Source organism: Aphelocoma coerulescens, chromosome 4A, assembly GCF_041296385.1.
Source record: "Aphelocoma coerulescens isolate FSJ_1873_10779 chromosome 4A, UR_Acoe_1.0, whole genome shotgun sequence".
Taxonomy (NCBI): Eukaryota; Metazoa; Chordata; class Aves; order Passeriformes; family Corvidae; genus Aphelocoma; species Aphelocoma coerulescens.
Genome location: NC_091018.1, coordinates 15,676,227 through 15,820,405, shown reverse-complemented (window position 1 = coordinate 15,820,405; position 144,179 = coordinate 15,676,227). Strand labels below are relative to the sequence as shown.

Below are 144,179 nucleotides of genomic sequence, written 5' to 3'. Positions count from 1 at the left end.
TAAAAAGTACCATAAAAGACCAGTGGGTTAATTTACAGGTGAGAATCTAATTCAAATTGCATAATTTGCTTCATCTGAGAAATTCAGCTGCAGATGGACATTCTCTGAAAATTATTAATTCAAAACAGGGTCTTGTTTTTTAAACTGAGCTACTACTTTCCATCTTCAAACCAAAAACCAGAGGCCTGAAACAATTTCCTCATCCCCTCTAATTTTTTATTTATTTTTCTAGTGTAGAGATGAAATCTCTTCTTTAGTAAAGAAGCACAAAACTTGTGAATTTCCTGTGTATAAACTCCATGGTCACAGATTCACCTCACCAGGGATTGCTGATATCCTATTACTGTGGTCTTTTGAACAGAGAAAAAGATAATAATTTCAGGAAACCATCTGTTTGCCTATGATAAACCTTGTTTTCTCCATAAAGCTGGAATTGGAAACTGAACTCTGGTAAATTATTTTATAAATACTGCAGTAAAAAGGGATGTGAGGGTTGCAATTCCTTTAGGCTTCATCATGCATCGTTACTGCTTGACATTTTAGCTCTTTTGCAGTTAAGCAAAAGGAAGTGGGAAATTAAGTCTATTTCCTAGTGTGAGTATCACCCAGAACTTCCAGAAGCAGAACTGTTAACACATCTGTGTATCACTGAGCACCAAAAACAGAATACGAACCAGTTATTGTTCTAAAGTTGTGGGTACAATTTTTCTGCACTTCAAAGGACTGTGGTCTAAAGGAAATTATTCACTCAAAGGAGAAATTTACTCAAAACCTTCATAAATTGCCCCCCCTCCACTGCAACAGCAATTATTCTAAGCCAAATCAAACAATTTCTGACTTGCTATGGATATTCTGTTTCCAAATTGAATGTGCAATTCCATACATTTATCTCTTATTCACATTTTCTGTAGATAAGCCTGAAGCATTTCACTTGCTAGGAAAATAAAGCTCCTGGAGAAGAGGCAATCACAAAAGAATACCTTGAAATAATAGCAACACCAAAGGCACCTCAGGTAGAAAAGGCAGAATGGAATTACCTAAATTGAAAAATTAGCGTGGGACTGAGATTTTCTGCTATAGTTGAAGATAAACGTATTGAATTATGTCAGAGTATCTAAGTTATCTCTGCTTTACTGTTCAATCTGAAGTAAAATATTGTTCCTCATAACCATTTTGTTATTTTCCATCCCCAGAGAGATGACAGGAGAAGAAATCTTAGTTTTATTTACATATTTTACAGCTTCTGTCAATGCCATAGTCTCCCTTCTATTTCATTATTATCACCAAGGAATAAATTTTTCCAGTGGAAGCAGAATCAGGGTGAATACAGCAAATAAAAGTATTAATCTGTAGTTGCATGAAGGTATTTGAAAAAAAATGCAAGTATTTTAAGTAAAAGGTACAAAACAAAGTCATAAAACTTGGGAAACTGACGATTAAACACTCTTAGAAAAAAACTTGTTCTGGTTTCTGCCACTTAAACGCATCTGAATGGCAACAGCTGCACTTGTGATTTGTCCATAAAGCTCCACTTTTAGCTTTGTGGGTACTTCTAAAAGAGAAAAACACATTGCCCTAACAGCTCCTTGAACTGGAATGCTGGAACTGCTGAATTTAAATTTACAGGGGTCCAAGCAGCTGTGGTTTGGGGCCCAGTGAGTGTGATGTGTCAAAAGCATTCCCAACTACGCTGAGGAAATAGAAGCGTTGCACAAACCACTTTGAATCTCTCTGTACATCACCACCTTCCTGGCTGGAATCCTCCAGGCTACAGTTACTGAAAATAATACCAATAATATGCCAGCTAACCAGAGCAGGTTCCCAGCAGTGGGTAAGTCAGAGCTCAGGAGGGATCCTGAACATCCTGAAAACATATAAGAGGGGTTCCTGCCACTTACCAGCTTTTCAGCACAGGAGAGGAAGTCTCACCCAATGAGGGTTGGCAAACCCCCAGAGTTAACACCTGTCAACAAAACACAAAGCTGCAACTCGTAATCCCCAACTGCCTGCATCTGTGTCATGGCCAAGAGCATCCTGAAGAAAAATACACTACTGAAAATGTGTGCTTCCATGTCCTTGGTTGAACTTGATGACCTTAGAAGTTTTTTCCAACCTAAACAATTCCATGATACTTGTCTAAAAGTGAAGTGAGAAACTCTTCTGAGTCCTGAGTCTGTGCAGTATGGGCCAAGTGTTCAGGTAAATGACTGCAAATCATAAATAACTATTTTTGAGAGGATTTCGCCAAGAAAAGAAAAACTCTTTTCCCCATATTTTAACTCCTCCCAACTTTAAATCTCTGACCTTGAGCTAGAAGGGGTTTTTATTTGGTTTGGAGGTTTTTTGTTAGGTTGGTTTGGTGTGTCTTGTTTTTAAAAGGACTTCAAAAACATACAACAGAGCTTCCCATTTTCTAAACTCCTCTGCCTGGAAAACCACAAACTTTCGCACACACTCCTGGAGGCAGCGATGCGCTGCTGCTAAAGCAGCAGTTCACCTAATCAGCAAAAGGGCAACACAACTGAAACCAACAGATTGTGCTGGGAAACTTCAGATAATTGTAACAGAAAAGCTGCTGCAAAGTTCAACCTGTAAATTAGCCTGCTCTGAGGCAAGGGGCTGCTCTTTGTTGCTCCTTACTGTGCTGAGTGAGACTCGTTCAGTGAGAAGCTGGGATCTGCAGGAAGGAGAAACATTTCAGAGAGATCAGATCAGAACAGCGAACGCTCAAATGCCTTCCCACTCCCCGAGCTTCTGGGAACAAGAAGCTGTACAAGGTAATTGCTGAAGTAGTTTCACTACTCTTGGGAAAACAGAAAACTTTACAAAATATATCTTGTCAAAAATCCTGCAATGTGGCCAAGTAAGAAATACCAAAAGAAGAAACCAGCATTGCCGGAACACGGACTGATGCCCGTAGGGCTTCACAGCTCCTGTCATGTTTTGGAACCAGCAAGGTTCCACTCCCAACAGCACGATCATGGTGCTTTACACATCTCCTACCTAATTTGATTTCACAGAAGCAGGCAGCATCCCCTGCCTTGAAAAGAGTCATCCCACGAGGACTGAACATTGATACTGAAAGCTTAAATTAATGCACAAACAAAAATATATTGGGAAGAGAACAAAATGGAACTAAGAACTGGGTTTTTCTGACAAGCCCCAAGCGCTGCCACTACCTCACCCTACTCCCCAGGCTACACAAGTGCCAATTTCTCAGCTTTTGTTTCACCAATTTTGGGAAAAATAAGACAGCAATAGGTAAATTTTTCTAAAGGAATCAAACTGACCCCCACCAAAGGGACTCATGCAATAGAGTTATCCATGCTATCTTTAGGTTACCCAAGCTCCTTTTACACAGTATAAATATTCAAAAAATCGCACAGTGGTTACCACAGCAACAAAGTGAGCCGTGCTGCATGAACCAGCTCCATGGCTGCCGGCAGGATCTGCACGACAATGGGTCTCATTACCTGCTATTTTTCACCTCATTCACCTAATCGAGCTGTACCAGCTCACACAGCTCTGTGTCTTCCAAACTTGTACACATCTCCCTTCTCAGCCAACCTTCCACACCATCACCTACAGTTCACGTTCAGCTCAGAGCACAGGCTCTGCGTGGGGCTGGAACAGCCACTGCTGTACCCACCTTCTTGCCACAGAGAACTGCTACTGCACCTTTTGGATTAGCTGAAAACCATAGTTCCTTGAGAAAAGGTAGACACATTTAGGGCATGGCAGGATCTTCAGACACATCTTTAATCAGAGCAGCACCTTTAACTGGTCATTAAACACATCAGCAGTACCAATACTAGGCAAATGTCAAAGCAGATGACAGTCTCTGAAGCAAGCCCAGTATTCTGCTCAAGAACAGGGCATCTCTTACTCTGGCACCGGGGTTACAACCCCAAATGGATCTGGCAGCAGCAAAAGCAGGAGTTCCTCCACTTATCAGAGGGAAAGAAATGTGAGATAGGACCTCAGGGTGAGCTCCTGGAGCTGCAGGGGACAGACTGGACATCTTACTGCAAATAAATCAGGGCAAATGGCCCAGCCCCAAAGAACAGAGTGTCGCCAGATGCCTTTCACATATAGACTTGCTCTGGCAGATTGCCCTTTAAACACCTTCCACCCCAATATATTCCCAAGAGTCATGCTGCTGCTTCACACAAAGCTGGCTCCCTTCATAAATCAAACCCTCAGATTTCAGCAGATTATTTTGTCTAAACTAGATCTGCACAGCTGAGCTCAATGGCAATTGCAGAGTTTTGGAGCAGGCCAATAGCACATCTTTTATCACATGGCTTTCACTCCTCTATTACAGATCTATTTTTTTGTGGTTTAAGGTATTAAGAATAAGAATGATCTATACAACAAACCTGAAATGCCACTATTAGGGCAGCCTGTTGACAGATTTCAAGCCTTATTCTGAACAGGAGCTACTTGTTCAGCAGACTCTCAAAAAAACTTCATTATCTGAATGGATCTAGTTAAGAATGCTGCTTACATTTGCCCAGCTGGGTGAAGTGGTTGCAAAGTCAAAGTCCCACCAAGTTCACTTCCAGCATTAGATACACAATTTCAGTTTCCTATAAGGACATTTTTCTGTACAGTGGATTCAGGATTGCAAAAACAAGCTTGGCCTCTACTCTGTCCAAGCAATGCACTGGAGACCTGACATTCAGTGTTCACAGTAAGGGACAGTTTGCTGATCTAGCAAAAGGGACATAGGCAAACGATATTACAAACACCAGAAGAAAAGATATGGCCTGGGTGTCATTCAATGAGAAAATAATTTTCAGAATTATCTGGAATATATTAATTTAAAAGTGTTTGACCAGGGTGCATTTCTTCTTTAAGAACATCACATCAAGCTGTGAGCAAGACCAAAACTCTTCACCAGACATTCAGTGAAGAGTTCATGAGGAAGTTCCCTAAATGGTTAAAAGCATATTTTTTCTGTAATTGTGTTCTGAAAAGAGACCAACTTTTGAGTTCCTACCAGAATGCACTTCCTCCCACACACAGGCCCTGTTTCTAAGCAACATGCAGATAAACCATCCATAGGAATAAAAGAATCAACTAAATATTGCCATCAAGACTCACCTGCTGTGCCCTGAGGAGAAGCATCTGTATGTTGGAGAGAAGACAGTGACTTAATCCAGCAGAGCACAGGCTATCAAGGATACTGCAGTTAGGAAGCTGCAGTTCAAGGCTGACTCAAGGAGACCACAAGATTAACAGGCTCTCCACTATAAAAGCACAGTGTCTCCAGAAATAGAGACTCCACTCTATTTCTATTACCAAGACCTCTGGTCCAGAATTTAGGCTCTCATTCTGTCCTCCAGCCTCAACCCAGGAAAGATGTTTTATCCTCTCCCTCAAACCAAAGAAATCAGTTTTCTGTCTTGTCTGCAGGTTATTCTTTCTGTTGGTTTCCCGGTAAAGTGAGATAACACACTCTGTCTTCTATGACCTAAAGCCACTGTTATTCTGAAATGCCTCATCCTTTTGCTTAATAATTCAGAAACTGCAGTTTGAGATATCACAAATTAGAAGAGCTCTTCAACGGGCAGCCTGTGGTCCACATAGAACTTACAAAGTAGAATCAAGAGCCTCACTAATTGTCTAAATTCCTCCCTCTGTACCTGGCCCAAGCACAATACTTCTCTCATGTCCAGCCCACTAAGCACAGGACAGGGATGCTGCACACGCAGAGGATTTTGTGGTGGCAGACCATGTTATGCCATTGGAATCACAGTGTCCTTGTCAGACTGCATAAGGCTGAAAGCCAGAAGCAGGGCTAACTCTCCTCCTGTTATCACAGAAGGCATAGATGGCAGAAAGGAGCCTCGAGAGACAACCTGCTTTATTCTCATGATTATCTGTCAAACAGAGCCTCATCCTGGGTCATGGACAGCCAGCACCATCTTCCCTGCTGGGAGGACATGAGAGTTCACAAACAGCAGAACACATGGAGCAACAAGGCTGGGAAGGCACACCTTGAGGTAATCTGTGTTTTCAGAAGCTCGCTGTTCCATTTGTTTTAAGGGTCTCAAGTTAGAAGCTTATGAAAAACAGACCCAAACACATGTGCTAGTTTGAAAACAAACCAGTGGGAGGCACCAAGTCAGAATAACAATTTAATGGGGAAATTAAAGAAAAGGAAAAGAAAGTAAAAGAAAACACTGGTTCAAACTGACAGAGTCAAGATACAACCTGAGTCCCTGTTTGGCAGGGTGGTGGTAGCAGTCTGGTAGAATGGTGGCTGCAGTCCTCTGAAGTGGTGATCCTGTAGTAGAAGGGGTCTGCTCTTCCTCAGAAAGTCCAGTGGTGGCTGTGTAGCTCCTGTCCTCTGGAAATCCAGTGGAAAGAGTGTCTCTGGTGTTCAGAGTCCCAGATTATATCCAGGATGGGATGCTTGGTTCCTCCCTCTGGGTGGAGCATCTCACAATGGGGTAATGAGTCATGAGGCCAAGTGTTGATTAGGCTCGTTAACAGAAGATAGTCTGGAGGGAGTTATCTCTGAGTCATGGGCAGGACAATGATGGGCCATGAACAGCAAGATAGTCTGGGGGGAGGAGGCAAGGAAACACTGCCCCACCTGATTTCAACAGCTCATGAGGATGGTAATAGAATACACTTCAACCCAGGACAACACAGAACTAGCAGGCTGGTTCCCACTGGAACAATTCATTTTCTTGAGATCACATGGTCATTTTTGTGACTCATCTGGCAAATATCTCCTTGTTTTCTCTCCATGTTCTGTATACCTGGACACAGACAAGGAGATATTTACCTTGTACATCTTAAAGCATCAAGGCACTGCTCCTGTTTCTCCCCCCAACAGGCTTTTGTCTATCCTGCTTGCTCAGAAAAGCCACCTGCTTTCAATTAAGGCACATGGGCCTAAATATACCTCACCTGAAAAGTGCCTATAAAGGTATGTGTATGTGTATATATATAGCTACAAGAAGGATGCACTCAGAAACTGTTTGCTCTGCACACAGTGTGATGAATCTCAGTTGTCTGCTTTACTTCCCATAAGCAAGCAAACAAGGTGCTTGCAGATGTTTGGCTGCAGAATGGTTTCAAGAAGAACCAGATACAGCAAAGGAAATGTAGGCAAACCCCAAGGCTGTTTGCAAGCTGAGCTGTGGCACAACACAGGGCTGCAGAAAAGGGAGACAAATTCAAGAAAAAAGCAACTCCCAGCTTCAAAAGCAGCTGGACAGAGCAAGCACAGGAGATTACTGGCTTGCCTTAGGCCAGAGGTTACAGGTGTGTCATTAGCAGAGGCAACCACTCCACCAAACAGAAGATAGGATGTGAATTCTAGCCTAGTTGATTTTGGCTCTGTTATTTTTGGCCTGGGTTTTTTGTTTGTTTGTTTGTTTGTTTGTTTTTTGGTTTTTCTTTGTGGTTTTTTGGTGGTTTTGTGGGTTTTTTTTCCTAATATAAGGTTATAAATATATTAAAAAATAGAAATACCTGCAATGAACCTAGCCAAATATTGCATAGGCATTGGTAAAACAAGCCTTCTATATATGCATTCTGCAAACGGAACAGTCACGCAGAGAATTTTTTTTTTACATAACACAGAAGCCTCATATACATAAAATGACATCATGTACTTTTTAAAATTAATATGTACATGAATTTCACACAACTGAAATGAAATATTCTGCACAGCTCTAAACCTGTGTTGTATCAGTGCTGATCTGTCCAGGTTTCTTAAAGACTCTTTGACAAAAACATAAGGTTAAATTACTTTCAAAGGAGCAATCGTGATTGCCACAGTAATTTCATCTCTTCTAGCTAGGGAAACTGAAGAGCTTGGAAAAGTCAGACACTTTCCAAGTCATAATTTTCCCCCTACATTTTAGCTCAAGAACATGGCCTTCATTGACTAGTAATTAAGCAAAGAAAAATTAGGCAGCCTGAGATCTTAAAGTACTGATATTCACTAGCAGTAAGCTCTGCTAAACTCTAGCAACCTTGCCATATTTATTTTTCAGAGACTTTTAACACCTATTATTCTATGGAAAACTACAACTTTTCCATTTTTTTTAGAGGGACAGAACAGACACAATATTTAGGGAGGGGAAACCCCTCAAGTTTAATTTAAAAACCTCCTAGAAAGTTCATCCTAAGTACTTTTCAGACACAGTGGTGGCACTGAAGTCAGTAATGAAGCTATTATCATACAACTCAATAAATCCATAATATGCTCACCACCTAAGAGTTTGGGTGGTTCTATCCCTCTTCCTTCCTTTAGTGAAAGGAAATGTCAGGACAAAAAACAACAACAAAAACCACTAAAAAAAAAAAAAAAAAAAAAAAACCTAAAGAGAACAGGAAAGAATTAACAACGTTATGGAACACCTCCCTCACAAAAAGAAACTAAATAGAACAGACTCAGGTCTGGAGAATGGTACAGCCATGATTATTTCAGTTTCTAGATTATTATGTAATATAATGAAAAAAATATACTGACATATACTGGGCAGTGAGGTGCAGCTACTGACAGAGGAGTCCCCTGAAATTTTCAAAATGTATTGAAGTCTAATTATACTTGGCAACAGAAAGTTATATAATAAATAAATTATATTGGGTCAAATCTAAATTTGAGATTAGCAGATTTATAAGGATGTAATTTCTATAATAATACAGATTTAAGAAGTAAATACCTCTGTGTTGGTAAGAGCTACACAACAACAATAATAACCTAAATAAAAGGAAGTTGTATTATGTACATTTAATATATTGTTTAATGAATTGAGATCCTTTTCCTGGCAGAAAAGCAGAGTATCCATCAAAGTACAGTAGCAGCTGGCAAATGTGTACACCAATATCTAATTTCTCTAAGGAAAAAAAATGTTGCATGTAACAAATGTCTTTCTCTGTTTCCCTTCAAACTATTCCAAATTTTTATACAGAATAAATAGGAATAGTAATGCAAGGAAATAAAAGTGATGAACAAAACAGATGTTATGAGTCAGATCCTCAGTTTGAATAAATCAACACATTGGATAAAGCCAAGAAATAATTTGTACCATTCAATAATCACATCTCCATACCAAAGATGGTTCTCCATGAAGCTCCTGAAGGACAAAACTGGTACACAGAGCTGAGCAAAGGGGCATCCAACAAGTACCAAGCAAGGCAGCTCAGTTTCTGCCTGGTCCAGCCCAGGAAGCAGCCTGGGCTCATCAGCCCTGCCCTCACCACTGAATTCCAGCTCTCCTTGGACAGGCTGCACTTCCAGCACATCAGCACAGCGCTCCCTGCTCCTGGAGGCACAGCCAGGGCTTCTAACACTGTGTTGGATCTTCATGAAAAGACTTGAGTGTCAGGGTGGTTTGACCCTTATGAGACACTTTTCAGGACTTTTCAGTATAAAATTAATTTCTTTTGAAGGTTTGAGTGCTTTCAAGCCTCCTCTGGACCCCCCCTCCTTTGCCAGCAACCAAAGGAACAAAAAAGAAAGGACCAACAAATTTGTTGGAAGATCTTCCCATGGTTCTCTCTGTTTAGTCATTTGTGATAACCTTCATGATTCAGCTGTGAGTAATACTCACATTGGTAAGTTCCCACTGTGCAGTGCTGCAGTATTGTTTCTGGAAATAAAATCCAAAAAATTGCAATGCTGTGATGTGAGATACAATGCCACTGGTTCTCACTCAAAGAGTCCACAGATGTTCCAGATTACCAATAGCACAAAAGCTTCTGTGTTATTCAAACAGAGAAACTGTAGGAAAAGAACCCAGCACATACTTTTTTCATCAACCATCCCTCTTTTGTTTGACTGTGTATTTATTTTAACTGTCAAATTACGATACTTGTCAAAACATATCGCCTTCTTTCTATCACCATATGCCAAGATAAATCTTCACATTCTCACTTGAATGTCATGGCTGCTTCAGCATTTTGCACTGAATATTTCTCGAGTGTGGAGCAATCTTTGAAGCAATACATTTCTTTACTAATAAAGTAACAAGAAACTAAGTATCTCTCATTATCATTAATTTTCACATCAGCTGTTCTGTGGTATTATGACTATGGCAGGAAATGGTCTCTTTCCCTATAATTAAATGCCATAAATATATCTGTACCTGTCATAAATGTAAAGGACAAGATTTAAAGAGTGCAAGGGGGCAAAGTGCCACCTAATTAAATGGGCAGTTTAAGTCCTACTTTCAAAATTTAACAGAATATGGAAGCCTCTGTCTCATTTCTTCTAATGAATATTTAAAAAATGTGATTTAAGTGGGAACTGTTTGTCTTTTTTTCATTGGCTATAAATGCAAAGTGGGCGTCCAACCACACTCTTCAACACTAAAAACCAATCTGTCCCTTGTTAGTAGGTTTGCCATAGCTCTGGGAGGAATACAAACAAGAATTTCACAGTGAAAAGAACCCAAATAAATAAAGTTTATCACCAAAATAGTTGGTGTGGAAAAATAATCTAAATGCCAAAATATATTTTAAACCCCCCCCAAACTTCCTCAAGTTGGGAGACAGACAGGAGCTGTGTGAAAAGATACAGCTTGTTGGAAGGTTTGGGGATTTTTAGTTAGCCAAACCCAAAGCAATTGGACAAAAATTAAAACTTGGTCAACAGTTTACTGATGTTAGTTTGGTCTGTGCTCTGGAGTCCACAACTTTGGTGTCATTTATTCCAGGTTTGGAAACCCCATACACAAATTGCCAAAGGAGCAGGCAGCTGCCCTGCCTGATGTGGAAATGCAGGAGATAAGGAGCACTCAGCCTGGTATTGTGTCTCCATGTGACAGCAAGAAACTTGTTCAGGTGTTTAAGAAATGGAAAATAAAAACTGTTTAAATTTCCATATCTCTTTTGTTTCTGGTGCCTTATTCTTGACCAAAAGAGAAATCACCTATATGCAGCATGGTCTTAAGATTATTTCTACATAATTATATAAATATGATTATGATAAAATAGTGATTTTTAAAAAATAAATAACATGGTTGCAGCCTTTCAGTTTGACTCTTCATAGTGAAAGTAAACACTACTTTAGAATAAAATGCAGTAACAATGGAATTCCCTGCCTTCAGCTTTTTTGACTCTCAAATGATGCCAAAAGTCTTGAAGTCACAGGGTTGCATGCAATCCTACATTCCCAATGCTATTCAGAGACCAGGCCTGCTGTTTCTCATTCATAACACCTTTATATAGAACATTTTGCTTTTAAGACAACTCTCAATATTGTAAACCAGGCATAACCACAATCCATAAAAATTCTCAAAGTAAGGAAGTTAATAGACTGAGGTGTCAAAAAAACCCCCAAAACTAATTACTTTAAAAGATAGCTGGAGCAAAGAAAAAGTCAATAGATAAAGTTGGTCTGAGCCAGTAAAAGAGCTCAGCAAAAAGGAGATGTGGAATAAACCCACAGAAGCTGAATGATTTTTATATCAAATCCATAGTCACACAAAATGTTTTTAAACAGCAGGACTACAACTTCTTTGTGACAGCTGGAAGCTGAATAATAAGTTCATGCGACTTTTTATCATATCTACTTTACACTTCTTTCAAGTTTAGTTCCATTCTATATTCACAATATAACCTCCCCTGACAATTCATTACCTGCAGTTTTGAGTAAGTAATACTTCTAAAAGCTAAGATTATGTGTTTTATCTACTTCTGGGTTTTGAAGATAGCATAAAATAGGAATTTGGAAGAAAAGAAGTGTAGTTTTTAAATTAGGATTTTTTTCACTTTTTTTTCTTAACTTACAATTTTATATGCCATATTTTTAATAATAATAATAGAGCATAAATTTCCAACAGCTCATGGGTATATTCACCCAGTAACTCCAGATTTAAAGAATAAGGAAAAGCACAAAAATTCAGCACAACACCATAACAAGACATAGAAGCTTTTCAAAATGTTCTAATTTGGTCTTAAAATACTATCAAGCTGTTTAAAATTCTAAGAGATTGTCATCTCATGTGTCTGAATCACATGAAAAACTAAACAAGCACAAGACTGATCTTCCCTTTACAGATTGTGGCTACACACCCTCCCACTAGTCACTTTATTATATTATTATAAATACTTTATTTGACATATCCAAGGAATTTAATGCAAAATCACCCACTCCAAGTCTTAAGTGTCACTTTCTGTACATAGAGCAGCAGCTTAAAGAATCTTCAATGTCCCTACACACCAAATCCTTGACCCTGAAAGACAAACTTGCAGGTAAAACCTGAAATCCTGTCTCATCACAGATAGCTTCTGAATTTTCCACAGCCCTGAGCAGTCCACTCATTCTATAAATGAAGAATTAATGACTCCTTTCACCCAGAAATATAAGATATTTGAAAATGTGCAATCGCAGCTCAGGGTATTTTAGAAAGTTATTCTGGCAATTCTCTCACAGCCTTATTAATAATTAACTGCCATTATAATACAAAGCCTCTCCATCTAAGAGCACAATGACCCAGCCACTGAAGGGTAATTTTCAGCCCAATGACCCTGTGATAGGTGAGGTACCACTGATAAGACTTCCTTCACTTTTAAAATCCATTACAAAACAAGACAAAGGACTAGAAAACATGCAGTAATTTGGAGAAATGAGGCTGCAGTGGCAAAAGCCTGGATGAGATGGTTGTTGTTTTTCTCTTCATGAAGCCACTACACTGAAACTCTAAACAGTGCAATGTAATTCCAAAATTGCTTCCTTAAAAGCTCCATGAGCTATTACAAGACAAGAGTTTCTAGCTGGTTTTGCAATCTAGATGTAGGGAATAAGTTAAGGTAATACAGAAGTATAAAGCTTTGGAGAGGAATAAAAGGCAAAAGCCACCAAACCATGATTCAGATCTGCTTTTCAGTACTCTGGCTCCCATAATTAAAAAGAATGAAAGTTGCACTTTATCATGGTCTTTTAAAAGACCTGTTAATAAACTGAATATTACATTAATGCATGGGTGATTTGCTGAATGGACATGGCAGCTCATTTATTTCAACAGGCCATGCACACAGTAAGTTCCTGTTCAGGAATAGTTGAGAACCTTGTCTAGCAGGGAAGAACATTCAAAAACAAGAATAAATCCACTGTGCTCTTCATTTTCTTCTAGAAATTATTTGAATGGTTCCAAGTGAATTAATTTCTCAATATTTGAAGACTGAAAATCTGGTTTCCAAAGTTATTCAATTATAACACAAAATGGCCAATATCGCTTTTTATATACAACTCTATAAGGGATGACATCAAAGAGAATGCCTTACAATTACTGTGATAGTCAGAAATAAACAAGTATGAAAACAATTATTTCCCTCTAGAGTGGATAACACTTCCAGTTTAACAGTCATGAGCAAAGTAATTTGTGAAGTTTATTAAGATTATGGTTTTACAGGCTTTAATTTATTGAGACAAAGCTTCATTTATGCAGAAACATTAGGACATACTACTGACTCATATCGAATATTCTTCCTGGAATAAATTTTTCACATAATTACTTCAAATAAATGAGGTGTTTACAGTCAATGAACTGGTTGCCTTTAATCTTTTTCTGAAATTATACATACTTATGGAAAAATAGCATAAGTTTTTTCAAACTGTGAATTAACTTTATAGTGAAACAGATGAAGTACCTTCCTAAAGAAACCCTTTTACTTGACTAAATGCATCCCTATGTAATACAAACAATTCCTGTTCTAACTATGCACTGACTAGGTCTCAAATTGCTAACTCATTCCTCAGATTCTTCTACAGAGAACAGATATTATCAGATCAAATTACCAAACTGTTAAGAAGCTGGGTTTTTAATGCATTTTCAGTGGTTTGGACCAGACCTACCACAAATAACATCAGGGTGCTCAAATCCACATCTAAATGAAAGATACATCACTGAATCCGGTGAATGTTATTGCAAGCTGCAACACCTATGTGTCTGCTTCCCACTGTTTAAATTAGGGGAATCTTATATAACCCTTGCAGGGTAGATACATGAACCCAGCTCTCTTCACAGTCTACTCATCCCTGCCAAGAGATCCATTTGTCAGTGGCAGATGAAGCTGCAGACCCCCTGTGATTAACGGACTCCATGGCTCCTGAGTCAGGCTGGATAATCTCCTCTTGTTTATGCACTTTCTACTTCACAGCATCAGACTAGATATCCCTGAATAATGGGAACACAGGAGTATCCAAAAAGTTGCTAGTGGACCACTTCCTCAATGCTTTAACAATAAGGTGATTTACCTTCCAATAGCGTTTTAAACATATTGCTCAAAGTAGTCTTCAGCATTCAGTCATTTCCAGTTAAAAAATAAATAAAAGGAATTCTTCCTATTCCTGTGTTTAAATTTGTGCCCACTGCCTCTTGTTCTGTCACTAGACACCAATGAAAAGGGTCTGCTCCATTTCCTACACACCCTCCCTTCGGATATTTTCATATATTCAAGAAATCCCCCTGAGCTGTCCCTGCACCAGGAAAAACAGTCCCATCTCTCAGCCTTTTTGCACATGTGAGGTGCTCCCATCCCTTAATCACCATAGCAGCCCTTTGCTAGTATCCTAAAAAATAAAGTCTTCCTCCTAGCTGGGAATAGAGTGAGCCCCTGCCTGAGCTGAAATTTGGCAACTGTGACCTCCCTTAACAGGCAGCCCAGTATAGAACAGGCTGATCTCTCACAGCTGTGAGAAATTCTTATCATCTGAAGATTTCTAAAGGCAAAAGGAGTGAAAATGTCCCATTGAGTTCAACTGGTAGGACTCTGCTAAACTTCAGTAACTCCATCAGCCAAACCCCCTTCTGTACCTACTGTCTGTCTCTGATGGCAGATGTGCTCATAATGCACTTCACCCTGGAGGACTTTGTGCATTTTTATGTTAATCCAGTAACGGTAACCTGATTTACATAAAGTCTACCAATGCAGTTCTAAAGCTCTGCAAAACCATTCCCTAGGGTTTGGTTGTTTTGGGTTCTGGTTGCTGGTCCTTTTTTTTTTCTTTGAGAAGACTCAAATAAATGCACTTTATTAGGGGTGAGAACATGGGAAAGAAAAAAGGGAAACAGAAGTATCTCAAACTCTCTGGGAATACAGTAAATTCAGTTCTTGGAAGATTAATGGAAATAATTCCAATTAAAATACTATCTTGCTTCTGTTCTATTGACTTACATTTTAACTTTTTAACAGAATATTGACTGACTCTTCTCAAGCTAATACTGTAAATGTATATCTTACTCTCTTTGCAAGTCAGTATTCAAGAATTTAACCTAAGCTTTTTTTTCTTCAATAGGACAAATCTCTTCTTGGGGTAAAAACCAGCTGTGCTGGAAGAACAGACCTGGGAGTTCATCACTGTGGAGATAAATCTTCCTTTCCTAATTCACACATGCATGCACACACATGTGCACTGTGGGAGGGGTATTCCTCCAGATATATCACCTCAGGAGCAAAAATGATTGTTGGAGTGCCTCCACTTTCCAGTGGAAGAAAATTTACCAAAAATATTATTTAGAAGAACATTCTGTAAGAGTTGATTAGAGAAACCTTATAACTTTTCCAAAGATATAAAACTATTTTTTTCTTAATAAGTGATGACATAAACTAGTAAAATCTTCAGATCATAAGGCTGACTTTGTATTTTATCTCTCATTTCTAACTAAGAAATCCATACAGGTTTCTGCCCACTCCCAGATATTATTGGATACAATAAACTGAACCAATACAATACTTCATTAAGAAGAAATACAGGTACCAATATGAAAGATATTCAAAATTTGTATGTTCAAACCCAATCTTCAAGCAAGCTCAGAACATATGATAACTTTTAAAATCTGGTTTTAAACCTAGAAAACAATAGCATTTCAAATTTTTATGCAATTTAAGTACAGTACAGGGAAACTTGCAGCACAGGCAGCATATCACATAATTAATTGCAATATTTAAAGGACAGGAATTTGTTTTAATTAAAAATGTAGCCTTGATCTCTTTCTCCTGTGTGAGACTTAATTTTCCTGAATAGCTGATCAGTTATTATTCATATCCTTTCTTATTGAGCCCAAATAATGATCATGTAAAGATAATGAGGGATTGTTAATGCATTTTTGTTGGTATATTGGTTAATTTATAAAAATCTCAGCGAGGGTGAGCAAAGCTGTGCTGGTCCAGCAGGTGGTAAAGATCAAAAATGAAATAAATCAAAGAGGATGTGCAATAGTTGCAGGCACTATTATAGCAACTCACTTGTGATAGCTGAGGGTTTAACTATCAGTTTCATTAGATGTTACTATTCTTTGGTGTAGGCAGCTTTGAAGTGAAAACTCCCTTGATGTACAGCCTTGGAAATAGGAGCTCTCAGCTAAAAGAAAACACCTCCTCCCCTATGACAATCCTGTGCTTTTGGTTATATTTCTTCCTTTAAAAGATGTAGTTCAAAAAAAAGAAGTTGTCATGGTTTATCATTAGTATGGTTGTTTCGAACAAGTTGGCAAAAAGTCTTCATTTCTTCCCTTTGTTCACCATCATGCACAGAAGGGTCTTCACAGACCACTCTTTTTGGTAGGGGGAATCCTTTATTGCACAAAAAAATTAGAGTTTTTTCCACCAATCTTGCTGAGCCTTTGTATTCCTTGCATTCCTTTCACAAAAGTTGCACACTTAAAATTCACTACCAATTAAAACACTGCCATGGACATGACAGGACTGTACTTCTTAGAGCAAGCAGTTATATTTGGTGATTCCCACATTCTGTTCTTAGGGAGGAAATATGCAACTTTTTATTTTCTACCATGCAAGTTTCAGGAACTGAATCCCAGAGTCCAGTCCCTCCTGCAGGCACCTGAGAGGCAGCACAAATTAAGATTCTGTTCTGACTCATCCCCTAGAGAAGCTCCTCTGTACTCAGCAATGGTAGAGTGCACTTTGATTAAGCAGGTAATACAGTCATTATTTGTTCACAAAGGTATGGAAATGATTTCCATGGTCTGAAATGTAGATGAGGAGGCATTTACAGTGTTCACCACAGTCCTTGTCTTTGGGGACAAACCACAAATCCCCCCATGGCACATCAGGAACACATCACGGGCCAGAGGAGAAGACATCCCAGAGCATGTCAACCTCTCTTCACAGAAATGTTCACCCCTGGGGTGCCATGGCTGCTGCCCTGCCCATTGCTGGAAGGAAAATCAGTCCTACTGCTCAGTACCTTGTCACTAAGAGCAGGCAGGATGGGAGAGAGGCAGCAGAGCTCTTTGCCAGGAGCCAGCTCGAATGCATGCCTGGGATTTGGCTGCTCAAAGACAGGAAACAACTTATTCCTCACTGATATGAAATGTTAAAGCAGAAAAGTACTAGGATGTCTTTGTTCTTCCTGAGATAATAGAATTACCCAGGAAACTCAGAGTAGTTTCTAAAATTACATTTCAGTCCTGTGTAATCTTAAGATTAATTAACTTCTGTGTTCCTTCATTCTTCCTCTGTGTATAATACTGGTTTATTGACATGTAAATTTGGGGGTGTGGGGAGAGAAATCCTCAGAAGTTCAATATCTTTTGCAGCAGAGCAGGAAAAGTAAAAGAGAGGTCATACAGTAATTTCAAAGCATGGGAGTCACAAACTAATATATTTTCCATACACGTTCCCAGAACTCTGCTTAAATGACTGCCGCACATATAAGAAAAGCAAACCCAAATGAATGTCAACCAGATATTGCCTTTTCCTTCACCTCATCTTCATAAACACAGGGAGATCATTTCTAATGAAACTTGCCCTTTCTCAACTGAAAAATTAATCTGCAAGCAAAATTAAGACCTCTTTTTCCATATCCCTCCCACCCAGAAAATGTTAATAAATTTGATCCAAATACAAATGGTTTGGTTTAAGCTCAAGGCATTTTTCCTTTCCCAATGTGTACATTTACATTTCTCCATCAATGCCACTACTTAAATGTTTGATGTGTTACTGTAGTTAATTTCAATGTGCAGAACTTTTCTGAACTGTTCGTTCTTCTATGCCACAGTTTCCATTGCCCAACAGAGATTTATTATTCTTTAAAGTTATCAGGGTATTTCTACCTTATTGTTTTCCACCAGCCAATTTCTACCACCTGCGAGGAATAAATCAAGAAACAATGAATGTACACTAAAAATACCACCAACACCAGTGGAAACCATAAATTATGTTTTCGTTTGATTTCTCAGGTCACCTTATTCTGTGACTACATGAAATTAAGTGCCATACCTGTATACTGAGGTTTTATATAAGCCCAAAATTCACATGGTTAAGATGAGTAACTACACGTAGTGTTTAAACAACTTCTACCAGATCAAGCTAGTGGCCTTTTTGTCTCCTCTTTCCTATGTTAGTTTTATTAATTTACGATATTTCCACCAGCAACCACAGAGGTTTTGCTGATAATATTAAAAAAAAACCCAACCCCATAAGAAAAAGAAGCCATAAAAATATGGTGGAGAATATGCAGAATGGATTTAAATATCTTTAAGCATTTCTGCACTTTTTGGACAGGAATATAAAACAAACATATTCCATCCTAGTCTGTATATATACACTAAAGTAATGCAAATCTGCAGCCAGTGAAGTGCTGTGACCTGCACTGGCAAATGTCCAACCCCACTGCCTTTGTAAACTTCATTAGCCATCAGTGTCACACCAGAATTTCACACCAAACAGTGCTCAGACATGCACAAAAAATCATGATCCATGTTCCAGTCAGATGCTAAGGTGGCACCATGCCCTGCAAGCCTCATTGAAATGAGGGGCCTGTATGTTCTTGTGGAGTTAAAAATATCAGAGTACACTAGCTAAACACACAAAACCTAGAGGAGAGGAGTTATTTGACTACAAGGGACAAAGTTATAATGAAATACTTTCTTCTGGGCATACCAAAGCCTTTTATTAAAAAAAAAAATAGTTTAAAAAACCAAAAACATGCTTTTACACAATATTGTATTAGACAATTGTCTGTTGGCAAAGATGCTCACAGACTGCCAATGTGTTGGCACCTTTGCCAGCTCTAGTCCTTACAGTGTCTTTCAGCCACAACCTCCTTGATTTAAATGCAAGCACTGCTGACCTTCAGGATTATATATAACCATATTATTTATCTTCCCTGCATGCCAGGATATCTCCAGTGTTAGAAGGGTTTTTTTTTTTTCACTCCTCAATCTGTGAAATAACTCTTCAAATTGTACAGAGTTCCATTTATTTGGCAATTATGTAGCTGAGGGAAGGGGATGTGGGAAAACATCATTAGAGAGCTACAGAGGGTTAAAAGCAGGGAAGTATTGAAGAACAACCATATGTGTCACAGAAAATTAACACCTTCCATTAATCCAAGGCTCTAGATATATCCTAGATGTGCTTCTATCTCATTTCTAGCAGATAATTTCCAACTGATCATACTTGTCATCTTGTACACTTGTATTGGCAGCAATCCCCTTAATGCACAGTTAACCACAGATGGCAGGACTCCAGCTTCAGATGCAAGATTTTGAGCTCTAACATATAAATAAACCTTCAAGTACCCTAAAGCAGAGCTGTGAAAACTTGTTAGTGCTACTTTATGTATTTAGCTTGAAAGGCAGTGCCATTCTAAATAAGGATGCAGGGAAGGACAACATGATCGTACATTGAAGCAACAAGTCTTTCTGCACGTGATTTAACTCTGTATTTCATCACAGTGACACCAACCTCAACTTTCTCATCATCCATCACTAAAAAGATTATGATTCATTTACTTAAAAATAAAGTTTTCAGATAAACTATTTGCAGTTTTTCTTTTTAAGAACATTTCTTATCAAAAAGAATCGCTCAGTGACTCCAAAACCTAAAAATAAAAAAACTCCAAAAAACTAAAATAAAAATCAGAGTACACTATCTAAATATAAAAAACTAGATCAGATGAGCTGTTTAACAGCAAAGGAAAAAGCAATAATGCAATGTTTTCTTCTGGGAATACCAAACCCTTCTATTTAAATAAAAGAACCAAAACATCATCCTTTTACACGAAATTCAATTAGGCTCCTATATAGGGCTCCCTTTAGAACTCTGAAGATAAGATTTCCATCTGCTCTTATTGTCATGTTACTTAAAAATCTGCATTTCATTTTTCATTAGAAATCAACATCACAAATTAGGACAAAACATACTTAAGGATTTTGTATTTATGATTCACAGTAAGGGAAAGAGTCAACCAGCTCACTGCTTGTGAGGCACATTAGTTACAAGCAGAGAAAGAGCAATGGACAATGGATTGAGTTTGCAAACCCTTACAAGAGATATTTGACACTGATTCAAACTAAAGGGAAAGAAGCAAATGCTCAGGCAGGGAAACAAGGACCAGTAAAGTCATGGCAGGCAAGTCACAAGTGACTGGATGACAGGAAATACTGCATTCATTCTGAAAAGGGGAGAAAGGAGGATTGTGGGAACCACTGACCTGTCAGACTCACCTGTGAGGGGGAGAGGACCCTGGCACAGGGTGCCCAGAGAAGCTGTGGTTGGCCCATCCCTGGAAGCATCCAAGGCCAGGTTGGATGGGGCTCAGAGCAACCTGGGATAGAGGAAGGTGTCCCTGCCCACGGCAGAGGGATGGAACAAGAGGATCTTTAAGGTCACTTCCAACTCAAGCCTTTCTATGATTCTATGATTATGTATTCCAACCCTTTATCAATTTTTAAAAAAATGTATCAGAACAAACAATTTCAAGTGAAACTACGAACAACAAAACCAAGTTGTGGGAGTATAAAGAAGTGAAAGTTCTATACAGCATACATTCACCAAATCCCTTGAAGAGCTCTCAGTCTCCCTTCTACTGTGTCTCACCAGTACCACCTTGGTGTCAAGCAGAGGTTTAGTAAGGAGATTTCCTTACAATTAAGAGGGAAGAAATTTTTTTTTTTTTTTTTTTTTTTTTTTTTTTTAAGAGAGTTGAGCATTTACATCAGCAAATCTAAAAGCTTCTAGAGAGAAATTTATATCCCGGTATAGAGGCTTACTTAAGAATCACCAGGAGCTGTCAAGCACATATCAAGATTAGAAGAATACTACTTCACCTGCAGAAAAATCTGTGAGGTTTGTGCTCCCAACAATTTTCCAAGTGGGATATACCTGGTCTTGCATGTTCAACAATAAATGGCAGCAATGTGTAAAAATTCAGCACAAATGGGGAATTTGGTCAGAAGACCTTGTTCTCTGAGTTAGAAAACTCAAGGTGTGCATTTAATAGCATGACTAAAGTACAGAATTTATAACTTTTTAAATTATTTCCTTAAAATATGAGAGGCAATTAGTTCAGTCTCATTGTCATGGAGCCTTTCCACACTCTTATTCAGTAAAGAGTATCTTAAAAATGGTCTATCCTGCAGGCAGTCATTATCTTCTGACTGTCTCTTTTGCACTTGTGGTTAATTCTGGTGGATTGAGAATGTACCAGTTACACTGCTGTTAATTTATTCTTCCTGTTTGGTTGGATCATAGATCAGCATCATTGGTGCCCTGCCAGGCAGCAGAAGAGCAACAATATCTGGCAACTAAAGAGATTTAAAATAATTGGTGGCAATCTACCAGCTCCAAAATGACTGAGGGTCTGGCTCCTGTTCAGTTGTCAAATGAAATGTTATCTTAATTATAGGGTCTAGGCTTTTCTCTGAGCATTGTAGGATTTTTTTTTCTCCTTTTTCTGTACAGCTACTGAATCCCAACTGTTACAGGATTACCTTTTCATGTCTTAATACTCCAGTCAACACAGTCATAGAGAAGCTGTCTTTTGAGAAAAAGAAATACAGGAAGGATGATTTCCAGAGGTAAACAACATAATGAGCTCCAACTCCACAAGCAGTACAGATAATGCTGCCATGAACTGAGAATATTGGTGTTCTCTCCTCTCTGTGCATCATTTACAATAGGATGCTGTACTGATCCAGGTATTTCATTCTGGTTTCCCCATCACCAGTTTTGTGCCACCTTGCTGATGTCTACAGATAAACTCAAGATTCCCACCACGTGCATATCAGAATCAGAGTAGATGGAAGGAAGAAATTTACTAAGTGGTAATACATTCATGGGAGGATTTCAACCACAGACCTTCTGTACTGACTTTCACATATTTTTCTGCAGCTTAAACTGTAAGGATTTCATAAAGGAAATGTGTGCCATTCACTCAGCTTTGTTTCCTCTATGAAAAATCCTGCTTCCCATTACCAGGACTAGAGAGCTGTGGGGTTTGAGACACTTCTAGTGTTTATCTTTAGTCAGTCTGAAGATTTGGCATATCCCTCAAGATGGAATATCTCCTACAGCAGTAACTCAAAACCATTATTAACAGGGGTAACACATTGCTACATGCAAATTATTTCAGTCTAACTTGTGTTAACATCATAAAAACACTTATATAATTAAGCTCTCCTGTGTTTCAGAATGCAATTTTATTTGGGATAGAATGAGAGAATGTGGGCAAGATGGACTGAAATTAGCAGATCAGACTTCTCAATACAGAAGGGTTAAAGGGAGTTCCAGTCACAACAGGTAGTCAAAATCATTAAAGTAGTAATAAAAAATACATTCTGTTATTTTGTTCCATAAATCATGGATACCACCAGAACTAAAAATCCTAAAGTGTTGCCAAACCAGCTTTGTGTAGATTAAGACCCAAACAACTTTAGTTTCTGCTTACAAATGGAAAAAGTACAAGAAAAAAAAGATTCTCTGAAACCAAATAGAACCTCTGTAATTGTATTATTGGATTAACAGCATAACAAACAAAAGAGATTTATAGATTAACTGTAAAGTCTGCTTTAGAAATGTTATCTTGGTGTAAAGATTTCAGGTGATACAGAACTTTAGTAAATTGTTCATACAGTTCCGTTAAAATTTGGTCCCTATTTCCTACTTTAATTTGTCCAGACATTGAATCTTCTATTGCCTTTATCTGCTAGATTAAAGAATCCCAAAAAAACTTTCTTGATTTGAGAAAATTAGGAATAGCTGAAGATGATAATCAGAATTCCTCAACTCAGCTGTCTTTTGGAGCAGAACACATAGTGTGGAACTTCAAAAAATATGTATCCTTCCTTTGGAATGACAATTTGTTTGATCAGCACAAGAGACAAATTGTCAGTGATTTCCTATATGCTGTAGAGCAGCACTAATTGTTTAAGTGATAATGAATCACCTATTCAGCCTAAACCCCTGTGCCACAGAAAATCTGAGTAATTTCTCCCCTAATTCCCACATTGCACCCTTTGGGCAATCCACATCTTCTCTTCATGATTCACTTCTTTCTAGGAGACTTTGTGAAATGATTATTTCTTGGCTCTGTACCCATGAAAGGCATAATACACATGCTATTCAGGGTTACAGCAAATACATCTGTGATGAACATCAAGTTCAGTCTGAGACAGTTCACAAAAACTGGAGCAAAAACAACAGAAAAGGAAAATTAACAGTGAGGAAAAGAATTAGTAATAAAATTAGTTCCTTGTACACTGATGATCTTCCCATATACTTCCTCTAAATGACATTTCTCTTGGCCTTTCCACATCTCAGAAAAGCACACCTAAGTCTTGACTTTTATAAAAATCATAGTGTTTTGATTAAAATAGCTACAACTTCAGTAGAGGATGACTCCTCCCTTATCTTAAAGCCTCTGACATACTGTTATGTATCTATATGTATAAAGCTGATACTCCACTGAGCTCTATAAAGTCATTTCATACAACACAAAATGATTTCTATGGAATTTTCTATCACAAAATGCTCATCTATTATGTGTTGCACTGCCTTCTTGCAAAATGCTACATTTTTAGTATGTCCATAGGCAAAAAGAAAGCAAACTACATTACCTGAGGGACAGTAGGCTCTGTGTGCCACTGCCAAAATTGTAAGCAGTCATGCACACTTATGAAATACATTTTTCCTGTTTCTCCCTTCTTGGGGGTAAAAAAATAAATTAACAAAACATGCCAGCTTCTAGAGCCTGCAAAAATTGCTTTTTCAAACTTCAATTCATGTTATCTTTTCAGTTTTTGTAATAAGGATCCCCTCTCACGCAGGGTAAGTACTGTCCAAGTACATCACATTGCACAGTAGCACGTAACCCCAAGAAATGAAAAGTAAATGTCATGTCACACCCCTACAAAAGATGCAGATTTTTTTTCTGGTGGTAAATCCAAATTAAGAATTTAACAGCCTTATTCATAAAAATAGAGGAATATTTAATACCTTTAGCACCTGAAAATACCGTAAGAATACAATCCCTCCAGGAAAATGGTCTTCACTATAATACAAAACAAGCCCTACGCAGTGACATTTATCTGCAGGCCTCCTTCTGTCTCCACACGTGTGCCACAGTTCTTGTGAAAGCATCAGGCCTGGTAAATAGGTCATGCCATGCCTTAGACCCTAAGGGATGTAGAGCATCCTCGGGGACCAGCCTGCAGGCTCTGCACAGGTGCAGCAGCAGCCTGATGTGTGGAGCTGACCTCGGGGAATCCACCCTCACCCACAAGCATTCCTCGTTTCAAGGCAGAACACAGCAGCTACCCCCACAGAGCAGGTTAGTATCCAACTCTTTAATGTTTAGTTGTACAAATCTTACATTGGACACATAGAAATGGAAGGAAAAAACACACACACGTGCTAGCAGTCTGATGTTTTATGAACCTTCTGCAAGATTCCCTCCTCAGCAGCACCCACTGTACTGTGGTTCCCTCCTCTTCTTGTCATGCAACATTTTCCATGGTCTAATACATAAGAAAAGGAACACTAAATTTCAAAAGGTGAACTGTTTCAATCTGTATCTTAAAGTCTTACTCTCACAGCTTATTAGTCATTAAAAACAAAATACTAGATTGTCTTTACCAGAGTGCAGAATTTTACCATGTGGAAAGAACTCTGCTGGGTCCTGCACTTTATTTAGACTGAAACCTGAAATAAATTTGAGACAAGTACATTACAGCCCACTCAGTTCACCTTTTGCCAGAGAATTAGGCTTCATTCCTAGACTAAAGACTCAAATTAGAATTTGTGTTTTCTCTGCTTAATGCTAAAGTCATAAAATAATCTGTCTCTAGAATGAGATTTATTAGAATGGAAAATAAGAGGCTTTCTACAGAAAATCTTATACATGTTAACTCTAATAAAACTAAACAGATATCCAATCTAAATTACACCAGTAGGACTTTGGCAGAATACAGTTAAACTACAGCAAAAATGAATCTAGAAACCTGAAAATTAAAGGACTGAAGAAATATTGTTAAATACTTGTCTGCAGTAAAATGTGGTCAGAATTCATTCATAGGTTATGTACCTATTCTGAACTCCACAGAGGAAAATCTGGTACAATGAGGTCAATAAAGGACTTCACTCAAGTAAAACTTAATTTTGCAGATCAGAAATGGCAAGGGGAAACAATGGCTTGCTGCAGAAAAAGTTATACATTCTTTTAGTTGAAAAAGAAATTAATTGTTTGGAACATCTTGTTCCAAAAAAAAAAAAAAATTGTACTTTTTATCCTTAACTTCAGTTGAAATGCATTGTGTGTCCTCCCTTCATACTTGGAAAGAACCCCAATTGCTTTGAAGTTCATCAGCCTAATGAGGAAGTCCATATAGCTCAGGCAACTGCTGCATACTTAGCAGCTCTTAAAAGGGAGAACCATTTATAAACCTAAAGGGATGGTTATTCAGATACAAATATAAATTCACTCTCTAGCTCTGCTGCTGACATGACTCATTGGACTCTGAGTGCTAGATTTTGATAAAACATGGAAGTTTTATCACTGAAGTTATTTGTTTTGATTCACTGCAGCAATGAACATGATCTATCTACAGCAAAAAGAAAGGTACAGCTTTCATCAAAGTTTTGCAGTCTTGGCATCAGATGTGTGCAATTACTGCACCATCTGAATGCTTTAAGGACTTCAGCACAACTCAAGCAGCCTGAATAAAGGACTGCACTTTTTAAATGATCTACCAAAGTTTTAATAACAAATAAGGCATGTTTATTGTATTCTATTTCTAGCCTTATACAGGATTTAAACTTCTGTTGAATTTCATATGCTTGAACAAGGTCCCATGACTAAAAAATTAGTAATAAGTGACATTTTCTATTGGTACTGAAGGACACTATATTTAATATCCACATCAGGGAAGCTTTACACGTGACCTGTAAACCAGTTACTCCCTTACACTCTAAATTTCATTTTCTAATCACAAATTACAAGAAACACTTATTTACACCACTAGTAAAGTCATGAATTTGGATCACGAGGGGAAGGAGAAGTAAAATGTCTGCATGCTGCACATTTCATGACACATTTTTTGCTGCCTGCATACTCACATATTTTCATTGCTTGGGTTTTCTGTGTTCCTAATTACACTGTAGATAAATTTCTTAAGAGAAAAAGTATTTGGAAGGAACAGACCTCTCAGAGACAAGGGCAACAATTAAGCTGGAAATGCCTGCTTTTTCTTCAGCATAAACTGAAGCATAATTATGCAAGTGATGTTGCTGCCATACCATTTCATTATCCATGTGCCAACACAGAGGGTTTCTATTCCTATTGGATGGAGGCACCCAACTCAATCTAGGCTGTGCCAGCATGGAAAAATCTGAAGTTGCCCAGTAATTGTGAATGCAAACATAAATAACAGAAAATCTGGAATGGAGTATTTATAGATGTGCATGCTTCCTGAATACCCATGATTAGCTGGAGATAAAGACTAGCAGAACTACCCCAAAATGCATTTACAGGGTGCAATTTCTTTCTGATAACTTCAGAGGCTGTTGTTTTTCTGCTTCCTACAGTGCACATAAAACTTAACTCTGAAGTTTGCAGACCATGAAAAAGGAATGCTAAAATAAGATACTGAAATCCAGAGTATTAAAGGGAAAAGAGGGGCATGTAAGGAAAAGTCACCCCAATTCCAAAATAAGATTTTCCCTAAAAGTTAAAAATAAGTATTGAATATTTTCAAAATAACTTCAGCTTTGCTTCTTTGATCTGGAATGACTACTCTTAATACTACAATATAAAACTTCCAAAATAGAATTACGTACTTCATAAATGAATGAGGGAATTCACAAATGAATATTAACTGCCTCGTATTTTTCTTTGTATTCAAAATGTTTTCTTATTTTTATATGTAAGCATAGGTGCTTGCAACGATGCTAAAAACATTAATGGATGCTGTCAAGCTGCAAAGTAAACTGTAGGAATTTTTAACAAATCTGTAGAACTTTTAAGTTTTCCTCGTCCTCAGTTTGCATGTTAAACATGTAATTAAAGTTACAGCATTCCACAGATGCCACCATGTAAAACAACTAGAGGAAATAAAAGGGGAGGAGAAAACAAGGAAATTTAATTTTACATACACGGATAAATAGATGGCAAACATGGCCATGAAAGCACATTAGCAGAGAGCAAAAGCACAGGGAATTAAAAGTAAAGAACACCATCTGGGTAGCCTGGATGGTGTGATGGTTCTGCCCCCTTTGTCCAGCTGGCAAGGGGCTGGGACATGGTACAGCTAACACTGCTAATGTATCTGAGAAGCTCAGCCAGCTCTGGGCTGCCCAGAAATCTTTGTGTCTGGCTGCAGCAGGAATGAGGGCACTGGCACTTTATGTGGCAAAAATGCAGTTTCTGTGATTCAGGATCACTTTCCTATCACTCCAATCAGCATCAGATCAAGCCCTGAAGTTAACTGGCTCAACAACATCCATCATTTTGAATTAACTTCTCTTTGGATTGGTCACTTCTTGTAAGGACTAAATTCATAAAGGAGTCAACTGAAGGAAAACGAGAATGATTTTTCATATTTTCTACTGCAGAGAAAATGTCTCTAAGCTGTTCTCTGTGTCCATTAAGTTCAGAGTTGTCACAAGGAAATTAAATTACAGCAAGGAGAATTTCTATTGGATTTTGCCACATTTTCTAACATTTTCTAATTAGGGCAGTGAACACTGATACAAGTCACTAGGGACACTGTGATACTCATCACTGTATGCTTCCAATAACACATTGGAGAACTTAGAGAGAAAGCTTTAGATACAGTCCATTCTGATACAGGAAAAGATGATGGAATGGTTGGAATAGCACAAGCTCTCAGAACAACTCCTGACCCCAAATTCTCATGACTGTGACCTCCTGGGGTAAAAAAAAAAAAAAAAAAAAAAAAAGGTGGCTATTTGGTGAGATGACTACATTTTCTACAGCATAACACACAAAAATACCACCCCTTTATGGGTGTGAGTTTCAGCAATTTTGTTTTCAGTTATAATGCAGCTGCCTCCATCCTTCAGTAATATTTTTCCTTTCTGCTTCTTAATTATCTCCTGGAATAATTACCATGTCATGGCTTGCAGTCTTTCCTCAGTTGTAATCACTGTTAATTTGTCTGAGAAAAAGACAGCAAGTTCAAATTTTGCAAGAATCTGAGGGCTACAATGACCCCTCCATAGAAAACAGCAGCATAGGAGATCGAGGTCTTTAATCTGAAGGGATTCTTAAACTTTAAAATTGGCCACATTCAAACTGTTAGCATTCCAAACATGATAATAGACTCCCACAGAGTCCATGGCTCTGCCTGAGTGTTTTGCCAAGACAGGATGGTGCTGTTGCCAACAGCTGCAAGGGCTGAAGTAGGTGATACTGTGGTCATAGAAAACTACCTTTTGTATTTATTTTTCTCTACTGTCCTTGCACCCAGGAAGCAGGACACAACGACATTCCTGGGAATAAATAGGTGGAGCAGTGGGCCTCTGTACTCAACCTGTGCTGACCAAGATCAAACCAGCTCATAAACAGGAGGAAATATTTCCTTCCTGTTTAGTACATGACAGTTCACAGCAGACAGGTGTTAGCTGAGAGTCCTTTCTCATACTGAAATATATACTGTAGAAATTGTACCATTCTTCCATCACACCTCATAGTGTTCAACCCAATAAAAATGTATATGCAACCTGAATATGCCAAAAAAAATTCCTCCTGAAAAATAAGTAATTTCATTAAATATTCCTGAAATAGAAAGTGCAGGTATAATTGAACCAGCAGTTTTTTCCAGAGAGAAATCAAGAACCATTGCCAAATGATATGTCAATTGATATGATCAGGAACTATATCTCCAATGATAGTAGCATCCAATTGTCACCATTTAAAAGTTATCTGGTGCCAAATGCTATTAAAATTCTTCTTAAAACCTCAATTTCATATTGATGTTAATATGCAAGATATGTTGGCACCCTTTAACAAACTTCCAGTTTGAGGCTGTCAAGAGTGTGATAGATCAAACAGAGGTTAGTGCAAGTTCCAGGCTGTCAAGAAATACCTGACAGAGAATAAAGAGCAAAATTCTGCAAACCATTTCAATTTGACATTGATGGTTTTTACCTTGGAAAGGACCAACATATACAAGATTTGCTCTGGGAGGTGCAACAGTAAGGTATTTAAGGCTAGATAAATGTATATTCAGGTATTGAGCTACCAATTGGTATTTACAGACCCTTATAAATGCACAAACCATGAGCAAAATAAAAATAAGTGGATTGGGGAAAAAAAATACCAAATGGAAAGCTTCTAAACTGGACAAAAGCATGTGCTGAGATGAGGGGAAGTACTTAAGGTTTCAAGGGAAGGTACTGCTGCTTTTTGAGGCTGAGAATGCACAATTCCAATGCACAAGTTTCATGATGCCATTGAATTTGCTTTAAAGAAAAATGTAGCAATGAGAAATCTACAGAAAGACATGGAGAACCCTTGCCATCATAAGAGTAACCTTACTTTGCCATTACAGGGAATAGACAAATAGGTTTGTTTGTTTTTTTTATTAGACTAAAACAGCCAATGCCCCTTCACTTCCCTCAGTTTATTTGTTTTGATTTTTTTCATGTGATCTCATATCAAAAATCTGACAGTGCAGGGCTGGAAGTAGCTTTATTTTCATATTTGATGGTCATTTCTTTCCTCAAAGTCATGATGTTGTTTCCATTATTTTACTATCTAGAGGTTGTACAAGGAACCAATGTCATTCTAAGCACTGAATAAATAATATTTTGAGAACTATTTAACACATTTCTTTTTCATCTATTTTTCATGTAAATCTCCCTTGTTAATAATACTACAGAATATAATCCCTTTGTTTCAGTACTCCACTGAAGCCACTGAAAGAAAATTGCAGTTTGCAGTTCTCCAAGAACAAAGTCATAGTCTTAGTCCCATTTTATGACTCCTGTGTGCCTGAGTGGGTGTTAAATCAAGTCTTGTAATATTAAAATGTCCACATGCTTATGACAATTTAGTTGTCTGTGTCACACTAGAATTTCTCTTAGTTGTCTGCTGTTAACTGACCATGCTACTTTACCATAAGGAGTTTAACTATTACCTTCACATTTGGAAATTCTGGTAGCTAGAATGAAGTTATGTCCTTTGGTTTTAAGCTTTCATTAAGAAAAAAGTTCCCATCCGTACACTTAGAGTACAGAGAAAAGCTTGAAAAAGACCAATCATCCAGCACCCGAAAGCAAGGATAAATTCCTACCGATGTAATGTTTTAAATTTCATTAGTTTGGGTTTTTTTTTAAAAACCTGATGCCTTCTGAATGCCTCAATTTGACATTGCCAAAATAAAAGTGTGCTTTGCATTTACCATGAGCAGCACTGTCCTTCATAGAGACTGTGCTCTTTATCTTGTAGTGCCTCAACAGGGCAGCTTGGTTTTAGCATGTGCATATTTTTCTTTAGATAAATCATTGAGCTCCCTAATGAGGGCTTTTCTCTCTGTGAAATGCAGTAAGAGACCAATATATGTTCCTGGACAGGTGCCCATCGCAGAGACCTTCGAGGTGGCTGTTAGAGCTGCATCCATCTGCCAGAAGTAGCTTTATCTGGGATCAATAGCAATGCCAGTGTCCAGGTAATTAGCACCTAATCTGTATCTGTCACATCCTTTACCTCTGTCATTGACTGGAGACCCTGCCCTGCATTCAGGATGACATTTGCTTGAGGATAAGTCTGAGACAATGCAAATGAAGCACATGTAAGTCCAGGCTTTAAAAGCAAAGCTAAGCTGTACCTGCCTCTTTCAGATGGTTCCACAGCTTTATAGCAAAAACAAAACCACCCTAGAAATACCCAAGATATGGATTGAATTGGTAAGAAAAAAATGCCTTGGAAAATCTTCTTTGATTTTTGCATCACCACTGGTTGACAACGGAAGAGAGGTCAGTAGAGCTCAAAGCCTTATTTATTTTCCACATAAATTATTTAGAAAGTTTGGTGCTGTCCATAACTTTCCACTTGAAGTATAAATGCTTGGAAATGTTTATCCTGCACTTACAACTTTCACTATTTACTCATTACCAGTGCTACTGGGCCTAATTGATACCTTATGAACGAACACTGGCTGCAAAATAACACAGTTACAATGGTACCAACTTTACTTTCAGTAAATAAATCATAACTCTCACCTACATAATACCCCATAACCAACAATCCCCATGTGCCTTCCCTACTGGGCAAGACTATTAATCCTATTTCAGAACAAATTTACCCAAGGAAGATGGAACTAGCCCCAGAGAAGACATGTTCTAAGTGTATGCAATTGGATCTTTATCAAACCATTTCATCCTTTCACTGTGTTAGCTCAGAAAAGTTAAGCAGGCAATCTCATCATCTCATACTTATCAGGCCACTGAACTCAAACATCTTCCCTTTATTCTGCTTATAAATAGCAAGAGCTTTATACAGTAGAGATTTTAATTTTTTAAGCTTAAAACTGATTCTAGATTGTTACTTTAAGACAGCACAGTCAGCTCAAGATGTCATTGGCACCAAGCCACTCAGAGATATTCAAACCTCCCATGGACTGCTTTGGCACATGTACAGTACACAGTGTTTTTGTCCAATAAGTTTTTAGTACAAAAATGTAAGAATGAGGTGCTTCAGAGTATTATAATTTACAGAAAAGGTTCTAAGCAGCTAATTCAAATAACTTCAGGATTAGAAAATTTATCTCTCCCAATGCTGAAGTGGTGAAATGAGCAATAGCTCATAAAGTAATAGTAGTGTTGGAATCCATTCATTCCCTGATGACCTTGTATTGGCATTGAACTTCAGCTGGCACTGAGATGCAGAAGAGAACCAACAGTGCTCACTGATGAAACACATAATGAGTGCAACCTGCTTTCTGGAATATTTGGTACCTTGTGCAACTGTTCTGATTTTCTGATATCTCATTAATTCTGTTGCTCTTCTGCTAGTGGAAAAAGACTAATTTTTAACGATTTGAGCAGCTTTTTATATTGCCTTTACAGCATACTTAAAGTTTAAAAAATTATCATGATCCTGATATAAATTCCACAGCCATTAAGCTGTTAATATCCAAAAAACTAATTTAAAACTACAGAACTCACTTTGACCTGCAACACAGGGAAAACCTATTAGAATAGATAAAAAATTATGCCTTGAAAACTTCATCTGTTTTGTGGCTGAAATAGACTTATATTAAGAAAATTAATGCATTCAAACTAAAATTTAAGTGTCCCATTCTCATTTATTGCCTAGGGTAATTAGATTTTTTTTTTTTTTTTTTAGAGTTCAATTACATTTTAAAAATACTGTTTGTTTTCTTTCACTGATATAATGAAATGGGGATAAAGATCACGTAACTTTCCAGCCAGAGGGCTCTTTTAATGCTTGTAAGATGAAGAGCACACAGATGACAGAAAGAAAGAAAAGACAGCTTTTTGTACTGCCATGAAATACGCTGAATATATGACTAAGAAGTTGTTAAAAGGCAAAGAAAAATTGTTGAAACAAATTGGGTTTGAGGCTATGTGAGTATGTTTCACTAGGAATATCCTTATTATCTTTAGAAATAGGAAAAATATCCTGAGCTTTGAAAACTAAGATAACAAATGCCATTGAACGGGAAGATATTCTTAATCTCTAAAGATTTTAATTGGTGTCCATTAATTCAACAGGGTCTATCAGGCTCTGTTTCCACATACTCAGACAAATATGGTTCACAATACAGTTCATTGTAGCCAAGAGAATAACAGAAGGGACAAATTTTACTGGTTTTATCAAATTTGGGTTACCATGCTTGCATTGAATCAATTTACTGATTTGAAATGCTATATCACTAAGATTTTACATAACCACACAGAACCCTTTCAGTTATGCAAAGGTAAGAAATATATCAAACTGGTTATTGGTTACTTAAGCAGTTCATGGACAGCAAAAGACACTAGTCCTGCTCAAGTGTTCCTTGTTACCTATTTTCTATTTTTATTTGAATAGAGCACAGCTTTGTGAGGTGGGTATAGATATAAACACTTTAAGCCTTCAGTATTGTGTTAATTTTATCTTAATGTGTGTTTAAAATTTAGTTACTGGTTATGGTCTGTCATACAATCAACTAAGGAAACTAAGATTTAAAGTTAGTTGCTGTTTTTTAGCATGGAGCAGAGCTATCAATTCTAATAGAGTCAAATGAAAATTTCCAGAATGAGAGAGAGGCAAAATGTCTTTAAAAAGGCACTAATGTAACTCCCACAATCTGAATAATTATGAGTAAAGTTAAATACATTTGCATAAAATATTTGTCTTTTAATGATACCACTGAGAAATTAATAGTTTTATAACTTTGGTAATGTTCAGAGACAGCTGTGCCTGTGATCTTGCCCCTTTACGAACACTATTAATCAGCATAATTTCTGACACACAAAAAAAAATTCCAGGAGACAATTAAAATGCTTGGGTCTTTCTAAATACATTTACAGAAAAATTCACTCCACAAACCCGCATGTATCTAAGAAAATCAGTGAGCATTGTATGAAGTAAATGCTACTCTAGCAGAGTCTAATCTCTTCTTGTCTGCTCTTGGTCATCAAGAAACACCTATTGGTATAATTGACACCTTTTCCCAGTCTTAAACATGGTTAGAAGAGAAAAAGGGATTTTACCTTGGTATTTATTTTAAGGATCTTTAGGGTGCACACATCCAGATTGAATGCACTTCAATGCACCCTGCAATGCCCACCCCACAAAAGATCTGGTATCACATTATAGGTGTTACTAATTAGCAGATCTATCAAAAACTCCCCAATGAGAGGCTCAAATCAGCCCCCCTCCCCAAGGAACCTTCCCCTGGATGGTTCTATCTTGGTTTACAAAATGTGTTCTGGAGAGGACCTTGGGGTCCAGGGCACACTTATCTCTAACTATGAAGCCTCCAAAATGTTTTGTCTCCTAACCCAATAAACAAGTCCAAGAATGTAGGCAAAAAGCATCAAGAACACAGAAGTTTTGAAAAGGTATAAAAGGGATTTAAAAGAAAAGGCAAAAAACCATCATGGCATCATAATAACTCATATTATTACAGTAATTAATTAGTAATTAATTAGGGCTGGAAACACCTTTTAAGTAACAACAGTTGGCTTAACTGCATTTTTTGCTTCTCCTCTTCTATATCACTTTGTTGGCCTACTTCATAAATGTTTTAAATAGAAAATAGAAAGACAACAAAATGCCTTTTTGGATACTTTGGAGACGTTCTGAATATGTAATTAGGGTCCTGATTTATAATCTTTAAGGTCGTTCAGGAAACTTGATCCCAGGGAGATTTTTATAGGCTTACTCACTCAAAAACACACTGCCATCGTCACATCCGATTACCTCACCTATTTTGCTGAAAATCTAGAAAAATTTAAAAAGTGAACCATTTCTCCAATTTAAAACTCAAGGGTTAAAAAGAAATTAAGACAATCATAATCATATCTCAGAGACAATTTTTTTCCTCTAGAAATCTGCTTCAAAAACTAGATAAAAACCCTTCACTGTTCCTAGATTTTAATTTGCTTTGTCTGTGCTTGGGTTTTCTGTATCTCTCTCTGTGGCCAAGGGTTCAGCTTTTGAAAACTGTCCATCTGTTCCCATGTTAATTCTGCTATGTTTATGCTAACTCCTAATGGTTAGGTTTCCTTATGTGCACTTTTTCCCACAGAAACTTTTCAGCAGAGCTGACTTAAGACAGCCCAGTGATTACAGGGTATTAGACAAGGAGGTGGGTGCAGAAGCCCATTGTAAGCCAGCAGTCCATACAGTGAACATGGCTTACAGTATGGAATCCACACCACATCTTCAGAACCTTGTAAGGATTTGTAAAACTAAGCCTATGCATTTACTAATATCCAAAATTCAGGAGGTACAAGCAATGTGAAGTAAATCACTTGCAATAAAAAAGCAAAGTCATCCTCATATGCAGCAGGAGAATATCCAAATGAAAAAGTTCTTTTTCTTCCAGGTGACAGTATTCCTGTAATCTAACAGAGTCCTCTCTAAAACAGAGGGATTTGCCTATTTTATTCAATTATATTTAATGGTTACAACAACGTAGCTCCAACTTCTGAAAAAAGCAGCAAGTTTTGCAGATCTGTTGAGGATGAACAAGTTGTCAAGCCTTTGTGTCTGATTTTGTACCTGTAGTTAATTTGACATAACTGCAAGATTAAAAGACAAACTGACAAACTGCTGCCTACTGAAATTACTCATTGTTGGTTAAGGTCTGACATACCTGGCCAAAATATCCCCAGAACTCTGCATTTCAAAGTTGTTATAAAATAACAGAAGATATAAGCAGCCATGGAAGTTAAGCCAATCTGTGTTGGAGTTCCTTCCCCCTGCTGTGGGGTCCAGGGGGAGGAGACCCTGGAGTAGAAGCACAGCCTATGGGTTTCCCTACTCCCTGGTCAGTCTTGTTCCCCACTGGTTGTTTTGTGTTCCCCTGTGTGGGGAGGACCCTCTGGTCCCATGATTGCCTCAGTTCTTCAGCAGTGCCCTGGCCATGTGGCTGGAGAATAAAGATCTCTGAAACTTCTATCAAGAATTGCTCCCTATTTCCTTCCACGGGCCTCACTGTCTAATGCATGTTGCAGGAGACCCCACTGCAACAAATCTGATGACTGAACAAGGTCAAGACTCTACTGCTATCAAGGAACTATCTCTGCTGCCAGGGAAGAGATTTCCTTTCTAATGGACAATCCTGTTAATTTAGTTGTAGAAAGAAAAGACTCCAGTAACTTGAGACAAGATACATACTGTTTAGATCAAGTAAGGGGGGGGGGGGAAAGCTGTATAACAACATCTAAATGCATTTCCATTGTCAAAAAGAAAAGTAGGAAAGACACTAAAAACAGACTGAGATGTTCTCTGGGAGAGGAGAAACATTAGAAGCAGTATCACTCCAAACACCTAGGTCTCTCTCATTCATAAGGCAAGTGTTATTTCCTACACAAAACTGAAGACGAGGGTCTATTTTGAATTGCAAACTCTTCATAATCCTTCAAAGTACAAAGTCAGAAAAAAAGACTATATTAATTTCCTGCTTGATACTTTCCCACTGGAATTCCACATCTGGTCTATTTATTATTCAATTGTATCCACATCTATCCCAATAAGGTATAAAAAGATATTCAGAATTTCCTTGACTTCTTGGTAGGTGTAAGAATACAGGCACCTGTTTTTAAATTGCAAGCCACTGATCAGAGCTTGTAGCATCATCTGGCCTGGAACATCATGTCATGGAAATATTTAAATTCCTCATTGTCCTTTAGAAACCTATACCTATTAAAGTCACTTCTCCATTGACTATATTCATGAAATCTAAAAAAAATGTGGGCAGTACTTCTCTGCCACATTGTTTTCTTCACACTCTGTATCCAAAAAATAGGTGCAAATGATTTTTATTTTTTTGTACAACCTGAAAATCCATTTATATTATTAATAAATTTGGTCTGTGCGATTTTAATGTCAGAATCCCTTTTCTGTATGCACAACACGCCAAAGATAGATTGTTTATTCCAATTTCTAATCTTAGTCAATATTTTCCAACTTAATGTAATTTCATGTGAACTAGAAGGGAACTCAGATCCTTTTCTTATTATTTTCACAAAAAATTCAAGATGCACACTGATTTCTGTCCCTCTCCCAACGGGACCAAAGTTGTCAATTCATTTATACAAGATGCTTTAGTTTTCAAGTCATGTTGGCCGAGTCAAAATTTTTCACTTGCCCTTTAAATTCTTTAACACAAAAACTTTTGATGAACACTGGGGCTTTTCACTTTTCAATGGTTGAACATAGCAAAATACACAAAGTCTAATCGTGGGATAATATTAGTGAAAGAACACAATAAAGCTTCCCAGTTTACTTGTAAGAGTTAATGTTTCACTTAAATACTTAGTCCATTTGAAGATGTAGAAAGAGCATGATGTTAAAATCTTTATGTTAATGTATTTTGCCTGATAACCCTGTTTATATTGGTTTACAGTTCAGCAGCACATTAGCAGCAAAGTAGAATAAACATCATAAAGTGATGGAAGACTTGAGTGCCTTAGCACAAATAAGGAAAAGGTTTCACACCACACTGAATTTATATTAAAATCTCTCGGTGATTTTGAGAAGAGCATAGCCCCACACACAATTAGAAAAGGCAGAATAGGTCCTGAATTAGCTCTGTGAATTCTTTATGCCTCACTCTTCCTAATGCACTGCACCAATAAACTGTTAGAATAATCATGCTGGTGCCAAGGCTCCCATTGTCTTTAATAAGCTTTTCCATTTACAAAGCAAGTGCAGTCTCATGCAGTCAGGTAGAGGGTAAAAGCAGAATACTATTGGAAAGTGTTAGGCCTGATGCAACAGAGCTATTTCTGAGGGTCCATCAGGAAAACCAGTCCTGTAATAGCCAAAACATGATAATTAATATCATCATCCAAAAGCCAACTGGCAGGAGAAGTTCAATAAGCTTCATCTCTTAATAAAAACCTCATTAGCTTGACTTGGCTTCTATTATGTTATTTTCACAATTCCTGTCTTAAGTCTTTGTTCTTCCCCTGTCTTCTCTGGGTTACTCACAATTACAGTTCTGCTGTGAGACCTCAACAGAAATGAGGAAACCCTTGCATTTCAGGGACAATACATAGGTTTTTCTACTTATTCAGTCTTTGACTGAGAAAATTACTATATCATTTGTATGCAACATTGTGAATATCTCCAAAGAACCACAGCATTACTTATTCACAAACTAGACTGTTTGATCATTAGGGAATGTCAAAGTGATTTTGGGGTACTTACACTCCTGCATCAAAAACCTGGTACCAAAATTTGTAATAAAGTCTGGTTCAGTCTGGCAAGAAAATGTCAGAATAAGGTCACTGTCACACCAGATCCAGCCTCAGCTCCCTGCCACAGTTTTGGTACCATTATACAACTTCGTTGTGCAAAATAGAAGAACTACATTCATAATTGTTTCCTGAAAAGGAGCTTAATTCTTTCTAAAGCTAAAAACTTAATTAGCTAACACCTACCACAGAGATGATTTTGGAGAAAAATCAATCAACACATTCAAATATAAAACAAAATTTGGGAACTTGATGATCAGGAATACACCATCAATCAGAAAGAAAATTGTCAGTGAAAAAATAAAAAGATAATTTTACTACACACTGTCACGTAATTTAGTTGGTCTTTTTTTCCCTCATTTCTTAGATTCTTTCTGTGCTTCTGATTTAGAAAGAAATGTTACAGCTACAAAAACACACCAAAAATCCATCTACAGACTGCTTTAAGCATTTGCTATGATTCAAAGGGAATTAAGAATCCTTAAAAAGTCTATTTTGATTTCTTTATGTCTCTAATGCTGTGCCAAGTCTTCACAGGTGATGATCCCATTGGAATAATTATCCTGTAATAGTGAGTTAAGTGACATAAAATTTGTATTAGGGAAAGAATGCTGATATTAGCCAATATTTACTGTAGCAAAATCACTTAACAACAATTGTGACAAATTAGGTATAACTAATTCTGTGTTCTCCCCTGATTTTAGATATAATGAGGCACAGCTGAATTCTGCCCAAAGCGCTGTCAGTTGCCTTCCTAACAGCCTGTGAGGTAACATGGTCTTCCCCAAAGCTACCCAACATTCACAGTACCCTTACATCCTCCCATATCATGGAAAACCTGATGGATAACCTGGAAGAGAGGCTTCTGCCTTGGTGTGGATTTTGTTTTCCATTTAGCAAATTTAATTCTAGGGTTTTGCTTTTTGGGTAATTTTCCTTTGATCTTCAAAAGATTGCAAAAGAATTTAAGAATGTACAAGCTCCATTGCAAACATTATGGAATTTTACCAACACCTTGTTTCCCCCCCGATGAAAGACAGAAAATACACAGAAATACAGATAATAAATTACAGTTACAATGGAAGTTCATTTTTTTCCCATCACTTTCATAAGTGACTCAGAGTGATACTCCCTTCTTTCTAGGTATTTGGAAGCTTATGATTTAAAAGGGGATTTAATGTTAAACATGGCAGTTCTGCAACTAAAATCAGAACAGGTCTAAGTTGTGAGTGGTAGCACTCTCAGGAGTTATTTGACTACAACTAAGGAAAAGACACTGAGAAAATCTAGTTGATAATACTAGCAATTACATGCAATTATAACACTGACTTTTTAGAAATAATCTTGCAGCTACAGACCTTTAATCCGTACAAACATAATTCATCAATGAACTAAACTGCACAGAAGTCCAAGAAGCAATTTCAGAAAGGACAAAATAAAAGGAAAAATAAGAAAATCTGTCTAATCCACATGATTTTAATGTTACCTGGAAGTTCAACATCCCCCAAACCACACCTTTCAATAAAAACATATTGTGGCTTTAGGGACACTGAGTCATTTATATCACTGAGGGCCAATTAGCAATTTGTTCTCCCCTTAATGCAGTCAGTAAGAATTTGAACAAAGAAAAGGTGTCATACACCAAACTGCTCAGAAAGTACACTGTTATTGACCTTAAATCACTCAAGCCTACCAGTCAAATCAGATCTAAAAATTGATAAAAATAGTAAATAATTCTTATTTTATAAAAAGCTCTATCAGAAAAGCCATTCTGACTTCAACCAGCTGATAGAAGCAGGTGTTGACATATGTGGTCAATGAATGCATTGAAAGGATTATGCTCAATATTCTCTGCTGATGCAGTGATTGCAGGATTTGAGAGTGAAGAAGGCAGAGCCAAAATTATTTAATTATTGATTTTCTACACATGGTTTAAATTTTCCTTATTATCAGCTAATATGGGGGAGATAGAAGTTCACACAATTGGCATGAGAGCATGAAATTACATAATAGTAAAGTAAAAAGTTTCAGGATCAGATGTTTGAAAAGCAACTTGCTGCATAACAGCTTATTCTAGAATTTCAGTCATGATTTCAGGCTCAAGAAATGTTAAGGCTCTCTGAAAAAAGGGAGAAGCTTCGAAACATGCTATGAGAAGTACACAAAGCTCAAAAAATGAGGGTCACAAAGACAATAAGAATAGTCTGTATTATCAAAAGCTTTGTAAAACACTAATTCAAGAATACAAATAACTCTGAATACCTAAGGGAGCACCTGCTTCCAAAATGAAGCCTGTTTCATTATGACAGAAAAATACTGAAAAAAAATTCAAAGAATAAAAATTTCATGATTAACAGTATTTTTTTCAGAGCTCTGAGGATAACTTGTGGAATGTAGCAGCTTTTATTTTTAATTCAGTGCACTTCAGATCAGATCTTGGGCCCTCAAGCAACAAAGAGAGACAGGAAAAAAATAACAGTAAAAAGATTTGCACATAAGCCACCTCAATAATTCAACCATCAGAAAATGCCACTTGCTGTCTCTTCCATCTCAGATGGGACACAAACTCAGGCCTGCAGATCAGCTTGGCAGGAATTTCCTGCATCTATGTTTAGTTCTATATTAAGATGATTAACACTCTGATACTCCTTATAATCCATATGCCATTTTCAACACATCACATTCATGCTCGGTGCTTGTTGTTTCAGTTCTTTGCATTTAATTTGTGCCCTTTGTCCATATGAGCTGTCTACAGAAATGCAAAGACCTAAGGAGAGGTGAGAAATGCAGCCCTGGTGCAATCCAGACTCCAACAAGCAATCACCAGGGCAACAGCATCTGCTTACATCCTTCAGCGTAGCAGTTTCCCTGGAATGAAGGGATACAGCATAATTTATCTGACTCACAGGTATTTATATCTGCTCATTACCCACCAGAGTCTACATCCTGTTTTTACTGTTTAAAATAATGGAGGGTAAAACACAGTCACTGCTTAAAAAAAAAAAAAAAAAGAAAAAAGAACCAAAAATTGCAAATTTTGGATTTGAGGTAATAAAATATCAAATGAAGTGGGATACAGGAAAAAAACTACTTTCAAGTCCTTAGAAACAATATTTCATATTGTACATGGTGACTTCTACCCGGAGTGATTAAATGTGGTTTGATCTATAACTATGAACTCCTAAGATGAACAAAAACACTGACTTGCAAATTACCTGTAGGCATAGTTAATGATTTCCAAAAATTCATGTCACTGAGTTCAGCAACTTTCAGACTGTTAAGTACACATTCAAGTAAATTTTTTCTTTAAACTACAGTCTGTGAGCTAATGTTTGTCTTTTGCTCTACATCATCATTTTGGACAGTTCTAAACACAGCTCAGACACTAATCCATCCTTCATATCCCTTAAACAATTAGTTGCCCACCCTCTGCTGTCACTTTTTTTACTGTAGGAAAGCATCTTGTTTGACAATTATTTTCATGATGATAATTATTTTATTGGTAATGTCATTTTTTTTTTCCACAATCTCCAAATTTCTTTTGCAAAAGTCTCTCAAAAAAGAATTGCACAAGTATCAAACCAATAATTGGGGGGTTTTGGAAGCATTTAACTTGTTCGTTTCAGTATTCCTTAATATTATTCCTTCTGATTCAGGTCATCACACTGCTGCTCTCTGCTGTCTGTAAGAAGAAACCACATGAAATTATTACAGATATGACATTCATTTTAGCCTCTATAAAACATGTATATACACTACAAATTTTTCATTTCTAATTTTGCTTTCTTACTAAAATCAAATCTAATTTTAACTGGCAAGAAAATCCACGTAATTGCAAATAGCACGAGTTAAACATGAGAAGAATCAGAAGGTTTTGCAATGCAGTTGCACTCACACTTGAATTTTGTACAAACCAGGAAATATATGTCCTTGTTTGGTTCCACCTTTAGTCCCTAATTCTTTATCTCTGTTTTACCATGATCTGATAAAAAAATTCCTTCAACAAATACTTTTCAATATGTAATGAATGGGTAATTAGGTCCAAATTTTCACACTGCAAGTGATCTCTGCAGAGGCTAACTTCAAAATTGTACAGAGAATACAGTTGTCACTTAACAGTAGTTTGCATATTTTCCATCATGACAAGGCAGAAAATGAAACTTTTAAGAACAGGAAATCCCTAATCAGCTCAAATATTTAACAATAGAAGATGAAAAACACCACCATTCTTGCATGATTTTTAAAATGGATGATTTGAAGTCATTAGAATGAATATACATCTAGGGAAGAAATTCTCCTAAAGTGAAAAATCTTTCACAGTAAGACTTCATATTGAGCTGGGTGCTCCTACCTATAGTTTAAGAAGAAATGCTGTATGAGAAAGAGAAAACAATTCATGTCAACTGATGGCACAATCCCTGATAGATGGAATTGTGTGAATATATTATCAGGTACAGGTCCAAAACCCTTACAAGTACAGCAACATTTGTGAGAACATAGGTTTAGCCTACAGTAAGAAAAATGATGTAAGTGAAAACTTGGCATTTTACAGAAAGTGGGCTTAGGTGTTCCCTGGTCCTATGGATTTATTCTCCTGAGATTCAGTTTATGCTGCCCCATTTCCTCTGCCCATCATTTATCATTTCATTTCTATTGTACCACCCATGGCCTCCTGAATAAAACCCTTCAGAATCCTGAAAATCTGCAGTTATGCCTAATTATATGTGCAACACCAAACAGAAGCACAGCTACAACAGAAGTTGTGAATCTATTTTTGCATGGGTATATCAGCGATATTCTGATTTAAAGTTTGGCTGGAAACAGTGAGCCTATTTAGATTTTGGCCTCTTGCTCCAAAAATCCCTTCATCCATTTTATTTAGGATGCTTCTTCTGTTCCAGTTCCTGATATGATGGGGAAAAGGGCCTCTATAAATGCCTGAAGAAACACCAACAAAAACAACTCACAAATACAAAATTTTCTGCATTCTGAGTTAACAATAGCAGCTGGATTGTCCCCAACACATGGATGGGATTAGTCAGTCTTCCAGGTGCTCATGGCTACAAGCAATAAACAAAACTGTCTTAATTACGATTTAACATAAATTAGGATTAGCATACCCAGGAAGGCTTAGTGGGTTATCAGCAGCATGCATTTTACCTAAGCTAGCATTTTGTGTGCTCTCAGTTATACCATCTGTTTATCTCCTCGTGTAGGTTGACTCTGACAAAAGGATTTCATGACAGGTAAGGTGGGATTTCTCAAACTCTCTATGGACTATAGATCTAGCAGCGTTACCACCCAAGCAGCCAGGTATTTCATCCAGCACGTGGGATTTATTTTTAATTAAACTGTTTATTTTCAATTTAAATGCCTAAAAAAAGCCCTAACATACTTTGAGGAAAATGTTCCCCAAGTAGTGGTCAATACCTGTGACTATTTCACAGAAACAGTCTGTTCTCATTTTGTTTTTATGCAACATTCTTATGAAACCTGGACTATTTTCACCCAAGATAGTTACAGCATGTACTTATTCAAAGTACTGTATTCATAAGCAAAGCATTAAGGAAATTAAAAATGGACTTTTCTAGCGTTCTTAAACTCATAAGTGACTAACCTAAAACACAAGTATGTTTCTGTAATAATTGCTTGAAAATTTTGTTTTCTTTTTTCTTTTTGCTTGTTTTTGAGTCTTAATTCACTGAATTTTAATTGTGGAAAACTATTTTGATAGGTCTTAGAATATAAAGTCTTGTCAATCCAGAGAAAAGACATGCACAACATCCAGGTCCCCACAGTGGAGAAGGACATGAAATCCAAGAATTTCAACTCATCCCTAATTCTGACCAAAGACTCACCTTTGGGTCACCAAAAAAAAGCATTCCCCTCACTAAGATTAGCAATTTTCTTTTCAGTTTACCCATTCTTGCCAGATTCAGCCAAAATATGATGAATGGCTTTGGCAGAGTTGTCATCACCAGGATGTCAACATTTTCACGTGAATATCAGCAACTCCAGCTCTCCTACAACCCAGAACTACAGAGGAGAGCAGAAAGCCATGGAGAAGTCAGACCACACATTGCAACTCTACATCAGAACTTGCACATAAGATGTTGTACTTTAGGAACACAAAAATCCACGACAAAGTTTTTATCTCCAGAGATGTTTATACAAATAAATCACATTTTAGAGTTCCTGCAGACATTGATAAATATTCCAGGAAGTTGCCAAGAAATAATTTGATGCCTGCAGAGTACTTCCCATGACAATACTCTAAAAAATCCATTAAATTTATTGCATGATAATTCTTCCATATTAGAAAACCAGGACAAATGTGTTGTGAAATCTCTGTGAAAAGAAATCATAAATACTAAAAATCAATACCTAATTCTGGTAAGGCTGGAAAATGCTTTCAACACTCTCATGGTTAAACCCGAGATGGCAACTGAGGCCACACAGCCTCTCACTCACTTTACCCTGGTAGGCTGGGGAGTGAATAAACAAAACCACATGGATTGAGATAAGGGCAGTTTAACAGGTAAAGCAAACACCGTGTGCACAAGCAAGGTGAACCAAGGAATTCATTCCCCACTTCCCAGGGCAGGCAGGTGTTCTGCATCCCCAGGACAGCAGGGCTCCATCACCTGTAATGGTGACTTGGGAAGACAAACACCATCGCTCCAAATGTCCCCCCTTGCTCCTCCTCCCCAGCTTTACATGCTGAGTGTGGTGCCATATGGTCTGGGATCTCCCCTGGGTCAGTTGGGGTCAGCTGTCCTGGCTGTGTCCCCTCCCAGCTCTTTGTGCCCCCAGCCTCTCTCTGGTGGGGTGGGTGAGGAGCAGGAAAGGCCTTGGCTCTGGGTAAGAACTGCTCAGTGATAACAAAACCAGCCCTGAATTATCAACAGAATCCAAAACATAGGCCAATACCAGCTACTATGAAGAAAATTTACTCTACCCCAGCCAAAACCAGCACAAATATTATTTTTAAAATGTATTATCAGCATAATCACTAAACTTCAAAGGTAGTTTTCTGATTAAAAAAAAAAAAAAAAAAGAAAAAAGAAAAAAATAGAAGTGTTTTTTTTAAAAAGGAACTTAAGGTGGTATGGGGGTTAGGTCCTGGCAGCTTTGGACCCTTGTCTTCCATAATGAATTCTATTCAAGAAAAAAATATGCTCCAGGTACCCAGTTTTTATAAAATGGTGCTGTACAGCTATAAAAAATATTTCTAGGCAGAAGATTTAGCATGCAAGGAATACTCATCCAGGGCTTAAAATGTGTCTGCCTCCTAGCTATTCTCCCCACTGTCAGTGTGCCATACGGTTCCTATTGTACCAATCCCTGATCCAGTGTTAAGCATCTGATTTTTGAGATACTGCTGGTACCCTTGGGCCTACACTGATGTAGTGGGGATTTCAGTGCTCTCTCTCTCTCTCTCCATCACCTGACCTAAGAGGTTTATGAAAGAGGATGACAGCAGAGCAGGAAGAAAAAAGAAAGCAACAGACAACCAGGTCTGTCTGAGAGATGAGGATTCCAACAGCTCCATGTGCACAACATGTACAGGAAGGGTTGGTTTCCTTTGTTATGTAAGACCAAATATAACTTAAGTAACTAAAGAGGAAATTACTGAATTGCTTCTGCCAGATGTAATGAACTAATAGTTTGCTCTTTCCCCTTTGGATTCAGAATGAATTCTTGGCCTATATTGGCATTTCTCTCACTGGAAAATTTAATTTGCATTATTAAAGCCCTGAGTCTATTACATTTGCAACTGACACAGATGGGCACCAGAAAAAAACTCTGTATAATTTTGGTAAATTTGTTAATATTGATGACTCTAAGTATTATTCAAAATTCTAATTAAACACCAATAAGCTGATTTAGCTAAAGAGAACCTTACATTAACACCAACAGAGACAAAAAATGTATTTCACTGATAATAGATCTGACTTCTCACTTAGATTTTGATTAAGTTTAAGCACATTTAACATTGGAGGAATTAACTGCTTTGCTGAATATAGATCTTCTCTCTTAATCCATTGGTTTCATGGTGGTATTATGACTGATTGGACAGAGCAGGGAAAAATACCTACCACTCTCCAGACCCACTGCCTGTGACAACACCAGCAGTCAATTACTCAAAAAAATTATGTGTAAATTGATACACTTGGATTTGACACTCAATTTTGTCTTAATTTATACTAAGAGTAAAAATGTGAGCATTCCCATAAAAACATGATCATTCCCTTAAATTACTGTAAGAAAAAACTGTAGTAGTACTGTTAATACTATCACACAGCTCTGGTGGAAATCACTGCTTAACAATTTCACTAAAATTAATATTTTTCTGCATCCCTTTGTATAAATTTCAAAAGAATGTCTGTAAGAAGATACACAAACATCAGGTAGAGCACACATGATACATTTTGGGTACCTTGCACCAAATATAAAAATGTCTAGATGCAAGACAGATTTCCTAAAGAATTAACAGGCTGACATGAAGATAAGCCATCTACACTAAAAGTTGGAGTGGTTTTAAGCATGAGTAGGTGATATGAGGCTATCCAACATTTAATACAAGGCCACATTTTTATTTGCACTTGAAAAGACGCAATTAAATTAATGTCCTGGAAACAACTACATGTAATAGCCCACTGTAAATCTTTATGCATTCTTGCGTGTATTTTAAAGACTTTTCTTCTTCTTTGTTCTTTCCAATGTCATCACAATAATATATGCCTTCCCTCTCACAGTTACAGATATTGGCTGCACCCTCAGGACAGACAGAAGCATAATACTGAATAGTTAAACCTGTAATTTGAAATTATCATAACTTCCATGCCCTTAAGAAAATTTGCTCTGGAATAACATCAGGGAGTTGCTCTTTTCCCCTTCCCCCAAAATTTTCCCTTCATTTGTGGCTGTTGAAAGACTGAAACAAAAACATGCAGAGCAGCACATGCTAAATATCTACTACAAATCCTCCTTAAACTCAAAAGAAAAGACTCAATGCAATAAGAACATGCACCACTTAACATGGGAAAAAAAAAATAGGTTTAATCCCTTGAGAAATACTATCATTCCAAACTTACAGTTTAACTTTCTGGTTTGCTCACATTTGTAGTAACTTTAGTCATTCAAGAATAAAATCCTCAGTTTAAAGGAATGCCATCAATTTGAAAGCAACTCAGGGTATTTTACCTAATATCAAAGGACAGAACTACAAAATTATTATTACTGAAAGTGATTGCAGTTTTCTGTGATTTTCATTTCTTTAATCTGCTTCTGTGGCTGTACTCTGCAATGGTATTGTGGCTGATAAAAATTAACTTTTCTCTACAATTTCTTGGGAAGTTTACTAGCACTAAGTGCTAAAAGCAAGGAAAGAAAGCTGCACGTACAGGGAGATTATCTGCAGTAACTATTCTGAATTTCCATAAAATTATCATCTTCTGAAATAAGGAACAGACTTCCAGAATGCTCATAACAATACTGACATAAAACACTGAACTGGTGGGACTCCCTGGTACTCCCTGGAAGACTCAGGTCAGTCACCTGTTATTGCAATCAAACTCAACAAACAGTACTTATTAAGAAATCAGGATCTATCATACCACCAAAAAAAAAAAAAAAAAGAAAAAGGGTTTTTGAATGCACTGCTCCACAAAGTCTCAGTTCTCACATGGTTTTTGTTATTCTTCTGAGATCCACCAAAAATCCACAGTATATTGTAGTAACGATGTACAGTAACAGCACAACTGAAAAACAGCATTACAAAACTAAGATATAAAAACTGTCCTCCTACTCTGACCGTCTTAAAAAGAGAAATATATCTTTGAGAAATTATCCCCATTTTCTGATGGGTAGACCATCAGTGACAGCACAGAGCAGCCAGTGACTCCATGCTAAGTTTTGGCCTCCATGATGTCACAGAGCAGTTCCATGAAATCACAGAAAGATCCTTCCAGGGCAACTGTTCATGAGCTCACACAGTAACCACCCACACACCAACCCAGCAGTGCCCCTGGCAGCCACCATCGGGCGTGGAGCACAGCCTACCAGCACAGGATGCACAGCAGCTCCCGCTGGGGCAGATCCCTGCAGCTCTCCCAGGATGGATGCTGTGGTGCTTAAAAAGAAGGGCTACAGCCTTGGTGACACCCTTGGAGAAGGCTCCTACGGCAAAGTGAAAGCTGCCTACAGCCACCGCCTGAAACGCAAAGTGGCCATCAAGATCATTGACAAGAGGAAAATTTCTCAGAATGTCCTGGAAAAATTTCTCCCCAGGGAAATGGAGGCTTTGATGAACCTGCACCACCCCTCAATCATCGAAACCTATGAGATTTTTGAGACATCAGCTGGGAAAGTGTACATTGTGATGGAGCTGGGGGAAAAGGGAAGCCTCCTGAACTACCTCACTAGCCAGGGTCCGATGGACGAGAGCGTCGCTCGCACCAAGTTCCAGCAGTTGGCCTCTGCCATCAAGCATTGCCATGACTTTGACTTTGCCCACAGGGACCTGAAATGTGACAATATCCTTCTCGACAACGATCTTAACTTCAAGCTGTCAGACTTCGGCTTTTCAAAACCCTTGACTCGGGATGGAAATGGAAAAACCATTCTCAGCAGCACCTTCTGTGGGTCTCTTGCCTACTCAGCCCCTGAACTGCTCGAGCACATTCCTTGTGACCCCAGGATTTCTGACATGTGGAGCCTGGGCATTATCCTGTATGCAATGCTCTATGCTTCAGAGCCATTTGATAGCTCCAATGTCAGGGAAATGCTCCAGGTTCAGAAACAACAGAAGATTCCTTTCATCAAGTCAAAAAATATCTCTGCAGAGTGCAAGAACCTCATTGTCCACTTGCTCCACCCTGATGTGTCTCAGAGGCTGTGCATAGACAAAGTTTTGAGACATCCCTGGTTGCAAACTCCAAAACCCATGCACTGTTCCAGTCCGCGAGCTGCAGGAGAGGGTGATCCCAATGCCTGTGAGAAGAAAAGCCTGAGCAAAACCAAACAGCAAAAAAATGGGATGGCAAATCCCATTGTGCACAAGTGTAAGGAGTGGAGGAGGAAGTCAAATCCTCTTAAGGATAGTTGCCTTTAACAAGGCCACAGAGTTAGCCTGTGAACTGCATTAGTTTAAACTCACATTAAAGAGAACCTGTCTAAGATTCTGTGTCACTGTTGTGTCCCTGCTTCTGCACAGTGCATGTGAATGAAGAGTTATAACACTGCCAAAGTCAGGACTGTGAAAGACAGGGGAACAATGAGGGAGGGAAGTTTTAGAACATATAAACAAACTGCAGAGGAGCACTTTGTTCGTAATACTTGAAGGAGGAATGTATTTCAAACATGACAATGCAATTTTTTTGTATCTAAATATCAGACCTGGTGCACTGTATAACAATTTATAACTATTTCAGTACTCAGACTCTTGGATTTGCCTCGATGTACTGCTTAGGAATCAAAATTTAGCTGATTTTCTCTTTTGAGTCTTTTAACAAAAAAATGTGCAATGTAAACCATTTCCTTATACTTAAAAATTAACAGGGTTAAAAGTGCGTGGTACCATAACTCAGGTTTTAAGTCAAAAGGAATGGGGAAAGAGTTTTCATTAATTAGCAAGGGAAGTTTTAAAAAACACAGGTCCAAACATCAGCTGCCTTTAACTGAGACTTATTGGCTGAGGAAAAGACATGCATGAATAACAGATTTCTTTTTTCTATAAGAAGAAATATTACATTAGACATTAGAAACAAAACATCTACCTTCAATGCTACAGTTGTTTAGCCTAAAACTTAAAAAATAATGTTAATTATTTTATTTGCATTACAGTCCTGCAAGGTAGTCCTAATCAAGGATCATTTTAAAAGCCTGCAAAATAAGAAGTCTCCTGTCAAAATGGTCTAATGCATTTATCTCTAGGTCCCATAGGATTGACTCAACTGGATAAGCTATGCTAGCACACATTTACAGTCCAGCCACTTCCTTCAGAAAAACATCAAAAAATGTCATGTGGGTAAAATCTGATTCCAGTGGACACTTTGGGAGCTTTATTACCCAATTCTTTGGTACTCAAATAATTGCCTGTCTCTAAAAGTAAAGGAAAACACATGTAATTTCATGGGTCTTCTTGACCAGAGACATCTGACCAATTATCCATCTACAAAGCTATCTATCCAGCACCTGAGAATGCGAGGCACACAAATGATGACCTATTCATAATTTGGTATTGCTTAGAAAGGGTCAGGCTATTATGTTTAACTCTTTATAAAGCAGAGACAAAGCAAAGATGAAGTGCTACTGAAAAGTAGCAGTGTCAAAAAGGACTCTATCATACAATTTGACAAGACAAAAATTATATTTACCCATTATTTCACCCATTACTCTTTGCAGAAAATATGCTGTTTCCATCAAAATATTATGCTAAAATATCAAACATAAAATACTGCTATCGACAAAGCCATCAAATAAAAAATCACTGACCATCATTACAAGCTATTATTTCCTTTTAGTAAGTGTGGACAATAAATCTATTCTGGGGAAGAAAATTTTTTGCTTAATAAAATGAGAGATTTCTGTTGATGCTAAGAAATCAAGTGCCCTCTGGAACAATTACAAACCTTACTCTGAATAGTCTTCTACCTCAGAGAGTGAATTAAAAGATGGATTGTACAAACATCCATTCAGCAGAGCTCTTACTATCCTAAATAATCCAGGGAGAGACTAAGCCAGATCCGGCTCTAATTAACACTCATTGCTAGTGGCAGGAGAACATTAATAAGATACATTTCCACTGCCACACGTTTAGAAGCCACAGCCATTGAAAAGGACACTTGGACAAACAAAATGGAGCTTATGCATTCTTTCAGATAGCAATTCAATTGGAAACTTAAAAATAGAGCTTATTATTGTATTGTTTTCATTGATTTAACCTGGGACCAAAATGCAGTAGTAAAAAGAAGCTGAAGCCATGGAAGATATTTTCCTATTCTATCTTTGCCATTTACATGAAGTTTGAGTTACCAGACACCTGATACAAGAGGAGACAAGGTGATAGGAAATGATCACATGGAATGTACCACAAAGAGCAATGTGGCTCCTCATCCCAGTGTACTGGCAGCTCCTTAGACAGGATCATGAGCCTCCACACTGTGATGCATACTCATGTCCAGACTACTGCTACATCTCAGGCAGTTCAGGCACATTCTTATTTCCAGTTGTGTGTCTGTGGCCAAAATATGCCTAAGTACACAGTCAAAATCAAAAGGTAGGACAGCTCCCTTACCCAGAGGCCATCCCAGCTGAATTTATTACAGATGTGAGCCACTCTCTTGTGTAGATTGTTTGGAAGAAATACCTGAGATGCGTCTAAGGAGGATGTATTTTGCAGTTCTGGTTTACTTGGGAATTGAGTTTTATTCCAATCCTTTCAGTAAGACAGGGCTTGTCATTGAAAACAAACATAAATGACTCGTAAAAATCTTCAAGAGAAAGAGGATCTATGAACTGTATTGGTGAATATCACAACAAAACAAACCAGGCACACTAAAAACACAATTTCTATTGAATGCAGTAAATGGGGTAAAATGTGTCCTGCTATAACTGTCATAATGACAGTGGGTTTACTCTAATTAAAGATCAGAGAATCATATATTTACTATGGCTGGAAAAGACCTCTAAGATCTCTGAACCCAGCCATTAAATCAACACTTGCCAGGTCCACCACTAACCATGTCCCCAAGCACCTCATCTATACACTTTTTGAAAACTTCCAGGGGTAGTGATTCCACCATTTCCTTGGGCAGCCCATTCCAATGCTTGAGCACCCTTTCAGTGAAGAAATTTTTCCTGATATCCAGTCTGAGCCTTCACTGGCACATCCTTCCTCTTGTCCTATTGCTCATTTCCTAAGGGAAGACCGATCCTGCCCTGACTACAGGCACTTGTAGAGAGTCTTGAGGTCCTTTCCTCCAGCCTAAATAACCCCAGTTAACTCAGTTGCTTCTCAGTTCCCTCAGCCTCTATTTCCTCCAATTTAAAGAGGAATCAATACCACGTACCTAGTGTTGGTGAATGAAAACGGAGATTGTTGCAATCACTAATGTTTCAGATAAAAATTTAATTTGCACTTTCCTCTACACATTACAAGTGATTAAGTGAGTTTTAGAATCATCTTTTCCTTAGCCAGAAGTGTCCACACTTTCCTATCTTATAGTCTTGGCACTTAAAATTAACAGTTTTTATCTAACAGATACAGCAGTCATAATAAATGTTTAAGGTAAGTATTTCAATTTTGGCTGTATTAACATTACAATGTAAAGAATCCTAATTTTGCCTCAATAAATCAAAGATTAAACTCACTCAGACATTTTATCTTGCTTGCCCTTAGAATAGTTAAAGAATTTCATTTTAAATATGAGTAATATGTCTTCATTTTATGAGCTTTGTTCATTTCCATAGATTTAGTTTGAAAATAAAATTATTTCTAGTACTTACTGGAATGCTGCTAATAAAACTATTGAATCAAATTTTTTTGTCTATATCTAAAAATCACTTGAACTCATTTGGAGGGGTTGGATTCTTAAATGAGAACCTGCCTCAATTTGTGCTCCTTGCTATGGCACTCAGAGCCATATGAACTATCATGGATATTCCATTAAAAAATAAGGTTCAGAAAGTTACAATTTGTCAAAAATTCTCAGTACTATCCCTTGAAATACCATGCATAATATTTACTGAAGTATATTTTAAGACTCAACTTCACAATGAAATTTTGTAATATTTCTTTCCAATTCCTGCAAGAGTTTTTAGTTCAATGAGAATTAATTGTTTTGCTTACACAGATACTGTTTCCAAAATAAACCCTCTAAACAGGATCACAATGATCTCTGTAGAGCCTTTGGAAGTGCTTCAAACCAAAAAATTCCAGTGGATAACTTTGCTGGTAGTACAAAATGGTTTGATTTGGTGGCATTGCAGGCAGGCACCCACACCAATTTGACCAAGAACACAGCGTCCAGGACAGCACATCCATATCCTGGGATATTGCATTTTCCCTACACAGGCTGAATGTTTAATTTGCTGGTTGTGTGACGTGTGCTGTCCCCCTCCCTGCCCTAACAACCAGTGGGGTTCTGGCGCCTGCATCCTGGGGACTCTGGGGACAGATGGCTTCAGGGCAGCCAAGGGCTGTCTGGAACTGTGACCCAGACGTCTTGCCACTATGCAAATATCACCATCAGTCAATCATTTTATTATAAATAGTGGACAGCTCAGGGCCCACTGAGCTCCCCTGCATGGCAGTGGCTACACTCCAGGAGCTCCCCTTGAGTAGGGACACCTCTCAAGGTTACCCCTCAAGGCTGAAATATTCCTTGCCACAACAGATCCTCAGTATGTGATCAATAGCTTAGTAATGTTTGAGATCTTAGCTAAGTGATACAAAGGATTGACTGTGCACATAAACTCCTTTGAACATAAACCATTGTTCAAGTCTGAGCCTAGGACTGGATCCAGCTGCAGTCTGAGAAGGAGTTTAGAAAGCAAGGTGGTCTTTCCTGAACCTCATGACTCAATGGGAGGGTCTTCCTGACAGCTTCTTCTGACCTTGTCCTTTAGGCAGTAAATAGTCAAGTGTACCTTGTTAGAGCACTCTCACATTTACCATCTAATTTTGTTACCTCGCTGTTTTACATCAGGGTTTACTGCTGCTTCTGTCTCAAGTGGAGTGCTTCACTCCATTCATGACAATATGCAGTGGGTAGGGGGAACAGGTGAAAGGGGTTAACAGAGCAGCACTGGGGGGGAGCAAACATTTGTGTTAGTTTGAAAACAAACCAGTGGGAGGCACCAAGTCAGAATAACAATTTAATGGGGAAATTAAAGAAAAGGGAAAAATGAAAGACTAAAAGAAAACACTGGTTCAAACTGACAGAGGCAAGATACAACCTGAGTCCCTGTTAGGCAGGGTGGTGGTAGCAGTCTGGTAGAATGGTGGCTGCAGTCCTCTGAAGTGGTGATCCTGTAGTAGAAGGGGTCTGCTCTTCCTCAGAAAGTCCAGTGGTGGCTGTGTAGCTCCTGTCCTCTGGAAATCCAGTGGAAAGAGTGTCTCTGGTGTTCAGAGTCCCAGATTATATCCAGGATGGGATGCTTGGTTCCTCCCTCTGGGTGGAGCATCTCACAATGGGGTAATGAGTCATGAGGCCAAGTGTTGATTAGGCTCGTTAACAGAAGATAGTCCGGAGGGAGTTATCTCTGAGTCATGGGCAGGACAATGATGGGCCATGAACAGCAAGATAGTCTGGGGGGAGGAGGCAAGGAAACACTGCCCCACCTGATTTCAACAGCTCATGAGGATGGTAATAGAATACACTGCAACCCAGGACAACACTGGAGGGAATAAACATTTGCTGATTCTCCTAACACAGGCAGGGTAATAGCAAGTTATCTGTTGTACCACTTGACAGCTTGTAAACGGATGAATGACTGCCTTTAATAGTGGTGATATTTACTGCCTCAGAAACCTAATTCCTTTGACCTGAACAGAAATGGTCACGGTCATTAGAGCTATATAAATATAAAACTCAAATCTTCCTAGGCACGTAACAGTCCTACCAAAAAAAAAAAAAAAAAAAAAAACAAACCAAGATTATTCATAACACAAGACACAACCAGAACAAAAATTAATTTTTCAGAACCCGAGTGTTGAAAATTGTTCATGACAAATTTTAATGGACCTGAATCAAAGCTCATTCAAGTCATTTGGAGTCTGTGGTATTGGTATTTGTATCAGCACCTAAATCTTCATCTTATTTACAAAGATAATTCATATTATGCTAAGTTTTACCCAAGCAATTCTGCAAGATGAAAACATCTAGATACATTAGGTACTTAGTTTACTAGACTGTATTAGACACCTAAGATTAGCATTAGTCCCAAGCACATTGCAGCATTTAATGCGTTTATCTCACAGTATCCTTGTAAAGAAGAGGAATAACATTATCTCAGCTTTACAAAGTGAAACTGAAACACAGAGTGAATGTGGTACTTTTAAAACATATTAAGTACTCAGATCCTATAAGCACTGAGTGCCTGATTACTGTTAAAAATCTGAACGTATTGTTATACAGACTAAGCCACTGAAAAACACAATCTGTGACAAAAGTGATCTCAGTCAGGAGCATTAAAATCATGAAATATAGCGAACTACAGAGAACTATTACTGCTGCCTGTCTGTTTTTTCTGTCTCTGATGAGGTCTAAGTAAAAAAAAAAGAAAACAAAACAAAACTCCACAAAAAAAACCCCAAACCAAAGAAACCTCACCAATTTCAAACCTCCCATTCCATGTCTAGTTGAAATATGACTACAGTATCTCTGTTACACACATCAAGCTATTCAAAGTTTGCCAAAGCTACACTTCAAGTCACTTCTGCCTAGCATTACATAAAATTCTAAATATTCCAACATACACAAACCTAAAAAAAATGAGCTGAATTTTCTTCATGCTTTAATCATTAACTTTCACTGTATAATCCCATAATGTAAAAATAAATAAAATGGAACAGGTTTGCTTGCTCTGCAGCATCAACTTGTTCTAATAGTTTATCCCTACCAGTCCTGCTCAACATCAGCAATCAGCTGTGAGATGTCTTTTCCTTTAAAATACAGTTTAACACAGACTCATCCATCCAGCAAAGTATCTGCCAGGATATATTCACCTGCAGTTTAAGAAAATTGTGTGGGTTAATCAGAGAGAAATCTCTGCTTTTCTGATGCAAAGCTGTGAGCTTTAGATTATCTTAAAGCATGGACAATCCACCAAGGAACTACATATTCAGAGAGTTTTTAATGAATATGTATACATTAGTCTTTTTATGATTTTCCTTAAAGGAAAATATTACATCAAAGCAAAGCTAGTTTGGCCTATTACAGAAATTATTTCCTCTGTATGCTTCAATGCACTTCAGAAACAGGTTTTCTTAGTAAAAAATGTTTCCTACAAGGAGGAAGAAATGTTTTGTTCATTATTTTCCAAAAAAAGAAAAAAAGGCCAAAATCTTATCTTGATTTTGTTAGACTACTGTGTTTTTAAGAAAGCCGTGATATTTTAAAAAAAAAAATAAACCACTTAAACAGAGCAAAATAATGCTTTCTAGGACGAGTTTCTTTCATATCTAGCCAAAGGACCATGGGTACAAAAGAATTAGGAGTGTCTGAATCTTGTGTTAACTTCACATTACTGCTAGTTCTGACATAGTCCACAACTCCAAGACTGTTCCCACAGTACTGTCTCCTTTGTCTTCTTATTCCTTTACATCCTTCCAAAGCATAATTTGCATTTCTAGGAAATATTACAGAATTCCTGAATGGTTGTTCAATAGCAGGTTGAATACACCATATTGCTCACTGTTAAAAGAAAGACTTAAGAATGGTTCACAGTATGTTCTAGTCTTGTGTCTAGCGTTCTTTCCTTTTTGTATCCATATGCAACTCCCATTATCCTCCTTTTTCAGTTGTATGATTCACCACCAAAGACTTCCCTCATGCCTTTATCATAGCAGGTGTTCTATCCCTTAAATGTATTCGTATGGAAACCTAGGAGGAAAAATATTGAACTAAAAAACTAAATAGAATGGAATGTAAATGAAAACATTTTAAGTCTATGTTTTAGAGTATTGACAACAGATATTAATATTATTACACTGAACAGTAGCAGAGGTCTCAGAACCTGGTATTGTTGAACAATAGCATAAATTTATTGTATTCATGAGTGAAGATGCTTCACACAACCTGTAAAAAACAAAATCCAAGCTAAATAAAGTTTGGTTGTAGTGGTTTCTTGTCTTAAGGAGAAGGTCCACTCTAATTAGGCTGCCTTCTGTAAGACCACTGTTTTATCTTCCTACGTGCTGTAAACTTCACATCCTGTCATTACTGCCAGTAATTTCTGTAGAAATCACCACTAATGAATGTGAAAAACAGAGCAATGTAATCCAGAAAACTGAAGTAGGAATCAGGAGGAATATAGTAGAAAAATTCTGGGCATTCCTGTAGAAATTCAAAACTACTCTTTCCCCATTCATTTGTTTCTACAGTTCTTAGGGTTTTGGTTTATTTTTCAGTCAAGACATAAATCTCCCATAAGAAAAGAAAGCGAAAAACAACAGAACAAAAACACACTGACATTTCTAATGCTACAGTTAATTTGGCTAGTTAATTTGGATTTATCCTAATTTCATAAGTAACAGCTGTCTGCTTTTCTTCTGCCTTATTTCAGCTAAAGGATGGCAAAGCACATTGGCTACATAAGCAACAGAAGTTTTGGCCTCTGTTTATGTGTTCTATTGAAGCAGTAGCCCCAAAAGGGGCTGGGCATTGTATATACTGCTTATCATCTCATAATTCAAAATATCGAAAAGTGAGAATTTCAACTACTTTAAGTAAGGCAAAGCAACTTTTTGTATGCCAAAAACTAACACCTTGCATAGCCACACTTTTCAGGTTAGCTTTTGAAAGGGAAATTGTCACACAAAGAGAGCCTAATCTCAGTCTTTGCTAAAATCACCACAGTCAAGGCTAGTGAACCTCTGACCACAGACACTTCCTCAGAAATTATAGCCAATTATATTCTTTCTAGAAGTTCATGAAGTATGAGGGTATAGAATTTCATTAAGTGGGACTAAACTGGCCACACCTACTCTAAAATAAATCCTTCCTCCCCTGCCAATCCCAGTTGAAGAAGATGGGGAAAAAGTGCTTTGGAGCTAACATTTCCCTTGAGTATGTTTCAGTGATGCAATAGCAAGTTGAAGCCACATTCTCCTGCTGGACTACCAGCTCTGGTATTCCACAGGCTACTGCTTTGGATGCACCTCCCTCTCCTTCTAGCCCACACCACATCCACATCTGAGGCACAGCTAAGATCTGGATACATGAAGGTGCACAGACTTATGTTGTGCTCCACTACAAATACATTCTGATCTTCTGTAGAATCTCTCAACATTTATTTGCAACATAAAAAATTGAATTGTTCTGGATTTTAACCTGGGGGCTTTGCTCAAAATTGATGCTAAGCTTGAGAGTAATTAAATATGACACAAGGTGGTGTCAGGTTGGATTAGCTTTAACAAACTACTGTATCAACAAAGAGGAAAGTAAGGAAAAGATTGGATTTTCTAGCCACAAATATTCCTTCTCCTCTTTAGTGAAATTTCTAGAGACAAGGAATTGTGTCACAGCAACTGCAAATGCCAAAATACACTTTCAGATAATCCTGCAAAATCTGCTCATAAAGCCGTCCCTCAGTGTTTGGAAACACTATCAACCCCATGTTCTCTCAGGTAAATAGTCCAAGTGAAGTCACCTCTATTTTCAGACCAAGGGCTGGATGTTCGTGTAACTTTTGCTGTTTTGCTTTGAATGCAGAAATTGGCACTTTAGATGAAGTCACGAAAACGCAAATTAAAGTTTACACTACAACAGCCAGCAACTGGCATTTACATTAAACTCCAAGAGTGTAACATTTTGCTTGCAGCACTGGGCAGAATTTCCAATAATTTTAGTAAAATCATACATGCATTAATTACACAGAAGCAATCCATATAACATTACCACTTGCAGGTGAACTTGTATTTGGGGTTCACATTAAAAAAAAAAAATTATAGAATCAGCTCAGCTTCATGGATTAAAAAAAAAAAGAATAAGCATATTATGGTTTTTTACACCACAAATCTGTCTGGCATGGAAGCCAAAACAATTGCTGGATGTTTAAAAGCTATGTAAAAAATATAAGGCTTTTCATATAAAATCATATCACTAAAATAGTAAATACTAAGTAGTGGGAGTTTCAAGAGTAAGAAATGATATGGCTCATGACAGTTACCTCTGGTTTGCTGTCCTCTAGTTATGTTTTACATTTGAGAGGAATCACAAAATACCTTGGAAAGAGTAGAGCTCCACACACTGACCCAAGCTCCAACCCAGTTTTGCATGAGGTCACTTCTAGTCTAATGCGCGCAACAAGAAAAACACAAGGAAAAAGGAAGACCAAACCCATAATGAAGTGCAACATGCATAAACATTCTGAAGTAAACTAGCATACTACAAAATAATCACTAATAAAATTACATTTAAGTTTTATTTACAAGCTGATTGCTTTAGAAACAGAGTGCCTGAGCAATGCTGGAGTGCTGTACTGCAGCAAGAATTGGTACAGCAGGAGTTATATCCCAAAGCTGATGTTTTTGTTCCTCCTGTTTAAGTCCTTATTTTTGGTCTGTTCTGCAAAGTTTCACTAGATGGATGGTGTCACTGTTTACCTTCCCACACTTCAGAAAAGGCACTCACTGTCTAAAAGGGAAGCTTTTCCTCAAACCCAAAATAAACTCATGGAATAAAATACTATCATGAAAGCTTTAAAATATCATAAATATGAATGCAGTACACAAATATTGTTTTAAATACAAGGGTAAGAAAATCTGCTTTAATAAGCTGAAGACATCTGAACTCACAAAAAAATTATTCCTAAATATTAAGGGCTGCCAAACCTGTACCTGTTTAATGTTTTCCAGGAAACAAACTTTCCATTCCGTTATAAACTACTACAGATCTAGAAATACTCAGAGACATGTTCCTCGAAAGTAGAAATGCCCAGCAAGTCTGTCACAGGCACTACTGAGTTTCCCATTATTTTCTCATGGAGGTACAATTTTTCTCAGTTAAGCTGATGTTCCAGTTCACAGCTAAGGCAAAAGAAAGCTGCTGGTAAACATTCAGTTCAAATATAGTGAGATACTGTTTCTACCAAGAACAAGTACTCCTCATAAAGCATATTAATATCCTTTTGTATGGTTTAAAATCCAGAGAGAATGTCGGTTATCTGAACAACTCACATGCTGTCTAGTGTAAAAGAAGGTATTTTCTTTTTTCAGTCTTTAAACCATCATAACTGTACACGAGGCATTAAAAATCCAAACAAGATCATTTGAAAAGTCCAAAACCAATTCAAAATACCACTGTTCTTCAGCAATTACTTTTGAGAGCTGAATCAGGAAGAAGGAGGTAATTATCTTCATCACTTTCACAGGTCTGAGTTTTCCTGGTGTCAGGAGGGGCAGAATCACCTCCTTGGGCCAGCTGCAGATGTTGCTTTTGTTGCAGGTCAGGGCACTTTTGGCTTTCTGGGCTGCAAGGGCACATTGCAAGGTCAAGACAAGCTTTTCATCCCTCAACACCCCCCAAGTCCCTCTCCTCAGGGCCGCTCTCAATCCATTCTCTGCCCAGCCTGTGTTTGTGATTGGGCTTGCCCTGACCTGGGTGCAGGACCTTGCACTTGGCCTCGTTGAACTTTATGAGGTTCCCATGAGCCCACATCTCCAGCCCATCAAGGTCCCTCTGGAATGGAATCCCTTCCCTCCAGCGTGCCAGTCACCCCACATACCTCAGTGTTGTCAAACTTGCTGGGGGTGCCCTCAATCCCACTGTCCACATCACTGTTAAACAGTGTCACTGCCAAAACTGACTGCTGAGGACGCCTCCCATCACTGCTCCCCACTTAGACATCGAGCCACTGACTGCAACACTGAATGGGACCAGCCAGCAAGACAAGTTTAATTTTAAAGATCTATTACACTTACAAAATTGGGACTTACCAATGCAGAGGAAACCCAAAGCAATTTGGCAACGTTGCAGTTTGCTATAAAGAGGCCGTTCAGTGAATAAGCAACTATTTCAAGGGTAACACTGGAAAATGTGCCAGAGCAACAGATTTATTGATTTAGAACGATAAAAAGGCCATAGTTAGATAAAGGATAGATCCAAAGCACTCTAAAATCATAAAAAGTGTTCTGCTTGGCTTCAGTGGGCTCTGCTTAAGGACATAGTTAAAAATAATACAAGGTTATTCATTGCAGGACCATGTAAGACCAAGAAGTTAAACACCACCACTGCCTTTTAAAAGGACAGATGTAGTATGACTAATATTGACTTTTCTAGTCTGCATGTTTAGTGAAAGATTAGTATAATCTGCCATTTATTTTGATACTGAAATTAGAAAGATTATATGAGATCATTTTGTCCTGAAGACACATGGAGAGAAATCTCTTCAAAGGTGCCCCGGCTTTTCACTCGTTCTTAACCCTTAAAGAGAGGCACCTTTTCTATGGAGTGAGAAAGGAAGTACATTCTACTTGACCTGAAAATAACAAGGATTACTGAAGAACTTGTGTTAATCTTTCTCAGGATTTTTATCAGAAGATATTACTAATATTGATTTTCTAGAGCCCCACCACCTGAAAACTTACAATCACACAAAAATCTGATTCACAGAAAATGGTGCCACTCACAGGCTGCATGCACACTGCCTTGGGGTGATTTTATGGTGTGTATCCCCTATCACTGCTCTATGCCCAGAAATTAATTTTGTGCCTTTCTGTGCCTTTAAACTGAGCCTGAGAGGGGGGAGAGGAAAAAAACCCAGCAAACATTTCAAAGCAGTTGTTCAAGGACACAGATGCACGCTCCTCTGCGCTCTGCTGCTGCGGTAGGGAGCAGAGGAAGCGCCCTCCTTGCTTTCCAGCCAGCTTTGGGCTCCCTTTCTCCGGAGGGAGACAGAGAGTTGAGCTTTGTTTTCCTGGGATTTCAGTTTTTCCCTTCTTCTCTTCTGGACTGTTTCAACATCAGAACACATCAGGAGAATTTCCCACCAGGGCCCTGGAGGTGGGCCCACACCAACCCAGCTCTGAGGAGGAGCAGAGAGACCACACCTATGGAAGGACTCTGAAATTTTCCCAGGTTTCTCTCCACAGCGAGAGGTTTTATTATTTAGCATTATTATCCTTTCCCTGTGTGTTTGTTAAATAAATAGTTTTCATCTCTTTCACTTTCCTCTGAGGAAAATTTCTCTTTTTTTCCCGAACCTGGTGGGGGAGGGCTGGTTGTAACCTGCCTTCTATCAGAGGTTATTTTTCCTCCAAATTTGTCCAAACCAGCACACACATACACAAGAGTATGTAACATTAAATTCTTTACAAGACAAAAAAAAAAAATCTTAAGTTTCAGTTTTCTTAAGTTTATTATCCAAGTATTAATTGTACTTTTTCTGAAATAAAACTGAGTCAGTGGGGATCATTAGCTTTGTTATCCCTTTAATGAAGGGCTTCACAATATAATTTGAGACTCTAGTTCAGACCAATAAAACTTTTTGTGTGGTGACAACTACTGAAGATATTTAATAATAGTCACAATAGCCAGATTTACTGACAGCACCTTAAGGAAAAGTCACACAAATTAGATCTGTTTTCATTTATGCCTTGCAGTCAAAAAAGCCTGAGCATCAAAATGAAAGAAACTAAAATTAAATATTACTCATTTTGAATAAAATCATTTCAAAGATTAAAAATTAGACGTCACCTTGGACTTTTACAGTAATTCATATTTTTCTCCATTTTCTCTTTAAAAGCTACATGTTATTCTATTAGATTTTTATTGATATTCAATCAATCTTGAAATAATTTGAGTGCATCTGGTTTTACTGTTTTTCTTCTACCCTAGAGCCTGAGTCATAGAGAATTTCTCAGAAATCATAAATATGCATTTTCAAGTTAGTACAGGACTCAGATCTCAAGGACATAAAAAAGATGGTTTGTTTTGCAAGTTTCCTTCCACTCTGTCACTGGAAGTAAAAGCAGTATTATTTTCCTTTTTGAGGTAAATAAGGTCTTTCTGCTGACACAAAACCTTGATAGAATGGAGCCAGGATAGAAATGTAGATCTGCAGGGAGAGAAACCAAGTACAGCAATATGAAAGGACACTTGAGTTATCTGTCAGATGGGGTTCTAAAAATCTTCTATGGTACAGTTTACTTTCTTAGGTGTCTCTAAATGGCATCCATTACTTAGCCAGATTATCCCAGTGTTCATTGTCAGACAAGAGCAGAACCAAGCTGCATAACAGATTTGAGAAAAAGGGTTTACAGATAATTGTTCCATAATTAAAACTATGTTAATAAGAGGGATTATGGTAGCATTTTCCTGCTGTGGTTACTTTTTCTCTTATTACCTAGAAAATTGTGATCACAAGGCCAAAGCAGGAAGGTTATTAATTACTTTTACCTTCCCATCTGGGTTCTTTGAAAATTACACCAATTTGGTAGAGTTTCAGCATTCTAATACTCAATCCAAGATCTGGAGACTGACAAAACTGCTGGCCAAAGTGGAAAAGATAATCATTACTGTTATCAGTGTGTTCTTTAGATTTCAAAGCAAAGCCTAAAGCACAGAATATGCTGCCTTAATGACAAACACAGTGGTCCTAACACACTCAGTGTGTGAATGTAGTGCCACTTTAGCAGTCTAACCCCCGAATGCTGAATTCTTTTCTTTTTCAGGGGAACAGAGCTGTTTTGTGTATGCTTTTGGCTGATCTCAACTATTTTCACTACTGAAATACTCATATTTCCTAATCAATGAAGCTCAGAGCAAGATCTCAGGGCTAATTCTACTGTCACATGGTGTTACAAAAGACTTTAATCAGAGATGCTTTGCCCATGGATGATAAGACTCAGAATTACATAAAGATAAAGCAGCTAAATCACTCTGCTTTGTAAATTACAGCTGATGGTTTATTACTCTCAATGAAGCAGGAATCCTTATAAGTGAAATAGCCCAAATTAATGTATTGCTACACTTCGTAGGGAAATGATTGCAAGCCCTCTATCCTGAAGAATAGCTAATTTAAATATGTTAGAATCTCAAACTCTGAGTCTCCTCCCACTCTCAGTAATTTTGCTCTGGTGTAGCCAATGGATTTCCAAGAGGTCACCACCAATTTACAGCAGCATCAGGATTATCTGATCACTTTAGAGTGAACTGATAGTGTGGTGAAAGAAAGCCAACAAGTCAGACAGTCAGTGAATGGGTATTTAAAAACAGGATACTGTAAAATGAAAAAGTATGTGCTAAAGAATGGGATTCTAAAGTGCATCTATGCAAACAAAAGCAACATGAAATTGGAAATATATATCAAAGCATGGTGGACAATTCAAAACAGTCATAATGAAGGTAGCATAGCTGTGATGGGTAAATAGTTTATCCAAACCTAGGAAACCTTTAACATGCCTTTGCAGGGTCAGTACTTTGCACAGTTACCTGAATCCACTCAGAACTGACAAAGGATGTCAAAGCAATGCACTTTTACATTGCTGGTAATAAAAAGTCTGAATGAAAAGACTCTAAAAAACCCCATTTTTCATTAAGCTATAACTAAAAAAAAAAAAAAAAAACAGTATTAAAAGATTATGTGATCCTTTAAGAAGTTTAGAAATTACCTTGCCCTCCAAAAGTACAAATAGAGTCTTTGAGGCCAGCTATCACGTGTTTCCATGAAAGGTTCTACATTAACCTTCTATTCATAGATAAAAATTGATTAACAAATCAGAAAGCTAAACCACCTGAACAATAAATAAAACAAAATGTCAAACACTTGCTTTTGACTTTATTTTATAACTACTTTTGCACATTAGGAACATTGCCTGTGACATGGGATGCAAGCCAGATGAGGCAGACAGAAAAATAGCAGAGCAAGAACAAGGCTTAAATACACAACATGCCCTTCTTCAGTGTCTTACCAACAGAAGTGTTCTGCACTGAGGAACTTCTCTCATACTGGAACCTTTGGTGTTATGTTCCTGCATTCAGCTTTTTTCTCTGAAGTTCAGAATAAATCACTTTGTTAAAACGATATTTAGGCAAAGTTGAGCAGTTCAAGGTACGTTTCCCAGATCAGATTCTTCATTATTTTTTCTTTCTTAATTCCTTTCATAATCTGCCGTTCTCACTGGTTCCTAAAGAATTACTAATGCAGCATTTAAGGATTCAAATGAAATTAACTTTTCTCTCCAATCTCTGTCTGACTGCCTCATTATTATTCTGCAATCAAGAACCTCATGTTCTTTGTCCATTTCAGAGACAACCATTCATCTCTCCCATTTCCTATCACTGTCAGAGGCTATTCCAACTCTGTCTTTGATTATATTTCTGATGTTCAGCTCTTAGTACATAAGGTGTGACATGAATTTTTATATTTTTACTACTTACACTGCATTGAGTACAACACAATTTTGCTTTTAAAATTTGTAAACTGCTTTTGAACCACTGAGTAATAGTGTGCTCAGTTACCTAGAGGTTATTTATTTCACTTCTGCATAAGTCTTCTCAGTTTTTGCTCATACAGTATTCAACTACTCCAACCCAAGAGTATGTGAATATATACAAGGAAAAGTTTTTAACTGGTATTAAAAAAGTAAGGATGCCAATTTTGTAGAATTGTACAAAAGGCTGCATAGACACTTCAAAATATTCACTGCACAACAGAAACAACTTCCAAGTGATTTAATTCCCCTATGCAAAATGTACTGAAATTTATTTCTTGATAAATACGTTACTTTAGAATAATAATGTTGGGGGTAGAACTTGACAACAGTTATAAATCAGAGGTTGCATATTATAGCAGTTATTTTTCAGATTAAAGATTTTCCTTTTTATGTTCAATGTTACGAAAGTCAGTGTTAGAAATGCATGTACACTTAAATACCTCTGAAAAAGGCCTCCAGTTTCCCATGGCTGCTTTACTTTTTCGGGTTTAAAAGAAGTGTTAAAGACTACATCAAGTATTATGGCAATCCAGTGTTGCAGAGGCACCACTGTCCATTAAAAATTCAAAATTTCAAAATCAACCTAGTAAACAAAAATAACAGAAGAAAATTTTCTAAAAGTGCATCTGACTCAGTCCTTCCTGTCTCCTCTCATTCAATACCAACACTGCTTCTGGACTAATGATCTTGTACTGCTGTAAGATGTGAGAAATGGAAAATTGGTTTAAATTTTCAATAGAGAGGCAGAGAAAAATTTGACATTTTTGGGTATGAGGATGGCACTACATGTTTAAGAATATTGTATAAGATTACATGAAATACTAGAAGATTAAGGATGCCACGTTTAAAATCCAGCATTATACTTTTAAATATTTACTGTCTTTTAATTACATATTTTAAAAACTGAAAAGTATGATCAAATATAATTCCATACAGAATTTTACACATATGTATAATTAACATATATATTAAGAGTTTCTTTTTAGAATACAAAAATTGAAGGCGTAATCAGTAACCAGCAAGTGCTAATTACAGACTGAATTTATGTTTGACAGATAACATTTTGAAAAGCACCTGATTTTCAAAGCACTATAAATTGAAAGCACAGACAGATTTTCAAGTAATACATCCAGTATCAGTTGCATTTTAGTGAGTGGTAATTATTTTGAATACACTTCCTCATGGGTGTATTTGTGTGTGTGCACGTGATACTGAATGAACATAAGTGAAATTAAAATTTCTCTGGACTATACTTTTTTTGTCTTAGAAGAAGCAAATTTTTTTTAAAGCTTAAAATTGTCACAGTAGGTCTGAACAAAAATGTGCAATCCTGATAAAAGTTTAGACTGTGATAGAATTCTCAGATTTGATACATACAGGGGACTGTGACATCATGATTTTGACACATATGAAACAATTTCCACCATTGCAGAGCACCTCAATATTTCTGCCCATTTATAAGAGCAAACAGTTCCACTTCAGTAAAGACTCACTATGGACAAAAGCCATAAGACTCAAAGCTCCCTCTTTCTCACACTTTGCTCTGCTCTAGCTGTGCTCCTCTCCCCCTGGGGTGACAAGTATGACAAAAGACCTGCTTCAACACAGGCTTCCCATGGGGTCCCAGCCTCCTTCGGGCATCCCCCTGCTCTGGCCTGGGCTCCTCTCTGGGCTGCAGCTGCATCTCTGCTCCCCACGGAGCCCCTGGGCTGCAGGGGCACAGCTGCCTCTCCATGGGCAGCACCAGGGGCTCTCTGCTCGGGCACCTGGAGCACCTCCTGCCCCTCCTGCACTGACCTGGGTGTCTGCAGGGCTGTTCCTCTCACATATTCTCTCTCCTCTCTTCCAGCTGCTGTTGCACAGCAGTTTTTTTCCCCTTTTTCAAATCTGTTATGCCAGAGGCACTGCCACTGCCACTGCTGGGCTCAGCCTTGGCCAGTGGCAGTCCATCCTGGAGCTGAATGGTGTTGGCTCTGCCAGACATGGGGGAAGCTTCTGGCAGCTCCTCACAGAAGCCAACCATGCAGCACTACTCACTGCCAAAATCTTCCCACACAAACTCAATACACCCTCCTTTTCCCACATGGATAATAAATTCCCTGCTTATTTTTCATCAGTATACTGTGGTAGTACTGGAACATTTTAATACAGTCTCAGAGACTGATTATAGACATTGGAAATATCTTGACTTGTAAATCAGCACGATTGCAGTGCCGTCAACCCTTTCACTACCTGATGAACCCTATCAAAATTAGCCTGTAGTCCATCATAATACAATTTATTATCCAGGCTGGTAACACCTGCTGAGAAGAGAAGGACATGCCTCTACTACACTATTTTAGGTGACATTACTCCACTAGAGACAAATTGTTCTCCATTGTTCCTTAGTGAAAAATGCTGTCATTCACTAAGCACCAGGGGTCTGTTTTACCCACCCCAAAACACAAGTTCTTGTTATTACCACGGATAACTCTTTCAGTAAGAAAACCTTCCTGGGAACTGAAGCTCTACAAGTGAGTACTGATAAATCTTATCTATTAAATATGCAGCATGCAACTCATGTTTTCAATATAATCCTAGACTAAGTATTATCAGTAAAAATAATGTGCTTACTCTTTTGATCCACTTCAATGACTTTGTTACAGAGGTAAATGGCATCTCATAGGAAATTCTAAGCAGTGTTTTGTGAGATTTCTACATCCAGCCCTTTTAACATTCCTTTCCCAGTTTTTCCAGTAGGTAGGCAGTCTCCTGCCTTTTGTACAATTTAAAGTAGGCCAGAAAAACGAGTCACTTTCAACTAGCCAATACTCACATAGGCCCGTGCACAACATTTTATGTAGCCTGGAACCAGTACAAATGGCATGAGAAAAATGAGAATAAGGAAGGTATAAAATGCAGCCATTTGTGTCTCACTGCACAAGTTACAGATATTTTGTACTCCAGCCTCTTTGGAATAAATTCAGTTTGAGCATATTGAAAGGACCCTGGGTATAATTGTCATGTATGTGATGGCCTCTGCCTTACAAACATTGACTGGGGACTTAGCAGGACTAAGTATGCAAACTGAACCAATTCATATGTGTTTAACAGCACTGGGATATCCATGGATGGGAGTGGAATCAAATAGAACAGCATCACAAAATAGGGAAATGTGGGTGGTGTGCTAAATTTACCCTTTTGTAAGTGTTGAACGCCAGCATTTGCAAACATGTGAAATGATGCACAAGTTTCCTAGACATTGTAGCCTTTTTGATATGACTCTAGTGAGAAAGCTGCACAAGAAGTTTTGGTGGCTTTCTTAAAGCCCCTAAGTAACAACACAATGAATAGGAACATTCAGACTTTTCCCAAATAGTCTTCAGCCTTGCTTTCTCTGAATTTGCAACATATGAATCAGTTCTCACTAGCCAAAGCTTGAAACCAGTATTCATGTGCACCTGCTTTGAGGTAGGTCACCTGTCTCCAGCATTGTAATTAATAATTGGCAATTCATGACTGACTCTAGACATTATAATGGTACCAAAAGAAAAGTTTCACAACACCCTTAAGGTTCTACTCCTGATTAAGTGATTATTCTCTGGTAAGATATTGGCAAATTCAGCAACTGATTTGAAGTTCACATGATGCAGTTTTGCAATACTGTATTTTGCACCAAATTTGGTCACATTGCTGCAGGCTGACAAATTATGCAGTTCAAGTCCTAAACCTTTTGAAGTTTTACTCCTAAATTTTCTTGGTAACTTCTGATTTTGAGATGAAGTGCCAACATTTAAAGTTGCAAGCTTTCCATTTTGTCACTGCCCATCTGGGGATAGACAAGAGCAGAGTAATGCCACACCAGGAGAAATTTCCAAATACTTCAAATCAGAAACCCTCCTGGAAGTGACATTGCCTGTATGTTTCCTTCTACAGCTATAAAACAACCACACTGTCTATATCAAGCCTTTAGAAAAACTGCTCATCAGTGTGAGACTCCTCTCATCAGCTGATATAAGCACAGTTCTTTACTACAGGGTAGATTAGAAAAAGAAAAAATTGTGATTTACACCCATTAATCTGCAAGTGCAACAAAAATTGTTCACTTTTTCCAAGATTAAATTCAGTATCTTCTGTAGTTCCCTAGGTCTGTAAAAGTAGTCTGAAAGAATTGGCATGCTACTGCACTTGCACTGTATTAATTATAAATCAAAGCACTTCCACAGTATCTTCCACTTTAGAAGCTCATGTTCCACTAGCAGTGGTTTCCCTGTATGCAAGATATTCTGGGAATAAGAACTATCAAATTTCAGAAACCTCAGCTGCTGGTATAATGGTTATTTTTACCTACTTCTTTCATTGCTTTTCTGTAATCACTTTCTAATGATTTAAAAATCTTCTGGCTTTGTTTGACAGAAAGGTAAATCTGCTGCTGTATTTGATCATCAGCCTGCCTCTGGCAGGCAGCCAATAAAAGGTTTCTTTACCAGTACTGGTAAAATTTTGTTTCCTTTTATGACTAACAAAACTATGAAACAAGTTTCTTAACTAGGCCAACTTAGTGCTAGTTTGTTTAAAGCTTTTTCTTTGATTCCTTGCAACCCTTAAACCAGTGATGTAGAATGATGAGCATTAACCTCACACTAGGCTCATTTCAGAGACTGAAATAGCCATAAATGCATTTTCTATTTGATTCATCACTGGCCTGCACATTACACACTCTGTTCCATGGAGGCACAATGGTTGTTGAACTCTACATTTATGTGTGTTTGGGGCAATGAAGATCCTTAATTTCATATTTGTGACAAACTAAGGTTGGGGCTCTTTAATATCCTCGGTGGTGTGTGGATCTTCAACACATTAAGAACTTTAATTGCAATTATCCCAATGCCTTCTCTGGTTAAAATTCTATCATTAACACAGAATTATACTGAATATTTCTAATATAATGAGGCTATAAAAATCACCAGGATTCTATAACATGGAAAAAATTCCTCTGGATCTCATCTGGCTTGTAGACTATAAAATGAAGCATAATACTCAATACTGAACTGAATCCTAGACACATGAGTATAAATGCCAACATTTTGTGTTATATATGTAATATTAAAGACTTTTTAATGCTAACAATACAGGGTGTCAATAAATTGTGAAACTTAGTTTTGTACTAAAATTTTGAATATATGCTTCATTTAATTCTGGGTTGCTGGTGAAGTGGTCCAGGAGGTGGGTTTTAATTTCAGGTGCTTTTCTCTGCATATTGAGCTCTGTCCATTCATCAGTTTATAACTCTTGGTCATAGTGACTTTTTTTAAGGCAATGAATTCCCACTTCAAATTTAAATTCCAGATGTGGAGTCTCCTCCTTTAGAGATATTCAAAACCTGCCTGCATGTAATCCTGTGCAACCTGCTCTGGGTGACCCTGCTTTAGCAGGAGGACTGAATCATATTATCCCCAGAGGCCCAAAGTAGATACATTTGAATAGCTATCCCTGGAAGCCAAATAGTCACAATCAGATTTTAGAACTCATATTCCACTGATAGACCAGAACAAATCCTAAACTTGCTTTCTGCCTGAATATTGAAAGTAAGAATACAATATAAAATATTTTTCAGATAATTTTGAATGAAAATCTTTGAGAAAAAATTCTCTCCAAAGGGATATTGGTCACACTGCATCATTTTTATGGTGTTTGTGTATGAGAATTAATGTACAGAAAATTATCACATTTGGCCAAACAAAACCATTTTCAGAAAATGAAACCACATATTAATTTAAATGAAAGCAAATACACCAAGTAGTTACAGTAACTATGGTAAAGTGTCAGTGCATAGAATTTGCTGCAGCATCTGTTATTAACATTGCAAATACCTAAGTATTTAAAAGTAAAACTTCTAAATGTATTACTGGCTAGACTGCATAATGAGATCCCAGAAAGGACATAAGAAATTTTCTGTTCTTTTAGCTTTCCTGGCATGTCAAAACCAAGTGTGCCATGCCTTCCCCTGCTTTCAGTAGAATACAATTATTTTAGATAAAGAGATGCCATTAAGCCCAGAGCCCACAGTGAGGATGGCACAGGGTGAGGTCCTCCTTCCACCTAAATACACCAACATGCCCCACATGTCTCTGAAAGCCCCTATGAGTTCATGTCTCAGATATCAATTATTTTAGTTGTTAGAAGGATTCCCACTGTGGAGATTTAGACCAGAAATAGGAACCTCCTTAGAACAGAGAACAGAACACATCTGGTCTGTGGAAATAATATTTTTACATAATAACCCCTGTGTGTGAAGGGTGGAGTGACCCACCCAGGCAGCAGCTCTCCTCTCTCCTGCTCTGAGGTTCTGGGCAGCCTTGCTCAGAGCCAGTCCTGTGCCTGCAACCTGATAAACACACAAAAGTACAAGTAGTTTTAATCCTGCACCTCAAAGTGACAGTATCGTGGGTTCATCATCAAATCACTTTGATTTCCTTACACTACATCTGATTTAAGCCTTCATTAATTCTAAGAAAATCAGTAGATGATTAAAGCAATTAGCACATTTTGATTTTTCACAACTCTGTAGCTACTGTTAAGCTGCATGTGATCTTTCTATCATTAACTTGGCATTTTGCTGCAACTAAAATATAACCTAAGACTCAATAATCACAGCCACATGATTGCAAGCAATCAGAAATCAGGTGAGTTCCAACAAAAAATTATGATTCACAAAAGATTCACCCACTGTATTACTATGCTCTTTACTAGGAATGGGTATTGATATCCAAACAGTGCAATATAGGGGTTTACATTGTAAAGTTACTTATTCTTAAGGCACCTATCTAATCTGATTATTTATAACACTGCTGCTAGGTAAGTTCATTTTACTTGTGTAGTTAAGCCTTGTATTTTGGAGTAGAAGGTTACAAGCTAGAAAAACCTGGCTGAAGACAGTAAATTTTGCCCTAAAACAAAACTACCCTTCCTATTCTATCCATTAATTATCATTAGATATGCTTCCCTAATGATTCACTAAAACAAATTCTATGGATTTTTTTCTCCTCACTGCAGATGGAGAGAGATCTCTGCCACAATTCTCTGCAGCAATACATTTACATATGTAGCAACTCTCATTAATTTTCATTTTCATTATTCAAGACAAACTGACATTTTTCTCTTCACTAGTTAAGTAAATTCTTTTCACAGTATTTCAAAGGCTGTTTTTAGCCCAAGTTTTTGTCAGCACATTAACAGTTTTCTAGCAGTTGAGGCTGACAAGCATTAGTATCCAGACATTTACATTGCAATCAAGCTATTCATAATAAAAAAGTTTCAAATTAAACCTCAGAAGCTGTGACAGTGTGTTTTTTAATAGCTAAACCAGACTTACACGATCAGACCTAAAAAGATAGGGAGAAAACAATCAGAGCAGTTATGATTTGAACTTAGACTGAAAAATAATGCAAATAAAGACCAGGCTTAGTATACCCAGCATCTGACAGGACACCCAAATTCATCTCCCAAAGTGGAGTCTTTTAATATATTAATTGCCTTGGGTAGAAGTCATACATCTGTTAAAAGATCTGAGAGAACCAATATGTCTTTTATTGTTCCAAAAGTTTCTCTGTACTCTCTTCGCTTCTGTGCTCAGGAATTTATCAGAGACCTCAGCCTTCTCCAGTAAATTTAGAAGTATTACTGGTCACAATTTGACTGTGATAGTTTTCCTAAACCAAAAGGCCATGCTTTGAGTGAAATATGAATACAGAATTCCTGCCACTCCTTCCCCAAATAAAAACTGAATCTCCAAGCTTTTCTCATCAACCAAAAGAGGTTTTAATTTAAAACCTTGGAGACAGTAAGGAATACTTAAATCCAGCCTCTTTTCCTGATTTCCTCTGGGATTTAAGGCAGGCTGTGTAATCCAGCAGCTCTAATTAGCACAGCAAACTGCAGTTTTGCTTATAAGAAGAAACAAATTAAAACTTTATTCTTCTGTTTCTCAGTAAACTGTATTCCCCAAATAAAATAAATTCTCAGAAGAGTTGTAAGTTATTTCACATAACTTTAGTTTGACAAAGACAGGAAAATTATTTCCATCTTTTCATAATTTACCAGCTCGATTTTTCATTGATACTAATTTTCTGTTAATTTCAATCAAACACTCATGACAAATTGTACTAGTAGCAGAAAGATCTAAAAGAAATAGGTCACACACATGAAAATATTTCCATTTAGAAAAATAAGGGTAACCATATAATATGTACTTCTCAAGCCCATTCAGCTCATAGCACACTGCTGGTGTTTTCTTTGAGATTCTTGACATACAGCAAACCTTTTAATGAATCTGAATTTGGAAGTACAGCTCACAACTCTAGAGGTTGGAATGGTTTTAAAAATTACATTATCACTTACTGTGTACACAATAGCTTCTATTTAACTAATTCAAAGTCAAACCATATTAACTCTGAAATGCAAAATAAATGTATTACTATTCATACAGCTTTTGACACTGTGGTGTGTTGACCCTGACTGGACAACATATGCCCACCCAAAGCTGCTCTATCACTCCCCCCCTCAGCTGCACAGAGAAGACAAATAAAGAAAGGCTTGTGGATCAAAAAATGGTCATGGGGATCATCACCAATTACCATCACAGGTAAAATGGACTCAGCTGGGGGAAATTAGTTTAATTTCTTAACAGTCAAATCTTAAAAAGACCTTCCCTCCTCCCTCCCTTCTTGCTGGACTCAACTTCACTCCTGATTTCTCTACCTCCTCCCCTCCAGTGGCAGAGCAGGACAGGGAATGGGGATTGTGGTCAGTTCCTCACACACTGCTCCTGACACTCCTTTCTCCAAAGGGAGAAGAATCCTCACACTCTTCCCCCTGCTCCAGTGTGGGTCCCTTCCCCAGGAGACAGTCCTTCAGGAGCAGACTGCTCCAGTGTGGGCTTGCAGGTGGATATCTGTTCCACTGTGGATAGCCATGGGCTGCAGAGATGGTTCCCCCTCCAGGGGAATCTCTGCTCCAGCACGTGGAACACCTCCTTCCTCTTCTGCACAGGCCAGTGTTTGCACAGCTGTTCCTCTCACTTAGTCTCAGGCCTCTCTCTGGCTCCAGGTGTTTCTGTGCAGTAAATTTGCCTCTTCCTAAGCACAGTATCCCATTACCTGCTGAGCTCAGCCTTGGCCAGTGGCAGGTCTGTGGGAACAGGTGCCATTGGCTCTGTCACACATGGAGGAAGCTTCTGGAAGCCACCCCTGTATCCCCCCTGCTACCAAAATCTTGCCACACAAATCCAGTACAAACTCTTGCTATAGTCACACGCCCATGCACATTTCTGAAGATAAAAGAAAACGTTATCTTCTGAGGAGATGCAGAGACTTCAGCCTCAAAGATGCATTCACCTGGTGGTGCTGGATAACAACCACCATGAAAAGAGTTTTAAAAGACACTTTTCTACAGTACAGAAGAATAGGGGCTCATGATACCTCTCTCTCACATTCTTCATGTGTGCATATATATGCACACACACAAAAATACACACATTTACATCCACAATGCAGTAGGGTGGGAGAATCATTTCCCATTCTCTTCTGACCAAGGAGAATGAAAGTATTCTGACAATATAATTTGAAAATAAGTATCATCATTTTCAAATCAAATGCAAGTAAAAGACTTTTTCATCAGTCATCTAGAAATAGCTGTTAAATAAACCCTACAAGTGGAAGACACATTAAACATTCAGCTGAATGGCAAGTTATGCCCTGACAAAACCAAGAGTCACAGTGAATTTATAGATCCAGCTTTCCTCTACATTCTTCCTTCAAATAAAATGTCAGGTTTTGATTATATATCAAAAAAATAAAATAAAAAAAAAAGACTCTGTCAATACAAGATAAAGAAATCCTGACTATGCCAGACTGAAGCAAGATACCTCACAGGCTTCTTGACAGTGCCTAGTGGGTAGGAACATCCAGCTGCTGCTTGTCACCTGCACCAACACCTTTCCTCCTTTCTCCACTGTACCTGTTATTCTTTACCTTCTTCTGTTGAAAGTAAAAGCTAGATCAAATAAAGGATTTAGGGTCTTAGAAGACAAACTCTCTAATACTTACAATTTCAGTCCCATGGCACCCAAAAGGGGTGGCAGAGCCCCGGGCCAGGTCCTTGCATGCAGTCCTGGAAAGCATCTGTGGTACATGAATTCAGCCCAGTCAGGGAGATGGACACAAAGTCACTTCAGACCCAGGTGCCTAAATCCATGTGACCAGGTCCTGCCCATCAAAAAGTGAGCTGTGTTTAAGAACTGCATGTTCTCACACCTCACTCAGAACTGGAGTCTTTCAGATAGCATACCTGAACTCTCTGGGTGCATTTCCAGGAGGCCCAGCTCGACCCATGGGCTGCCTCTGTCCCTGCACCACCCCTAACACCAAGGTGCTCACACACGCTCTCGTTTTGGGGCTGGCATCAGCCAGCTGGCCCCAGCAGGCAGGACATCTCTGACACACAGAGGACTGGCTCAGTTAGGGATAGAGTGGTCCACAGGGCTGCAGAAAAACTCATGCTTAGCACCATCACCAAAGGGAATGAAGGCTTAGCCACCCTGTGCTTAGAAGTGGGTTGGGAAAGAACCTACCGAGCACAACAAAAAAAGAGAGATCTGCCTGCAGCATCTTCCTCTACCCAACACTTTTCCAAACTTTCATCACTACCACTGGGTGCAGTGCCAGCCATTTATCACCCAGAAACTTGGAAGAAACATTCCCCATGTTGCCCACTGGAGCCAAGAGCAGGCCTGTAAGCCTGAATGCTGGCTATAAGAAGTTGGGAGGAACAAGTCTTAAGCTGGCAGTTCTAGTCTCAGGGCCATTTCCCAGCTCAAATTGCATTAAGATTTCACACTAAATCTAAAGCCTGAGACTGCCATGTCCCAGAAAACGTAAGTTTGAATGATATTCTGACTGATCTAGAATACTTTAATTCCAACAGTGACTGAAATTTATTATCAGAATGGATATTTTATTTGATTTTTAGGTGCTGCCACATTAATGCATGCCAGGAGGGAAGCCCATATAATTAAAATTCCATGAATATAAAATTAGTAGAAACTTAATTATGAAGAACTTCATAAACAGAAGAAAACAAATAACACAGAAAAACAGTGTGAACATTCTGACATCAAACCAGTACTCAATTTAAAATCCATTATTTTATTAATGATATAACATGGCAAATGTCAGTCTTCCAAGTAGTTTGATTTAGACTGACCTAATAAATTATTTGTCAGTGAAGGAAGAAGATTGTTTCTTAATTCATAAGCAATTCCACAGGTATTTGTAGAATAATCCCACTGAGATCAGTGGAAACAAGAGTAAACTTAGCTGACTGTATCACCTTTACTCAAGAAATACACATCCTGTGTTACAAAGGCAGGATGAAGGTGGGAGTAACCTTAAATCACTTACAAAGCTTTCCAAACAGGTATCTAATAAAAATCTCAACCAAAACCATGAGGATTCTTCTGTACCACTGGGAAAGAATAAAAAAAGATAAAAATGACAATCTGGGAAAAATGAACAACATTTGACCATCATTTAAACACCATTTAAGCACCAGTTACAGCTGACTTGTAAACAAGTGTCTGTGTAAGGAAAAAAAGTTGAGGTGATAACCATCTCCCAAATTCCACCCCTACAATAAAGTTAAACACTATGAAATTAATATCAAATATATAGATTTGTGATTCTCCTCACTTAAATACTTTGATGATGCTTTCACTACATATTCTTCTAATAAACATCGATGTTATTAATGAGTGAAATAAATCAATCCTTCTGTTTATCCTAAACTAATACAAAATATCACCCTCATTTGGACATCACATCAAATTAAAGCAGCATACCAGAAATTCCAAGCCTCACTGCATCATTTTTTAATCTTTACACTCTGTTCTCTCTCCCTCTATTCAATAGGAAAATGAATGAGAAAATATGGCCTCCATCATCATTCATTTTCAGCTGACCAATTCTGATCTTTTTGGCTACTAAAGTCTGACCCAAACCCCACCAAAATCAATAGTAATCTGTCCAGCCACATGCACTGGCCCTTTACATATTGACAGTTTCATTCAGCAGTGGTTGAACTGTTTATACATGAGACACAGGAAAACCACAGTCTTAACTCTCATCATTTGTGAAATTTTCTGCTCTTAAATGCACTTGTTCTGCTGATAAGATTTATTTGATGAGATCTTATTACACAGCAGATAATGGAGTACTAGAAATGGCAACTTTCTCATTTCCTTATTGATTTTCCCTCTTTCAGCTCTCAAGCAAGTGCTTCTCAGCATGCTGAATTTCCCTATTTGGAAAGTCAATTACCATCTACTTACTCCTGATGTTAAAGCACTTACAGTGTAGAAGGGGGCAGGGGAAAGAACAACAGTTTTGTGTTTTCCTTTGTTATAAAACATCTTGATAAAAAATATTGTTGGCAAAGATATAATCAAAATCTGAACTGAATTTCTACTCTGTATAGGCAGGATTTATTGTATATGCTTCATTTACTTCAAACATATCAGATTCATTAGTCACAACACTGGTATCTAACTGTGCTACTCTAGTGCTATGTGTGTATGCTTTGCCACTGCAGACAGTTAAAATGAGCACTAGCAGAAATCATTCTAGAACATCTGTTTTTCCCTTTCAATTCCTGACCCTACATAGCCACACAATTTCTCTTGAAAACCTGCATTCGCTGTGTAATTTTGAGAAAAAAGAATTCCAAGACAAATGTAACTCAAGGTACTTTTAATCTAAATGCCAGCACTAAGTGTTTTATCAATTGTTATAAATAACTTTCAAGAGCAGGAATAGAATTTTAAATTTTAAGAGTACTGAAAATTAGACAAAACAATGTATTTTATGTATAGGCTTAAAGTAAGTTTAATGTCTATGGAAAAATTTGAGATACAAGTAACACATTTTTAGTGTCAGAAACAAGATAGGAAACTATTTCTTGTTCCATGGGAAAAGAAAAATTATGCTAATGGAAAGAGAGAAAGGTCTATCTTAGAAAGGGTCTATATTTTTTGCCTTACATAATTAAACTGTTACATTAATTATTAGAAATGCTCAGGTCTCAAACTAAGCGTATTTCATAACAAATTTTATTACTTATGTCATGGAGAGTGCTGGTTACCCATATATGCAAACCCTCTGTGTTCTCCTGTTTTATTACTGTTTTATTTATTTAGAGAAGTTGAGCAAAGATTCAGGATTGCACAAATGCATTATTCTTCCCTGCCTCCCCAGGTTTTCACTTATCTGTAAAATGATTAAACATAACAATCACACAAGTCTAACTGACCATGCTCTAATCTTGCAATTGTCAACCTGAACAAAACCTTTCAAACTTTCTTCTGCTCCAAGAAAAGGTGGAAGAGTATCTGGTTTTGAGCTAACTAATGTATAAATTTGGAGATCTCTTACACACACAGGTGCCAAATGATAGGTTTGGGAGCCAGCTACTGCAGGCTCCCCGTTTTGAAGCTTTGGCTGGCAGAGACCAAATTGTGCTCGTGTGGTATGAAAAATGCATAATCTATTACAATATTTACAAAGGATTTCCTGACACAGGGCTCTATTTTCTCTTCCATAAAGCAGATGCTGCTGCCTGAAAGCTGAGGCAAGTAATAGGAAAAAAAAAACCAAACCACTACCATCAAAACCAACTCAACACCTGAGCAAATTGGCAAACAGACTGCAAAGATCTGACAATCTTCATTGAAAATTTGCTGTCTCTTGAATGCTAAAGATTATTTCTAACCTTTGATAAACAGCTTTTTTGAGGCAGCATGATCACACTGTTGCTTCTTATGGGCAGCTGATACAAATTATCATCAAGAAACTATTTAAGAGGCATTGCAGCACTTTCTCTATTGAAAAACACGACCTCTGATGACAAGTAACTGTAATTACATATTTTAGCCTGATTTCAGGGCTGAACAAAAGAGAAACTTATGATAAACTCCCACACTGCCAAACAAGCTATACAATATATCATTAGTGAAAGTAAAACTGGTACAGTTCAAACAGGGCAAAGTCTTTGGAAAGAGTGCTGAGCTTTCCAAACAGTGGCAGCTTGTGTTCTTTGTGCCTTGTGCCTAATCAGTAATTTGTGGGCTTGGTGTTTTCCTGACAGCTGGTATGTGGACACAAGATCAAAAACTGTAGGTGTAAACAACATAAGATTTGTTAGAAATGAGATTCCAGCAAAACTACCTCTGCAAAAGGAACACTAAAAGCTTATATTGCAGTTTCTGTTTGGAAGGCAAATCCTGCTGAATCTGCATGAACTCACTAAAATCCATACTACAGAATATAGATCTATCCCTCATCAGGCATTCTTTACTTATTTCCAAATTAAACACCCGCTTCCAAGTGTACAAAGAATCCCTGTCATCAAAATAATTTCCTTTTATGCTGCTTGGAAATTAGCTTGAGACATTTCTGTAGTTCCACACTTGGCCTTATGCTTTCTAGTTAGACAGCTCTGCTGTTTCTTGTTGAAGTTTTGGTCAGTCTTTACATTACGAAATAAACTCAGAGAACAAGAGTAGAGAGGCAGATACAGAAAAAAAAAAACCAAAAACCAAAACCAGAGGAACATAGCAGACCATACCCAAGGTCTGAATGTGGTTACAAGCATGGAACACAACACAACAGCAAGAGAAGAAAGCAATAATTATGTGCAGTCCACAGGATCTCCAGGAAAGGTCTTGGAAAGAAGTTACACATCTTCTGCTGAATAAACACAGTAGTTAGGTGGCAGCTGCAAAGTGTAGAAGTGGGGAAATGGAGCCAGTTTAGATTGCTTTGATGATTCTCTTCATTGCAAAATATCAGCAGAGCTGCTCTTAACCAAATATCTGGCAATGTACTCCCACCTGAGCTCATAGATTGCAATACAATAAGTGCAGTTAATCCACCCAGTATTATTCCTGTAACAGCATTTTGTTTCAGTATTTTAGAAAGAAAGTTCAGATGTTGCCACACTTCCCCCACCAACCCCTCTGCAACTTCCTGAAACAATATCAGTAACAGTTCTTCATCTCAACGTTTTCCTTAATCCTAGCAGTTCTACAAACACTGCAAAGACTCAAAAACTTGTAAGACTTTCTGTCTCTCTTGGTAACTCTTCAGAATCTCAGTCTCACTGTTCTGTATTTTCCTGTAGTATTGGGCTGTGTGTTTTCATGTAGAGGTAGTTGCAATCATTAACCTCATCAGGAGAAAAATAACTATTTAAACCAGAAACACCAGAAGAGCATTTCTGCTTGTCACACACCAGTCAAATTCTCATCCTCTGTGAGCACAAGAGGACAGCTGATAGCAGCCAGAAAGTCAGAGAGGCAGACAGCTCATGCAGTGCTGAACACAGCAGTCATATATAATGCTCAGTTAATCTCAAGCCTTGCCCAACAATGAATTTTTCCTAAGTTTTTCATACAATGTAAGTGTACAAGTAGTTTCTACTTTTGTTTCTTAAGGTTTGGATTTTAAGAATGTGAGCAATCCTACATCTGCAGGAGGCACATATGGACTGCAGACATATGAACTACATACACATAGTACATATACACATATTCTTTCAATAAGAGAGTGTAAAAGAAATATTATTCCTCAAATCTGTAATAGCCATAACCTGGTCCTACACTGAATCTGAGTAATACAGGTTTGCTCATAATTGTTCAGGGACATTAATTTTAGATACATCATTGCCAATGTAACTGAATTTTCAATCTTTCAATATGCATTACCATAAATATTATCAGCAATAAATTTAGTATTATAACAAAGGTTTTCATGTCTACAATATCTAATTAAATTTTGGCTTATAACCAAAAACATGTGCTGTTTTAATATCTTGTCCCTATGTTTTATGGAACAAGATGATTTTAAGAGTTTGGTGCTAAATACTATGAACCTCATGTAGAAGCCATTTCTTTTACAAATAATACCAGCAAATACAATTCTTTTTTTGAATCTTCGATTACAACATTGAAAATGAATGATTGCAATAGTAATATGGATTTTTCTCTTCTTCTGTTAGATATTGGTACAATGACTCCTTGAAGAATCAATGCTTAATAATATTGATATCAAATTATAATAAAGTTTCCCAAGTACTAAGCAGATACATGGAATGAGTAGAACAGAGCAATCCTGACTGTGGCATTCATCACTTTAATCAGCCTTTTACTGCTGTATTTTATAAATCCCTATTTCTCCATTTATTTCTTCTTCATTTAGAATTGTTAATCTCCATAAACATTTCTCAATAGGCTGAAGAGAAACCTAATTCATTTGCTTGTTTAAGGACCTTCCCATTCACTTCCACCTGAAATCCAGAATCCCGTTCACTCTTGTAACATTTAAATCACATTTCTCCCATACCCCACAATCTGACAGATATCAGTCTTGGCTCAAGATGAAAGCAGAGATGTGTAAAGCACAGATGAAATATTTTGACAGGTTTGTCCCTAAAAGACTACATGGTATCTATTTCACTGGAGCCAGCACTGTTAGGGTACCAAATACTAAGCTGCACCCATGCTTTCCATAAATGTTTCTTGAAGCTAGCACTGAGTCTGGTGGATTTAAAAAACAAACACTTACCTGATTCTGCCTGGCACCTGCATATTCCCCCACTGAGAATTCAGCCCAGCTCTGGATTGGAAGGACACAGTTTTAAAAGTTAGAAGTCAGTTCTTCCAGCACTGATAGGGAAACATGTTCATTATACCACCTGCCAATTTCCTCTATCCTTCTTTGCCACTGAAGCCGCTGTTGCCCCTAAAGCCAGGCTGTCAGTCACAAATAAGAAATACAGATTCTATGCCTAATAATCTGTATTCAGGCTTATCACATCCACATGCCCTATAACCAAACACTGCAAAATGGCCATGAAAAGGTTACCAGAAATCAGAGATGTGCACAGAGCTCTGCACCTTCACTTGGCACCAATCCTTCTTAAATGATCCTCTTTTGCTTCTTTTCTAAAGCTATTTTGGGTATTTTGGGCTGCAAATGCCTAAACAAAGGTTTTGGGTTTAATGCTATCCAATACCTATCAAGACAGTACCTGTGATTTACTGGAGAATATTTATGTGAATTCTAAACTGGTAATTACTAAAAGGAGAAGAAGGAAAGAATGCATTAGACAAATGTGTCAGAAATTACTAAGCAAGACATTAATAAGGCAATTTATTCTGCCTTATGGTGGAAGAATAGAACAGCAGACCTCAAAATCTGTTCTCTGCCACCCTGTAACATTTTCCATGTCAAAAAAAAAAAAAAAAAAAAAAAAAAAAAAATTCTTTTGTAGAATTTCTCCTGTTCAATGGGTATTCCATACATGGGACCTATTACTCTGAGTCCCCAAATCAAAAGATTATTCTTAAAGATGTCAGTCCAATGGTGCTACTTGCAATGAAACAAAACTCCAATTAATGCCTAATATCCAAGTTTAAGTCCACTCCTAAGCATTATAAGAACTAACCATTCTTTTTAGTGCATTCTTTTTAGATGAATGAAGATTATTTTAAACATTTACTGCACAGAGATATGCATCTTATAGCTGAATTCATGATTGTGAGTAATTGGCAAAATAATATAACTCTGGAGCTGAAAGTAATTCAGGGCACCTCATGAGTCCAACCTAAACCTTTTTATGACTATAAACAGGTAATTAGTAAATTTTTCTGTAACATCTTAATTAATAATTAGGATATTATTTGACCACAAGCATTCCTTATGAGTTTTTCTTTGCAACTTAAAAGTATCAGTAACTCTTACTGAGAAACAAATCACAATTTGATTTAGAGCTTGATAAGCATTTAATTACTGAGCTGCAAAACAGAAAAAAATATTCAATCTTCAAAAAATAAGACTACATAACATTATGGAAGAAGAAAGTAGAAAAGCAAAGAATATTTTTCACCCACAAATGGTAACAGGGAAAATTTTATAGCTTTTTCTGTGTTTTACTACAACCATTTGGCTCATGAAATTCATAGAGCTCCACCCTTGGAAATCACAAATTAATATGTCAACATATTAGGAAGGCCTAAAAACATGTCCTTATCCACAGAAACGTGGCTGTTGTCTCCACCATTTCTAGATATCCAGTGACTGTGACACAACTCAGAGCACTTCCTTTGGTGATGGAGAACAGCCCATCAATACTCATGCCTGAGATAATAAAAGCCAAGAAAATACCCTAAAGCATATTTCATTACAGCTTGTATTATTCACTCCACTTTTAAATAAGAGCATATATTCAAAGAAAAACTTCTACATAAAACACACTGAATTTGCAGGCTATGCTCCACATTTCTTTTGAGTTAAAAAAACCTTACATTTCTCTAAGGAATACACAAACTGGTTTTTCCCCAGTTCAGTTCTTTACTGGGTCTCAGTCTCATCTCTCCTTCACCCAGCACACGTTTAATTTCTGAAACTAAAGAGTTTGTCTTTGTGAAGTTCTTCAGGAAAGTATAATTAGATAATACATAATTACATTTATATAATTTTAAGTAATTAGATTTCTGACAACTCGTTTATGGGATAATGTGGCCCTCACACTGCAGAATCAATGCAGCTCACAAATTAGTAGTGGATTTCATCTTTGCAATGCCTCAGCAAAGCATTATATACAGGAGAAGCTGAAGGAAAGTGTCACTTAAATTACTTGCTGCAGCAGCACAGGAAGTCTGTAATTGATCCACAAATGTAATTGGAATCCTGAGTCAATATTCACTGTCCAAACCTCAAATAAGTATTTCTTTCACAGTGCATAAAACAGGAGGGGATAGCCATGGGACCCACTTTCCTCTGTATCAAACATGAAATGCATCACAATCTAGCTCCTCACCATATGACAATCCCTACAAGTCTGTTTCCCTCTAAGTTTGCCTTACTCTAGATATAATAACAGATAAAAATTGCAATTGTTTTGGACAACTGCTATTTATCAGTGAAATCTTTACCATTTTAAAGAATCAGAGATCTCTTTAATGATTTAACACCAAATGAGCTGCTATCAACATTAGCTGAATTATTGCTGCTTTATAATGACTTCTGGTTTGATCACAATTTCCATTTAGATACATCAAGAAGGCCTGAATCCACTAAATCCATATCAAAATTTTCTGACACCATTAGTTAATTAACATATATAATCTATTTCCTTCAAGCATCCTGAAGCTGAGTCTATGTATAAAGATTTTTCTCCTTCTGATAGTCAATTGAAAATTCTCAATAAAGATGTCAGAACAGAAAGAACATCAGCTAAAAAACACTACTCACTCTGACAAATTACTAAGCTTACTACAAAAAGAGGTAAAAAGTAATAAAAGTTATTTTACAGGAAAGACAGATTATCCTCAGCCCTTTTTAAGACACTCATAAGTCTTCAGCAGATCTAAATGAACAAAAAGAAAAAAAAAGACATGTAATATAAGATATCCAGTGATAGCTCAGAATTCTTTTAAAGCCTTCCTGAGTAGTTTCTATAAAAATCGAAGCTCCTCAAACTGAAGAGCTCAAACTTCTGGAAGAAGGATAGCTATAACAACCAAGGAAAACGTGAAATACTTCAGCCTTTAAAAGTCACCTCACCTCATACAAAACTGAATATTCCTTTAGCATGTCCCTTTGCAAGAAGCAGAAACTGTTGGAGATCAAAACTGAAGACAGTGTTTACTAGACAGGTTTTCTTGCACAGTTTGGAGTAGCAGATATTTACAAAACCTTGGCAGAAATAAGATGGCAAAACTGCTAGGACAACTTCTAACATATTACTGTCTATTGCAAAGGACAAGCTGAAGTGTCATAGTCATGATCAAAACATTTTCATTAAACTTTGTGGGCTGGTAAGCTGGTTCATTCAACAGTGAATAATTCTCCTTGGGGGCTTCCAGTTCTAGAACACAAGAAATGTTTTCATATGCTTAGAAAACACAGAATTGCCCTCACTCTGTGCACAAAGCACTTCATCTTCCCAATTACAAATGTTTTTGTATATAAAAGGATGGAGCTTAAGGCTGTGCAGTTTCCTCCTGCTTGATATCCCTTGTTAATTAGGTACCAGACTGACATCCCTGTAATATTTCCTGATAATGTGCTAATATTTGGCTCTTTGGCCTCAATGTCACTCTGAAATAAATGCAGTTTGAAGACTGCCAGCAAGCTGCAGTGTGGATCCCCTACCTGTAAACTCTGCTTTAGCAGAATTTTTGTTATCTCTGGCTTCCAAGCATATTTTATAATGTATGACACACTGGTGTCAATGTTGGTTCTTAGTTAAAAAAACAGAATTTGGGGTTTTTTCTGTGGTACTTAAGTACAGCTACATATAAAAATGAATCAAATCAAACCAAATTTCACTCTTTCCTACTTTAGAAAGGAAAACCATTGGTCTCCCTGTAAAATGACACTGATTATGGTCCTTGCCCACCTCTCTCTAAATTATATTTTATGCTCATTTTTCATTCTAAAGGATGCCCATAAAATGGCTACTCACTGCTTATGTCACTAACACTTATGTTAAAAACACCCTATAGGGCTGATACTTCTGGGGCTGCATTTGCATTTTCATGGGTACATAAGTGGCTGATCTTGAATAATTGAAAAGTATCTCTTTTTTTCCTGTCTGATCACCTCAGCTTAATTCAGGAATTTTTAAGTGCAGGGCCATCGAGGCTTTTTATTCTAGTGATGGATGGCTGAGGTGGATTTTGGAGGGAAGTTTATTTTTTTTCCCCTAATAGTTCTTACAATTACCCAATTTTGTCTGCACCATGCTCCAATCTTTTGCCTAATTAAGAAGAATAGATTTGACTTCTAGACCACTAATTCCAGCCTGGGAAGCTCCATCAGTAGCCTCAGTCACAGCAGTCAAATCACACTGCCTTCCCTTCACACCTTCCTCATTGATCTGAATCACATTCTTGCAGCAATACCTTTACAGGTGGAATCTCTTTAGTTTTAGGTTGATGTATTTGCTATAACTGAAAGGCTCATTTTTGTGTGCCAGGGACATCAAGCATAAAGATAAAATACCAGGCACAAACAGCACTCCTGCAGTAAGGACAAAGATGCATTGAAGACCTTGGGATCACTCAACAAACTAAAAAAAAGCTGTCATCAGCAATCAGAAATTGAGACAAAGTTTGATCACTGTTTTTATGGAGCATTTAGATTGCACCATGGAAACTGAATTTCATTTATCATATGCCCAGTGCATCAGCAAATGGCCACAATGAGATAAAAAATCATGGATTTGAATTGTTTAGCCACTCTGATCCCTTAGTGTAAAATGAAGCCTCTCAAAATTGCCATTTCTTAAAAGTGTTTTTGCTAAACAAATCCCTTGCTTGTCACAAGATCTCTTTCTATGTGACAATGAATATTATTCAAATAGACACAAATTAATACTATTGCCTTGACAGAGAGTGTGAAAAGAGCACAGAGAACATGATATGACATTGTCAGTGATGCAACAACCTCCCACTGCAAAAATAAGCAGCAAATAAGTATTTGCAGGTGGCCAGACAATGTGATCCTGCAAAGGCACATTCAAACCCCATTACCATCCATGTGGTTCAGGTGCACTCACATTGCATCGACTCACAGAGTTTGTGCAACCTTAAATACTTCCAGCACCTCAGAAAACTTTAGCTCAGTTTCAGGGAAACAGGCAGGAGAGATTAAAGAGAGATGAAAGCTATTCAAATCAATCCATAGTTTTAACCAAGCTCTTTAGTAAAATAGAGGGTATTTTAAAACACTAAGAAAGATAAAAAGAACTTTACTTTCTATGCATATTATAGAAACATTGTTTGATTTTAACAAATTATGGACATTTCCAAGTTTTAATTACAAGATTTTACCAGGTTCTTAAGCTGAGGGAAGGCATTTGCATAAATACCAACACGAAGACCCAAGTTTTACATTTCCCAGCTATAGTTACTTATCATTCCTCAAAAAAGAAGTTTCTTGATTTTGAAAATAGTCTGCTATTTAAACTAACATCTAATTTATCAAAGCTCTTTTTTTCTTAAATGGGAAATTAGTCTCCCTTTTTGAAATGTTCAAAAATTAACATTTTTTCCATCTCTTTTACTCAAGTATGAGCATTCTGCTCTGAGTCCAAAAAAAAAACCCCAAAGAGAATAGAAAGCACTGAACTAAAAACAAAGCAGGAAAAAAAAAAGGGGGAAAAATGGGAACAAATAAAAAGCAAATAACTTTATTCTATTGTCATCCCACCTACACATAAAAAAAAAAAAAAAAAAAAAAACAAAAAAAACCAAAACAAAATCAGATTTCCTACTATGCTAGAAAAGTGAGGGTTTTGAACCAAGGAGAGGTTTTTGGGAAATCTGTGGAAGAAAAAGGAACAATACTCCCCAAAAGACAAGAAGTACCAAGCAGGAATGGCTATTGTGGCCTCTTTTCTCTAATTCAAAGATGGGGAGTTTGCTTCCTAAAGACCCCCCATGAGACAAGAGAATTATAAACAGTAGCAGGCAGAATTTTGCAGCTCTAAAAGTGGAGAATATGCAGTAGAGCCAAAATTAAAGGAAGATCAAAGAAACCAAATTATTTATGCCATGTGTGTGCATAATGGGTTCATATAGAAAATGTTTTCTCTTTTCCCATTGTTTGGGAGCTGCTGTGACCCTCAGAATATTTTAGTGTTATCCATTTAAAAATGCTACAACAATTAGCTGAATTTTTTCCACTGTCACTCAGTACAATACCTGGAATGTACAAAATGTGCTTTAGCACATTTCCTTCTGTTTAACTATTACATTTGGTTCATTTAGAAATGACAGAAGCTCCTTTTTCTTCAAAAGCATCTTGTTTCCAAAAGGAGTTTGATTATTTACAGCATTTAGTTTCTCATTACTGGTAGTTAATGGATCAGGAATTGAAGCACTTCACCTGACCAGCTCATTAGGTTATACTATTTAAAAGTCTGGGAAAGTTTCAGACTAAAACAGGCACAATAGTCAACAACAACAACAACAAAAAAGCATATTCAGAGCAACAACCACATACATTTCATGTCATTTCCTTAACAATGTTTGATGAAAGAAGAAAGAACAAAGGTAAAAAAAACATAAAAAAAAAAACAAAAGCAAAAACCCCTCAGAGCTACAGAGTAGTTTTTATTTAAATGAAAATGCACATTAAATATTTGCTTTAGTTGTGTCTTCTCTGTTCATAGTTTGATCATCATGTCTCATGACTTTCCAGGGTCGTAAACAATTGTTGTCCCATAGGAAGCAATAATTTACAGGATATTTTGACATTTAAGATATAGGAGTTAAAGTTCCCAAGAGGAATAATTAGAGCAAAAAATGAAATAGAGTGAATAACCAGACAGCATTTGTGCATTGATATTTGGAGAAATAAAGCCCTAACCACAAGGGTATAACCAATCTTGAGAAGTATTAAACAGAATAATCCCAGACAAATCAGACAAACTCTCAACAGAAATTGGGTCTTATGATTGGAAGTACATAACTTAACCTAGACCCCAGGTAAAATGATCAAATTTCCTCATGACGTACAGGAAGATAAATAATTTACTAAAAACTGACTTTATGAATTAATGAATACATTGTTGGGAAAGAGAACCCATTGACATTAGGAAGAGAACACAACACAGACATGGGATAAATGTTGAAAAGACAAAGAGCTGGACTCACCAGTTCAAAAGTTCACCTCTAAGTCCTGTGAACTCACCTGATGCAATAACTGGTGTCAACTTTACCGACATGTGATTACATTTTCATCTCTTGAAGCTGCTCTACTGCATACAGAGCATATGGGTACCTGACCTAAGGAAAAAAAAAAAAAAGGAAAAATAAAACAAAAATCAAAGTTTGACTGAAGATTTCTAACTGAAATTACTTTTTGAGTCAGTAAAAGGTCATTCTTGTTGTGATTAATTAGGATCATGATACAATTACCCTTACAGGGTCACACCATCTGTTCATAAGAGTCCACACTCTTTTCAATTCTATTTATCACTAATCCGAGTCCAATTCTAGAGGATTCTCTGTCCCTGTAATTCACAGCAGAGCACTTCAGCACAGTCCACAGGGGAGGTTTGCCAAAGGGGGGACACGAAGGGGAGCTCAGAGCCCCACCAGGAGCCCACAGTTCACAGGGCAGGAGCAGCCAAGGTCCCACACGCAGCTCTGGGGCAGACCCTGCTGAGGAGCAGCGGAGGGAGCTGGGGGCATTTGTCCTGGAGAAAAGGAGGCTCAGGGGGGATGTTATCACTCTACAGCTCCTTGAAAGGAGGTTGTAGCCAGGTGGGGGTCAGGCTCTTGTCCCAAACAATAGGACCTGCAGAAATATCCTCCAGTTGTGCCAGGGGAGGTTCAGGTCAGATAGCAGAAAACATTCCTTCACTGAAAAGGCTGTTAAGCATTGGAACAGGCTGTCTAAGGAAGGGGTTGAGTCACTAACCCTGGAGATATTTAAAAGATGTGTAGATGTGGTGTTTGGGGTTTAGTGGTGGAGTTGGCAGTGCTGGTTAGCAGTTGGACTCAATCTTAAAAGTCTTTTCCAGCTTGAACAGTTCTATGAAATATTAAGTTCATAGTCAAATTAAAATGTTACCAGCATATTAAAAGACTGAATAAAACACAATAAGAAAATTAAAACTGCAGTTCACTTGGTCAAATTAAACAGCAAAACAAAAGTGCACAACGGCTATAAATAAAGCCACAAAATTATTCATCTGCATTGTTCTGAGTTACACATATAATTTTTCTGCAGTCTGAGATCCTCCACGTTTTTCGAAGTTTAAGTCAAAGATATTTTAAAGATCCTTTTTCATCTGTAATACTGTGTGCTAATATGATAATATATTTTTGCTAAACCAAGATTAAGCAAAATGACTGATGATACTGAACACTTATAAGTCTGTTTTGATGAATCATTATGTAGTTTCCCAAGACAGCTTTATTTATAATACATTCCAGTTATGCCAGGTTTTTTTCATATTGATTCCTTCTACTGGGTATGACAAGCAAGGAGAAGCAAGTGGTTTCACTGAGAGTCATTTACCACAAGAGATTTCCATTGTGATGAATATATTGTTTTTACAAAAAAAAAATCATTAAGGGGTGGGTTTTGTTCTTAAATATTGTACAATAAGCTATTAACTCACTGCAACAGCTTTATAAAAACAATCTTGTTTACTTTCTTACAATATATACAATTCACATTTATCTAGGCTGGGGAGAAGTCTTTGGGGTGTTGTCACACTTGAAGAATATACTTTAAAGATACCCACTTCTTTTTCCCTATTCTCATGCCTCTTTGATCTTATGTTGCTAAATTTGTCATTTTACAGCCTCTGAATTTCCACGTTTCTGCTTTGAAAACAACTCACACTAAAAGTGAGCTTAACTATTTGATGCATCTTTCAGACAGACTACTCATGCCTAATGTTATCACCAAATTTAACATGATTCTTGTGCTCCAAAATTTTTCCTTCTCCCTCTCCAAGGCAAGCTAAAGGTTACCAGCTAAGATTTTTTCATATTGGAAATCCACATGGATGAAAGAGTTGCACACCTACAACATATCTCCTTTTATAAGGATTAAAAAGGAGAAAATACTAATTTCAAGTTTTCTATAGCAAAAGTCATCAACTGATACTGCCCAGTATTGTCACAGATGTTATTTCTACCTTCCCAATCTTCCTCCAGTTATTTCAATAGATTTGCTCAGTACAGCCAATGTCACCAGTGAGCATCTAATTCATTTCCAGTGTATGAACATCAAGCATTTTGGATACAAGAGAGGAAACTAAACCTACACAGAGGAGCAGCTGTTGTGGTCATCAGGGTGTATCAGGGTTTTTGTCTGAATTTAAGCACCTGCAACACATCAGTTTGCCTAAGAGCAGTTAGAAAAGATTTTATTTCATCTAAACTTTTCAAACAGAATTAATATTGTACTGAAAGAGCCTTTCTTCCTCCCCCCACAGGACATGAACACTGGTTGCTTGTAGACCAAGACTTAATGACTTTTACATACTTTCAGATACTGAGTACATTTCAAGGGAACTGCTTCACATTGTTTTCATCTTGGAATCTGTACCACAGAAGGATAAGGAAATTAAATTTTGCAGCTGGATAGATTATTTGTGTTAGTTATGGAAAATTCTGACAAAATATAGTAGCACCTCAATTACATAAAAATAATTTTCAAGATGAAAAAGACCTTGTCCCACTATTTTCTCCACCTTTTGCAGAACTTCCTGAACTTTGTAGGTGACAATTCTAAGAAGCAATAAAATGTGCTGCCTAGAGTAACTCTGCAGGATAGCAAAGAGTTGTGCTGTCCAACCACTGAGGACCTGAGCACAGCAGTTGTTTCAGCAGCTTGCATTTAATATCCCTGGTTTATGGATGCCAAAGTGAAAATCGTGTACAACCAAGGTCAGATTTGAAACACCACTGCTGAAGAGCATCTGGAAATAATCAGAAACTATCAGACAGATCCAAAACTGCTCCAATGTTGCACCAATATTATCAAAAGCCTCCTGCTCAGCATGGCTCCATTTCCCATTCCCACCCCAGCACTGCTGTCACACAGTGAGTACATCTGCAGTGAGCTAGAAACCACTGCAGGACCAGCAGCTGTCACCTCACTGATGGCCTTCTCCTAGAGTATGTTCTTTTTCCTTTAATAATTTTGGAGTTCTAATCTAGTAAGGACTACCTAGTATAAAAGGGTTTTTTCAATTATTTTGTCTTGAACAAATTGTCAAGTCCATAAAACAACACTGAACTTCATTCTCCTGAAGGGGATCCAGTCTCATACCTTTGTCAGGTACAATTTTCACTGCAAACTGCTGGAGCCATTGTTTCATCTTAGCTTCTCTGTCTTTCCTTCAGAATGATGTTGCCAAACAAAGGCCAGGAATGTCAGATGCAAATACCCTATTTTTTTTTTTTTTGCCAGCTTGTATGAGACCTTTTCAATTTTAGTTAACTCTCCCATTGTACAGAGCAACAATCAAAAAGAAGTACAAGGGCAGGATATTTCATTTTCAACACAGTAAAATATCATACACCTCTTGGTGAATGGTCATGCTGCTCAAAAAAAATTAAGATATCACAGAGGTTGGGAGGATTATTTTTTGAAGGTTATTTTCCCCTTTCCACAATGTACAAACATTCTAAATCTAGACAGCTAAAAGAAATTTTACTTGACTAAATGCAGAAGCTGTAAACTCAAGCTGCAGTGACTGTGTCACTGCTTCCTGTGTTGTAATTTCTTTCCCACATAGACAGATGGAAGGTTTATCTTATTGCCACTTACTATTCAAATAAAATAAAGCACAGGGGAAGATGTGTTGTCCCTTCCAGAGGGAAGAAAACCAAGGTCAAAGATAAAATATTACATTTATGGTAAGTTCTGAATACCCAGACTAATTGCAAGCCAGAAACAATCATTCACATTCAGGACTGCAACATTGATTTGTTGACTTCAGTTACAGATCCTTTTTTTATCCAGTGATAACAGAACAATCTCAATATTTTGGTTTCGAAGCAATTGGAAATCATAATGTTATCTCTGTTTTTCCCTAGCAATGCAGTCTCTGGGACTGTGACATCCCTGCTGAAAGGCTGACCCCAGAGCTCCTCAGCAGCATTGTGCTCTCTATCTCCAGAGGAACACCTGTGCCCACCCCTGCCTTCAGCCACCTGCCCTGCCAGAGCTGCAGAGAACTCACACAGACCCCACACCGCCGGCTTGGCAGCACCTGCTCAGCCTCATCCAGCCTCCAGCTCTGCAGCACTTCTCCCTCCCTGCCCTCCAAACCCTCCCTTTCCCCTAAAGCCTCTGAGCAAAACATGAATTCAATGACTATTGCTTTTCCAGCTCTTATTGGCTCTTGAAAAAATCTTCAGTTCAACTCCCCCCCTTCCTCCCCTGTCCCACCCTGAACACTGTGGGTTAGTCTGCCAATAGTCTTGAAGGAAAATCCCCAGAGAAATCAAACTCAACCTTCCAAGGCCCTTCTGGACTCCTCTAGTTCCTTACTCTTCCACCAATCTATTTTCCCACCTTAGCCCCTCTTTTCTGTGCATAATGCAGGCAGTTACTTCATCCATCCCAGCTTATTCACTCTTAGCTTCAAGAGTAAACCCAATCTTCAGAAAAGTTTGATGTTTACAGGCAGATTTTCACTCTCTTGCCACTGAAAAGTTTACACATGACCATTAAAGTTTAGAAACTTTCTCCTGGATCTGCAGCTTGATGGGAGCAAGTATTGCCTGGTGGTAGTACAAGGTCCCTTATCCCCAATGCCCCACATGAAGAGGTTTGTATGCTTGAAGATTGTGTAGTTAAAAGAGCTTTTTCCAAGAAGAAGCTAGATATAAACAAAAATCAAAATTCCACATTGAAAGGCATATACATATACTCTTTAATACTTAGAAAAGCAGAAGAATTTTGTGTAATGACATAGTCATTGAAGAGAAGACATTAATCCATATGCACCTCTAAACTTCTCTGATACTACCATTCAGTGTTCATCAAATCCAGTTTAATTTAAAAAATCCCACACTCCTATGAAATTCTATACAAAAAATAATATTTGCCTCTTCTAAAGAGTTTGGAAGCCATAAGTACCAGTTCTCTTTATGTAAATCATGAATGTGAATCCACATTTCTAACACTTCTGAACTTTAAGAAGGATAAAAATCCAGATTTCAAAGGGAAAGCTCGGATCTTGAGATGAATTTGGAGCTTATTTCTCATTTCCATGGATTTCAAGAACAGTAATTTTGGGAATTAAGCACAGGCCTTTAGATAATAATCTTGATTAAGCTCTGTAAAGGATATATGAAGCAAGAAAGTATGAAAGCTGCATTCCTGTTTGCTTTATGAAACAAGAGAAATGTTACCAGCAAAGGATACACAGGATTCAGTGTTACATAAGCAAATAAAAATGTGTATACATGTCAGTCAGCTGTCAACATATACCCACATTAAGAACACAGGAAGAGAGGAGCAGCATCATATAAAAAACCTCTATAATCCTTCACATTTCATTCCATGGCCCAATGATTATGGGACTGCAGTGACTCAGAATGAAGAGATTAAAGCCTGTTCTTGCTTTTCCATCAGTCTGCTGAGTAATCTTTGGCAAACCATTTGACTTTTCTACATGTCAGCATCCCAACTCGACAAATTGCTGTAACAACATTTAATTCCTTTATAAATCACCTTGACACCCAGTGATGAAGGCAAGCATTATTGCAAAAAAAAAAAAAAAAAGAAAAAGAAAAAGAAACAGTTCTGAGCCATTTAGTAATGTGTTTAATAAGACTCATAAATGTATAAGGGTTTGATTTTTTTCAGCTTGGAATGGAATGAGCTTAGAAGTTCAAATGTATATTCTTACTTTACAACTCAGATATTCTATCTCTGCAATTGTTCCAACCCTTCTAGGACATAAGACAACTGCCAAAAGACCCTTCAGGTTTTTTTCCAGTGATGATATCTGAAAAATATTTCTAAAATATTCTCATATAGTATGTTTCAGAATCATCTCCTCAGTCTAAACTATATAACTTCCACAAAATAACGAAGGACAAGGAACTAACTACGGATCACTATGTATTTATGATTTCTTTTCTCCTACATTTTAATTCAGAAAGACTAGGCCATTTTTCCAACATTTTATTTATAAGTAGTATACTATACTTTTTTTGGCAAATTTTTTACTTTACATAGAAATAACTTCACCTGAGGTTCGTCTGATATGATTTTAAAATTCTCTTTTACATGGTACACATAACTTCTAAAGAAAATGGAATGTTGAAAACCCACATTTACCTCAATTCTATCACACAGAGCACACCAAATATCTCTGCTCCTGGAAAGGCCCATTTTGTTTTAAGGAACTGGATAGCAGAAATCCTTCTCTTCTCTTCCAAAAATAACCTTTACATGATTAATATAAAAACATTCCTTTTCTCTCTGACAATGTTTCTAGTTTCTCCACCGAGGGTAAAACAGCCTCTAAATCATAACCCTCCAACTGCTTTCATCTGCAGACCACATCAAAACATATGTTTCTCACAAAATTTTACATCCTTATTAAGCACTCCTGGTTAACAGGAAAGCTTTTTAAGCTTGGATAAGCCTTTCAAAGAATCCAGCTCAATTTTTGAAGAAACTGATCAACAGAACAGAGGAAAAATTTTCAGGATGAAAGAAAAGGCTCAAGAGACCACTAGGTATTTGCATTTGCTAAGAAATGCTGGATTAATTTTGATAAAAATATTTGAGACATGGGAAGTAAGAACAAATTTTACTGCATCTCACACATTAAGATAAAATCAGGATTTCTTTAAATAGGCTCAATGTTTCATTAAATTCTAAAAGTATGGTGGCTGCAGCTTCCCAGTTAGACATGGAATAGGAAATAAAATCTTCATACAGACATCAGTGACTTTTTGAGGCTATAATTGCATGAGTATGCATGAAATTGTCTTGTGCTGAGCATAGGTCCAAAAAGGCTTAGACCATTTATGAGGTTCTCATTTTCCTTGTTTATACAGGATACAGGTACAATTATCAGCAAAATAAAAACCAGCAAGTTCCCACTATTTTTCCACTAGAAATACCAAGCTTTGCAGAAATAATTTGCAAAACTTACACTTAGCAGCTTTCAGATTCCCAGAAGCTTTTACAACACATACAGTCAGAGAACATTAGGTGCAAGAAAATACAACAACTTTAAACTAATGCTGCCACATTCCCACATAGACCATTGACTAAAGAAACTCTGCTGAGAAGCTGGCAGGCTTCTCCACTTACATAGCATGCAATATTTTAAGTAAGCACCACCTGGAATTTACTGCTGGAGCTCTTAAATAAAGTTTATTCCAATAAAATTCCAAACTTATTTAAAATACAATAAACTTATGCTTTCTATTTTGTTTTCTGTAGTTGCTGCTTTAGATTAGTTTATAAGAAAATGATCAAAAAGGCTTCATACATTTCAGCTTTTATTTTATACTTTTTTTATCTATACATCTGTAACTAGATATGGATATACATGCCAACTTGAAAGAATGAAAGAGGGAAATTATTTTGTGAAATACTCTGCCTGACAGAAGTTACCTTCAAATGAATTTATATTTGAATAAATAATTTTGACTGCACACAAAATTATGATAAATATAATGGTTGAATTCACCAGGCAACCACCACGTACCCACATCCAAAGCACTCATTGCTAGATATTTATAGAGCTGTATCCCCACAAAAGCAAAATAAATCCTTATACCAAAACACACAGATGCTACAACACAGATTTTAGTTTGATAAAAAGTGATTAGTAGAAAGTGATTTTTGTTTTTATACCTATTTTTAAAGAGGAGAGTAAATTGATATAACTTTGATCTAACAGCAAAAATTCTATCAATTCTGCATCCTCACCTAACTTGAAAACATAAGTATGCAGGTTTATTTATAAAAAGATAGACATGTATTCATATATTTTTATTTCTAAAGTCACACCTACTTCCCAGGCCAGATAAGTAGAAATCCCTAACACAGTGTCTGGACTAAACAGGCTAAAATTTTTAATGTACTTTGTGAAGCACAAATTTATGTTTTGAGAGAAAAAAAGCGTTTCATACTTCTGGACTGGCAGTGGCAATAATATTTAGAGATACTTTTGCTCATACAGGTATGTTTAAGAAGAGCATGGATATGAAGACAGAGCAATAAACAATTAAAGAGAGAGAAGAGTGCAAAGTTGTCACAGTAGAATTAAGGCTTTCAAACTAGCACAAAATATTCACAAAGAAAAAAGGATTAAAAGATACTGCCTACATTTCCAAACATTTCTAAAGGTAGGCTTTGATGTGAAAAATGACTGCATCCCCACAATGACTTTGAGAGGAAATGGATGAATTCCTCTTTTAAAAGCATATATTTAAGAATAAAGCAATGACAAGAACTTCAACAAACCAGTTGCAAGGGCTTCCATAACCATGTAGAAAGATAAAAAACAGTGGGAAATTTGTGAAGACCAAATCCAAATTTTTCAAAATCTATGCTTCCTTTTTTTTTTTAATACAAATTCCTCTCTGGGCTATATAGATAATACCTCTGCTGCACAGCACACACATTAAAAGCCTGAAAATGAGGACTGTGACAGCAAAAGTTTTATTAATCTGAAAAAAGTTATGGCTAATATTTACTTGAAACACAGTAAATGTTTAAATACTAAAATAAGTTTTTAACAGTCTTTGAGGTGGGGTTTTTTCCTGGTTCTTATTTGGTTCGTTAGGGGATTTTGTTAATTACGGGTTTTGTTTTTAAACAATAATCAAAACAATCCCAAATCCCAGAAGAATGAACTCATTCTTTTAATGCCTCCTCACTGGCCAAGCTAATTTAGCATACCACTCCTTTATTTAGGATGTCGATTTATTCTGGGATTTGGTGGTTTCAGGTTTCTTTTAAGGAAACGTGATACTGGTTTTCTTTTTAAATCAAGATGAACTGTGCTAGGAAATACATAAAGGACATTCTTCTTCCTCACATTCATAGCAACCAGACAGCAACATCAAAAATGTAAGGTTTTCTTTTTTATTTACTGAAAGTAAGAAAAAAATAATAAAGGATCTTTGACCATGTCAAAACTAGTGCAGACATTTCTAACTGTTTGAAAACTATAGACAACAGCAGAAAAAAGACTGTCTGAAGGTGCAAGGAAAGCATTTCCAAAAAGTTTCATCCCTCTTCTGTCTAGGCAGGTAGGAGCAAAAAAGAAGTAACATTTGTTTTCTCTCAATACTCTATTCCCAAGGATGAAAAGTTCATATCCAAGAACATATGTAATTGATAAAACTAATACCAAAAAAAAAAAACATCTGAATTTGCTTCAACAAAACATACTATTGTTCAAACCAGTGGGGAAAGCAAAGACTGAAAATCTTTTCCAGTGCCTTACACCTTAGTGAAGCTAAGGGTTTGCTTTAGATCTCATCTGGTACTAAGTGCAAATTTAAAAAAAAAATGTTCTCAGCAACAACCTGTGTGCTCATAGAAGACAGTTGTTCTTCCCAGTCAGATCAAACTGACCCCAAACTTTGCTTTCACACATTTGTCAACAGTCTGGCTGCAGGAGTTGAATGCACCATTAGCAAGGCTGCTGATGACACCAAACTGGGAGGTGCTGTTGGCTCTCTCCAGGGCCTGTGTGGAGCAGCTTAGGACTTTGGGCTTGTATACAAAAGATAAAGCTGGCAGAGAGCATCCTAAGGAGGCTACAAAGATGGTGCAGGGTGTGGAGTAGAAGCCATGTGAGGAGCAGCTGAGGACACTTGGTCTGTTCAGCCTGGAGAAAAGAGCACTGAGGGGAGACCCCTGAGTGGTCTGCAACTTCCTCCTGAGGGGAAAAGGAGCTGGGGAAGGAGAGTTTAGGTTGGATATTAAGAAAAAGTTCTTCACACAGAGGGTGGGTGGACACTGGAACAGAGTCCAGTCCCCTGGGCAGTGGTCATGGTCCCAAGCTGGACAGTGCAAGGAGTGTTTGGACAAAGCCCTCAGGCACATGGTGAGATTCCAGGAGTGGTCCTTAGAGGGCCAGAAGCTGGGCTGCCATGATCCTTGTGAGTCTCTTACAACTCAGGATATTGTGTAAACAACAGGAAAATATTGGTATTTGGTCTTCTAGCTTAAAATACATTGATAAACTTCTAAATGAAGGAATTTCTGTATGGAATAAATTCATTACTACTACCAAGTGTCAATACTCAACTGTAAGCAACATTGCAGGGCTTCATTTTTTCTTACATGTAGCCACAGAGTTGAGATAACATGAAAAATTCACCTTAGGAACAGAGAACCAAAATTCTAGTTACAGCTCAGCATTTGTATCAAACAACATTTGAAAATTGATAAGATTTTGACGGCAACATACCTGAAATGACTAAGATCAAGGGTTAAAGCTTCAAATAATTTTCTAACAAAATCTGTTCCATAATCTAAATATGACAACAATTTAAATGGTACTTCTGTTGTCTTTTCATTTGATGGGAAATCAAATCAATTTTTAAAAACCCCAGACATTTTAAGCCTACTGATGATGCACAGAAAACACAAAAGAGTAATCCATGTGTCAGACTTTATAAAGACGTGGGAATAGTTATGGGGGGAAATACTGATATTTTCCAAACTTACTGCATTTCCTGGTTGCCCAGCAACTTGAAATCACCTTGTGACTGCTCAAGATTCCAGACTAGATGCAGCAAGATACTTGGAAAGCCTGAGCTTAAAGCACTTAATTAGGAAGCCTCTCCCTCTCAGAAATAATTCAGAAATACAGCATCCTCCTTATTCAATGCCTGGAGAAAACAACAGGGAAATTTCAGACCACACAGTTCTAAATAGAACTTGCAGCGAGGCACAAACCTAGGAACTACATGTAACCCTGAATTTCTGTGGGGACTAGATACAGAGCCAAAAGCAAAGATTCTTTTGGGTACTTACAGTAGGTAGGGCACCAGCAAATGCTCTTTTAGTGATCACAGTCTTGCTCAGAGGAAAATGAGTTGATTATCACTGTACCTCCTGCAAACCCATCTTGCTGAAAACTGTGTGAAGGGACTATGAAATATAGGTATTATTAAAAATATTCTGCCAGAAGAGGGCTTTTGTTGGAAGTTGGTATGATTTGTGCATAGAAAACACACAAGCATTCAAAAAAATAATCCTCCTAGTTTAAACCTGCAACATAGGTCTTGTTTTATACTTTTCTTAATGTCACATTGATGTGTTTATTCTTAACTGTATGATGGAAAATACCTTGGCCTTTATGTGTAAAGGCTGTTTTCTGGGCAAGTCCATAAAGAATATATTAATCACTAACAATCACATTTTGAAGTTATTGTAATAGAAATGCAACTACAGAACACATTTTTCATCATTTTGACAAGTTCAGCACTTTGGATTAATTTAAAGACCTAAGCCAAGCTTCATGTTAATATAGCAACTAATTAAACCCTTGGTTTGAACATGAGGAGTTCCTCCAAAATTGCTGCTTTTCTCTAGCTTCATAATATGAAAGGAGAATGAAGGCTTTCTGCTCTCTACAAGAATAGAGCAGTGGTAAATTGAACAGAATAACTAAGAGAAAAACATCCTTATACTAAATAATTATAACTCAGGCCACCTCATAAGTGACCAAACAAAAAACATCCCAGTTCTCTTGTCAGCTTCAGAGATCAAAAACATTTTATCTCATGGGGAAAACACTCCTTCCACATCACAGCAAGAGCAGATGAGCACAGCACACTGGTATTTCTGCAGCTTGGGGTTAGTGGCCACCAGAAACAGGAACATCTTGTGCTCGTTGACTGTGTAGTTTTCCTGTACTTCACAGTGAATTCAGGATGTTACTCAGGAAGAATGGATTTCAGATAACCATATCAATTTTCACAGCTCTGCTTAGTATCCACCAACTTACTGGTTTCTTCTGCACTTCTATTACACCTCATTACAATAAGGAAGCTACCAGCTGTGTTAAGAATAAATGTCACTTGTGACTCTCTCTCATTCTCTCTCTCAGACACATACCATGGCTTGAGGCTTAAAAATAGAGCAGACAAAACCTCCCATGGCATTTTGTGTCATTTAATTTTCATCTTCATCTGATTTTGAAGGCCTCACAGTAAACAGCAATAACTGAAAACAGCAGATGCTTCTGTTTGGGTTTTGTTTAGGTAAGTGTTTCAACAGAACAAGTCCACTATAACCATTACTTTTGACATCTCTGAGACCTGGACTGCCCTGTAAGTAAGCCTACCTAGCAAGATAGCTTAATTACACATATTTGACTAAGCATACTTATATAAACATCCAATTATAGCTTAAAACAACACTCAACATGCATAGCCATCTGTCATTGAATGTATCTGTTGTTAAGGCACCAGTGGTGTGCTCAGCTTTTTCCTTTCCAAACATATTAAATATTTTTTGCAGCTACAGTAAAGAAAAAATGGCAAAGCAACCATTTGGAGCGCAATAATGCATTACCTCGACAATTGAAAACAAATTTACAGGACAATCAGCCAATAGTCTCCAAATACCCCCTCAAATCAATGTGATTTCCTTTTACTAAAAATTATAATAATACTAAATTAGCACTTGCCAAAAAAGAAGCAAAACTGGCTTGAAATTCTTCTACCTTTTCTTTTCAAAATATTGTTCAGTGTCATTTTCTTTCTAGGATAAACTATCAGCATTCCTGCCACCAAAAGATAAAATGACATTTAAATATGTCTCAGGAGAATAGGAGTCAATCAGCACAGGAAAAGATAAATGCATGATGAGATATATTTAGAAAGTGCTGTAATGACACACTGTTTTGCAGTGGGAGGCATTAAAAACCCTACTATTAGTCACTTCTGACTACAGAACTATGATACTGCTTTTACCAGTCAGACACAGTACCAGCTGCAATTACCCAAGGAACCTAATGTTAAGTTGCCAATGACAACCACAGTACACATACCCCAAGACTCAACCATCATTAGAGTAAATATCCATATAATCTATGCCTAAAACTGATACACTTTACTTTAAAAAAAATATTTCTCCCTTCAAGACATTTTTCCCTCCCTTAGCAAAGTGCTCTTTGGTCTACAAAGTAGAAAGAAGTGTAATAATTAATATTTGTGTGATATCTGCAAGAAAATGAAAGTCCTTTTTACTTAATGATTATTTTAATATTTGTAAATTCAAAGAGATTTCATTCTGGAAATAGCAAACCAGAATCACAGAATGGTTTGGGTTGGGAGAAACCTTAAAGATCATCGAGTTCCACCCTCCTGCCAAGGAGGGGAGACACCTTCCACTAGACCAGGTGGCTCAAAGTCCCAAGCAACCTCAGGGATGGGAAGCCCAGAACCTTTCTGGGCAAACTGTTCCAGTGCCTCACCACTCTCAAAGGGAAGAATTTCTTCCTAATATCTAATCTAAACCTGCCTTTTTCCAGTTTAAAGCCATTCCTCCTTGTGCTACCACTCCATGTCCTTGCCAAAAGTCCCTCTCCAGCTCTCTTGGAGCCCCTTTAGGGGGACTTTAAGGTCATCCCAGACCCCCCTCCATCCACCAAGTCCATGTCTCTCCAGTTTAGAGACAAGGATTTGGAGCAGGACAGTGTCAGGTGCTTTGCACAAGCCCAGGCAGACGGTGTCAGTGACTCTTCCATTATGCACCAATGCTGTAACCTCATCATAAAAGGCCACCAAATTTTTCAGGCACAATTCAGCCTTAGCAAAGCCATGTCAGCTGTCACTAAACAACTCCTTATTTTCTATGTCCCTTCTCAGCTTCCAGAAGGATCTACTCCATCATTTTGCCAGGCACAGAGACTGACTGGCCTGTAATTCCTTGAGTCTCCCTTTTTCTTCCTTTTCCAAAATGGGAGCTGTATCTCCCCTTTTCCTCTGGGCATATCTTGCTGGCACTGGATTCACACTGGTAGGAGTGGGGTGGGTTGAGATTCCCCTTCACAGGCACCTTTAGTTTAAAGCCCTCATTATCAGTTTGTCAAGCCTATGAGCAAAGATTCTCTGTCCCTTCTCTGGCAGATGGGCCAAACCAGCCCCCAGTAGATCCCTTTTACTCTTGAGGGGAACTGCTCTTATTGTAGCTTTAAGTTTGAGGAAATATAAGCAGAGGTGGAAAACAGAAACTGAGGAAAAAAGAAACAACTGACAAAAGAAAAAAGTTTCTGAAACAATAAGTGTGGAGAAATAGTAGAAATAAAAACACTTACTTTGTTTTCAATAAATGTTTAAATAGAAGTCTGCTTTCTCTCTCAATATGCTGTGTAACAAATGAGGGTCCATTACTCGTCCCTTGAATAAATGATGGTAATAGGATGAAAACCTATTTTACTGAAGCAGATCTCCATATGCTTGCAGCATGCAAGACAGATTCGTGCAAAGCTGCCTCCTAAACCTGCACAGCCCTGTGTGGATAGCACAGCATCCCTTAACAAGGCTGGCCAGACTTGGATCAAACTGAATGTGCCAGACTGGAGCTCATTACAGCGAGCACAGGGACTTTGAAGAAACACTAGGAATTACTATTAAACTGCTTAAGTCCAACTGTGAACACTGATTTTCAAAAATTCCTGTTGGTGGGCAAGAACAAAGTGCTAAGATGCTGTATAGTACCTTAACACATTCAAATTTTATTATCTAAATAATAACAACAAGCCTTAATTTACAATCCTTCCCATCATTTGCCCATATGAAAGAGTTGCCATAACAATAAGCAAAGGTTTAAATTAACATTATACTGCTATAACTCCTCTGAAACAAACAACTCCCTTGTAAAAGGGAGCAGCAACAGGACTGGGATACACATCATAAGGTCACCCCAAGACAAGGACACACTAGGAGAGTCAGTATAAAGTAGTGGCAACCAATTCATGCTGCACATCAGCTTCTACCTGTACAAAAGATGATGACAGAGTAGGACTGCAGGTGGCATAACCCTGGTCACTACAAGTCAAAGGGACTTTTTTTTCTGATTTGGCACTAAACCAAAGCTTACTGGCACGAGGATTGACAGATAAAGCAAATAGTCAATTGAAATGTTTATATTAATCCCTTTTAATCATTTTAAAGCAAATCAAACATACCTCCAAAACTGTCTCAGAGTAGAAGAAAAAACAAAAACTAATTTTTGAATGGCTGCACTTAAATCTCTTGCTATCTCAGGAATATCTTAGGGCATTGACGTTTTGGGGCTTGGGGTGGTGGTTTAGAAGGCTTTATTCAGTCATTCCTAATGAAGTTTTTAATAAGGCACAATGAAAACTCTCCTGGTTATGAGGCACAGGCACAAAAACTATCTGAATTCTGAGCCAATTATCTACTACACAATTACCTGTAAACATAAAGTATTTATTTAATGACGTATGATCCTTCCAGTTGTACACTCTCCACTTATTGGAATGAACCTGCACTAACCTCAAATTTGATGTGGAAGGTTTGCTTAGATGCCCAGAATGTCCTCTTTAAACCAAAGCACAAAAATTTTCTAGTTAATTTTCTAGTCAATTTTTAAGTTAATTTTCTAGAAATTCAGAGGTCAATCTTTAGTATTTATAAGAGCAAAAATTTAACAACCGATTTGGGTTTGTTAATTAAAACTTGTGGCTTTATTCTCAAGGTTTCTAAGGCCAATAACCACTTTCTTTCTAGCACATCCAATAAAACTGCATAGAAAAAAAAAATCCCAGTTGTACGCTAGGTTTCTCCTCTTTCAATACCCAACAACAAAAATTTGCCTTCTTTTAATTAGGAGCTCATTTGCTCTAATGGTTTGTATTTGTATCTCAGACAACTAATAAATAACACTTCTAACAACTTTCAAACACTGAAATGCAAGAACCTCTTTGCTCCAGTGCACAAGAGTATCTTTACTGTTTTGTAGAATATTTGTTCTCAACAGCAAAAAAAAAAAAAATCTTGCAAAAACTCCACTATTTATTTAAGAATTTTAATTTTCAAAGCCTTTTTGTCAGGATTCTTATTTTAAGCTAGTTCTGCACATTTTTGACTTGTCAGAAAGTTGTATCTTCTCATGAATCTTCATTTTATGAGGAAAAAGATTTGTTGCATTCTGAGAAGTGCACTTAACCTTGCTGAATTCCATAAAACTGGCATCTTGTTCAATAAGTTGATGTAATATACACCTAAAAATACACACTGGTCCCAGCTTTTACATTTATTTATATACACACATCCCTAAATATACATATAGTCATACTGGTAATTTTAGGAAATTTGGTCCAAGGCAGCCATGATTTTCATTCAAAATATGTTTTCTATCATGGAACTATAACATCTACCAAAAAAATCTGATTATTCAGGGATATCACAAACATAACCTATTGGAAATACATTATGTAGATAGAAATTTACTGTAGCTTTAAGTGGGTTTTTTTTAGAATATTAAAAGCACAAATAATCAGTGCCACAAAACTGCTGAAAGGAAAGCTTAGAAAGTCTAGCTGTGGATGGAACTAGGTTAGCAGCGAGCCCAAGCTGCCCCACCCTGTGATCCTGCCTGTCATACATGAAATCCCTATTTGTGCTTGGTCTTTGCATCTTAAATGCTTTAATTAATTAATTTTGAGTTAAATATTTTTAAATTTAATGTTAAAATTAACCCATCAGCCCAGGTACAAAAATCAAGTTCCATTATCAGTGTTTTCAACTGTTCAAAGTAGTTTATTAAGAGAGAGTTGCACCCTTCCCAGTTAAGATTCCCAACTTATGCTCCCTTTTCAAACTTCAAACCACCTGTACACCATAAGAGTTATCTTTCCTGTGTTTACTGTATACTTTTACAAGTGTTTTAAGATGTGTTGGATGTATTTTAATATTTTTTAGGTGTTTTTACTTGTACTTTGGTTCCAAGGCAAATTTCAAAAACCCCAGTTCTAACAGCCAGCCCCATAGCCATTACCCTGTAGGCAAGCTCCATGGCAACCTGAATTTTAATGAAGGCATTGTAGCACCCTTATCTCAACTAGTACCACCCCTCTGACAACGATGAGCCATTGGTGGATGGAGATGATCTGTCAAAGGGAAAACACCAATCACCTTAAACCGAAGGGGCGGGCTGTGGGCGGAGCAAAGGCACTATAAAATAACGAGGCAGCGAGAGACACGCCCCTTTTTCTCCCTCCAGCCTTGCTGAGGTGGAGTTCAGTGCTGGGAAAGCCTACTCCTATTAAGGAGCCTTTAGTAATTTTTTTGGCTTTTGGACCAGCCAAAAGCCGGCCTAGCACTGTAAGTCCTTTTTCTCTACCTGAGGTCTAGTGCTGTTTCAGCCAGAAGATCTAAAATCCCTGTGCTCCTGGGGCATACCATCTACTGAGCCATAGGATCCCAAATTTGTATATTTTTCTAATTTCTGTAATTTTTTTCACTTTTTTGTTTTCAATAAATTATTTTAATTTTTTTTAACTAAGAGTTGTTTCATTTCTCACGCTGCCTGAAGTTCCCTGCTCCTGCTCTGCACACCCCTGGAGCAGAGGCAGGTCTGTGTAAGCACAGAGGGCACATGGACAGGGATGAACCTCAAAGCTCCCTGTGCCTCCTCCTCATCCCAGCAACCACCACTCCCTTTTTTGATCCTCACTCAACCCTGGTGTTAGATATCCTCACTCCCTAAATTTAATGAGTGATGTCAACGAACCTGTCTGTCCCTGTCTTGACATCATCACTGGAACTTCTGTGGTCTTCTTAAGTCCACCTGAGAAGCCAAACTGTGCTCCAAATAGCTCAAGTTCCAAAATGCTTTTAAGAAGATGGAGGGAAAAGGTAGGAAAGCTTAGTAGCAATGCTACTACCAGCAAAATCTGTATTAGACTGGCTCCCCACCTAAAAGGTACACTTAACACCACATTTTTTTACACAATGTGAAGCACTGGCACTCATGGAAGTTTTCCCCCAGTTGGCAATACACTGTTGAAGAAAATTAACTAAAATTCCAGAGAGATCTTGTACCCCTCCCTTTTAAAGGCAGTACAAACCTTATGTCCAAATCAGGCTTCTATTCTGCCATTTTCTTATCCCCACAGCATCCCAAAATGCAAATAAGATTTATCATACTCATTCAACACCAGTCATGTCCTCCAAGGATTTGCATTTACAACAACATGCTAGAGATCAAGTGAAACACCAACAGCATCCCTGGATTTGGCAGTGACATATTCTCATATTCCCTTGACAAAATTAAACATTGACATCAAAAAGAACTAGATCAAGAACTGAACCATGAATGAACTCTTATCTGATATGGCCTACAGCAAGAAGTCTGCACTCTATACATAAGATTTGAACATGAATTTCATTGTTCCAGCCCAGGCTGTCGCAGACAAGGCTATGGAAATCTTTCATCTGCATGGCAGCACAGCTCTGACTGCTATCCCTGTACCTACAGAGAGTCTTCAGCTTCAATACTTTTGGTCAAGTTTGAGGCCTCTCTTTACAGCTCAAAAGACAACACTCACCTAGATTCACTTTCTCACAATCATTAAAACAAAAGAGTCAAAAAATTCTGCTTCCAACCAGCTAGAATTCCCCACGAATCCATCAATCCTTCCTTTTAAATGCCTCAGTGCACTGGAAGAATTATTTGAGAAATAACAAAAAACTGAACTTGAGTTGTTATCCACTTGCATGCCACAATCCAAGAGATCCCAGTCAATGTTATGTTCTTTAGCTCATTTTTGTTCTTTGTTAACAAGTTTTCATAAAAAGAGCTGCTCTAAGAATGTACTTCAAATAAAAATTTCATTGCAAAAGAAGCTGAAAATTATTTCATAAAATCAGTTTGCAGGAATATGGCTATTTCCACAGTGAGAAAAGAGAGGCATGAAAACTCACCCCTCAAATCACACCACAGCTCTTAGAAAAGCTCAAGAATAAAACCTCTAATTTTTCTAAATTTAAGTGAAGCACCTTATTTTACATTAAGGTTGCCTCCCTAGGTTGTTTCTCCCTAGATTGTTGATCCTTTGCTAAAAGAAAAACTATGCTTTAAATATAAATACTTTTTTTTTTTCTTTAACAAGCTTTTCTATTTGAATCAATTGCTATAAAGTGTTCTAAAACTTTCTCCCTTCAGCAAAGAAAAATGTTTGTTTCTCCTTCCAACACTGCTGTAGAATCAGGGGGAGTTGAGACACATTCACTGTTTGTCAAAGGAAGGGAAGGAAAACAAGACAAGGAACACTTTTTTTATATATAGATACTTAAGCATTAATCCATAAATTTAAAAAAATAAGGAAAACCATATTAATGAATCACAGTTTCTTTTCCACTCTACCTACATACTGAAGCCCATTAAAATAACTTAAACCAGGCAGCATGGTAGAGGAGATGCTTTGGATTCTGTGTGCCACTGGACTCAAATTTTCAAAGGCAGTCAAGATCATATGTCTGAAATTTAATAAAAGCCTTCAATCTCTTTGAAACCTAATTTTAATTCAAGATAGTCCCTTCAAAGGGCAGGACCCTTCCAAGAACGTGTAGGAAACTGCCCACAGGGGAACAGGAAGCATCATTAGATAAGGACTACCTGCTGGCATGCAAGGAAAGACATGAAGAATGAAGAATACCCTGTTCTAAAATTCTGTAAGTGGGGTGATGAACTGATCTTCATGGTCAGATGCAGTGCATTTATTTGTGCAGCAGGGAGGTTTAAAATTAAGCACTTAATACACTAGAAAGGAATTCAATGTCTTGCTTATGAAGCTTATGGAAGCTCATCCCAGGTTTACTGAAAAACAAAAAAAGCAAAACAAAAATGAACAAAAGAAAAGCTCAAACATTTTAGACAAAGGTTTAATGACCTTTAAAAAAAAAAAAAAAGGCAAACAAAAAACCACCCAAAACAAAACAACAAAAGCATACCATGACCAGCCTTAAAGTGCAGGGAGTGGGTGGTAAGACTTCATTGCTCACATCACTCTTCTTTCTCCTGCCACACCCCCATCCCCAAAACCCATCTCTTCTGTTGCATTTGCCAGTTGATCTGGCAGAGGATGAACTTTCTAAACAGCCTCTAGTAGCCCTCAGTGATTTCAGGTATGCAGGTTCAATAGGAGGCACTAAAATCAAAAGCCAGGAGCCTCCTTGGCCGTGCCACCACAGAGCCTGCAGCACCCTCGGGCTGTTCTCGAGGCTCAGTCACCTCTGTGCTCTCTCTGGTCCCAAATCCTGCAGGCAAAATGCTTTAGCAGCAGTCCCTGCCTGTAAAATACTTTAATTAGGCTTTGAGGACTTTTTGTGTTCTTATTTGTTGTCATTTTGCTTTTCACAGAACTAGATTGGCTTTTTGAGAGGAAGAGTTTCACTTCTATCCTCATCTTAAAGTTTCTTGGGAGTTACATTTTCTCATTTAATGATTCAGCAGCGATAAGGGAAGCATACATGATGAACATTTGTTATATATTCAGCATATTTTATTAACCAAATCACAATCTGCAGACTTGAAAGCTTCTGTATGATAATACCCTATTGAATGACCTTTCAGATTTATTCTCTAGAAACCATGCATCAGACTTAATAACCATACTTTTCCATTATCATTTATTCTGACCAAAAGACCGATTTTGAGTCCACAGGAGAAAACTTTTCCTGATAATTAGTTCTCCTTGGTTGTAGTCCACATGAAAGGACAAATTCCACCTTGTTTAAGATGCCCCTTGATAACACATAAAGCCAACAAAGGAAGCATGCATAATTTTCTATTTTTTCCTAAGACATGCATACATTTTTCTCCTGAGTTTGCATCACGACTTTGTCCAATCACTTACTATTCTACTTCCCTCAGATAACTGTGGCCTAGAGACAACCAACCAGCTTTTTTCCCCTTCTACCTGGGGAAGCTTAGAGTTTGACAGGATGCAGCATAATAAAATAAAGTCCTTGACAAAACCTCCTTTGCTTACAGTATTGTATGCAGAGATTTTGGTTTTTTCCTAGATGTTCCCAATACCTCTAAATAAACTTTGCTAAAAAGTGTAAAATGAATCTATGTATAACTGAAAACAAGATAAATAACAAAATTCCTATTACCCCTGTCTCAATCAACAATCCAAGAACTGGATACCATGACAAGAAACCTCGCAGACTCATATGCCTAATACCAGCCCTTACTCCCAAAAATCAGACACATGGTCTGATTGGATGGAGTGAAAAGGCATCAGGGAAAAAGAAAAAAGAAAAAAAAAAAAAGGCAGCAGCTAAAATGGGCCTGAGTAGTCCTGGCTCAAGGCAGATCAAGTCTTTTCCATTCTCCTGAGGAACTGAGATACTCATTTTCTGGCTAAGCATCTACAGGGCTGTAGAAGCCCAAGTGCTTACATACCACTGAACATCAAAAGACAATAACAGACCTTGGGCTCTAAGTCTGAAGGCAAGATGCACCTTAGGGGAAAACACACCCTTTTTTCCTGAAGGAACTACAACTCTGTTTTACGGTTGAACTATTCCTGACCTTAAACCATCAGAAAATAGAGTAGCCCACAACAGTGACTTGAAGCAGACCCTAAAATTTAGTTTGTTAGGAATCCACAAACACTGGTCTCTCTGGGAGGAGAAAGAAACTGTGAACAGTGACCAAAGCAGAGATTAATGTACAAATTCACAGGAGGCTTTGATGTGTGAATTTAATGCATCTGTTCAAATTATTTCAAAATAATTTCAAAAATACCATTTTAATGTACAGACATTTTTCAATATTTCATTACTCCTTTATTTTGGCTTAAAAACTGGAATAGAAAGCATTTTCATACTTTAAAATATTCATTAGTATTAGCATACTTTTCTAACCACATAAAGTTTTAGATAAATTATTAACAATTTAACATGAGAATAGTGTTCGTAAAAACACAGCATTTGAAAAGCATGTAGGAATCTGATGTTCTCTGTGGAAAAACTCATGCTGGGTTTTTCAAAGCAGTTTTACACTGGTGACCTACTCATCAGCTTTTTAAATACTGTAGGTCTTTGTAAATGAATTCATAAATGATATTGGAACATACTATCTCTTTGCTGGTGCAGCTGGAAACCAAGCCGCTGCTGCAAATAATTTATTCAAATTTATCCTTTATTTTGTTCATGGAATATTTCATCAGCAAGTTAATCTCTTCCATAGCTCCCCTGGCCTCTCCTCTCATCCTCCCCCATGGTCTGCAAATAGCTTACTGCAAATGCATTTATTGTAACACTTAGGAAGGGTGATCATATGTAGCATGAAAGCACCTTCAATCCCAATCTGAAGGAACATAATTTTAAGCAGGAAGGGTGAAACAAGACCAGGAGAATTCATAATCCTAAAGTGGGCATTTGAGAGAGATCTTTTATTGACAGGTCTTCCCCCCCCCTCCACTGAGCTGGTATCCAAAATAGATGTAAAACTACTGGGCTCCTGTAGGATTTATTTTGCATCAGCAGAATTAAAATTTTATTCTCCCCATACCTTTGCAATCTATACATGTGGCAGTAGGCAAGCATGAAAAGAACATCAATGGTCGACCTTTCTGTTATTATTTTGCCACAAAAACACATTGTACTGACTGAAGAGCAGACCTCAGTATGTCAGAGCAGTTACAGTCGAGATGAGAACTTGTTCTTTTCTCTATTAGCTGTAGTTAGGGTGGCTCAAGACAGGCTGAAGTTAATCAGGACAGACTCAGGTTATGAACCAAGATAATTACCATAATTACCTAATGGTCAAGATAGCTCTGGAGCAGACAGTGAGGGAACCCATGGACTTTCACTGGATATTTTCAGAAATAGTTTAGACAAGGATTTGTAAGGAATAGGTGCAAGTTGAATTGCCCGTGGGCAAACCAAAAAGATAACATCCAATCCTAGTTTTTACAACTGTCCCATATTATTCTAGTTTCCATTTTTATTTACTACTATGTATATAAGTATACTAGCTTATACCAGGCAGAAAGTGTTTTTCTTTACATCTATTTTTCTGCTTTATTTTTTTATACCTATCCATCTTTTTTCTATTTTTTATTCTACTTCTATTATATATATGTTTATACACATATATTCAGACATACATATATTATATCCTTTATTTAGCTTTCTTTAGTAAGAGTCACCACAGTCAAATAATTCTAAGCAGCCTCCATTTCTTCTTTGTTTAACAGCAACATTTTTAGTTTTGGCCCATAATAGATAATATTAATAGAATTAATAGAATAATTATGTGTTTCAGCACATAATACAAACTGAAATATTTGATGACCCCTGATTTGTACTGCAGTCTCCCCCTCCCACCAAATAATTTGTTATACAGCTGAGGTATAAATCAAAACTAGAAACCAAACAAAGTTTTTTCACCTTCCTTGTGTATCAGTTTGTCATTACAGATGACCAGCCCAGTTACAGATAGATTAGTTACATTCTGACCCTAATTAGAAATGCCTATTTTCTGTTACCCAATATATTTGTACAACTTCAACAAATGTGAATAATGAATGAGAGCCAAAAAAGACATCAGATTTGTATTCTGCAATAACATTTATGATACCAGCTTAGAAGATTTATGGTTGTCAACAAGTTAAGACAGAAGGAAAGAATCATGAGGTCCCTGAAACAGAAGAACTTCATGATACTGAAATCACTAAAGTTGTAGCAATATTTCCATCTACTGGGGGCTAGATATAATTAGCAGCTACTCGCAGCTGCCACTTCCTTTTTTTCCAATGAAATTTAAATTGATTAAGTATAAACACCTCTCTTACTGGAATGACCATGCAATGTGACCCCATGATTTCACATTTTTCATAATATGTCCACAACATTAGGACATAAAAATAATAGGATCTGTTAAAAGCTGTTGCCCTCTTATCTTAAAAGGACTAGGACAAAACTAAGGTGACATATAGAGGTTGTCCCAAATAGGTAAAACATATGAGTCAAACACATTTCCTACATAAAACAAGACGTCTAGAATCTGTTAATAAATCATTTGGTCCATCAGTGGATTCACTTCTCATGTGACAAATAAGCTTGATTCAAAGATCTTGATGTTTAAGGAACAATGATGTCAAAGTCATGGCTTTATTTTTGTCACTGTAGCATATTGCAAAAGCAGTACTGCCAAGTGTCATGTTACCAGAGCTCTATTTCTCCATGTCTGCATCACTTTATAAAATATTTTCTCATTTCTGAGTGGCATTTTACAAGTCTAGAAGAGTGAACAACACATCACTGCTAAATAGCAAATAACCAGTCCCAGAGAAACCAAGGCCTAAGAGCTGAGTCTAGGAGAATTTGTTTCGCTTTAAAGATTTTGTCTCTCTTCAAATAGAAAATATTTACAATTTTTGTCTTCAGCTAAATCCCACCACACATTATTTGAAGATAGCTTACACCACTAGGCCAAGCAATTTAATTTACTCATAAGGCTCTGTTCACACGGGCTACTGTGGGTCCTGAGACCACTGAGTTTTGAGGGTATCACAAATTTAAGAAAACAAGCTGCTCCTTTGTTTAAGAAAACAAGCTTCAGTAAAAGACCTTGTTACAGTCCACACAACATAAGGATTCATTCAATCTTGCAGTATCCACTGAAGGTTCATATAAACAAACCAATATCAGGCTTTGGTGCTGCAGTTCCTTCACAGCACGTCACCAGCAGCTCCAAAGTGAAATCCATATGCAAGGCCCAGCCATCCATTAGAGTGGCAGCACCAACTTTGGCCTCAATTACCCTGACATGCTGGACTTTTGTCTGACAGAAGAATTTGACTCTATTTATGTACCCTCACACTCTCTTAGATATCCATGATTGAAAGCCAACACAGCAATTCCAACATCCATACTGACAGGGTCATTACAAAAAAAGATTACTGCTTCCCTTCTACAGCATGCTCTTGTCAAGTAAGGCCTTTTAAATCTATGTGTAGAATAATTTAGCCCAGTACCATCTATTTTTGTTCATGGATAATGCATCAGACACTGGCAGTTAGTCTTTGTTATTTCAGATTGTGCAGGCATGTTACGTAAATTTATATTTTAGCACTTCATTTTGTTCTTTTATTTGTTGGAGGTCACCCAACCAATATGGGAGCATTCTGCTTCCCCTTGAGGTGGGGGGGCAGAATAAAAGCTTGCAACACAACTATAGTTCAACCCTCAGAGTCCACAGAATCCTCAAAATCTACACAAACTCTTGTTGTACACATGTACTCCAACAGAAATAAAACAAACAAGGTGTTTAAGCATAGATAAAAAACAACCATGAAGAACTTGCAAAAGGTTTTTACTATTCCTTACTATTTAAGAGGTTCTGCAAAGTATAACACATCCAACAGTTGCAGGTAGTATTAAAAAAAAAATATTATTTCTGTGGCGTATTTGATAATCACCAGTGAAAAGTAACTAATTTTTAAGCTGCAGTCAACCAGCAAAGAGACCTAAGTTCCATTATGTTCTTTGACACTAAACACAATTAAAAGCATTACCTGAAGTGGAAATAACAAATATTGTGGCAAAAAAACCATGTTCAATCTCAGAGTACCTCACTTTGAATCTTCTCACCTTCTACTTAAATCAACATTTTCTAATGAACTTGAACCTTCACACATGCTCAGTGGGGGGAGTTATTTGTATGATTCATCAATAAGTACTTCTCATAAAGCAGCCCAAATTGCCTCCAAAGTTACAAAGAAAAGGTAGAAGGTCCTGGCCTGTGCAGGGTCTGTTTTCAAAAGAAATAGGTTTGGGCATTGAAAAAAAATCCTTCCCAGCATCACAGTAAATAAACATCAGGAAACCAAAAAAACCAGCTTTTTAAAGGAGGGCTCCAAAACAGAAAAAAGGAGTCAGAAAGATTTATTATATTAATGTTTTTATAGCAGACTACCTGAAATAAATAAGATTTGAAGTATGGATTCTAAATACCTCCAAAGAACCTTCCACTACTTAATTCACATCTTTGCTTAAATATCTAAATCCCTGGAGCATGCTGGCTAACCTATCTAAATCATTTTGGATAATTAAAGAAACAGTAACTGTCAGCAATTGCTTTTTCGGAGGACACCCACTTCCCTGCCAATCAGCATTTTTAACACTGATCTGCAGCACTCTAATGATGCAACTCACTGCTGCACTTAAAATGCTACAAACAGTGCTGGAAATGGAAATTTATCATGGCAGCTAGGTAGTGCTCAGGAAAGACTTTCATTTTAAAAGCATTTCCCAATAAGAGTGCATAAAGCAAGCCATTGTGAGCAGCTGTTGTCATGCTGATACCTGGGACAATTCAGTAATTTTTTTACTCACAGATTAATGGAAACTATATGGAACAGAGCCTCAGAGTCCAATTCTGTTAAAACACTTGGTGCTCAATTCGAAAATTACTGGTGAAAATAATCAAGAAACCCAGGTGATTGAAAGCTGCAGGTAATGTTCAGACAAACTGTAAAGGATTACAGAATCAGATTTTGAGAGAGAGAGCAAGCTGTTGTTTTCTTCCCATTTCTCCTGTTTTCATTTTAAGTTTTTACAATTTCTTTCTCTTCCATGCTTATTTTCTTTTTAAATTCTTAACAAAAATATAGAAAGTGAGAAACATATGAGAAGTCAGTAATTCCATTTTATGGATAATCTTTCCATTTTCAACTTTGCTAAGCAGAAGAAATACCTTTAGGCTCTTGGACCAGCTTTTCAACTGCAAACTGTATAATCTGCATAAAAACTATGAATCTCCTTTTCATCTTCCTTATATATTATTGTTCCCTTCATTCTATGAATATTGTTATTATAATGACCAATGTTGGAGCACCCACTATGAGAGGCTGTGTAATTACACAACAACAGTTTTCTCAGAAGAATCCTTTGGTTTTGGCTTAAAGGCCATGTTTCAGAGACTTTTCAGACATGTACATCCAAATCTTCATCAAATATTTTCTTTCTCTTACAAAGTAAAAGTGTGCTATATTATGTTAAAAAGTTTTTGCATTGCTTAATACGCTAATAATTTTCCTAACTTCATCTACAGAAACACCTGAAAGTCAGAAGCTTTCTATAACTCAGCTTGATGTGCACCTCTAGCACATAGCTAAAGCAAGCCAGCAAACAAAAACATGCCTGTTAAAGGGAACTATAAAGCAATCTAAATAATGATTTACAGCACAGCCTAAGAGCATGAAGAGCCCCAAATTTCCCATTGCCTGGGTCTCACATTTTATAGGACACCCTCTCTTTTAAAAGTGCCAGAGCGAAACATCAAAATGAAGTGGTACTACCAAAATGACAGCGAGTCAGTGATAGTCACTGAATGTAACTCATATTTTTATGAAGTATTTGGCATCTGACCTGGTGGGAAACACAGACTATGAAGGTACCTCATTTCTCATCAGGTCTCACATCAGTTGCTGTAAAAACAAATCTTGCTAAATAAAATGCAAGCACAATAAGTTATCATCTCTGTAGTTTTTTACTTCTGAACTTATTCAGCTGTTGTCAAATAAAAGATCCTTCTCAGACATTTGTACCAGTCAAGCTTGCAAACCTCTACAGAAATGTTCCAGAGAAAAAAAAAAGAAAGGCAAAATTTTGGCTGATGTACAATTAATTCTATGACCTCCTGGGAATCCAAAGGGAAACGTGAACTGGCTTGACCAACACATGGTAGAGAAGCTAGTCCAGATGACATAATGACAAAAATTAGAAAAAGGACCCCTCCTGCACAGTCATGCTGCATAATTCATTCTCTGAATAAATAAACCCCATCTTTAAGGGAGATTTTGTTCTTCCTGATCCTCCTGGAAGTTCACCTTAGAACCCTTCTTCCCCAGAACCACCCTGTAGAAACCTAATCATATGCTGCCTACTGGCATTTGCCAATCGTCACCATTGTAGCTTCCCCACAGCTACAAAACTTTGTCGTCCTTTATTACAAGAAATTTAGAAGAAATAAGTAACTGCAGAATATTGAAAGTAAAATTTTTATTCACAAAGAAGCATTTCCAATCCAATGTGATTTATCTATGCAACTGAAACAACACACCTGTAAGTCAATTTGAGTAACAGCTCACATTTCAGATACCAAACACTGACTACAGTCCAGGATACAACTGTAAGATTCTTTTTTTTTGAACTGATTTGATAAGAACTTGAACCTTATACAGTCAAAATCTGCCTTTGCACAGCATCTTTAGCAACACTGAGCCTACAATCAAGTCACAAGAAAAAAATGCACTCTTAGTACTCCTACTGATAAAGCTTTTTAATTCCATTTTAAAAGGCACTTATCACTACTCTAAGATACAGTCAAAACCAGAATACAAGACCCTCCCAAGGTACTAAAAGGAAAATCAAACATATTCACTGGACAAAAGTATTTCTCTCAACGTTGTTTTCTGTAATGTAAGTAACCCCAAAGAGTTTCTCCTTTTCCCCATCTTGAACAAAGACCCAGAAGAGTAGGGCAGAATGAAAGAACAATATATGCAGAAGCTCACATAAATGACTTGGTACATGAAAACATGTACGATGTTTGTGGAAAGAACTAAAGAAAACCTAATTAAAATTCAAACTAAAGGAAATTCTCCCTTTTAAAGTATTGCTTTTCCAAGAAAATTGTTAGTTCACCTCAGGCTCACTTTTCATTAAAAAAAAAAATTAAAAAATTAAAGATCCATCTACATCTATGGAAAAAGTCAGCATTTGATTAAAATCAGAAGAGGGAGATCAAAGCATTTCTAGTTGGAAGCACTGACGCAGCAGCCAGAACAGGAGTGCCTGGAACTGCAGCTCTCAATAGCCTGATTTATGAACCACAACACTGACAAGAACAAGCCAAGACTCCTGTGCTTCACCAGGATTTCTCAGCAGAAGGAATCAGGATAGAACATAAAAGATAAGCCTAGTCAGGCCATAACCAAGAACAAGGTCATAAAAAGCAAAGAGGACAGTTCTTTTGAAACCCCAAATCCTTTATTTCCAAGTAAATGTGCAACGTAAAGATTTCAACTTTTAAATGCAAGTAAAAATTTGTTGCAGGAAAAAAAGTTTCGGTTAACTGAGGTTAGAAGTTGAAATCCTTCACCTTTTTCTTCCTTCCTGTTTTTCTAAGCAGCTGTCCAAAAATAAACCCAAAAGGCAGTGAATTCCGAGGTACCCACTCCTTTATCCCTCTGCCAGTAGTACAACTCTGCTTTGAGCCCTTGAGTCTCAGTAAGGAATTAGATCTTCACATCTCTCTCTTCAAGGGAGTGGCAAATTAAAGGTGTAACTATACTGTGATCTTAGGTCAACCATCTTCTCTTCATGCTGGGTCCAAAGCTGCCAACCAATTGGTAGAACAAAATAATCCATAGATCCTAAAACATTGGTTCAACAGGCCTTAAAAAACATTGCCAGCTTTTACTATGCATCATTATTTTAAAGAGTATAAAAGTTAAGGTCTGGGTCCTACTCAATCCTAAATCCCACAGCAAAAATAAAATCCTGAAGACCTCTGAAATACAAAAAATAAAATAAACACTATTTTTGGAACATCAAGATTCCTGAGAACTTAAATATACCAAAATCCATTTCCTTTTCCTTAAGTTTTTGTTGTTTGTTTTAAATCTACTCCCATTCTACAAAGCACTCAGCCCCACTGATTTTAAACATCCACTGTAAAGCAACTAATTAAAAGCATAAAAAAGACAAGTCATATCCAATCAATAAATTTTCACAAAAGGGCAATAATCCAAAGAATAATTTCTTCTTAATGGGAAGCAAGTTTTTACTTTGAGGTGTTGCACATCAGTGCCACGAGGCAGTCAGGTATCTACTGCTGTTCTATGGCATTTCTCCTTGCTAATTTCCACCTGTGGTAGAAAAAATAAAAGTAGGAATGTAAAACTCAGTTAGAAATTACCTATACTAGAAATCTGTGCCAAAATACTTTTGAAGGAGATGAGTTTAGAGGAGGAAGTGAGTCATGCAGGTAGGCAATCCCAGGGGTGCTGGCAGCCCTACTGGAAAAGCCCTGAACATGGCACAGCTTTACCACTAGGCCTTGATTTCACTTTAAACTTTAAACTTCTTAAGAAATTAAAATTCTAAGCAAAAAAAAAAAATATTTGCCAATACCCTGTGGATGAACACTGAGACAAATGTGAATTGTGTCAGTGTGTCTGTACTGGTAATTCCTGGCCTACACACCTGCTTGTATAGCAGAAAAAGGTACTTCCAGGCACATTCCAAGTGTATGTACACTTTCATAAAGCACAAGTTTCTTTATCTACACAGAGATACACCAGACTGTCAAAAGACTACAGCTTCCATTATCTAGACTTTATCCAGGGTTATGGGGTTTTTTGTTGAGTTTCATTCTACTAGGACTGCAGTCAATGCTAAAACACAGTCATTTCCTCCTAAATCTAGACCTTTTATCTTAAAAAGGGGAAAAACTCCCAGGTGTGATTGTTATTCAGAGCATCTTTCCACTTCAAGTTTCCCAGTACCAGCAGAGATGATTTGGTCTGTCCCATGATCAATAAAGCTGTTTTGCTACTGACATTGAAATGTTTCCTTTCTGTGCCTATCTCTACAAAACAAAGGGAGTTAACTAAATTCAATATTAATACAAGCAGTTGCAATTCCAGGACTAATATGACCCTAAAGGGACTGGTAATTAGCCCAGTGTTCATATTGGCATAAGATGCATGTTAGACTAAGCAAGTACAGTTCTACTCCCCTTGCACTCTGCTATTGCATCCTGCTTTCTCCATAGCACAGGAGTGAGAAAAATCCCTTGAGCGTTTATGAGCAGAACAGAACTGGGTTTTTTACACAAATACATATCACACTCCCTCTAAGGATGCCATGTAAAGCTGATGCATTTCCTCCCTCCTTTCTTTCTGGACTGCAATCAGGTCTCCAGTCAAATCTCATAAAACTGAAGGAGTATGCATCTCTCATTTGCCTTGAGCCACAGCACGTGATACCAGCTTTCAGTTCATCTGAACAAACTAAAGTACACTAGAAAGAAGAATGTGCAAATAGTGGCCAAATGAGCCATTGTGTCCAGCCTCACATGGAATCTTCTTTCCCTTTTTACCCATTCCACTGAACTTTCTTCAAGTGTCTCGTGTCTTACTAATAGACATTCAAAGACAGATTGGGCATGAGAAAAAGCCAGAAGGCATTTGTGCAACTGACTGGCTCTCTTTTGCTGAGAAAAAGGTTTTTTGGGGAGGAACTCAGCCTTTGCTGATAGCCTTTATTCTCCCAGGAGCCTTCAGGAATCAGTCCTCACACAGGAGTTGCAAGAAGCAACTTTAACAGGTACTCCTGGATGGAATAACTTGTCTTTCTTATTCCTTATCAGAGAAATATTTTTAAAAATGTAACTTCATCCCCTCCCTTTAAACCAAGCACATAACATAGAAATTCAACAAAATGCTACACAGATTTATAAACAAAGGCTTGTTGCTCTCCCTTTTACACTGTTTTTACAAATTGCTTCCACTTCAGAAATGCTGGCAGTGTGTCATGATCTGTGAGGAGTCCAGAGACATCTCTGCAGTGCTGGGACAGTAACACTTACCTGATGCACTGCTCTGCTTTCCTGAGGCTCCATGGTGGTAGATCTGACTACAGGCAGTGTTTTCTTCGTCTTTTCATTTTGCTGCAAAAACTTATTGATATTTTTCCCTGACATGGAAGAATAACCAGTTTGTACAGGAAGGGGCTAAAGAGAAATCTGAAGTTATCTCAACTAGCTCTTTCCAAGGGAGCTTAATTTTTCTGTGGCTTGATTCCCTCAAGCAGTTTTTATTGCCTTACTATCAACATCACACCACCTCTCCCTAAACCACATGCATACAGTACTTTGGTACAACAAAGACCTGTTCCCAAAGGACCCTGAAGCACTTGGCAATAAATTGGACTTCTGAAATACTATTTTTTCTAAATGATAACAACTCAAACCTAAGAACATAAACCTCTGTAGAGCAGCAATCTAACAGTGACAGCAATTTGACTGGGGTGTGTTATTTGACAGATATTTTGCACTGGCTAAAAAAAGGGAGCTTCCCTGCAGCAGAGACTCCATCATTTTTTACTTTACTTCTTTTCAACTTTACTTCTTTTTCTATTTAAACTATTTCTAAGTCTGCACTGAAGGTACAGGTTTCATTTGTATTTCATGCTGCTCAACTATCTGGTCTTTCAGTAGAGGACAGAGAGTGTTTTTGTTTATCTTGGAGGAATCTAAATGGTACTAAACTCTGCCAAAACAAGCAAGGTGTCACAAACATTCCCAAATATGAGTATGTTCTTGTACTACATGCCTGTGAGTACCCACTTTATGCTAAGTAATTAAACCATGTGGAATCTGGATTTTAAAAGTGCATCTTCACCCAGATGAACAGATAGATCTTAGTAGTTTTAACATTAACCCAAGAAATACTTGTCAGCTCTTGTGAAACTGCATCTATTTGAACTTGAAATACTTCCCTGGCTAAGGAAGGCAGTTTTTTCCACTGATATACTCTCAGGCTAATTTGAAGCCTAGTTCTACATGGGCTCAATTTGATATTAAGGCTGTTTTAAAGTTTAAACAGCTGCATAATCCCCAAGAAGGCTACCCCACAACCTGTACTTGGCACCATCTCACTGAGTCCTATTACATTTCCTTTGTGGGATCTGCTATCATTGGGGCAAGTTCAGAATGTGAAGGTGAAGTCCATTTAACTTCAAAAGAATACTAATACTCATGAGGAAAAATGTAATCAGCTTTGACAAACTCCAATCAAGCAAGCTGTAATTAAACAGCATCTCTCCAGATCTGATGAATTTCATCAACATCTATTAACTTCCTTATCTTGCTTCCCTTCCTCCTCAACAAGTAGATTATATTCTTCACTTTCTTGCATAACAGAGTTACAAACTGTGTCAGTCCAGTTGTCTTCACCATAGAATTAACATCTGCATAATCAAGTAATATCAACTAAAAGTAGAGGTGTAGGAAGATAAAGGTATTTCTATCATGCCTTTGATTGAAAGGAGTTCAAACATAACAGAGCCAGCAAATTCAAGCCAACACTGCATAATACATTGCTAATATGTGAGCTTCACTCAATTTCCCATCCATTATAAATTTATGTTTCTAAGAGGAGCTCCTGAAATTGTTACTGTGGTATTACTCATATAATGCTTACAGATAATAGAAAACTAAGGCATCTGGGAATGTCTTTTACTGAAATTAAGCAATCATTCTTTAATTTCTGAATGCTTGCAATGAACTATTATGAACAATTGTTATTTACTAGTGCAGTGAGCAGGTCACTTCCACTGATTCACATTCAAGCATTTGGTACATGCCTTGTCTATTATTTGCAAACAGAAGAGTGTTAATTTGTGCAGTAAGTTTGATTCGGCTTGACTCAATCATGCTGCATTTCAGGAGGTAAAATAATTATTCTCCCTTTCTAATTCTACTCTGGAATATAAATAAAACAAAATAATCCCTCTAACTTCTTCAGTCCATCATAAAGTGTCCACATGAAGTTAGAAAACAATAACATTCCCATCTGGTATATATGCCCTATGTGCACCCCCATCATGAGTGCTTCAATCCAACTCTTTACTACCTTTAGGTGTACCTGTCTTGGTCCTGAGCCAGTCAGGCCATAGTCTGGGATTTGGCTGCTCACAACCTGACACATGTCAGTTCTGAGGAGCTGTGAAGAAATTTTAGCATTTAGGTTCCTCCTTTGTCCAGTTCACCAGCACACAACTCTGCAGGGGATGCAGCCAAACTGCTCAGGAGATGTTTCAACACACAAGTTCATATATTGCTTAGTTTGACCTGAAATAAGTTCACCTGATCTTTTTACCACCAAGGAAGGTATCAAACAAGCTTCCTTGCATGCAGCTGGCAGTCCAGAGTGCCCTCCTGGCAGATCACTGAGGCTGTCTGAATGCACCAGCCCTCCCTGACCCCACACCTCTCCTATCTCCACAGCAGTATTCCCATCAATACACACTTTATGGCTCATTTGCACCAGGAAAGTAACCAGAATACAGCATAGCTTTGACAGAAGCAGCTTCTTTGCTAAACAGGCCATTCCTATTTTGCAGTTGTCACACAATAAAGTTTTCCTTCTGCAAATGTTGGGATGTTCACAAAAGCTGTCTAGTGCAGCTTTCCTGCTTTCAAAGTAGGAAAGTTTGACTTTGCGTGTGGTTTTGCCTCTGCTTAAACAAAATAAAGCACAGCTCAGTATCATATATTTAATAAGTTTTTCGTGCCACAAGAGCAAACAAACGTCGGCTGATCTGATGATAAACTTTAGCATCTGTGTGGGTTTTTTTAGCAGGGTGATTAAGCTTAATTAATATAGAAATTATAAGTTATTCAGAGCTGATTCGTTTTGTTCTTGGACAGTGCACAGGAATTTAGACTTGTTAATAAGAGATATCTTTAAAGAAGTCAAGCAGAAAGTTCCTAATTTTCAACTGTTTGACAGATTATATAATTGTGGCTTTAATTAGCCTCAAACAAATAATGACTTGATTCTTTCTGTATCAAACTATTTTAAAAAGAAACTTTCACTAAAATGGGGAAAAAAAGGAAAGAAAAATAATACAATCACCACAAATGGTTATAAACAACTATATTACTGAGCAAGTTTCTCAATTTCTCTAAAGTGAATTTGTTGTTTCCTCTAGGAAATGATGGATTAGCTGTCCTGTCTCATTTACAAATGCATGAATCACTTCCTCTTCTGTACATGATATCACTATTTCAGGTGCAACAACTCTTGAGTGTCCTAGAATGTCTACTGGATACTGCTTGTTGGGACAAGTTTCACGTAGACACAAAGTATCAAACCACATCAGGTTGACCAAAAGAAGTTCATCCAATTTCTTTTTAAAGTCTACTATTCCTTTGCATGTACTAATTTTTAAATTAGTTTGGCAAATTTATCATTTAACATCTCCTTTAATTTTTGTAATTCATAATGCTACCCACCTTCCCTGATAGCCTGTAGGGTTATTTGTATAGAAAAATGCAAGCTGAAAGATTGATCTGGATATATCTTCAATAGCAGCTTTTTTTGTTCAATGGAATAGGCTCAATATGATGAATTTGATTTGACTATGGGCAGGTTTTAAGAAAAACAGCTCTGACAAACCTGAGCATTGGCATGATAAGATTCAGCTGGGGTTACAGCTTCTCCCTGTGTCAACTCAGTACTAGTACAGAAGCACAGAGTGACTCTTGGAATTACTCTTGGTCTTAGAAACTTAACTGCTAGGGGCTTTGCCATTCACTGCTTCTTCCCAGCTGAGGAGAAGCAGTGCTACAAACCAAGCATTCAGAAAAGGGAAATCACTAGTCACATCTCACTTCTCTTACTCTTCCAAACCAAAGAACTAAAAACTCCCAAGTGTTGGGTCTTACTGCATTTTTTCCTGGTTTTATGCTAAAAAGTGTTAAAAAAAACCAAAACAAATCACAATAAACCATGCACACACAAGAAAACAAAAATACAATTTGACAACAAAAATACTATACATGCACTTCAGTCCTTATATTCTGCTAGCACCTAAAATCTTCAGTCATTAGGGGAAAAAAAACCAAACCCCTCCCTTACAGGATAAGAGAAATTTTAAATCTGCAGTAGCAATAGGAGAGAAGGCACAGGGATGCAGTTACTGGGTCTCTCCCTGATGCTGCAGGGTCTTGAGAGCTTCCTGGCAGTTCATAACTCAGCTGTGCCTTGCAACAGGACAATTTATACATTAAAAGGGGACACTGAAAAAGTACAAAGCAGTGAGCAGAGCCACGGTCCTCAAAACAAGCAAAAGAGAGTTTATTTCGCACATTTGCCATTCTTTACCCAAAATGAAAACAGATTTATATCCCAGGCTACTCTGATGAGCATCCATAAAAGCATAAAATTCATGCCTGCAGGTGAAGCAAGCCCTAGACTTACCCAAAGAATTGCCCCTTGAAAATAACATAGGCAGCCCAAGCCAAGACAATCTCCTGGATTTTGGTGGAGATGGGAAGCTGTGTTACACAAACTCATTCCATGTTTCTATGTAAACTGAGCTGATTGTGGTGCAGGAAGTAACCCCCAAGTATTATTTCTACCAAATTTCAAAGAACTTTGCTCTCACTTCCTATTAGTCAAAAGCTGATTCCCTCACCCAAGTCTTCTCATTTGTATTTTCTTTACAATTCTATGAAGCCAGCTAAAACAAATTTATTTATAATAATTTTTTCATTTTCAATTTAAGATAATACTTTCTCTGTCTCTTTCTAATGTTCCCCAAATTCTATTAAATGCATAAAACTATAATATAATTTTTGTGCTTATGAAATACTGAAATTTACTATATTTACTGACCCAGTCTAAAGTTTACTGACATAAGTGAAAGCATACATTTTTTGTCTGAGGCTTTTACTTCAGAATTGCAGAGTAAAGGGCTGTCAGCAATTATACCTACTCAACTCTGAGAGAAAAAAGGGAGAATGTGGCCCTTGTTTCTACATTTAAAATATTTATATTGGCCATTTAAATATTTATATATTTGTCACTTTAAAATATTTATATAACTATCTATTCAGCACTTTATATATTGGAGAGTTAACTTATATAATGAAAATAAATTATGTATTAAATATTTACTAAAGGTTAATATTTTATGAAATTTACTGTACACACAGTAGGAACAAAACTGGCAAGGGATGAGGAACTCTAGAGATTACTTTTGCACTTTCAGCACAAAACAACAAGGATCACTTACTTCTGCATTGCTTTTAACAGAGTTTATAGGTTTGCTAAGAAAGCACCTCTGTTTCGAAATGATATAATTCAACATCCTGGGATAATTCATCCTTGGGCAAAATTCCACCAAGGTTTGTGGAATTAGTCACAAACAAATGTGATCCTGCAATTTATAACTGAGGAGATCAAAGAAGGAATTGAAAAAGGTTGGATATTTTGAAATATTTATGATCAAAACTCCTAAAACTGCTTTTGACTCTTGTGCCCTCAATATGGGGTTCTAACAGGGTATTCAAAGAGCAAAGCAAAGCAAAATATTTCCACTATCCTGCATTTAGGCATGAAGAGAACTTCTCACCACCACAAAACCCGATATCCCATGTAGCAAATTTGAAAAACAAACATCTTCCCTATAACCCTGAAAGGTTTAACATTTTCTCATCCCATAACTGAACTCCAGTTTTAACCATCAGGCCATAGCTTGTAACGGTGCCAAATTCCAAACAGTCACAATCTGAATCTTCTAAAAAATATGGTGTGAACTAAGAAAGACATTAAACCAAAGCAACTACCCCAAGGATCTGCTCTCTGTGCTCTGGGACACAGAGGGACAACTTCAGGATCTCAGAAGCAACCCCAGATAACCATGAACACATTCAACTGCTGGCATAGTCAGTGTCCAAACCAGACTCTCCCAGCAAAAAACATGTAAGAAATTAATGCTAAAAGGATATTGCAGTACCAATACATTCCTCATTTACATTTTTATGACAAGCTGATATATTGGCAGTAAGTTAATATGAAAGGGCTATATGAGTAGAAGAGTCCTTATGGCATTGACATTTCCTCAGAGCTTTTTAATTCTGATTAACAGTCATAATAAACTCTAGATATACTCACAACCTTCAAGCATTAAACTTTATTAATCTACATAACATGCCAATTAAGTTAATATACTTTGATTCTGTCTAGTTCTGAAAGATGTTTTAATTTTACTGACAAATACAAAAGCAAACCAACAAGCAAATCTCCTTGCTCTGTTTTTGAGCAATTAACCTTATTTTGCTGCATTCCAGTGAGTTAACTCCCCAGTGGGAAGCACATATTACACAAACTAGGAACTGGTTTGCTGCTAAAGATCAGCAAGATTCCTGCCCTTGCACCAATCATTTGAGAGAGGCAGAGGAGTCAGATTTGCCCCAAAGGGAGGATTTCTTCCCTTGCCCAGGTGAAGTTCCTGCCACATCCCAGGTGCTCTCCTCTGTCCCTTCCTCACCTTCCATGCTGCTCCATCAGCCCCATCTCCTCTGCCTCCCTCTATTTTCTGGTGCACTGAACCACAGCATTGCCTCATACTCCTCTTGTGGGCCACTACCTCCTTCAGCTCCATTCTTCAGGAAACTTTCCTGTGCCAGCACCCAGGAGCCACTGGCACTCACACTTGCACCACCTGAGCTGGGACCAAGGCCACCCCATAACTCAGTCACTCCAGGTTTCCTCATGGGTTCAACCCCTGGCTTCCCATAGCAGAGTCTCAGTAATCCAGATCCTTAAAATAAATTAATGACCATGCAATAACTAAATAATAAAATAACAGCTCAAACTGGTACCTCCAAGTAGGGACTCCAAAAAAAGGGCTCTCTGGGCCTTTATCTGCTCACAGTCTAAGCGAGGGAAAGTCTGAAGTTCCTGCTGTGTCTGTGAGTGTCACTCACCTGGCTGAGACACAGGTGCCCTTTGTTATCCTCTTGTCTCAGCCCCCACCCTGAGCCACCTGCACTGAATGGATTCCTCCAGACCAGCACAGCCCAGTAGTCTCCCAGCAGCAGGTTAGCAATCTCCATTACAGTTCATTACCATGGCACACACAGCCTGATTTTGACACTAAGAATTGAAGCCCCAGCTGACTGGGTGCTGTGCATTACAGTACAGGGAGCTCACTGCCATCTTAGTAAGGAATGTCAAGAGGAGTCTCTACCTTGAGAGAGATGGTCTCAATAGCCCTTGTTTAAATTCAAGTAAGGAACTAAAAGGACACCCAGAGCTCTCAGACTTACAGAATAATTTATTTTGATGGATGGCTGTTATTACACCTGTCTGTGTTTAATTGTTTTCTCCTCCAGTTACCTATAAACCAATTAGGAAATGCTTCCTGCTTCTTTCTTTCACATGAATGGCATCATTCTGATTATAGGGTTGTCAAAAGGAAGAAAAAAGCTTCTTCCAAAACTATGCTTATTTAAGTTAATTGTCCTTCCTGCTGCAACTGCCTCTACAGAAAGAATTGCTAACTACTCAAAAATGCACTCCTCTCCTCTCAGGTGAGGTGGCATTTTGTTTCACGGGTGGGTATTTGCTTTAGGTGTGTGCAAGTGTGCCAGCCTAACATTTTCAAACACTTTAGGAAGTACTGCTCTGGCCAGGAGCAGTTGTGGAGTGATGGCCAAGACATTTCTGAAGCAGCTCTTTCAGATGAAATAATGTTTCACAAAAATGCTACCCCAATGAATTTTTCAAGCAATTCTTTTACTTCAAAATAAGTCATGTTTTGAATACAATTTTCTTTTTTTTTTTGCATGGAGTACACTGTTCATTAAGCAATAGATAGTGTGGAGGGCTTGATACAGAAGTATTAGTTTCACCCATCCATTTGAACATCTCTGTATTCTGTACAGCCATGCATGCAGTAAAGCACTGCAAATTAATTTAGCTATGTCCTTAATAATGATAAATCAAAGCAAGGGTAATGCCATCACCTACTCACACAACTTTCAGGTGATGAGATACTTGTCTAGAGCTCCCACTGAACAAACAGAATATTACAATGCATTTTAAAGCTCATTTAAAAATCTCATTTCAGCACAGCTTGGAAAGATTAATTTGTAGTAAAACACATTGAAAGTCTCTTGCCATCTGTGTCAGACTTGAAGATTTCAATCCCAAATAGCCCTGTGCATTACAACTAATTGTCCTTGTCCCCATCCCCAAAGGAAAACACAATCTCAATGCTGAACCACTGGTGGTGGTAAAGTGCTGAATGTACTTTATCAGTTACCAATAAAGTGTCATGCTGCAATATGAGCAATGACAGTAAAATTCTAAAAAAGAGACTACAGAGAGATCTGTATAACAGCACCAAAAGTCAGAAGCTTAACCTAGGTACTTAACAAATTATGTTTAAATGCTGTTTTACATAGATAAATAAATACTAACTCCAGTGAACTTTGGATGGAGGGAGTTAAGGTACACAACTACCATGGATAACCTGGCACTCAAGAGTTACTTCAGTAATCTCCTTAGATGCTGGCTTGGGAATAAATGCTGAGACATGAACAAAAGACATCTTCATCTCCACAGAGTCAGGAAAAAAACATAGCAGAAGTGAGGGGAGAGTTATACTTGCTGACATCCCTCATTTTTCTCTGCTTTCTCGACTTCCCTTTTGCACTTGGCAGAATCATTAAACAGCATTTTTCAGTGAATCATTCACATGGAGCTTTCAAAGCCTGTGAAAGTGCAGCACTTTGTACAAGACTCAGGACAGGGCAGCTGCAGCCATGGTCCAGGCAGAAGTCCTGAAAAGCTGCCAGACTGCATGCTCAGGATGGCAGCCAGTGGAAATAGATATATAATCAGTCATAAAGGCCCTTTCTTTGACAATTTAGAACACAGAGGAATAGCTCAAGAGGTGTGCAAGGGCACTAGACACCCAAGAGCAGCACATCAGCCTTGTTCCCGTACTTCACCTGTGCCCTGCCTCCCAGGAGGCACAGAAAGAAAATCTTTCCAGAAACCAGTACCCCAAGGAAATACATAGGGAGGGGGGAGGAACCACAGTTAAACTCTGCTTGTGCTGCTTAATGGGAATCTCATACATGACCCCATGTCAATATGAAATGCCACTAAACTTCTTATTCAAAGTGATTTTCTGAATACTGTCCATGTGTCAGCCATTGCATGCATCTCTGACACATCCATTTTAAGTATCACACTGACCTAACCCCATTATCTGACTCCTTTCTATGAAATGGGGACAATACAACAACTCTGAGCACACTAATAAATCAGGCTGTTCAAGTCCTGCACTAGGAGCTCCACCCAACAGCACACTTCTAGTTTTTACCTGTACACTCTTAACACAGTGAACATCCCCAGACTTTGTCTTGAAAAGTTATTTTTAGGGCAAGGTTTGCTTGCTCTGGAAAAGGAAGTGTTTTAAATTCTATAATAAATCTCCTTACTTTCCAGGAAAGATTAAGTACATGTGTTCTCATCACAAGGATTTGCCTGTCTATATTCATCCATGCAAACTGCACAATTAGTCACAACCAACTCAGCGATCAGAGATGTCATTCAGTTTTATTCATGGAATGGCATTGATATAAACAAGGCCAATTCTTCCTATTGGTATTACTGACTTCTTTGAAGTGGGAAGACTAAAATGAATGTCAGACCTTTGCTCTTTACTAAATGTCACTTTCAAAAAACAAACAAACAAAAAAAAAAACCCCAAACAACCAAACGACAGAGAAAAAGCCACTTACCAGTTCACAGACATGCCTATAATTCTTTTCTTACTCAACTCTTAAAACGCTTAAAAACACATAAACAGTGTCCTCCCAAACCTAGACACAGTTCCTAGGCACAATCAATCTTTGACTGATACACTAAACTCAAGCTGCTTATAAAGTGACTCAGTTCAGGTTAATGGAAAGGAAGATTATATCGTATAAACCAAAACATTTTACAGGGTACATGTAGGAAATCAATGAGTCACTTAGGTTTTATAGTCAACCTAGTCATAATAGCAGATGACCTTGTGCTTTTCACATCCCAGGGATGAAAAGCTCACACTTCTTAACATTTTTCTCCTTTAATCTCCTAACTCAGCCCTGCCATCCTAGCTTTTTACACTTTGGTTTGCCAGTTACAGCAGGGAGATTATGAGTGATGTACATGTCCAAGATCAATATGCCCATAAGGAGATGGAATTCATATCGATCTGCAGTCATGCAGCACCTATGCCTTGCTTTCTGTAATCCTTCCACTATAAGCAGAAGAACTGCTCCTGCATGCTGGATTTTTTCCCTCTTTGCTGTTCCAGTATTGCTCTTTCGTACTCTTATATCCCATTCTCAGACTGCTCCTAGAGCAGTTTCCAATCTTTGCTCCCAGCCTTTAAAAACTAAAAACTCACGGCAGCAACAACTGGGTCTAATGTTTCATGGCAGCAAATCAGAATTTTATGGTTGTCCAAAAGATCCAATCTGATTGATTAGACCTCCCTAAGTCAGAGCAACGACATCAGCTCTTAGTGCAACTTTAGTTCCAGTATCTCTCTTCAGACTCTGTTTCACAGCTACACTGGGAGGGCACAAGGCACTGTGGTAGAGTTCTAACCAGAGAGTGTCTAATGCAGAACTTAAAGAATTATTTGCACATGGAACCATCACAGTATTTCCAGTAAAATTTTCTATTTCCTGATTATTTTATGTTTGGGTCCTACTGCAGGCATTCATTATGGATGGACACACACAATGCTGCAAGAAGCACATGACCCACAAATATGGTCTGTTTTTCTCACAAAGAGCAGTATCTAGAGAGACCATGGGGACTTCAAAAATTAAAAATAAATAAATAAATAAATCACACTTTGAAGCAAATCTTTCCAATCTAGCTGTCAGGCTGCTATTCTGAATAAATGGCATGCTCCAAAAATCCCCATGTTGTGCATGACTCAGAGTAAGAACTGAAAATCTGAACATTCAGTATCCCAACTCCATGAGCCCCAACTGCTGGATGTTTTTGCTGCTGTTTCTGTGCTCCCCATCAATATTTCAATTTAAAACAAACAAAACACAAAGAAAATGCACTCTGAATATGAATGCCTCCAGTGTCATTCTGTTGTTGAACAGAAAAACTCCTCAGAGTTCATATTCCATAGGATGGGAAAGTTATTTTCCCACCCACAAAATCTAATGCTATGATGTATTATAATACTTAATCACTACTTTTAGCTAAGCCAAATGTGATAAATACTGAAACAAGTGTATTACCTTATTTGTTTCATCATGCTAACACAAAGGTTTATAAAAATTCATGTCAGGACAAGGATTTAGTGTTCTTCCTATGAACATCTGCAATCACATCCCCTGCAAGAGCTGACACATCTCCTTACATTGATAGCTTTGCTTCCAATCATTCTGATTTTCAGTCTTTCAGCAGCATGGAAGACTGACCCATGACAAGGGTTTTTTGCATCAGGTGGAGGATTTCAGTCTGAATTAATGAATGTCTGCCCATTCATTTATAGTATAAAGACACTTTCAGGGTTTCCTCTTCTTGCAGAAATATTAACTCTGCCATCTTGCAAATATTTTTCTCCCTGAAAATTACCCAGTTTAAAATAAAAGTAAACCTATGCATGCAAACAACAGGAAACAAAATACTACATATCTCAAAACATCTAGATGGAAAACAAAAGACCCTTAAAGATCATAAACTGTGTTGAATCATGCAGGTTCTGCCACCAGTTCGGGAGTAGCTCAAAGCACTACACTGACTCAGCAATGCCAGCCCTCCACCAAGAAGGAATGGTTCAATGTAAGAAATAAAACTAAAATTATACTTCCAGTCTTGCAACAGCCCAGAATTTATACTTTTTAAAGTTGATGCCTGCTGCTGAATTATAGTTATCCTGCAAACATTGAAGAGAACTTCAAGAATACAAAAATCTCCTTCTATAATTTACACTAGTTTAAGAAAAAAGAAACCAAAAAAAAGAAAACCCAAAAAAATCTCAAACCAAACTCATTCTCCAGAGAGATATTTAAAAGTGCCAATTTTTTTCCTTTCCATAAAGCCAGCATATTGTTCTCCTAAACAGACCTCTCCATTGCCACAGGACCAGCAGCATTGAGCCACATGATGCAGAGATGTCTTCCCTCGTTGAAACACAAGACAGAAATGCACCACCTCACCAAGATACACGGAAAGAGCAGGGCCAGGCAAGCAACAAGGCAGAGAAAATTGCAGAAACTGCAGCCTTGGGCCTGACAGCATCTCTGCCTCATGCCAACACCAAAGAGACAGAAACTGGGAGCTATTAATTCCTTATTTTAAAATATCTAATTTTGACAATCCAAAGCTAGCATTTCATTTTGGTATTCAACCAGTTTTCAGTGAGTACATTGCTCTCTTCTCAGAGTAAAAATCTAAATATAAAAGAAATCTGTTATGTGGTATAATAGAGGCGGATCTACCTCCTCAGCAGAACTGCAACTGCTTCAAATATATGGAACATTTGCATATGAATATTTTCAATGGAAATTAAGCACCTTTTGAGTGTCTACATATAGCACAGCAGTATAAATTAATTCATACCACTGTTCATGTGAACTTGTAAAAATTAGAAAGATTTAACAGACCAGTCTGCGAAAAAGTAGTCCAGGAAGATTCCTGTAAAGATTAGGATAATTATTGGCAAAAATTATGATTCTACTCCTTTGGAAGAAATGAAACAGAATATATTCCTTTCTTAATAATAGTGCACACATCAGCTCCCTCCACTGACTGAAACAAGAAGAGGTGGTGCTGCTGACCTCAGACTTCAATCACAGACTGGCTTGACTGCACCACAGCAGCTAAACACACACACACAGCTAAAACAGCCTTTGGAAAAATATTTTAGGGTATGGAGTTTGTCTGGCATGGGCTTGGCTGAACATCACTGCAGAAGGTGCCTATGACAGGAGCACAGAGTGTTCTGGATAACCTTCTGAGTAGCAGCTCTAACCCTGGTGTAAACTGGACACTGAGAATGCCACCAGCTGCCCCAAAGACGTGGCAAGAAGTGGCCTTTTCTTCTCTACTTCATTTCATCCAGTGAAGAAAAGGGGTTAAATGAAAGCCCAGGTCGTGGTGCCCCATATGTGAAACACAGTTAATCAGGAGATCTGTGGCTCTCACAGGCCTCTTGGTCTGCTTTGCCACTTCTCCTCCAGCCTCAGAGGGCTTTCACTGATGCTCTTGGAGCTGTGCCTGCCTGTGATAACAGGCAGGGAGGGCACTGGGGCTGCACTGGGAGAGCCACATAGCAGAAACACTGCTGAAGGAAGGCAACACCAGGTAAGAGATTGTTTGATTTAGATATGTATTTGAAGAGGACCAGGAGGTGCTGAAAACAGTTGCCGAATCAGAAAGCATTTAGAAGCAGAAAACAGGCTTCAATTTCATCCCAATGAGTTAGCTCAGAGGAAAACATTACTTCCCTCACGTGGAATGGCAACTCCAGTCTCCATGCCATGTGTCCACAGCTGTGGACCAATTTATTGCTACTTTTTAAACATCATACTGTGTCCCCTGGCACCCCAGGCCACAGTCCCACAAATCAGAAGTACAGGTGTACTCAGGGTAAGGCCAGTCAGGCTGCATTGCTCACCCTGCCCCATGCACAGGGACCTGAACTCACTGTGCATGCAGTGGGGCACATGGGGGAACAGAGAAGGGGATCTACAAAGAAACATCTACAGGTTTCAGCCTGTGCACAGGGCAGGAGGCAGCTCTCCTGTGTCTGGTACTGCGTGGGAGCACAGCTCTGAACCACACACTAACTCAGTGTCTCAGCAGCAGTAAAAGGAACACATAAAAGAAGAAGGACAGGTTTTTTTGATTTAAGACCAACTTATGTCATTAGGGAGAAAAGTACAGAAGCTCCTTGTTGTATTCAGTTCACCTGAGGAGTAGGGCTGGGCCATGCAGAGGACAGGAACAAGGGGACATCCCCACACAAAGAGGGCAACAAAATAGAGTGACCCCAAAATCTGTGTGTTTACTGCACAATGTGTTGCCCAAGACAGGCTGAGGGTGACACGAGGCTCTGTCACACTTCTGGAGCCACGCAGGGAGGGAGTTAGAGACTGCTGCTGGCACTGAGAGCCAGGCAAAGGTAACAGGTGAATAAACCAGGAGAATGAAACACTGGTATGGCACTGGCTCCACACACCTTCCTCACAGGAAAAATGGAGAGACACCCTCTGACCCCTCTGCATGCTCCAAAGGCTCAGCCCAGACATGAGACAGTCGCCAGGACCAGCTTCTCCTCTGTCCCTCCTCCCTCAGCCTGGCCCAGGGAAAGCCAAAGTCCCCACACGTCTCTAGCCCCATCCCTACCTTTGGCTGGAGCATTCACACTGGGCCGAAGCCCTTGGGACATCCCAGGTTTGAAGGAGCACGAGTGTGACCTCCCAGACCAGTGGTGGTACCAACAGCAGACACCTTACAAGCATGGTTATGGGCACAGAGATTTGAAAGTTTGGGGTTTTTGTAGCAGTCCCATCAGATCCAGGGGAAAAAATAAGTGAATAGTGGAAAAATAAAAGCAAAAATGAATCAAAATCTGCTGGGATTCAAGCACATTCCCTGCAGGAATCCTCAGTCAGGTGATCTGCGCTGCCTGGGGTGTGGGGCTGAGGTAGCTTGGCCAGTGATGGAGGAGTTTGGGAACAAAATTAACAAAGCCCCAGAGCCTCAAAGCACTGAGACAGTTTTCAGCGTAGTCCCAGATACACACTGTTATAGCAACAAAATGCATTTGTTACATAAAATCATTTTCCTTCTCTTTAAACAGAACAGGGGAAGGAAGGATTAAAATATAACTCAAATGGCTTAAAACATAGCTCATACTTCCAGTGCTCATTACCAGAATTATACATTTCACGTCTCGCTGTGGAGTACGATAGATGGAATTTTTCCTACTTCCTGCAAAACAACATTTGCTTATTCAACTGCCTTTTAGCAATGGGTATAATCATAATCCCAAGTGACATATGCAGTGAGAGCAACTGACTACTCACCCTCTCTCCAGCACTTTATTTCTAGGGATGCTGTGTTTAATTAGCTCCACAGTAGTCAGAGGAGCAAGCAGGTCACCTCTGTGTCAAATCTCCCAGTAGTCATCTTCCCTGTCGCCACCCCCATTGCCTTCATTTATCTGGCTGTTTTGCATACTACAAGTAAGGTCATTAGTGTCAGCTGTTTTTTCCTTTGTGTGTGTGTCTGTGTGTGTGTGTGTTATATTCCTGAATATCTGCACCTTGGGAAAGGGGGTGAATTCCAGCCTACAGAACCTTTATGAAGGAGGGAACATATCACACAAAATCTATATTCAAACTGAATGTCACCAGAAGCCTTTGAGCAGATGATGGCATAAGTGTTCCAAAACTGAGGGCTAAGAACCAGTAGGATATTTACCTTTGTCTGGAATCCAAAATTTGTAGTTACCCAAAGCCTTCCTCTTTACCATCTCCTCTTCTTTTTTTCCCTTCATCAGATAAACATCATCTCTGTCATATCCTGTCCTCTGACCCTGGACTTGCATTCCAGTAGTGCCATGGGACTGCACCAAAATACATAAAGCAGACCTGCCACAAATGTTGAGTCACAGGGGAGCCCATACAGAGGCAATTATGTGCAGAATACTGTTCTTTGACACTTTGCCTGAAACAGAACAAGCAGGCAGGCAGAGCACAGGAACGGGATGCATTTGCAAACTCAGGCTGTGCACAAGCCCCAGAATTGATGACTTCTGCGTGAAGCAATCTGTAATCACTGACACTGGGGCAAGGCCCAAGTGACTCCAGTCCAACCTGGAATAGAACCAGGGTCATGCATCCTTGCCTGTGTTTCTACTGCCCAATTTTCCAATTCAGATAGCAATCCTTTTGGCAATCCTCTTGTGCAGCGGGAGTCCACCTGCAAAGCTCTTGCTGTTTTGAAGTCAGCTGGTACTCTTGAAAGAAAAGCAATGTTTTGTAACACTTGCAAGTCACCAATGTCTTTTTCAATTTCAGTATTCTTTGATCACCTTACAGACCATGATAGGCAGATCCCAGATGTTAGAGTTTTGCAGGTAATATCTGTAATTTAACTACTAATATTTTATGTAGAAGTCAAGATTGTTAAGTATTTATAAGAACAGCTGAGAAAGGGATGCAAATATTTCCTCTTTTTAAATATTTTTTCAAATGTGTTTTGAGGTTTGACAAGATTGGAAATAAACAACCAACCTCAGCTGCTGTAAAGACAGACCTTCACTGATCTAAAGGCAGCCACACTATTTTATACAAGCTGACTCCAGGCCCCACCTATCTATTTACCTACTGAACATTGCACAGGCCATAGCAAACGAGAACTGCTCCCACAGTGCTTAATATGCCTCATCTAGTAGATTATATCTGAAATCTTTCCACAAAGTCGAAGGGGAAAATCCTTCCCAGATGACCTTTTTATATGCTGTTCAGTGAACCATCTCCTGGAGAATTTCCTGGATGGGGTCTTGGGTTTTTTTGGCTTTGTTTTCCTGTCAAGAAAGGTCAGTCCTCCTGCACTGTGTTAACTTACCATTAGATTCATTGTTTCCCATCTTTTTGAAGCTGTGCTTGTTCTACTGCCACAAAACTCACTCACACCTGAGTTTTTCACCATTAAATAAAATAGCACTGAATTGTCTCCATATTGTGGCAATAAGAACCATGATGCTTCCTCCTGTGAGGGTTGAATGTCACAGCATGGTTGGGGAGCTCCATCCCTGAGAGAGAGCCAAAGCATGGTGCAGCTGATAGGGGCTCACAGGGCTGCTGCTGCACGTGCCCAGGTACCCCAGAACTCTGGCCTCTCCCCACGCACTGACACTTGTAGTGATGCCTTTTCCTGTCTTAAAATCAAGAGTCATACACAGTTAGAAGGGGAAAAGGGATTTTACCTTGGTATTTATTTTAAGGATCCTTAGGTGCACACGTGCAGGTCATATGCATCGAGATGCACCCCGCTGAGTCTCCCTCTCTCCTTGTCTCTGTCTCTTTCTCTGACCCCCTCCCCAACATTGGGTATAACATTATAGGTGTTACTAATTAGCAGATCTATCAAAGATTCTCCAATGAGAGGCTCGAGTGAGCCCCCCTCCCCAAGGAACCTTCCCCTGGATGGTTCTATCTTGGTTTACAGAATGTGTTCTGGAGAGGACCTTGGGCTCTGGGACACACTGATCCCTGGCTACAAAGCTTCTAAAATGTTTGTTCTCTCAGCTTGACAAACAAGTCCAAGAATGTAGGCAAAAAGCACTAGGAATAGAGAAGTTGTAAAAAGGTACAACAGGGGTATAAAAGAAAAGGCAAAAATCTTCATGGCATCAGTAGGCAAGATAATTTATGTAATCAGGAACGCAGGCACTCCTCTATAATTCAGGATTCAAGGAAAGTAGAAGGTTTTGAAAGGGTTTAAGTCAGATAATGAACTTCCTGTGCAATCCTATAAAAGAATACACAATGATGTCTTCGAAACCTTATTTTTAGTGGGGTTTTTTTCACATCATTCAAGCTCACGTAGGCTGATGCAATATGCACATGAAATGTACTGGCAAGTAGCACGAAATATCCTTTTATGATGATCCACAATAGGTGCAAATCATTCCAGCTCAGGGTCAAATAGCCTTGATGCAGAGAAAACTCTCAAAAACCACTTTTTGCTCTGGTGGTCCCTGCTTTCTTAAGAAAAAGGACAGTCATTGCACACAATCATCACACCAAGCTACACCAGGAAAGTAAGTTTGAATTACCAACTTTTTGAGTGTTTCAACATTAATCAACAAGAATTACAAGATTCACACAGAAGCCTTGGAGGTTTAATGAATTAGTCCTGGTGACACTGGGGCTGCTACTTTGGACTGTTGTTAATAGCCAAAGTGTTTAATTTAAAATGCATGTATGTGGTGTAAGAAGACAGTCAATGCAATAAGGATGTACTCATCTAAAAAAAGATCATCAAAACAGGAGGCTCAGAAAGGGCAAGTGACACGAACAAAGAATTATTTCAAAAGTTATCAGCTGTTCTTCTTCATTCTTAGTTGGAAGTAATTGTAGCAGTGACTCCCAAGGAGGCAAAGGCCAAGCTCAATACATTCACATTCACAGGCACCTTGCCAAATTTACTTAATGCCAGTGGTTGAAGTGGTGACATTTTTAAACATAAAAGGCATACTCTTTACAGGCTTAGTGAAGTCAAACAGTTTCAGAAGTTGTTTAATGCTTCTGAGCTTCAGCTACAACCAGAAACATTACTCAGTATTTAAATCTTACTATTCCTAACATTTTAGAGATGCTGTTTTACATTATGTGTATTTAACCTTCCACTCTGCAAATGATTCACCACTTGGCAGGCCCATTAAGAACAAGTATTAAAAAAATAATAATTTTTTATTCTGCTTCTTCCTGTTTTATTTAGGAACAGTCCATTAGGAAACATTTTTTTCTTTAAGGAGTGAAATTAAAAATAAGGCATGAATTGTATTAACCTGAATATGAACCTTTTCTTTCTTATCGTGGTGTGCTTGCATCTCAAGCTACAAATCTCATCAAAATCTATGCAGTCATGCTTCCCAAAGAGATGGCCAAAAGCAGTAGGTTTAAAATTAAACAAGATAAATTTATGTATTTGCGTTCAAGTCACTTGAGAGCTGAAGATTTATTTCAGAGGAGGAACAGGAACTGCAGAATTAGTTCTACAGTGCAAATTGTCCTTCCAGCCCAACTGAAATTACCATTTTATGGATTTTTTTCTTTCCTGAATTTCAGGTACAGGGAAGTTTTGTACATAGGAGTAAAAGCTGAGCAATTGGCAGTCATTTGTCACTGTAGGCTGAGCTCAGAGGACTAACAAGGTGCAGCAGCCAAATCATTGAAGCACAGCCTAGGATGCCAGTACTGTCTTCCTGGATGTTTCATAATGATTTTCAAAGCACAGATACCTCTAATACCTAGCAGAATTCCCCAGGGTACTGTGGTGAAGTCTGGTCTAGAAAGAGACACAACTAATTGGACAGAGATTGCAAAAGCACTCAGACGTGGGGGGCTCTCTGCCCTAACCCACATCAAGCTAGGTAAAGAAAATATCAAACAGGGAATTGTGTACTAGGAATGTGTAGTGGGAATGTGTAGTGGGAAGAAAATAAGCATATGTTTTGGTCAATAATTTATAGAAGATTCACATTACATCTAGTCAAGGTCTGGATGTCTCCTTCTCTCACATTCATGTGAAATTATTTTATTTACCACTCAACTTAACCTAGAAAAGCACTTCTCTCATTACCTAAAGCCCTGGCAATTGCCCCTGATTTTTCAAAACTGGTTTAAATTACAGTTTTATTACCTGTCCATGATGGAGGAAAGGGCATAAGAGAAGTATTGACATGTTGAGCTGTTGTGTCATATGTAACTCCCTTTAGGGCCCAGGAGCAGAAATGAATGGAGGTGAAGAAGGGAGCAGTGATCTGCCCAGCACTCCTTCTGATAGGAAATGGGGTCAGGGCTTCTTGTACTGCATGCTTACTCAGTGCCTCACAAAACAACCCATGGGCCTGAGGGTGGGACTTTCAGCAGTGCTGAAATTTCAAGAGAGGTTTTTTTTAGTTATTTCACTGAACCATCTATTACAATTGGTGGTGAAAGATAGTAATAATTTCACAGAATCGTCTCTTATAGTCAGAGATGTTTCAAATAAAGCTCCAGCTGAGATCCAGATCACAGAGATGTGCATTTTATCTTCTTTACAGATCTTGTAATCAGAAACCACTGTGATCCTGTAGCCTGACTTTCAAAACAAAAATCACCTACTACTCATTCCCATATCGATGCCATCTACCAAAACTTCATACATTAAGAAATGGTAATTTTCCAGTGAATTATTGACCTCAGCCTATCAGGGTGGGATAGAACACTGCTCAAGAGTGCTAAGATATTATATTCCAAAACATAGATAATAAGAGCATCTGAGAGCTCTAAGTGTGTGTTACAATGTTTTACTTTACCAAATGGAAAAGAGAGGATGCTTTTAAAAATATATATTTCATTCTTTTTATTTTCTTTCTCTTTTAGACTGACTTGTCTCAGCCCATATGAACTGGAAAAGAAAAAGATGAATAAAGCTTGATGAGGCAAGGATTCCTGCAGAGACAAGGTGATTATGAAAAAAGTCAAATGAAAAAAACCCAGAATCAAAAGAGATTAAAGAAATTACTTCAACCAAACTGTCCAAATCATATTAAGGCCTGATCCTACAACTTCTCACTCACAGTTGGTTTCTGAGCTTTTACACCACTTGGAGGCATGCAAAACATAGTGGATTGAGGAATTTAGAAGATTTCTTCTCTTATCCCCATGGTGGACATCTGGAAATGATAGTGAGAGAACAAGGAGCATCAGGATCACAGCAAAACATCTTTATGTATAGGTTAAAACATTTTTTTTTTCATTTTAATTGTATATATTTGTTAATACTTTTGAGATACTGATATATATAAAAATATATATTTATAAATAGCAAACAAATGCTGTTTCTTTCTTTTTTGCAAGATACTATGAACAAGTTACTTTTGCCATGCACATGTTATAGCAGATGGTGAGTATTAACAGCCCTACAGTTCTCACAGGGATAGTAAGCAAAGTCATGTGTACATCAAACCGTGGTTTACTTTAAATGTAACAAAAGAGTCTGTACAACTAATCTTCCACCCCTTTTGAGAAATGTAAAATATTATCTTCCATCCACTTATGTGAAGAATGCAGAGCTTTTGGGTTCTGCATTGCTAAAATGAAGGTAAAAGAAGGGCAGTGAACTCCTTCACATAGAACAAAAATTGCCATTTAACAGAATAACACTATGTCTGAACTCAGGGCAACATCCCCAAAAGTTCAAGTAGCTGCCCTGAAACTCACTGTTTAAGAAAACTAGAAATGCTAAGATTGCCCATAAGTCCTGGAAACATATTTAAAAAAAATAGCCTGCTAATACAGCTTTTTAATATCAAGGGCTACTTGAGGCATTTGAATGGTCTTCATACTTGGCATTTTATTAATGCAAAAGCTCTCGGAAGGATAAAAATGTTTTGAAGTAGGGTGCTGTTTCCATAAAATATAGATTCAGCTAATAGGTCTAAACAAATCTTTTCTCCTATTCGATATAAAACATTGTCACTGAGGTAAAAGCAGATGATTGTGGTGGTGCAATGTTTTTATTGTATTTTTATGTTCTTTGTACCCTCATGGTTCGTCCCTACCTTGCCCACTTCTATTCGCAGTTGGCTTGCCCCACGTTCAAGCTGCTCCCCCAGTTCTCCCAAAAAAGGTTATCCCCTCCCCTTGTTCCGGCACCTTCCCTATCAATCACCCAAACCCCTCCCGGAGTTCTGGATTGTTCTGTGTCTGTCACCCAAGCCCTCCCTAATTACCCTTATATGGTCCCCATCAATCCCCCGAGACCCTGCCCCCTCAGATACCTCCCCTCTTGGAAATCCTCTAAACCTCGAGGTCCCATTGGGGCATGTCACCCCTCTCCCTCCACCCACCAAGACCATTGGACCAGATGTGAGTCCTTCCCTCCAGCATCCCTCCCTCCTGATCCGCCTATTGGTCCCTAGTTGGGTTACTCCCCTGGTTCAACCCCCCTTTATAAGGTGTAGCAACAGTGCAACTGTTGCTTGTTCACTGTGGCTCTCCTTCAATAAACTTGGATTACCTCCCATGGCAAGCCTCCCTGCTACTTTTTATCTTTCCCGTGGTTGAGGGCTGCTGACTGCCACGGTGCCTGGGGCCTTCGCTCCCCTGGGTAGAGCAGAGGCTTCAGAGGAGCAGCCTTAAAGCTCCGTGCCTCCAGCTGCTCCCCACTCCTGCTGCACACCGCTGGAGCTGCCTTGGGCAGTGGACAGCAGCAGTCACTGCGACAATGATAAACTCAGACAAACTTTAATTCACAACCAAAGCCATGGCCCAAACTGACAGACGGGCAACCATGATGATGCTGCAATGACTTCCCACAGGTGCCAGGAGGAGAGGTCTCCATATTCCTCCCACAAGTACACACAGAACTTCAGCAAAGGATTCTTGAAATAATGTGAAAATTATATTGTTCACTGCAATGCAGTACTTTTTCTTTAAGAAGGAGATTTAATAGTCTGAAATTAAGCAATTAAGAGGAATGGCTGTTTTCTCATCTTTAAGGTTTCAGTACATCATAGACATAATGGATATTAATCTTAGAGACTTAATTCTTAACTTGTTTACCACAAAAAAACCCATGGGTAACTTCACTTAAATACTTGGATTTGTACCAAGGATATCAAATTCATTTCCAGTTATCACTGTTGTAGGTCTCCAATATCTTGCAAGTCTCCAGTATCTTGCAACATGTGGGACTGGGCCCAAAACGAAAACATTATTCACCCAGTCCTGGAACCAGAGCCGGTGTATGGGTACCAACCTGTGCTATTCTATATAAATGTGTCCCTTTGGGCTGCCACAAGCTTCTTGACATGTGTCTCTTCTATGACATATGGCCTGTATAAACCTTTCCCAAGGACTAGAGTCAGTTCATAAGCCATATATTTGCCAGTGGCAGTATTTTGTGTCAGTGTGGGCATCAAAATTAGATGTGGCCGTTTGGCTGAAGTGTGGGTTTCACTTCATGAGCTGCTCTGCTCTCAGCCATGTTGAGGACACTGGTACACATTTTACACAGAAACACAGTAAGGACCTACTCACACTCTTGCATCTGGTTGTGGAGGGGAACAGGAGGCATTAGTGATGAAAATATCCCAGAACATGTTCCTGATGCCCACAGACATGAGAACACGGTTCCAGGTACCAAAATGAATCTGCCATAAAATTTCACTGACACTTAGAAATCTCCATCAGTGCAGTGTAATGTGGTTCCATGTGTCTCTTTTCCCAAAAAACAAAAGGAAAGTTTGGTAGAAATGGTCTGTGGAAGTTAACAGCTCAGAAGATGGCAGCATTAAAGGGCTTTGTACTTTCATTGGCTCAACAAACAAAAGATTCCGTTTAAGTTTCATGGGAGCGCTGGGTTATCAGTCCAAAGCTGAATTAAATTAGAAGTGATTGGGAACTGTTACCATCTGTTGAGTGTGTGGTGGCTCATGCAACATGAGTTAATAGACTTTAGCAGACAGATGGGCAGAAATGTGCAGGCCTTAGTCATTCAACACCCTTGTTAGCAATCCGAACAGAGATCAGGAACAGGAACACGGACGGCATAGGAGTGAATTTCTTTCTTTTCCCCTGATAAAAACCCCTCTATCATGTTTTTGGCCTTTTCCAAGGATGTTTCTACAACTGCTTCCTCTGTTATATATTTTGTGTGGTTAAGAAAAGCATTGTTCTTCCCAGGTGCTGCCAATCTTGGTCTGCCTCTTGCTCTAAAATAAAATTTAAAAAAACCACACCGAGCCACATTTCTGTTCATGACTTCAGGTGTTAAAACCCACACAAATTTTTTTCACTGGCTGAATGTCACAGCAGTTAAATAATTGTGATGTGGAAAAACACTGCCATAAATCATAACAGCTATAATT

The 144,179-nt window shown here is 37.9% G+C and overlaps 1 protein-coding gene and 1 long non-coding RNA gene across 2 annotated transcripts; one reads left to right on the top strand and one right to left on the bottom strand.

Annotated features, from left to right (window-relative positions):
• Positions 1-41,536: 41,536 nt before the first annotated feature.
• On the bottom strand, positions 41,537-127,468 carry LOC138110228 (uncharacterized). Its single transcript, XR_011150832.1, has 3 exons — positions 127,372-127,468; positions 89,137-89,231; positions 41,537-41,860 (listed from the first exon to the last, which is right to left on the bottom strand). It is a non-coding gene; the product is annotated as an uncharacterized lncRNA (long non-coding RNA).
• On the top strand, positions 48,299-49,294 carry LOC138110227 (testis-specific serine/threonine-protein kinase 2-like). The gene has a single exon (XM_069014932.1). It carries the CDS (start codon positions 48,299-48,301, stop codon positions 49,292-49,294), a length of 996 nt encoding a protein of 331 aa, XP_068871033.1.
• Positions 127,469-144,179: the final 16,711 nt, after the last annotated feature.

Bases quoted from the DNA above. Each gene is read 5' to 3' on its own strand.
- LOC138110227 (XM_069014932.1), top strand. From the start codon at position 48,299: ATGGATGCTGTGGTGCTTAAAAAGAAGGGCTACAGCCTTGGTGACACC.